This window comes from Miniopterus natalensis, chromosome 4, assembly GCF_054644295.1.
Source record: "Miniopterus natalensis isolate mMinNat1 chromosome 4, mMinNat1.hap1, whole genome shotgun sequence".
In the NCBI taxonomy this organism is placed as follows: Eukaryota; Metazoa; Chordata; class Mammalia; order Chiroptera; family Miniopteridae; genus Miniopterus; species Miniopterus natalensis.
In genome coordinates this window covers 69658651-69777367 of record NC_142084.1, presented here as the reverse complement: position 1 = coordinate 69777367, position 118717 = coordinate 69658651, and the positions used below count along the sequence as shown (strand labels likewise).

The 118717-nt window shown below is 50.5% G+C and overlaps 13 protein-coding genes and 1 pseudogene across 15 annotated transcripts; 6 read left to right on the top strand and 8 right to left on the bottom strand.

Annotated features, from left to right (window-relative positions):
- Positions 1-1184: 1184 nt before the first annotated feature.
- PRDX2 (peroxiredoxin 2) lies at positions 1185-4230 on the bottom strand. Its single transcript, XM_016218611.2, has 6 exons — positions 4126-4230; positions 3541-3652; positions 3298-3451; positions 2592-2714; positions 2295-2425; positions 1185-1503 (listed from the first exon to the last, which is right to left on the bottom strand). Exons 2-6 carry the CDS (start codon positions 3641-3643, stop codon positions 1418-1420), a joined length of 597 nt encoding a protein of 198 aa, XP_016074097.1. The 5' UTR covers positions 3644-3652; positions 4126-4230; the 3' UTR covers positions 1185-1417.
- A 142-nt stretch (positions 4231-4372) lies between these two features.
- On the top strand, positions 4373-7670 carry THSD8 (thrombospondin type 1 domain containing 8). Its single transcript, XM_087816770.1, has 3 exons — positions 4373-4578; positions 6674-6879; positions 7591-7670. The coding sequence occupies exons 1-2, from the start codon at positions 4428-4430 to the stop codon at positions 6871-6873; spliced, it is 351 nt and encodes a 116-aa protein (XP_087672896.1). The 5' UTR covers positions 4373-4427; the 3' UTR covers positions 6874-6879; positions 7591-7670.
- An 88-nt stretch (positions 7671-7758) lies between these two features.
- RNASEH2A (ribonuclease H2 subunit A) lies at positions 7759-12390 on the top strand. The gene is made up of 8 exons (XM_016218643.2): positions 7759-8014; positions 8227-8298; positions 8424-8550; positions 8654-8741; positions 10505-10642; positions 10748-10835; positions 11848-11971; positions 12087-12390. The coding sequence occupies exons 1-8, from the start codon at positions 7888-7890 to the stop codon at positions 12220-12222; spliced, it is 900 nt and encodes a 299-aa protein (XP_016074129.2). The 5' UTR covers positions 7759-7887; the 3' UTR covers positions 12223-12390.
- Positions 12391-14071: 1681 nt separating this feature from the next.
- Positions 14072-16762, bottom strand: RTBDN (retbindin). Its single transcript, XM_016218645.2, has 5 exons — positions 16597-16762; positions 15800-15866; positions 15581-15691; positions 14947-15043; positions 14072-14393 (listed from the first exon to the last, which is right to left on the bottom strand). Exons 1-5 carry the CDS (start codon positions 16760-16762, stop codon positions 14166-14168), a joined length of 669 nt encoding a protein of 222 aa, XP_016074131.2. The 3' UTR covers positions 14072-14165.
- Positions 16763-24364: 7602 nt separating this feature from the next.
- Positions 24365-50868, top strand: MAST1 (microtubule associated serine/threonine kinase 1). Of its 3 annotated transcripts, XM_087816768.1 has the most exons (27): positions 24365-24447; positions 26113-26238; positions 26329-26342; positions 26631-26706; positions 28680-28758; positions 30790-30950; positions 31064-31139; positions 31316-31525; positions 33999-34100; positions 34180-34312; positions 34391-34458; positions 39469-39554; positions 39644-39852; positions 43425-43563; positions 43676-43808; positions 43958-44123; positions 44226-44327; positions 44468-44590; positions 45096-45205; positions 45950-46128; positions 46202-46452; positions 46779-46985; positions 47197-47426; positions 47741-47863; positions 47974-48110; positions 49130-49317; positions 49391-50868. In XM_087816768.1, the coding sequence occupies exons 1-27, from the start codon at positions 24365-24367 to the stop codon at positions 50644-50646; spliced, it is 4767 nt and encodes a 1588-aa protein (XP_087672894.1). In that variant the 3' UTR covers positions 50647-50868. The 3 variants fall into 3 exon arrangements, with proteins under 3 accessions (XP_087672894.1, XP_016074133.2, XP_087672895.1); XM_016218647.2 differs by lacking the exon at positions 26329-26342 and having other exon boundaries at positions 26113-26201; positions 46205-46452; XM_087816769.1 differs by lacking the exon at positions 26329-26342 and having other exon boundaries at positions 26113-26201.
- Positions 37671-37885, bottom strand: LOC107541545 (cytochrome c oxidase subunit 7A2-like, mitochondrial pseudogene; annotated as a pseudogene).
- DNASE2 (deoxyribonuclease 2, lysosomal) lies at positions 50578-53664 on the bottom strand. The gene is given in 7 exon segments (XM_016218641.2): positions 50578-51172; positions 51175-51507; positions 51913-52110; positions 52201-52356; positions 52948-53026; positions 53122-53299; positions 53419-53664. Coding segments are annotated over 7 exon segments (1098 nt in total). The 5' UTR covers positions 53514-53664; the 3' UTR covers positions 50578-51113.
- Positions 53665-54441: 777 nt separating this feature from the next.
- KLF1 (KLF transcription factor 1) lies at positions 54442-58332 on the bottom strand. The gene is made up of 3 exons (XM_016218615.2): positions 58246-58332; positions 56801-57623; positions 54442-55113 (listed from the first exon to the last, which is right to left on the bottom strand). The coding sequence occupies exons 1-3, from the start codon at positions 58330-58332 to the stop codon at positions 54938-54940; spliced, it is 1086 nt and encodes a 361-aa protein (XP_016074101.2). The 3' UTR covers positions 54442-54937.
- A 4423-nt stretch (positions 58333-62755) lies between these two features.
- On the top strand, positions 62756-69290 carry GCDH (glutaryl-CoA dehydrogenase). The gene is made up of 11 exons (XM_016218648.2): positions 62756-62924; positions 63014-63049; positions 63344-63487; positions 63622-63684; positions 63963-64133; positions 65392-65521; positions 65602-65818; positions 66313-66416; positions 66705-66830; positions 67152-67312; positions 68613-69290. The coding sequence occupies exons 1-11, from the start codon at positions 62834-62836 to the stop codon at positions 68684-68686; spliced, it is 1317 nt and encodes a 438-aa protein (XP_016074134.1). The 5' UTR covers positions 62756-62833; the 3' UTR covers positions 68687-69290.
- Positions 69291-69588: 298 nt separating this feature from the next.
- SYCE2 (synaptonemal complex central element protein 2) lies at positions 69589-85219 on the bottom strand. The gene is made up of 4 exons (XM_016218649.2): positions 85142-85219; positions 84291-84409; positions 70701-70911; positions 69589-69802 (listed from the first exon to the last, which is right to left on the bottom strand). Exons 1-4 carry the CDS (start codon positions 85217-85219, stop codon positions 69608-69610), a joined length of 603 nt encoding a protein of 200 aa, XP_016074135.2. The 3' UTR covers positions 69589-69607.
- A 3440-nt stretch (positions 85220-88659) lies between these two features.
- On the bottom strand, positions 88660-96635 carry FARSA (phenylalanyl-tRNA synthetase subunit alpha). Its single transcript, XM_016218608.2, has 13 exons — positions 96489-96635; positions 94408-94545; positions 94219-94317; positions 94024-94142; positions 93022-93114; positions 92801-92929; positions 92609-92724; positions 90692-90776; positions 90503-90602; positions 90240-90408; positions 90082-90159; positions 89807-89921; positions 88660-89208 (listed from the first exon to the last, which is right to left on the bottom strand). The coding sequence occupies exons 1-13, from the start codon at positions 96633-96635 to the stop codon at positions 89070-89072; spliced, it is 1527 nt and encodes a 508-aa protein (XP_016074094.2). The 3' UTR covers positions 88660-89069.
- Positions 96636-99577: 2942 nt separating this feature from the next.
- On the top strand, positions 99578-103601 carry CALR (calreticulin). The gene is made up of 9 exons (XM_016218607.2): positions 99578-99709; positions 100091-100192; positions 100376-100579; positions 101256-101350; positions 101443-101652; positions 101734-101847; positions 101933-102076; positions 102660-102752; positions 102833-103601. Exons 1-9 carry the CDS (start codon positions 99619-99621, stop codon positions 103028-103030), a joined length of 1251 nt encoding a protein of 416 aa, XP_016074093.1. The 5' UTR covers positions 99578-99618; the 3' UTR covers positions 103031-103601.
- Positions 103602-105564: 1963 nt separating this feature from the next.
- On the top strand, positions 105565-111447 carry RAD23A (RAD23 nucleotide excision repair protein A). Its single transcript, XM_087816767.1, has 9 exons — positions 105565-105733; positions 107095-107256; positions 107425-107606; positions 107746-107801; positions 107934-108061; positions 108312-108390; positions 108505-108638; positions 110469-110633; positions 110713-111447. The coding sequence occupies exons 1-9, from the start codon at positions 105662-105664 to the stop codon at positions 110824-110826; spliced, it is 1092 nt and encodes a 363-aa protein (XP_087672893.1). The 5' UTR covers positions 105565-105661; the 3' UTR covers positions 110827-111447.
- A 269-nt stretch (positions 111448-111716) lies between these two features.
- On the bottom strand, positions 111717-113903 carry GADD45GIP1 (GADD45G interacting protein 1). Its single transcript, XM_016218652.2, has 2 exons — positions 113554-113903; positions 111717-112275 (listed from the first exon to the last, which is right to left on the bottom strand). Exons 1-2 carry the CDS (start codon positions 113901-113903, stop codon positions 111957-111959), a joined length of 669 nt encoding a protein of 222 aa, XP_016074138.1. The 3' UTR covers positions 111717-111956.
- Between the last annotated feature and the right edge of the window lie 4814 nt (positions 113904-118717).

Genomic DNA, 118717 nt, shown 5'->3' with positions numbered 1-118717 from the left:
AGATTAGTGACTTTGGTGGTTATTAGGCTGGACAGCAATATTAGTAATGGGTCTATGGATTAAGTGAGCTTGTCAGTCCTGTTCTGTGGAAGGAAAGAAGGGTTCAGAGTGGCAAAGTCACTTACTTAGACACATACAGCATCAAACTGCACTCCTGGGAAAATTGCCTTGCTCTTGACACCTGCCTCCCAGTCTAACCCCTCACCCTCCCACCCTAGGGGCTGACAGGTGGCCCTTTCAGTCTTCAGTGGGGCAGAGCTTGTCCACTGTTCATGTAGCTCAAGCTCCCACTTTTTTCTTTTTTAAAAATATCTTTATTGATTTCAGAGATAGGGAGAGGGAGATAGAATCATGAATGAGAGAGTCATCATTGATCGGCTGCCTCCTTATCCCCCCCCCCCCCCGGGGATCGAGCGGGCAACCCCGGCATGTGCCCTGACCCAGAATCAAACTGAGACCTGTGTTCTAGGTCGATGCTCAACCGCTGAGCCATGCCCCACTGAGCCCCACTCTTTTTCTTTTATTTAAATCTTTTACTTACTGATTTTAGAGAGGGAGAGAAACATCAATTTGCTGTTCTGCTTATTTATGCATTCATTGGTTGCTTCTTGTATGTGTCCTGATTGGGGATTGAACCCCTAACCTTGGGGTTGAAGCTCTAACCTACTGGACTACCTAGCCAGGGACTGGAGCTCCCACTCTTGGCTCTGCTCTCAGGACTGGATCCCCATCCTCTTTCCCATAAAACTGGACTCTTCTTCCAGGCCCAGGAACCCACCCTAGTAACCATTCACTGGACCCCAAGCTTTACATACTTTATTTCTTTTAACATGCATGGCTATCTGGCTTGGTTGTTTTTATTCCCATTTTCCTGATGAAGAAAGCCAGGAAGGATCACATCTTTTAAAATGACATTTGAACTCAGGTGTTGGGACTGCGCTGCAAAGCCAGGTTTAGGGACTTGCTCAAGGCTAGGGGCAAACACCCACACAGCGACCCCCCCAACACACAACCGCCCTTACGCCAACAGCGAGAGAAAACAGTGAACATGAGGTAAGACTGCCACCTTGTGGTGCAGATGCGTAACTAGTGTCAGATTCTCAAGGGAGAGTTTGGAAGAGAGCGGGTGGGGGTGAGGGATATGGACCAACAAGAGACAACTGGACACACCACACCAACACAGATTCACATCTGTCCCTAATACTTTATTGGTCACCTCTAGGCCTGTGCCCAGTTAGGGGGCTCCAGGGATGAGTCATCATTCACCATTCAGCTAGGAATATGAGAAGGCCTTGGCCTAGCCCTTCAGGGTCAGGACTGTGGAATATGAAAGGGCACCCAGTAGGAGCCTTTCCTGGGCTAGCACAGGGCAATCAGGTGGGGGCCAAGAGCCCAAGAGTGGCACCTGTCTGCCAGCCTAGTTGTGTTTGGAGAAGTATTCTTTGCTGTCATCCACGTTAGGCTTGATCGTGTCACTGCCTGGCTTCCAGCCAGCGGGACAGACTGTGGGAAGACACAAGAATGCACATGTGAGACTACAGCCCCATATTCAAGGCAGGGCAACAGTGAGAGGCAAAATGAGATCCTGAGTTGCAGAAGAAGAAGCCCAGAGCCAAGTGGTCCAGGCCCAAGACTACACCACATGTTGACAGAAGCCTCCAAGCCCAAATGCAGGATTTTGTGACTAACATATTTTTTAAATATGTTTTTTTATTTTGAGAGAGAGAAGGGAGAGAGAGAAACATCAACGTGACAGCAAAATATCAATTGGCTGCCTCCTGCACCCCCTGCACTAGGGATCAAGCCTGCAACCTGGGCATGCGCCCTGCCCAGGAATGGAACAGGCAACCTTTCAGTACACAGGACAATGCCCAACCAACGGAGCCACGTGGGCCAGAGTGTAGCTGATATTTTTATTTCGTTTTGGCTCCTTTAGCCCCATCTTTTTCCCTCAGTTCCACTCCTACCAGATTTAGGCTATGATCAAGATGTGCCCTCCACCCAAGAAGGTACTCTGATCCAACTATTTTTATTCAAGCCTACCTTGGCACAAACCTTCTCAAATACTTTCTCTATACATTTTTATTACCTCCCAGCTCCCCATCCTCGTATTGGGGTATCTCCCCACCAGACTAGAAACTTCATGCAGACATGGCCCTGGGCTGAACCTTCTTTGGGGCCCTCACATGCATGTCACATATGTGATGAAGCAGGCAGTGAATGTCCATATGAGTGACAGAGAGGGGCTGTATATGTGCTTACGTGTGAACACACGTGAATGTGTGTCCACTCACCTTCCCCATGCTCATCTGTGTACTGGAAGGCCTGAACCAGCCGCAGAGCCTCATCCACGGAGCGGCCCACAGGCAAGTCATTGACAGTGATCTGGCGAAGTATACCCTTGCCATCGATGATAAAGAGGCCCCTGAAGATATAAGGGTTCACAGTGAAGAGCTTGTCACTCCCACTGGCTGGGCCAGGGGAGAGAGCACCATCTTCCTGGGAGCCACAGGGCCAAAGGCAGGGAGGGCATTGCCCAAAAGTGATCCCCTTACCCTCAGGATGGGGGTCCCCTGAGGACTCCACAGTACCTGTAGGCGATGCCCTCATCTTCCTTCAGCACGCCATAATCATGGGACAAACTTCTGGTTACATCAGCCAGCAGGGGGATGTTCAGGGGGCCCAAGCCTCCCTCCTTCCGAGGGGTGTTAATCCTGGGAGTAGGGGAGACAGAGCTGGGACCTCAGTATGCCTGGCAAAGCAGGGTACTCACCCTGTGGGCCTGGGTGTGATAAGGGTGCTGGAGTAGAGAGATAAGGGGCTTTGGAGCAAGGCCCTGGGAGTCCCACCTGCTCCACCCTGAAGTGGGTGCAGGGGCTGTTTCCAACAGCTGGGAAGACTAAGTTAATGCTCTCGTTCCAGCACAGTGGCTTCACGTGTGCTGGTGGTCTCCAGCATCTTGGAGCAGAGTCCCCATCCTCCTCTCTAGCTGTGTCCTGGGGCCCAGCCCTCCACTCCCCAGAACTGGAGTTGCCACCTTCTTGAAATAGTTCTTGGGAGGGAGGCTGCTTTGCCCTAAATGAGATTAAGCCCGTGCAACTTCGCAGCAAGCAACTAGATTCCAAATGCTAATTACTGTCGTCATCACGAAGGTCTTGGGCGTCATTATTTCCATAATTTTCAAGATGGGAAAGGGAGGTGCAGAGGTTGAGCAATGGCCACTAGAACACACAGCTCGGACCCTGTAGAGGTTTACGCTTGGCTGCACCCTCCCTCCCTGCTGGACCCCGCTCGTACCAAGCCAGGTGGGTGAACTGCGAGTCTACAGAGACCCCCAGCACCTCGCAGCCCAGCTTGCGGAAATCCTCGGCATGCTCGCTGAAAGCGATGATCTCCGTGGGGCACACAAAAGTGAAGTCCAACGGGTAGAAAAAGAGGACCACGTATTTCCCTAGAGGGAGCGGCGATAGACGAGTGAGGACCCAGCGCTTCCCAGGCCGGGCCCTCGCCCCCACCCGGGCCCCTCCAAGCCGCCCTCACCTCTGTAGTCCGAAAGTTTCACCTCCTTGAAGGCGCCCTCCACCACGGCGGTGGCCTGGAAGTCCGGGGCGGGTTTTCCGATGTGCGCGTTGCCAGAGGCCATGACTGAAAGCTGAGAACCACCCCCCACACACGCCCGCCGGGTCAGTGCGCCTCCGAAGACCCTTTGTCCTCGCGTCCCAAGGTCACACTGCGTGCTGGGCCCGGTGACCGAGTCAGAGCGGCGGAGGCGGCGGCACTGCCCCGAACCCTCCTCGGTACCGGCTGTACGCAGCTTTTAGACCGCGGGAGACCCCTCCCTCCCGGCCAGGCAGCCAGAGCGGCCCAGCCGCAGCCGCCGTGCCTCCCATTAGCGTGTCGGCCTGAACGCGGTGGCGTGGGCTCACGGCCCCGGCAGGAACCCCCGCGAGCGGGGGGCCGGGAGCACGCCGAGCTCTGGCCTCGATTCCCCCAACGCACCCCAAGAACAAAGGCGGCCGCCACGGCAGGTGGAAAACAAAGGCTCAAGTGCTGAGGTCTGGAGAGGGCTGGAGAAGCTCCAAAGCGGGAGCTTCCCGCAGCCCGGTGCGCTCGAGGCGTCCCTACCTGAGTGGGGAAGAGTGGGACGCGCAGACCTGCAGACCCGCGGACTCGCGTTCTCGGCGCCAAGTAAGCGCAGGGTGGTGGAGCCTTATATGCGCAGCCGGAACCGTGACGCTCAGGGCGGGGTGTGGTGACGGGAGGAGCGGCGGGGTCCACTGCCACCGTAGGGGAGGAGGAGCGAAGCCCGCGGGGGAGGCGGGCCGGCCCGCGGCTGGGGGAGGCGCGCAGCGCGGACCACGCCCCCTGAGCCCACCCGCCGGGGTAGCGCGGGCCCACGAGCGCGCCGGGAGCGGTTGGAGTCCGGCATGGCCCGGAGCCCAGCTGCGCTACTGCTGTCGCCTCTGATGTTCCTGCTGCTGGCGACCCCTGTCCAGGTGTCCTCCGACTACCATTATTTCGGCGAGAAGGGCGAAGGCGACACCTGGGAGCAGCTGCGGCTGCAGCAACAGGCGAAAGGTAACCGCAGGCCGCGGGTGTGACAGGGCAGAAAAGTGCCTCGTTGCCCCACTTTGCCAGCTGGCTGCAAACAAACCCTCCTCCGTGGACTTCAGATCTCGGCCCAGCTCCGCGCTGGCGATGTCCCTTGGGCTGGTCACTTTTCTCTGAAGCTCAGTTTTCTCATCTGTAAATTGAAATAGAGACTGCCTTTAAGTAGCTTACACGGGGAGAGGCGGTGTGAGCAGGACCCAAGCAGACACATCCATAAACGCATGGATAGGTGGCCCTGGCCCCCGTCGCTCAGTGGTTAGAGCGTGGGCTCTGCACCAAAGGTCAAGGGTTCCATTCTCAGTCAAGGGCACTACCTGGGTTGCAGGTTCGATCCCCAGGCCCTGGTTGGGACACGGGCGGGAGGCAACCAATCAGTGTGTCTCTCTCACACCGATGTTTCACCCTCTCTCTCCCTCCTTCCCTCCCTCCCATCCACTCTCTTTAAAAATCAATGGAAAAATTATCCTTGGGTGAGGATTAGCACAACAGTAACAACAACAAAAACACACATGGATAGGCAGTAGGGAGGGCAGAGCCAGAAAGAAGGGGGCAGGTCAATTTCTGAAGTCTGAGAAGGCCTGACTGAAGATGGATAACCAATGTAGCTGGCATGACAAGAAAAGCAAAAAATGCAAAGATTTAGGGGGAAGAATGTTGCCAGGGAGTGGGGGAAAAAATACGCCAAAAGGCCTGATGGAATGTAACCAAAACCCAGATTCAGCTGCCTGGCACCACAAAAGCCAAACTCACAAGACAGATGCTGGTGAAAAAGGAAAGAGGTTGATTCAAGTGTTGGCCACCTGAGAAGATAGGAGACTCTTGTCACAAAGCCCATCTCTGCATCTCAGTGCAGGTGGAGGTTTTTATAAGGAGGGAGAGGGAAAGCAAAATAAAGAGATCAAGGGAAGGGAGTTGAAAAGTTCTCTATGTGCAGACCAGCAGAGTCCATTCTGATAAAGAACCTTGAATCTGGTCAAGTGATGGCCTGTTGTGCATGATGTTGGTTTTTGTCATCCTGGTTTTACATCAACCTGGTTTTACCATTGAAGGTCAGCAATTGTCCTAGAGCTGGGATGACTGAAGGATAGAGTCTGTATCTTCTGAAGTTAATTCCTAGGATTCTTGTACAAACATGCTGTTTATCTACAAGTTACATATTAGTCAAAGTTAGCATCTACAGAAACAATGTCAAAAGAATGGTGGGATGGGTTACAATTCCTCACTATTACAGGAAGATTGAAAGATGCTAGTGTTGTGTGATGGAGGCTTGGGGAGTTAGGGCCTGTCTCATAGAGAGGCTAGGGAGAAGTCAGTAAAAGAACCCTGTAAGGGGGGTGGTTAAGCACTCAGTCGTAGTTGTTTTAAAAGTGATCATACTCACTTTTAAATATATCTTTGTTGATTTCAGAGAGAGGAAAGGAGAGGGAGAGCGAGAGATAGAAACATCAATGATGAGAGAGTCATTGATGGAGCCTGCAACCCGAGCATGTGCCCTGATCAGGAATCGAACCCCGATTGCCTGGATCCCAGGTCAACGCTCAACCACTGAGCCACACCCAGCCGGGCTTTTTTTTTCTTTTCCATACTCATTGTTTTTGTTCCTTGAGCTAGCACAGTGCCAGGGGCTTTAAGTATCTTTATTATGCTAATTATGTAATTTAATTTACCACCTGACAGACCTGCTGGTCAGGTGGAACTGTGCCAGATGGACCGGCTCATGATCACATCCCTGAAGATGAGAGTCAGCTTCTGAGGGTGGGCATGAAGGGTGTTGTAGCACAGCTCCAACTGGTAGAGGTGGGAAGTGTCAGTTTGCATCCCTCTGGGTCACTCACCAGATGTGTGAGCTTGGAAGGGTGGCTTGCTCTTTCTAGGTCTGTTTCCCCACTTAGGGCTAATGGGAAGACTAGATCATCTGTGGCAGTGAATCTGGCCCAGAGGCACAGTGCTGCAATCCTGAGCTGTTGCTGTTAGTGTCTTTAGCTTCCTCCCTTTCTAGAGGAGGGGCTGGAGGTAGGTGTGTCCCTCCCACCCACCCATAGACTTGACTCTCCCTCCCTAGACTTGGAGGACTCCATCCTTGGCCCGTGGGGAAAGTGGCACTGTCTTTGCGATCTGGGCAAGCAGAAGCGCAGCCGCGAGGTGCTGGGGACAGCACCGGGCCCGGTGTTCCTGGACCCCAAGAACCTGGTGCAGGTGCTGCCCTGCGGGCACCGGGATTGTTCATCCTGCAAGCCAGTCGACTGTGACTGGAGGCCCTGAGTCCGGGTGAGATACAGGCGCAGAGGAGGAGGGCAGGGGTGGGCTGGCAAGTCCCCAGGGTGGGCGGGAAGAGGGGAATAACGGTGTTGAGCGCAGACGAGGTGGGCCCCGGGAAGGGAGAACCGGGGCCCTAAGTTGGGGTTTGAGGGGGGTGGGGGCTTGAGGAGAGCTGAGTCCGGAGATGTGAGCCCCGCTGATATCCGGGCAGAAAGGAAGAAAGATAGTGGGAGAAAACAGAGATAGAGGAGCCGTGACCCTGAGGAAGGGGCATTAACCTGGTGAAGGCCAGAGACCCACGGGCAGAGGACGTGAGCCCGCTGAGAGCAGGAAATTAGATGAGGGAGAGAAGGGCGGACCCTGATATAGAGGAGTCTCTTGAGGTCTTGGGGTCTCAGACCTCGTTTCGGAGGAAGGGGAGGCTTAGCCCAAATAAGATAGAGGGTAGGAGGAGTGGGGCAGAGATCCAAATGAGGTGCCGAGAGAGAAGTAGTTGGGGGACCCCAAGTCCAAAGGTCTGAGCCCAGTGGGATGGGGATACCTAGTCCAGGGTGCTTAGACTTTGTGGAATGACAAGTATCACGGGTGCAAATTGGCCTGAGTCCAGGTGGAGGACGGGAATTCTAGGAATGTAATGGTATTTCATTTTATAGGCCCTAACTGGGCCGGTCCTTCAAGGTCCGCCTTAGTTTCCTGTCTATTTCCCGCTTCTCCCACCAGCCCCGGCGGGCAAGGCTCCGGAGACCTGGGAACCGAGCTTCGAAAGCGACCTCTCGCACCCGGTTTCTCAAACTCAGAGCTCCACGGTCGGCCTCAGAAACTACAATTCCCAGGAAGACCCACGGCGGTGCCGTCGGCGCCGGCTGCGCAAACGTCAACGGCGGCGGAGCGTTGGGGGCGTGTCCTGCGCCCTGATTGGTCGCGACCAACAACCACTGAGGGGCCCGCGGAAAACCCGCGCAGAAACCTGCTCTTGCAGACCTCCTTCCTGCAGCTGGTGGTGGCAGCTGAGGCAGCATGGATCTCGGAGAGCTGGAGAGAGACAATACGGGCCGCTGTCGCCTGAACTCGCCTGTACCCGCAGTGTGTCGCAAGGAGCCGTGCGTCCTGGGCGTCGATGAAGCTGGCCGGGGCCCGGTGCTGGGTGCGCCCGCAGGGCTGGGGAGGGGGAGGAACGTGATAAGGGGGGTACAGATGCACTGGAATGGGACCCGGGATTGCACCGGTTTCGGTGTGAGGGGGGTTGATAGTGGTGATAGCTATGGCATTGGTGATGGCACCGGAAAAAGTGATGATGATGATGGAATAAGGATGGCGGCTTTCATGGGCTCACTTGTTGGACCCCCGCTTCTCCAGGCCCCATGGTCTACGCCATTTGCTATTGCCCCCTGTCGAGACTGGCAGATCTGGAGGCCCTGAAAGTGGCAGGTGAGCCCTTGGTGTATGCCTGGGGAGGGGGTTTCTGGGCATGTGCGTGGGCGGATGTAAACTGGAGGGAAAGAGCAGGAATTGGGAGAACCAGCCACTCCCTTCTCTTCTAACCCTTCTCCCAGACTCAAAGACCCTGTCGGAGAGCGAGCGCGACAGGCTCTTTGCGAAAATGGAGGAAGATGGGGACTTTGTGGGCTGGGCACTGGACGTGCTGTCTCCAAACCTTATCTCTACCAGCATGCTTGGGCGGTGAGGGCTCACCAGGAGGGTCGGGGTCGGGGGAGCGGCCTGCCTGGGCTGGAAGGGATAGGTAGCTGGAATGGGGTTGACTGGGCTCTGTTCCCCACTGCAGGGTCAAATACAACCTGAACTCTTTGTCCCATGATACAGCCACTGGGCTGGTGCAGTATGCGTTGGACCAGGGTGTGAAAGTTGCTCAGGTGAGCTGTTGGGTTGCTCCATTTGATCACCTCAAGATGAAATGGGGGTATGATGCCGGGCTGGCGTGGCTCAGTGATTGAGCACTGACCTATGATCCAGGAGATCATGGTTCAATTCCGTGTCAGTGCACATTCCCAGATTGCAGGCTCCATCCCCAGTGGGGGGCATGCAGGAGGCAGCCGATCAATGGCTCTCTCATCATTGATGCTTCTAGCTCTCTCTCCTCCCTTCCTCTCTCTGAAATCAATAAAGACATATTTAAAAAAATAAAACAAAATGGGGGTATGAGTGCAGTGGGCATTTCAGCGTCAGGAATATTTGTTGCTGCTGTTGTCTGTCTCCTGCTTTTCCTACCCTAAATATGTGTCCCACTGAGGACCATGGTGGGGCCCCCAATTCCAGCCCCATATATCTCTATCCTAAAAGCTCAGAACAAAGACAGAACAAATCCCACATCTGTCCACCTGTCCTAGCCCAGGGCACCCTCCTATCCTGGATGCCTGCCCCGTTCTCTTCCCTGGTTTCCCACCTCCAGCCCCCTCTCCTACAATCTGCTCCCAATACAGCAGCAGCAACAGTTATTTTTTCAAACTGTAAATCTCAACATTTAATTTTCTGATCATAGTGGAAATTAAATCAGGAACATTCACAGTCAAGGGAAGGAGAATGAGATTAAGTTATCAGAGAAATAGAAATTGGCATGGTATTGAGTCCTCTGAGGCAAAGAACCAGCTGTTTTGAGAGAATGAGATGGGCAAATACATTTGAGGTGGGGAATGGAACAAGGGAGGCCTTGCTGAGGAAGTGACTGAGGCCCAAAACTAGAAAGTGGAGCTGACGATGCAGTACTGGAGCAGACAAACAAGGTCCCTGCCCTCGTGTTCCTGCCCAAGTCAGGGAGATGGATGTGCAGCTGGTAAGCAAATAATAAAGGTGATTTCTGAGAATAATAACTGCAGTGGAGATCACTTTCCCTTTTACCTCCCTGACCTCTCTGCTCCAGCCATGGGGCCTCCCCACCTCAGGGCCTTTGCACTGGCTCTTTCCTCTGCCTAGAACAATTTCCAAGATCTCCATCCACAAGGCTCATTCATTCCTTCATCTCTTTCAGGACTTCATTCAAATGTCACCATCTCAGGGTGACTGTCCCTGAATTCCCCACATCCATTTAAAATGACAGCCTCGCCCTGCCGGGCATGGCTCAGTGGTTGAGCGTTGACCTGGGATCCAGGCGATTGGGGTTCGATTCCCGGTCAGGGCACATGCCCGGGAATCAGTGACTCTCTCATCATTGATGTTTCTATCTCTCTCTCTCCCTCTCCTTTCCTCTCTCTGAAATCAATAAAGATATATTTTAAATAAATAAATAAATAAAAATAAAATAAAATGACAGCCTCTTCCAACTCCCCTCTATCCTTTATTATTTACCCTGTTTCTTGTCTGTGGCCCTCACCAGGGTGCCCCTCCATGAGAACATGAGTTTTTGTCTGGTGTGTTCACTGCCATGTTCCCACTATTAAGTGTACCTCATGGCATGCAGTAGGTGCTCAGTAAATGTAGACTGGATACAACTGGGTCAGAAAAAGGCTCTTTGGGAGGTGATGCTTGAGCTGAGACCCCTGAGAAAGATGCAGCCTGGGATGAGCCGAGAGAAGAGTGTTCCAGGCAGCAGGAATAGCAAGTGTAAAGGCTATGAGGTTGGATCATCTGCACAGTTTGTCTCAGTGTTTATTGAGTGAATACATTCCTGTCACCGCTGCAGGTATTTGTGGATACTGTGGGACTACCAGAAACATACCAGGAGCGGCTGCAGCAGCGCTTTCCTGGCATTGAGGTGACTGTCAAGGCCAAGGCAGATGCCCTCTACCCTGTGGTCAGCGCCGCCAGCATCTGTGCCAAGGTCAGCCCCTTGCTGCCCATGACTGGCTCCCAGTATCCCTCTGGGCAGGGGTCAGGTGTGGCTATCTCAAGGGAGGGAGATCTCAAGTGCCTGTCTTGCCCACAGGTGGCCCGAGACCAGGCCGTGAAGAACTGGCAGTTTGTGGAAAAACTACAGAACCTGGATACCGATTATGGCTCAGGCTACCCCAATGGTGAGCAGATGGTGGTAGGAGCTGTTTTGGAAGCTGCCCTGAGATAGTGATACTGGTGATAACTCTGACAAGGCAGCCCTGAGAGTGGTTCTGCTTATCCTGCTTCACAGTGGAACAGGCTGAGGCCCAGACTGGGGGCCGCTTGCTCACAGCAAGTGTGTGGCAGAGCTGGTTTCCAGCTGGCAGGTTCCTTTCTGCTCCTCCCTCTCTCTGCTCTCTGGAGCCCCAGTGAGATACTGAGACCCATGGTGGGTATCTGTCTATTTGTTAAGGGAAAGGTGGCAAAATGAGGGGCACCTGCGTATGTCCAGTGGCTCCAGCCTCAGCTTAAATCCATAGTTCTCTCTCCATGACGAGACTCAGTTTCCTTTTCTGAAGTAGAAGTGATTCTGTTCCCCCAACACACACAAGGGCAGATTTGAAGATTCAGTGGTTGGGTTCAAGGAACCCCTTGGTTCTTCTGAGGCCACGGAAGAGACTGGCAGGTAGGTGGGGCAACACAGTCTGTGATTGGAACTTAGGTGAGGCCAAAGTGAGGAAACCAGGTCCAGGCCAAAAACAGTTTGGCCAATATTCAGTGCTTACTGAGTACCTGATACATGCTGTACAGGGCCAAGCCTTGGGGATATAGTTATGAGTAAGACAACCAAGGATTTCTCTGTCCCCACCGAACACATGGTCATGTGGGGGGAGACAGGCATTAACCTGATGGTTCACAAATGCTGATTTAATGACTGTTGTCCTTATGGAGTAAAGGAAATGTCTCAGAGGCAATCTTCTTAAATAGTGCCTTGAGCAACTATTGGCCAGGTGAAGAGTCAGAGGAGAACTGCCTGTGCAAAGGTCCTTGAGGCAGGAAGATGTCTCAGACAGTGGGAGGTGCCTTAGATACTCAAGAGGAGGCCTGAGATAAGGTGGCAGGGCCTCAGATGACAGGCTGAGGAGCTGGGACTTTATGGCAGGGCTCAGGGGCTGTCACCATTCACTGTTGCCCACTTCACCCTTTCCCTAGATCCCAAGACGAAAGCATGGTTGAGGAAGCACGTGGAGCCCGTGTTTGGCTTTCCCCAGTTTGTCCGGTTCAGTTGGCGCACAGCCCAAAACATCCTGGAGAAGGAGGCAGAAGGCATTGTGTGGTGGGTGTCCCAGAGGTACTATGAAGAGGGAGGGAGGCTAAGGCTCAGCCCTGCCTGGAAGGCCCCCCCCCCCCCCCCCGCCCAGGTAATCAGTGTTACCACCTCTCACCCACAGGGAGGACTTGCCAACGGGGGATCAGGAGGGACTAGGGAGGATCACATCCTATTTCAACGAAAGCCCCCGAAACCGCCCCCATCTTCCCCACCGATACTTCCAGGAGCGCGGCCTAGAGTCAGCCACCACTCTCTAGGACCCAGCCTACACCCATTTTACCCTGAGTTTGTGATTAAAATTGCTTAAGGAAAGCCAAGCATGGGGGTTGTACTTTGGGGTGGAGGTGGATAGGGGTGTGTTCTGTGGCTGGACCCAGCTACTAACTTTTGCAAACTAAACAAGGTGGTAGGCACTGGTTGATTTATTTTATTTGTTTGTTTGTTTATTTACTTATTTATTTTTAAAATATTTTTATTTATAAGACTTTCTTTGAGCCAAAATGAGGACAGATGTCGGGGAGCAAGATCTGAAATGCTCCCTGATTTTATTTTAAAATACATATTTGTGTGATACAGAATTAGGAAGGAGCACATTGAGAAGCACCCTGCCCCAGCTCACTGGTGGGCTTACCTGGTATCTCAGTCTCTTTGGGCTGCAATAACAATATATCACAGACTAGGTGGCTTATTAACAACAGATATTTATTACAGTTCTGGAGGCTGGAAGTCCAAGGTCAGGGTATCAGCATGGTCATGTTCTGGTGAGGGCTGTCTTTTGGATTGCAAACTGCCAGCTTCTCACTGTGTCACCACATGGGGGACAGGGAAGGATCTCTATGGGGTCCCTTTTATAAGGGCACTAATTCCGTTCTAGAGGGCTCCACAATCATGACCTAGTTAACTCCCAAATGTTCCACCTCTTAATACCATCATCTTTAGGGGTCAGGATTTCAACATAGGAATTTCAGGGGGTGGGGGACACAAACATTCAGATCATAGCAGGTGCCTCCTAGGTCCTTCCAGAGATAACCCATGTTACAAACATGTATGTACAGGTACATTCTTTCCCAAAGTTGTTTTTTTTTCTTTCCTCTTTTTTTTTTTTTAAAATACAAATGGAAGCAAACTATACCCTAGACAGTGCACATTCTTCTTTGTGCCACATATATCTTGGAGGTAATTCCAAATGAATATCTAAAGACCTTCCTCATTTGCTTTAGAACTAAAGAGCCCTCTGTGGCATGACTGTCCTGTAGTTTGTTTAATGCCTATTAATAGACACTGAGTTATTGCTCAGCTTGTTTTTAAGCCTGTATAATAGGGAATGGTGGTGATGGGCCATGATTTCTCATGCGCAACTTTGTAGGATAAATTCCCAGAGGTGGGGTTGCTTGGTTAGAGAATCTATGTGTCTGTAATTTGGAGAAGAGATATTTTCAAATTGCCCTCCCTGGAGGCTTGTATCTAATGGCACTCCCACCAGCAATGTAAGTGAGCACTGAGGGCAGGGAATGAACATGACCATTTCAGCAGTGCCTGGACACAGGAGGCATCCATTCTTGCTCTGTTGAACTAAAAGGGACCTTGCCCCTGTTTTCCAGGTGAGAATAAGGAGGAGGAGGATTAATAGTAGTGCTTACAACCCAAATCCTGAATCTGAGTCCAATTCTTTGCCTTAGGGATTTGGGGGAATGAGGAGGAAGGAAGGCCGTTTCTTGTGTGTTAGGGAGCTTCTTGCTGGTTGCACACAGTGGGAGAACACACCTCCTGCCCTGGCCAGCCCTTCTGACCCCACCCCTCACCCCCCATTTCTGACACCTGAATATTCCAAGTTATAGGCCATTGTCATTTACACACTAGTGTGAATCAGTCCCTAATTCTAGGACCTGAGGATTAGAAGTGAGACATCACTACGGTAACTATCTGGTAACTATCTTTCCTACCCGTTTCCCCAAGAAGCTGCCGCATCAGTTGTTCTAGTTGGTGACTATTTGGGGGGAAAGGTGAAAATGAGCTAGAGTTCAGTTGTTCTCTAATAATCTGGAGAGGAGTGAGTCTCTGGGGCTCCAGGGAGGAGGGACAGGGCTCTAGAAACTAGAAGGCAGAGAGGGAGAAAGGTGGAGCGCTGAGTGTCTAGAGAGGGCTCTGCAGGGGGGTGTGGGATAAAGGGACACCTCTCCCATCTAAGGCCAGGTGCTCTCTAGGGGCCGCTGCCACTTCCACTGCCACTCCCGCTGCCTGCAGCTTTCAGGATCCAGGTGTGAAGGTGGCGGGAGCGGAGGAAGGTGGTTTCCCGGGCCCTTCGACCCTGTCTGCGATTCGGAAGCACTGAGATGGACATGTTGAGGCAGTGACCAGCACCAGGAACTGCCACTGGCAGTGCATAGGCCAAAACCCAGCGGCAAAGGTTCACCCTGTCAGTGAAGGTCTGGGAGAAGAGGAGGTGGAATTAGGGCCCAAGTGGGTGAAGTGCAGACATCCTGGGGATGTGACCGTCTGGTGCAAGCAGAGGGTGATTTCTGGACCGTAGCTTTGGGAAGGGAAATGCCAGGAGTTCCATTGAGGGTAGAGGCCAGAGGGGCGGTCTTGGGGGGTGGGCAATTCTCGCCTCTGGGTCTTCCTGGGAGCCTGGGGGAGGGTCCACAGTGGGGGCAGGGACTTGGGGAGGGCCAGTGAGTAGTTTTTACTGGGTCCCAGGTGCTGGGGCCTTGAGGAAGGTGCTTGGGCCTCTGGGTCTTCAGGCTGTGGATGGGCCTAGAGCAGAGACAGTTCCTTGGGAAGGGCAAAATTGGACTCTCTGCCTTCAGGAGGCTACAGGCTTATGCACATGTATTCCAATGTGGAGGTTGAGCTGTAGAAGGGGGAACGATGGGAGTGGGGACTTTGGAATGCCAGTCCAGACTGGGTCCTACGCAGGTTAAGACAGCACATAGTAAGGGGAGGTTTCAGCCTCCTCCCCTTGCCCTCTGTCCCATGCTCACCTGCCCATAGATACTGCAGCCAGGGTTGCAGTCCCTCTTTTCTAGGAGTGGGAGCCAAGTCGGGCTGCAGGTGATATCACTTTTGCAGGTGGCAAACCTGGGGTTGGTGTGTGGAGAGAAGAAGGTGGGTAAAGGCTCTGCAACTGCATTCCAGTGGTATTCCTGCTCTCCAAGGATCAATCCTGGTCTATGTCCCTCCACCAGATTCAGGCCCTGCCTCCTAGTACCATACCCCTACAAACACCACCCTCCATATTTCACCTCACCCCATATTCTCTACACATATCCAAGGCTCTGTCACCACTGGCCGCATTCCTGCCCATCACAGACCATCTGCTCCAGGCCAGCCCCTTACATTCTCAACTCTTAGCTTCTGTTTTCAGTCAAGAGGCCCCGTCCCTTTATTTAAAAACTGGGTCCATGGGAGGCCAGCCTCTGTACTGCCAATCTAAAAAAACAGGCGCTCTACAGGCTCTGCCCCTTTCTGCTTCTCCTCAAAACACTAGGCTTCATGAACTTGGCTGCGTTGGAGGTAGGCCATATCCCTTCAAACACTACGGCCTGCAAGCTGCAGATCCTGCCTTCTACCCCACCCAAAACATAGGCCATTCTTCCCATACCCCACCTCTCCTACCAGGCTTGGCAGAGCTCCGGGCAGAGCAGCTGTGTCTGGTGTATCCCCAGTAGCAGGAAGTGGAAGCGACTGCGAAGGGCAGCTTGGAGGTGTCCCAGGAAAGATTCACACCTGGACATCAGGAGAAACAGGCCCAGATGGTCAAGATGCAAGGGGGCTCTGGAGCAAAAAGCACAAGGGAACACTGGGGGGGGGGGGGGGGGGAAGTGCTGTACTTACCCAGGGCTAGGCTCCCTACAGCCCTCTGAGAGGATTCCAGGGTCCAGTGCCTCTGGTGTGTCCATCTCTGAGGGACAACAAACAGGACAATGAAGAAAGGAACTCCTTTTAGTTGGGGTCTTGGATCCTTGGGTAGGGTTGACCTCAATTATATAATTCTTCCCAAACATAAAACTTAAGACACTTTGCTTTGGGAGCAATGCATCTTCAAGTAACTAATCATTTATCACAATCAGCTAATTATTTTTATGTCCCTGGTAGTGGTATAAATTCTCAAATGCTTACATATGCCCATTTACAACACCTGTATGAAATAGGTCTATTATTTCTCCCACTTATTAGTGGCCCACATGAGGCCCAGTGACTTGCCCAGGGTCACACAAATCTCAGAAAGTCTGACTGTTATTTTTGTTGTTATTAATTCTCACCTGAGGATATTTTTTCCATTGCTTTTTCGGAGAAAGTGGGAGGGAGGGGAGGGGAGAAACATCGATATGAGAGAGACACACCAACTGGTTGCCTCCCACACTCACTCCAGGGATGGGGAGTGAACCTACAAGCCAGGTACATGCCCTTCACCTGGAATTGAGCTCGAAACCCTTCAGTGTGCGGGCTGATGCTGCAACCACTGAGCAACACCAGCCAGAGCCTATTATCTTTAACCACCATTCTTCATCAGTAGCCCAGGCTGCCTACCCTGGTCACCCCAAGTTCCTGTTATAAGGAAATTCTGTCATTGCTATGTTAGAGTGTGGGTTCTTGGGAGTTGGGGGCTAGGCAGGGCCTGGAGTGCTCACCTGCTAGGTGCAGCTGGCCTGTACCCAGATCTGCCAGCCTATGGTGTCTCTGGGACCTAACGGGCAGTGGACCGCTCCCTCCACAGGCTCCTAGCAGGATCCATGCCAGGGTCAGTTGCGGGGCCCAGGCCAGGCCCCTGGGTCGAGTACAGCCCCTGCATACCATGTCCACCTGAGAAGTCAGCTGGGTTATGGGGTGAGGTTTGGCTGTCCTTTTCTGGGAGCTTAGGGTGATACTTTTTAAAAATATATATATATTGATTTCAGAGAGGAAGGGAGAGGGGGAGAGAGATAGAAACATCAATAATAAGAGAGTTGTCATTGATCAGCTGCCTCCTGCATGCTCCCAACTGGGGATTGAGCCCGCAACCCAGGTATGTGCCCTGACTGGGAATGAAACTGCAATTTCCTGGATCCTGGGCCAATGCTCAACCACTGAGCCACACCCAGCCAGGCAGGGTGATACTCTTGATGCACACTCAGGAGATGGTGTCAGGCAGAGCAGAGACTGGGCAGTTGAGGAGGCATTGGCCAAAGACCCTAAAATTCCAGGGGGCCAACAAGGCCTGCCTCTGACCCAGGACCTCCACATCAGGTTCATGTCCCCTTCATCATTTCATGCCCAAGTGCTCCCCAGTTTGACCACGCTGCCCCACCCCCCTCATATCCAGCAGGACTTCCCACCTTTTCAAGTCTCGGGTAACCCCCTCTGTCCTCAGAACTAAGGGAACATCCCCAGCTCTTTCCATGTCCTCCTGTCCAGTAAGTCCTCCCTATTTTCTACCCAGCCTCCTCCCTCTCAATCCCCACTGGCCCCTCTCATGGTCACCTTCTCTCAACCTACAATCGGCTTAGGGGCTGTCACCTAGGGCTGGGCCTCTGGAGCCAAGCTTGGCTGTGGCAGGACTCGGGTTCTGCCTCTAGGGTCCAAAAACTCCCAGGTCAGGAAACTGGGAGCCTGTGGAGACAAGATGATTCCCTCCCCTCCTATGCCCCCTTGGGGCCACCTCTCACCTGTTAGAGGAACTGGGGTCTGAAGCGCTGCTGAGACACCTCAGGGTTAAGTCCAGGAAACGGCGGTACTAAAAGGGGCGTGGTTTGATGTAGGGGAGGTGTTTCCCACCGCCCCGCCCCCTGCTCCAGCTGACCAATGGCTAGAGAACCTGGGACTGGTGTATATACATACAACCTTGTCTTTGTATGTATATACACCAGTTAATGGTGTATATGTTGCGGTTGCAGCTTAAACTCTGGATCTGTATGGGTGGGGAGTATGTGTGCGTGTCGAATGAGGCTGTGCTTGTACAATGTGTGTGTTGTCTGTTGAATGTATGTGTGTTGTATGCAGTTTATATGTGTCTCTTGGTTGTGTGGTTGTGTATGTGTTCAAATTCTGGACTGTATGTATCCCAAGCCAAGTATGTCCAGTTGAGTAAGAATCATAATAAATGTAGGGGGGGGAAAGAAATGTAGGGGAGGGGAGTGTCGGATCAGGTTAGAATGGGTGTCCTGTGAAAATGTTGGATCAGTGAGTGGATAAGGTCCGTGGATAAAGGTTGTTGATCATAAATGTTGACTATGAGTGAACAAAGGGATGTTGTCCTGTGTAGAAAGGGTGTGTCTACATCTGAAATACATATGTGTGTCCCTTTGTCATTTCTGTAAATGTGTATCCCTTGAAAACATTTCCCCCATTCATTCAACAAACATTTATTGAGCATCTGCTCTGTCTCAGATTCTGGGGATGCAACAGTGACAAAGAAATGAAAATCTCAATCCTTATAGACCTGACATTTTAGTAGGAGAGCCTGATAAGAAAAACAGCGCTGCAGTTGGTATGTGTGTGTCCATGTGTTGTTTTGGGAGGATAATGTGTCTGTATGTTGGATGAGAGTTTGTGTGTAGCTGAGGTTCCTTTGGTTTTGGGACTACATGTGTGTGCTTGTGTTTGTTGAGTGTATGTGTTGTTTGTGTGTGTTTGTTCTTGCTGAATGTATGTTTGCATTTTCTAAGTATGTGTTTGCAGTGTGTGAGTTTATGTGTATATGTGTTTGTGTGTGTCTTCTGAGTATGTGTTTGTATGTTTGCAGATTGTGTGTGGTTGTGGAGTGTTTGTTTGCAGAGTGTGTAGATATGAGTATGTGAGGCTGTGTTTGCTAGGCATGTGTTGGTATATTATTGTTTGTGTGTTTGCAGAATATATATGTGTACATGTGTATGCGCCTATGCTTGTAGAGCATGCATATGTGTTTTTGTGAGCGGTGGTCACTACTACAAATCTCTCTCTCTTTCTTCTCAGGCTAGTGCAGACTTTTTGTCTGTTTTACTGACTGCTGTACTCCTAGATCCCAAAACACTAATTTGCACATAGTAAGTGCTCAATACGAGTTGAGTAAATGAACCAATTAGGAGGCACTGTCTCTGTCCCTCTGTGGGCATCCATTGATATCCTGGAGGTGTCAGCAACCAAGACCTAATGGACCTAGCCTTCTCTGGCCCATCTTGGGGTATTCCAGGGCGCTCATAGGTCTGTGCCTTCCGCCAGCCATTCCTCTCCCCGACCTCAGCCCCCAACCCTGTGTGCAGATTTCAGCACCGTGGACAGGAGTGCCGCGCCGATATCAGCACCACGGATAGCTCCCAAGACTGCAGGCCTGAAAAAGGGGCGACAGGAGCGGAGTCTGGTCCTTGGACACAGGTGTAGGAAGAATGGACTCAACAAGATGGCAACACAAACATGCCGACCAACAGAGACAGAGAAAAACAGATAACTTGGGCAAAGGTGCAGAGATGAGACAATTGCCCAGGGAACACTCAGACCTAGACCTCTCTGTCTCCTTTGACAAGCAGGTGTCGCTCCAGTTATGGGTCAGAACTATTGGGAAGAACCCTTCCCAACTTGTGTCCCAATGCCTAGACTTGGCACGAGAAGCTCTTCGATGTTTTCCATTCTCTGGGAAGCATGGTTGGTATGGCTTCAACTGTGGGAACACTCCAGAGGGGGGTTTGAAAATCGCTTCAGCTTCCCAACTCCCCAAAGACCAGCTAATCACTCCTATAAATACAACCTGGCTTGGCCTAGCTCCTTAATCCTGACGGTGAGGGAGGGGGTCACTACAGGGGCTGAAGAGTCTGTCTGGGAAAGGGGGGCAGTATATGGATGTAAATGTTATTCTGAGGGACCATGTCCTGTGAGGATGGGTCTCCCTGTTGAAAATGTCACTCTAAAATGTCTCTCCTTGGAATGTGGGGGTCTCGTGGGTGGGGACAATTTCCCACAGATAATATGGCATTTAGGGGGTCTTTCATTAGGAGGTATCCTCACCAGGCTCCCCACATGAAATGTCTGTCACCCATGGAAATTTTTCTCTGCAGGAATGTTTCTTCCTGGGGGAGGGGGACTTTTGAGAGGAGGCCTTATCTCTCATAGACCATCTGTCTTAGGAATGATTTTCAGGGCGAGGGGAGAGTGACTGGAGAGGACTTCCCTGTGGAGACTGTGTCCCCCATGGGAATGTGTCTCCCTGAGAGGGTCCCTGGGGGACTCGCATAGAAAATATGTCTGTGAGGATGTCTCTCAAGGTATTTTTTGGGTTGGGGGGGACTACCCATGAAACTCGTGTCTCCATGAGCATGTCTGTCCCCTGGGGTGTCTCCATATAGGGGCCTGTCGATAGCTTGGCCTCTCAGGTTATCTGGAGGCTCCATCTCCCCCAGCGCGGGGAACCTCGGCCAGCCGGCTGAAGCCCAGCTTGGGCGCCCAGACGTAATGACGGTGCCAGACCCGCCCCATTTCGCTCCGCCCTCGCCCCCCCCCCCCCCCCCAGCCGCCGCCGCCGCCGCCGCGGTCTCCGCGGCTTCTCACTCCCTCCCTCCTCCCGCCGCTGCCGCCGTCGCCTCCCTCCTCCCTCCCCCGGGCCGCAGCCGCCGCCGCCGCCGCCATGGACGACTCGGGCCTGATCCGCCGCCGGAGGCTGCAGGTAGGTGTGCCGCGGCTTGGGTGGAGAGGAGGGGGTCGGCGCCCTGGGGCGGGGCCCGGCTGGGGGCGGAAGAACTTGCACCAGGGTCCGCCCGGGTTTCCCCCTCACTTAGCCTTGGGTTGCTACCCGCAGGGAACGCGGTGGCCAAGCGTCCTGCCGCGCTGGGAACCCCGCCCCTCAGGCGCCGCCCGGGGAGCTGAAGGAGGGGGTGCAGCCGAGCGCACCACCTCGAGGATAGCCTGAGGGGCGCCTGGCCCACCGGAGGGGAAGGGGGCTGGGACTGAAGTCATAGCCCTGGAACTCTGCCAGGCTGGGGGCTTAGAGCAAAGTTATTGCCCCAGGGCTCCAGCCCCTCGGGGCCACCAGCACTACCGCAGTTGTAAACATGTTTGTGCGGCAGCCTCGCCCCTTACCACCCCAGGAGCCCCTTTTGGAGGTGTGGGGACCCCCTGCGACCTCCAGAGACCTGCCTGGCCACCAGGATTCTTCCCACTGACCTAATTGGACAGGCATCCAGACAGCCTCTCTCCTCTTTATTCCACTCCCCTCCACTACACCTCCCCCTATCCTCAAGTCCAGCGCAGCTTGTGGGTGGGCGGGAGCGATTTTTAGCTCCTAGCAGCCTTAGAAGATGCTGGTCTCCAGGCTGCGCAGGCGCAGGAGGCTTGAGTCCACTGCGCGGAGTGGGACACTGAGGATTGTTGTGGAGTGTTAGGCGGGGACAAATCCAGAAGTAAGGAACTCTCACTACCAAGGTGGGTGGGGATTGAGAAGCTGAAAATGGTCCTCTTCTCTTGCCTTTGGTGTGCACTTCTAAGGGTTAATACAAGGGTTTGGTGTTGCTCCCAAACTGACCTCAAAGGGAAAACTGATCAAAGCTTCACCCCAAGGCTTGCCTGGGGTCTGGTCCTTTTGAGCCTCATTGGAGCTCAGTCCTGTGCTAGATAAAACCTTACATGGACCCAGAACCACGCTACATCTCTTGCTTGGAGCTTGGGGGGAAAGGGGTAGGATTCAAACCCTCATTCAGGGCCTTGTCCTTTTCTGGACTCCTGTAATCCACCATCCCTGAGGTTGGAGACCAAGGTGAGCTGATCAGTCACTGCAGCAGGAAAAATCGGGGTCAGACAGCAGGAAGGACTTTTCAGGCGTCTGGATGATGCTGGAGCCAGACCTATGTTGCAAAGCTATTTTGCTTTCAAACAGAGCCCAGATGGCCCCATCTAGGAGCCTTGGGCTCTTCAAGTCTTCCCTCCCCATTCCTGGGCTGACTTAGGAGAAAGGGTTCTGAAAAAAGGGAGGGAGCTGTGGCAAAGTCAGATCGAGTGCTGAAGTAGCCAGACTGGGTACGCGCTGTCGGGTCTCCAGGAAAAAGGAGGAAAGGGGCGGTGCCTGCATGAGGTGTGTCTCCGCCCTCCTGGCCAGCGCCAATTCCCATTGGCTCAGCGCCACGCGGGATTTCTGTCTCCCGCAAGACCACACCCCCAGCCCAGGATCCTTCCACACACTCTTCAGTCCACCCGGAGGCATCCTCTAGTCCTACCTACTGGCGCCAGAGTCTTGCCCCTACCTCTTTCCTTTGGCAGGGTTAACCAGTTTGTTGCCTGGATACACCCTCACACTGGTGCAACCCCTTAGGTCCCACAACCTTTGAGCTCCCGAGGGTTCCCTGTTAGGATCGTATATATGGAGCATCCGGGTTCGAATGCCCAGACGGCAACGCCGTCCATTAATCCTAGGGAGAAGCAGCATTTGCTTGGCAGAGCCGCTCTGCAGCCGGCGATGGATGTGACGTCTGTTTACACTGACGCCAAGGATCCAAATCCTCTACCGCACCAGTTTGCCCCTTGTTCGACCTTAGAATGTCTAGGAGAGCTAGCGGCTGGGGCTAGGATTGAGGACTTCTCTGGGAGGGGCTTAAAGGTTCCTCAGGGGCTCACCTTTGAAGGCTGAGTGTACCCGGGTCTGGAGTCCTGGGCTTCGTGGCCAGAAAATCCAGGTCTTGATTTCACTTGAGCCATTGCAGTCGTGCTGCCTGCCAGGCTGATACAAGATGCAGTTCATTCAAGCTGATCCTGCAAAGACAGGGGGAAAACCCGGTATGGATTTTAGGTCTCCGGAGGGCAGGACAGCTGCTGTGAACAGTGTGCCCTTTGACCCCAACCATATGTCTGTCCTCTATACAGGGGAGTAGGAAGTCCCTCTGGCCCATCTTTTGTCACACAGCATGTCCATCCACAATAATTCCTGTTCCTGCGACCACTATTGAGCACTAACTATGTGCTAGGCATCATACTGAGGTGCTAGGCACCTGCATCATCTTACAGAATTCTCTGCGAGGCACAACTATTGGAAGGTAATTTGCCAAAATTATAAGAGGCAAAACTGGGATTTGAACCCAGGGCTTTCTGCTTTCAGAGATCCCAAAGAGGATTAATTTCCACCTGGTTGGAGTCCCCCCAAAAAGGACTTTTGAAATCATCACCCAAATCTTGCAGCTTTACCCAGTCCACTTTAGTCACATCAGCCTGTGGACTCAGAACTGGCTGGAAGGTGACACTCCCTCTCCCCATTGCTCTCGGAAGAGAAGAGTTCAGACCTATGTAATTTCTGGTCCCTGTAGTGACTTCCTGTGTGCTTAGCAAACAGAACATGACCATCCTCTGAAGTGTACACATAAAGTTAATGGCTACCAATTACCACTGCTGTTATCAAAAAACACCACCTGATTCCCAATTTAAACCTCAATTTTGAGTCACCCTAACTATTCCCACCCCCCAACTATGTGGATCTGGCTTGGAGTGTGGAGGAGTCGTTCACTCACTCATTCATTCATTCATTCATTCAACCTTTCATTCTTGAGCATACCAAATTCATTCCTGCCTCCATGCCTTTGCAGTTTCCTCTACCTTGAATGCTTTCTCCACAGATCCTCCCATGGCTGCTGCTTATTTACAGCAACCATTTAAAAGTCACCTCCCCAGAGCATCCCTCTTAGACCATCATGACCCCTCCTAGCCATTTCTCATCACATCACCTCGCTTAATTTTATTCATGGCACTCATTATTGTCTAAAATGATGTCATTCACTTCTACGTTGATCTTGTTTGCCTGCTTCCCTCTAAATGCTAGTCCCAAAAGTGCAGGAATTTTTGTCTCATTCAGTGCTGTGTCCCCCTTGCCTAGCACAGCACCTAGCACACATACAGTAGGTGCTCAAGAAATATTTTTCAAATAGACTCCTATTTCATTTGCACATACATACACTGAGATGCCAACTCAGGAATCCTCTATGGGGCCCTGTGCTGGTCTCTGAGGGTGGGAGGAGGAATCAACCTGGTACGCCCCCACCCCTAGTCCTCAGCATATGGCCAAGGGTGCAGGTGATGATGCTGATGAGGGGCTTGTGCCACCCAACTTCTGCTCCTACGGGGGGCTGAGAGGACTTGCAGGCCGCGGCTGCTGGCCCATACTGACCTCTATCCTTTTGCTCCTTTGCCTTCCAGAAGGATTTGCCCCTGCCCCGGAAAAGCAGCAGGTGAGCCTTGGGGAGAGATGAGCTGGGCTGGACGCCCCTTCTGCGGCCGGGGTTGGGGTGCTAGGCGCGCGCGTGGGCGGGGCTTGGCGCGCTGGTGTCCAGCTGCGCCCCCTCCTGGCAGGCGGCAGCCGCACGGCCCTCCCCTCCCCCGCCCTCCTCTGCCCGCTGCGGCTCCAGCCTCCGCCCCGCGCACTTGCTCCCCGCGCCGCCGCTGCTGCCGCACCTGCCACCATGTCGCCACCGCCGGGTCATGTCTGACTCTCTCTGGACCGCGCTTTCTAATTTCTCGATGCCCTCCTTCCCTGGTGGCAGTATGTTCCGCCGCACCAAGAGGTAGACCCCCCATCCCTCCCTCAGACCTTGACCCGGCCCTCCCCCACCCAAGCCGCCCCTCCGGCTGCTTCCGCAGGGCGGGGCCCGGGATGCTGCACCCGGTCCAGCTGCGCCAGAGGTGTCCGCGCTGCGCCTTCCTGCCAGGGATGGGGCTGAATGGGGGGCAGTGTGGTGTTGAGGCTGGGGGGCACTCTGGAAAGGACCGCCGCGGGGGGAGGGGGAAGGGGCTGCTTCGGGTGGGGGAGATGCAGTGCCTTTGTCTGCTGGAGCTGTGGGCTCTGGCAGCTCAGAGTGAGTAAGGGAAGAAGGAGAGGATGGGGGCTTGGCACCTTCAGAACAATAGCCGAAGCCTGGCCGCCCCTCCACCCCTATGCCGCGTGCTCTGGCGGAGCTAGTATGCTCAGTCACTGCGGCAGCGGCGGCGGGGGAGGGGGGAGGAGGGGTGTTGAGGAGAATCGAGGGGCTGGGGGCTCCCTCCTCCAAAGCTTGGATCCTGAAGAGCAGAAAGAAGGGGGATACTTTTATCATAGTCCAAACTCCCCCGCAACACAGCCTCATAGGGAAAACAGTGACACACAGCGTCATATAGGACATGATGTCACACACACATATACACACAACAGCTCTAGTAGCCCAGATACACCATGGAGGCGCCACACATACCCAGCCACACAGTGGCCATAGGTCAGAGATCTGCACAGAGACACAGGGGCATCCCCAGCATCACACGCTATCAAGTAAGCCCATGGGTACATTATTTTGTACACCCAATAAGATGTTACCTGTATGGTGACACACACACGATTTTGCTACCGGAGGTGCACACAGACACGTGTGGCAATGACATCCATGCATCCAGTGTTACAACACATGGCATCACCTAAGCATGTTGCATGCTATGTGACACGGGTGCCAGAATAAACAAACACAGGACTCTTGCAGAGACACACACAATATCACACATTATCACATGCAGGACTCATACAGGGACTGTCACACATGGTGGCATGCTCAGACATGCCCAGTGTCACGCGGTGTTAAACTTACACACAGTAAATGCCATGCATGGACACTCATGGTGAATGTCACATGTAGACAAAAGGACAGTATCTCATACAGACTTTGCTGCATAAAGACAGACACACATGGAGCAGAAATCATACATTACTCATATGTTACAGCACACAGTGGCACGTCTAGTCATGCACCAGTGGCATTACACATTGTGTCATGTAGACACACAAAGGTACATGTTGTGTCGCCACACAAAGTAAACACAAGGACTGCCATATACGATGTGACACTAGGATGTGCCCAGTGCCGAACTCACACACTGGGTGCCACGTGTGAATACTCACAGCAAGTGTCGCACAGACCTAGGCACACAGACACTCAGTATCTCCATAGTGTCACATAGACAACATGACTATCACTCTGTGACTGAAACTATGCCCCACATGGTCACACATGGTTCACACTGGAATTCTTTCGCATGCATGCCACATCTGCATCCCCTCCCATTCACAGTCCAGTATCCTCCTCTACTGCCTCCACCTCAGAGTAGTTTTCTGGGGACACTTCCCAGAATAGGAGGGCGGCTGGTTGGGCTCACAAACTCCCTGGGCTACGACCCGGCCCGGCCTCTTTGCCTCCCATTCCCTGCAGCTGCCGCACCAGTAACCGGAAAAGCCTCATCTTGACCAGCACTTCGCCCACGCTGCCGCGACCCCACTCCCCACTGCCTGGACATTTGGGTGAGACAGGTGGTGGGTGTGGACCAGACTGGGGAAGGCGTGGCCACAGGAGGGGTGGCCAGAGTCTGGACAGAGGAGAGCCTAGATTGGACAAGGGGCGTGGCCATCGCTGCGTGGGCGTTGTCAGTCCTCAGAGGGGTGGTAACTGGTGGGCGGAGCTAGATTGGTAAGGGGATGGGGCAGAATGAAGGATCCGTGCCTGTGGGGCTATGCCAGAGGATAGCTGAATAGGCCCGAACGAGCTGGGCTAACTCGGAAACCAAAGCATCTTCGAAAGGCGGGGCCACAGAGAAAGGGGCGTGGCCCGCTCACCCTTTGGGGCTAGACTAAAGAGGGAACGGCTGCTGCTTGCAACCTGCTTTGGGGATCAGGAAGTCAGATGGGATTGCCACCCAGCCCAGGCCTAAAGAACCCGTTTTCCCCCCACAGGTAGCAGTCCCCTGGATAGTCCCCGCAACTTCTCCCCCAACACCCCCGCCCACTTCTCGTTTGCTTCTTCCCGAAGGTGAGTCCTTGTCTGCAGGGCCCCAGAACCCTGGTCGGACTCTCCCCACCCACCGTCTGGGCTGCCATCTGTTCCCTTCCTAATTGGACCTGAGTCAGGACCTGAGGGATCCGCAGAGTGCCGCGGTGTCCCAGCGGGAACCAGCGCCCAGCCTTGGGCGCGGGGCCTGTGAGAGGGCGGGGCCGACGACCGGTGCTGAATCCCGGGAACCAGCGCGGCTGCCTTAGCTGACAGCAAAAGCGCCGAGTCTGTCTCGGGCCTGGCGCTCCTGGCCAGGCGTTTCCATAGCAACAGGACGGGAGACCGGAGATAAAATGAGCAGGCGCAGACTACGCGGTGCCCTTTGAGAAACTCTTGATTCCCATTGTGGGGGAGGGCGCCTAGTGCTATGCCTTGAGAGCCCCAGAGGAGGAATCTCAGGTTTCCCTCTAGGGAGGAGGTGTCTGCGCGTTTCTGGAGTGTCTCTGGACTAATTTTCTGGGGCCTTTGGCGAAATTGGCGGAGGCAGAGAGATTCCTTGAATGTTTTGGAGAGAAACTTCTGGGAGTCACCAGGGTGTTTGGATGGGTCTCCATTTCCTTTACTCATTCTAAAAGTGTTGTCCAAACACATGCTGTGTTCTGGGAGGTGAGCATAGGGGCGAATGACACCCTCTCTGTCCTCAGAGTTGAGTTGGGGTGGCAGGCCAGAGAACCAGGATCACTGCAAAGGCTGGTGAAGGCTGTGGTGTGGGAGTCACAGAGGACTGTGAGGACAGAAGACAGCTCCCTGGGGAGAGTGGAGGAAGGACCCTCTTTTCTGTGGAATTCAGCTGAAAGCAATAGGGAACCAGAAAATGGCTCCAAGATTGGGCCTGATGTGGTCATCTGCATGGAGGGGGGGCCCGGGAGGCAGGCTGGCAGAGCAAAGGCAGTACCTGGAGGGAAGAATGAGGGAGGAGTCCAGTGTGTGGGAGTGTGTCCATGTGACTGTGCAATCTGTGTGCCAGTGTGTGGGAGTGTAAGTTTGTGAGATTGTGAATGTGTGAAGCAGCCTGTGCCTACACATGTATCCATGGGGGATAGGCATCGGCATGTGAGTGTAAAAAGTGTGTGAGCATGAATGTGTGTGTGTACCTGTAGGGTTGTAAATGTGTGTGAATATGTGAGGGAGTATGCACCTCCCTGTGTATCTCCATGTGAGAATGTAATCTGTGTGGGAGTGTGAATGAGTGTGTGGCTGTATGAGAGTTTGAATGTGTGACTGAGTGTATGAGGGTGTCTGGAATATATGTGTGAATGTGAAAGTGTGGATAGAGTATGTGTGAGGGAGTGTGTGGCTGTGTGTGTATTAGAGTGCAAGTACTGGGTCTTTGCAAGTGTCTGTGTCAATATGTGATTGGATGTCTGTTTTTGCAAGTGCAGTTGTGTTAGAGTGGGAAAGTGTGATATTTGGGTCCGTGTAGGGGTCATGTGTGAATGAATGTGTGTGACTGTCAGTCCATAAACTTGACCACACTAGTCACACTAACTCTAGTGGGTGTGGCAAGGAGAGTGGCTGTATCTGTGTGAAAGTGAGTGTACTGATGTGAGAGCCTGTGTCAGAGTGTGTGTGTGTGTGTGTGTGTGTGAGAAGACTCAACGGGTCTTCTTCTGAGAGCTTTCTCATGGGGAGTCCTCTGGGGTTGACTTTTGAGGCCCTCTGGGATGACTTCTTTGAGTGGGCTTTTCTGGTCCTCCTTGGGGTCCATGCTAGGGGCTAGTGTGGCCTAAGTATGGCAGGAGAGGATTATGGGAAGGAGCAGAGGAGAATGGTGCCTGACTGGAAGACTTCCTCTTTACCTCCTTGACTTGGAGGGCCTTCAGGAATCTCAGAGCACAGATATTCTCCCCAACCCCCTGCCCTGGCCATGGCCAGCGGCTTCTCTCACAACCTGAGAAGTGGAGGGGACTGGTGGGACCTGGTGGCCTCTGAGCACCTTGGCTGGATTCCAGGGCGGACGGACGGCGTTGGTCTCTGGCTTCACTCCCTTCGTCTGGCTATGGCACCAACACACCCAGCTCCACTGTCTCGGTGAGTGTCGTAGGTAGGCAGGTGGGTGGGCAGGGGACCCTCCAACCTGAAGGCCCACACCCAGGCCAGCAGCTGGGCTGGTCTTAATGAGTGTTTTGGGTTTTTCTTGTCCTCCAAGAATGTCCCCTGTCCATCTATTAGTGAGTTGCAGGTCCCAACTCCCACCCCCAACCCTGTTTTCTACCCTCAACATAACTTCTTGGGGAGCCTATACATCACTGACTTATTTTACAGATAATTACATTAAGCCACTTGCCAAGTGTCTACAGCTAGCCAGGGCCAGGCCTTAGAACCCATTTTCTCATCCACTGCAATACCCAAAGTCGCTCTCTCCATCTGCCCCTTTTCTACCTGTGTCTCTGGTTTGCTCATCCATCCATTGGTATGACGCTCAGCAAACATTTATCATGTGATTGTCATGTGATGGGTGGGCTCTACAAGCTGAGCAGGGTCCAAAGATTCACAAAGCCCTCATAGGGGGAGATAGGCCAGTAAGAGGGCATTTTCAAAGTGGGGGATTAGAATGCTGTGGGAGTAGCATAAGGGGAGGTGATAGCAGAGAGGAGGCAACTGACTTAGCTGGGGGAGAGTCAAGTAAGGCTTCTGGAAGAGTTGGTATTGAAGCCAAGACAAAGGTTCAGCAGGAACTTGGCAGATGGAAGAAGGGAGGGAAAGATGTTCAAGGAGAACATCAGAGAACTTGCCACATTGGGAAAGTTGAAAATAACCTTGTGAGGCTGGACTTTGGGTTGGAAGCAGAGGAGCTGAGGTGAGGCAGGCTGAGAGCCTGATTATACTGGGTCCTGTCAGCCAGGGTGACAGGGTGAAGTCATAGAAAGGCTTTTTTTTCTTTATATTAAACATTGACCTATGATCCAGGAGATCGAGATTGAAATCCTGGTCAGGGCACATGCCTGGGTTGCGGGCTCGATCCCCTGGGGGGGGTGGTGTGTGTGCAGGAGGCAGCCAGTCAATGACGCTCTCATCATTGATGTTTCTATATCTCTCCCTCTCTCTTCCTCTCTCTGAAGTCAATAAAGACATACTTTTAAAAAATAAAATAAATAAATTGTATTAAAATTTCAGTCTGAACTATTTGAAATAGTGCTTTTGTAGGTCATAGATTATGTGCATTTAAAAATTATTTTAGTAGATACTGATGGGGTAGGGAGTTTTAAGCAGGGGAGTGAGCGATGTAATGTTTAAAAAGAGCATTCTGCCTACAGAATCAAGTGGATGTCCTTGTGATTCTCCACTGATTTCTGTGGGTCTGTGTTTGCCCTGACTGCATGCCAGGCCCTGACGAGGGACCAAGTAGAGCCAATCCCTGCCCTTGAGCAGACAGTAATAACAAATAAATAATAAAGATGTAATAAGTCAGGAAATAAATACAACCAGAAGAAACATGATAGGACAAGGATAGGAAGTGATAGGTGTGTGTTCAGAGGAGGCCTCCCTGACAGGTGACATTTAAGCAAAAATTTGAGGGAGGAGAAATAATCCATAGTAGATGTGCTCCAGGCAGAGGGAACAGTCACTGCAAAGGACCTGAGGCAGGAGTGTTCCTGCCTTGTTCAAGGTCAATCAAGAAAGTCATAGCTCTGTGGCTGGAGCAGAGCAAGTGAGGGGGAGAGTGGGCAGAGGTGATGGCAGAGAGACAGGGCCAGATGTTCATGCAGAACCTTGTGGACTGTGTGTGTGTGGGGGGGGACTTTGGTGTTCATCCTGAGTAAGGTGAGAGCCATGGAGGGTTTTGAACAGAGAAGGGATGTGACTTGACTCAGGTTTTAACAGGCTCTCTCTAGCTACATCCGTGCCTCTGTCACAGTTGTCCTTGTCTATCCAGGCCCCTCTGTCTTCAGGAGTCCCATCCTGGGCCCTGAGACCTCAGGATCATAATCGGGTCCTAATACCAGCCTTGCCAGTGGTCCATCCGCCCGGGGACCCCGAGCCCGGGGGACTCCGAGCCCAGGGTCCAGAGCTGTTGTGGGGGCCGCAGTAGCCTGACCCTGGTTCTGTCCCTCCCCCCAGTCTTCCTGCTCCTCCCAGGAGCGCCTGCACCAGCTGCCCTACCAGCCCACCGTGGATGAGCTCCACTTCCTCTCCAAACACTTCGGCAGCACGGAGAGCATCACCGACGAGGATGGCGGCCGCCGCTCCCCCGCCGTGCGGCCCCGCTCGAGGAGCCTCAGGTGGGCCGGCGACCCCCAACTCCAAGCTGGTGGTCTGGGGGCTTGTGCACTGCGAGCCCGCAGTCTCCGCGAATAGGCAGGGGACTGGACAGCGTGGGCTTCTCTCCCTGCAGCCCCGGGCGCTCCCCCTCCTCCTATGACAACGAGATCGTGATGATGAACCACGTCTACAAGGAGAGGTTCCCGAAGGTGCGGCGGGGTCGGGGGCGGCCGCGGGGAGGCTGGGCGGCCGGAGCCCTGCTCGCCTTAGCGCCGCGCGTCCCCTGGTGGCCGGCGTGCTCCGCGCAGGCCCCTGACAGCCGCAGGCTCTGGGCTAAGCCCCGCGCCGTCAACCGCGCCCCGCCCCGCCTCCATCCCCCCCGCAGGCCACCGCGCAGATGGAGGAGAAGCTGCAGGACTTCAGCCGAGCCTACGAACCTGACAGCGTGCTGCCGCTGGCCGACGGCGTGCTCAGCTTCATCCACCACCAGATCATCGAGCTGGCCCGGGACTGCCTGACCAAGTCCCGCGATGGCCTCATCACCACCGTCTACTTCTACGAATTGCAGGAGAACCTAGAGAAGCTGCTGCAGGATGTGAGTGAACAGGAAGGCCATTCCATCCCGGACTCTGCACCCCAAAATCAGGCCAATGCCTTCCTTCATCCCACACCCATTTAGGGGGCTCCTACTACGTTCCAGGCGCTGGTGGGGAGCTGAGGATTCAGGGGTGGAAGAGAAGGACATGGTCCTGATGGGGGAGGCAGGTATTTAACTTCCTGCAGGTCTTTACTCAAATGCCACCTTGTCAGGTTGGCCTTTTAGACCCCTCTATTTAAAATGTCAAACTCTGTTCATACACCACTGTCTCTTCAGAGTTTACGTTAGCACTTAGCACCATCCCTCAGAATGTGTTTTTTTATCTTATTTCTTGTCTCCCCTACTCCAATGTCAGTCCCACAAGTGGGTGGCGAGATATCCTTTTTGGTCACTGTTGTATTTTGAGTGCCCAGCACAGTGTATAGCACATAGTAGGTAGTCAATAAATGTTGATTAAATGAATGGATGAATAAATGAAAGTAAACAAGATAATGCCCCCATTCAATGATAATGCATAGTATTTTTTGAACACCTAGTGTGTGCTGGGCACTATGTGCTAGTTACATCTGTGCCTGTGTCACAGTTGGGAACAAAACAGTGAACAAAACTGCTTTCCTGGGGCTGATAGCCTACCATGGGAGATGGACAGGAACATGAAAACAAATAAATCAAGGAAGTCAATGATTTCAGCTGATGCTTAAGGCTATGAGGCAAATAGAATAGGGCAACCAGATGGACTGTTAGGGCTTCCCTTGTAAGGTCCAGGAGGCCTCCCTGGAAGAGTGGCTTTGAAATTGAGAGAAGAATAATGAGGAGTTGGCAGCTATAAAAAGCTTGGGGGAATGTGTGTTGAGCAGGGTGAACAGTACATGCAAAGGCCCTGAGGTGAAGAGGCAGTCTAGGAAATCCCAGGAACACAAAAGCTAAGTGACTGTACTATCTTGAGAAGATGAAGTTGGATAAGGGCAGAAGGACCAGAATATGGGGCTCTAGGCTCCCAGCACTCTGCCCTGAAGGACAGCATATTGGTATGATAATATACTTTGGCATCAAATCTGATTTGAGTTTGGATTCTGCCACTAGGTCCATGGGAATCGAGAGCACAGACTTCAAACAGCATAAGTTCACATCCAGCTTATCACTTATTTACTGCACAGCCTTTGCCAAGTCACTTAACCTCTCTGTGCCTTCTGCTATAAAAAGGGTTTTGTAAGATCCAAGAGGCCTCCCTGGAAGAGGAGGCATCACTCATTCTTTAATGCCACAAATATTTATTAAGCACCTATTCTGGGGCCAGCGCTGGCCTAGAAACTGGAGAGTTCTTGCCCTAGGGGAGCTGACATTCCAGCAGGAAGAAACAGAAGATAAATGATAGGCATCAGGACTGGGACTAGGATGAGGCAAATGATTAATTCCCCCCCTGAACATTAAACTAATTACTGAAAAAGTTGAAAAGTAGGTATATTAAAACTTAACATTATTTTAGGCTATTTTATTTATTTAAAAAACCCAGAATTTGTTATATTTTTACTTTCCTGGTTTTAGTGGAAACAAACTTACCAATAATCATATTTTTATTAAAACCATTTATGATTTAAAAAGCACACATAGATTTTTCCTTTTTGCTTCAGGCTCCAACATACCTGTGCACAGCACTTGTTGGATCCTGTCCTTATTTAAATTTTCTTTTTGCTTGTCATGGATTTTTTGCATTCATTTTGATTTTTCAAATATTGTATTAAAGTGTTAGTGGTCTTGAAGAGTGAAGTTTTTGGTGCTAAGGTGAGTACCTCGTCACCTCATCCTGATGGGCAGATAGATAAATTAATATATGACATGTTTGAAGGGTATTTATGTGCTATAAAAAAGGAGTAGGATAATGGTGATTGAGGGTGCTTCCAGGAGGTGGGGTGCAATTTTACATTGGGGGGGGGAGATTAACTCCATCCAGTTGCCCTATTCTATTTGTTTCATAGCCTTAAGATCGCTGAAATCACTGACTTCTTAGGTTTGTTTGTTTTCATGCTCCTGTCCATCTCCCATTCTAGGATAGCAGCCCCAGGAAGACAGGAATATTTCTCTGGTGTGTTCACTGCTGTGTTCCTAGTGCTCCTCAGTTATTATCTCCATGAAGAGGTGACAACTGAGTGGCAACCCGAGGGAGAAGTAAGAAGCCACTCATGGATCCAAGAAGAGAGCCTGTCAGTCAGAGGGATTCTAACTCAGCTCAGATTATAGGGCTGTTTTGAACAAAAATTGAATGAGTAAGGTTTTTGGACAGTGTCTGTTATAAAAATAGTGATCCTTATTTTTACCGTGAGGCCTGGGCCTCAATTTTCTCAACTATAAAATGGGACAGCAACAGTAGTGTGTAGTCAGTGGGGTTGGGAGAGGGGCCTGGCTGAGGCAGGGTACCTGTAAAATTTGCCATAATCCAACCTCCATGCACATTTTGTGTCCCCCTTCCCAGGCTTATGAACGTTCTGAGAGCTTGGAGGTGGCCTTTGTCACTCAGCTGGTGAAGAAACTGCTCATTATCATCTCTCGCCCTGCGAGGCTGCTGGAATGCCTGGTGAGGGGACTGGGAGGGCGTGGAGGGCTGGTGGGGCACCCTCAGAGCCCACCGCAAGCCTCCCTCTGCCCTGCCTTAGGAATTCAACCCCGAGGAGTTCTACCACTTGCTAGAGGCAGCCGAGGGCCATGCCAAGGAGGGTCACCTTGTCAAGACAGATATCCCTCGTTATATCATACGCCAGCTGGGCCTCACCCGAGACCCTTTTCCAGGTGACAGCTGGTGGGCACAGGGGGGTGGAGGTGAACCCACGGGAGCCTAGCCTCCACTCACTCTCAGTCCCTTCCTAGACGTGGTGCATCTGGAGGAACAGGACAGTGGTGGCTCCAACACGCCAGAGCAGGACGACCTGTCTGAGGTAAGGCCAGGTGGCCCAGCAGTCAGCACTCTGGTTCTGTCCAGATAGGCAGGGGCTTACCTCCTGGCTCTCTGCCCTCAGGCTAGGTAGATCTTTTGGTCTCTGCTCTGAGCCTCAGTTTCCCCATCTGTCAAATGGGTTAATAACAGCGCTTCCTCCATGGGCCTTTTTCTTTTTATGGTAAAATATACATAACATAAAATGTATCACTTTAACCCTTTTTTTTTTTTTAGTTTATCTTTATGGTTGAAAGTATTACAGGTGTCCCATTTTTTCCCCCCCAATTGACCCCCTCCACCTCACTCCCACCCCCTCCCCAGGCCTTCACCCCGTTATTGACTGTGCCCATGGGTTATGCATACATGCACATAACTTCTTTGGTTAATCTTTTCCCACCCTCCACCTCCTTCCCTCTTTCCTCTGAAATATGATCGTCTGTTGCATGCGTCAATGTCTCTGGGTCTATTTAGTTCTTCAGATTCTTTTGTTCATTAGCTTCTTCTTAAAGAAGACCCTTCAACATTTCCTGTAGTGCTGGTCTGGTGGTGATGAATTCCTTTAGCTTTTTCTTATCTGTGAAGCTCTTTATTTGACCTTCAATTCTAAATGATAGCTTTGCTGGGTAGAGCAATCTTGGTTGTAGTTCTTTGTTTTTCATCACTTTGAATATTTCTTGCCACTCTCTTCTGGCCTGCAAAGTTTCTGTTGAGAAATCAGCTGACAGTCATATGGGTCCTCCCTTGTAGGTAACTAACTGCTTTTCTCTTGCTGCTTTTAAGATTCTCTCTTTGTCTTTAACCTTTGGCATTTTAATTATGATGTGTCTTGCTGTGGGCCTCTTTGGGTTCCTCTTATTTGGGACCCTCTGTTCTTCCTGGACTTGTAAGTCTATTTCTTTCTCCAGGTAGGGGAACTTTTCTGTCATTATTTTTTCAAATAGGTTTTCAATTCCTTGGTCTCTTTCTTCTTCTTCTGGCACCCCAATAATACAAATGTTGGGTCACTTGAAGTTGTCCCAGAGGCTCTTTATACTATCTTCATATTTCTACTTTAACCATTTTTAAATGAACAATTTCGTGTATTTAGTACATTTACAATCTTGTGCAGCCATCACCTCTATCTAGTCCTGGAAGATTTTCATCACTCCAAAAGGAAACTATACCCATTAGGCAGTTATTCCCCATATCCTTTCCCCCTGGTCCCTGGCAATCACTGACCTGCTTTCTGTCTATGGATTTGCTTGCTCTGAACATTTCATATACATGGAATCATTCCCTCTGTGGCCTTTTGTGTCTGACAAAGTGTTTTCAGGGTTCATTCATGTTGTAGCATGAATCAGTGCTTCATTCCTTTTTATGACCAAAATAATATTTCATTACATGGATATATCATATTTGTTTATCCATTGTCCACTGGTGGACACTTGGGTTGTTTCCATTTTTTGGCTATTGTGTGAATAGTGCGGCTATAAATATTTGTGTACAAGCATTTGAACAACTGTTTCAATTCTTTTAGGTATATACCTAGCAGTGGAAATTCTGGGTGATATGGTAATTCTATGTATAATTTACTGAGAAACCATGCATGGGGTTTTGAGTGAGTTGAGTGTCTCTCTGTGTTAAGAGGTCAGCATAGTAAAATTTGCAATAATCCCACTGCCAGGCCAGCGACACTTTGGAAGATGTTCCGCATGTCTAGTAGAAACTACCTGCCATAACGGCCATGCGTGTATTTCCTCTAAACTGTAGTGTTTTTCAAAAATTTGAAGCAAAATATAGAAATCAGATTTTTGCCTTAAATCTGGGGTTGGGCCTTCTTTTGAAAAAATCAGAAGTTCTAACAACACTATGGTGGAACCACTGGCACTGAGTGGGGGCTGCCCTTGATGTGGGGCACCTACCCACAGTCACCCATGGCCCCTGCCTGACCTGTCTGGCCCCTGAAGGCATTTGAGCTTCTAACCTTTTTTTCCAATTTTGTCTATTAATTCACACACATATAAACACATACACATATCTTTCCTATATGTATGTAAATATATATATTTAAAAGAATCTCACTATACGTGCCATTTGTTTAATTTTTTGAATAGGTAATGGAATGACATCACTCAAAAGTCTAAAACTAAAAAGGTATTTATCTTTGATTGTTGTTTGTAGGATTCTACATAATTCCATTTAATCAAACTTGTTAATTGAGTGATTCGAATCTTCCATCTCCCTATTCTCTCTCTCTCTGTCTCTCTCTCTTTTTTTTTTTTTGGCCTGATTGATCTCATAGTTTCTGAGATATGTGTTAAATCCTTGTTTTGAGCTATTTCTCCCTGTAATTCTGTCATTTTTTGTGTCAGATATTTTTAGGCTATCTTCTTTTTTAAAAAATTATTATTCATGTATTTATTCCACAATCAAAATAAATCATAATTTAAAAGTCATAACATTTTTAAAAGGTAAAGGAGACTGTATCACAGCTGCATTAATAAACAGACATCGGTCTAAAATGCAATACCAAACAGGTGTTCTGTTCCCATGGTGGAATAAATACATAATAATTACACATAAAATTTCACTAAAGATCTCAGATGAGGCAAATAATCCTTTGAAACAAACTGTCCAATGAATAGAGGCATGCTGCCAGTAATGTCTATTAACATTTTACTGCAAGCTCGGAAAATCCCCAAGGTAACTACAAACTCAGACCCTTTGTTTCATGTGCTTGGCTTTAGCCTTTGCCTTCCTTCCTAAGACACATCCAAATCCAGAAAGGCTTCTGCATCCCATGCTCAAAAACACCACCATAAGTCCCCAAGGGCCTCAGCACAAACTGCCGTTAATAAGCCTTCATGCAGCCTTTATCCAGAACCTCCAGGGAAGTCAAGAGCCCAAACTCAAAGAACAGCAGCATTTCTTTGAACAATAGTTTTGATTGTCCAATGAGCTCTGACAGGCCATGTGCATTTCATAAACAGACAAAAATATTGTCTTACTATCTTTATTTTTTCTTGCAAAATGTTAAGTTGGCCATTCAAATAAAAAAATTTTTTTTACAGAAACAATAAAAATTCAAAGGGCTTATGCTCAAAAGGAAACCAGTCCTTCGCAACCTAACTCATTTGTTTTTGGGCTGTGAAGAGGAAGATCAGGCAGTAAATGGTCACTCCCACTGTCATGCCATGGTGGTCTGGTAAAGCATTTGGTCAAGCAGGCTGCATTTTAGGTGGATGGGCACACCATCAGATTTCTGGAAAAATTTCTGCAGTTTGGGAACTTTGTTTTTCCAAGCATAATTATATGCAGTAAAATTGGAAGTTGATATGGCAAATATGAGAGGTGATACCACAGGCTTTAATCCCTCTGGGCTGTAGGTATCAGAAAGAAGCCCATGCTCCCACAAATTTCTGTGTGAAGCCACTAAACTTGTAGTACATGATGTCTTGTGTTCAGCTATTCACAGCTGCTGCCTGTGAGACTGCCCCAAGGAAGGTTTAGGCTAATTCTTAGGAGCATATCAGTTCAATTTTTAATTTAAAAAATATATATATTTTTATTGATTTCAGAGAGAGGAAAGGAGAGGGAGAGAGAGAGAAACATCAATGATGAGAGAGAGTCATCGATCGGCTGCCCTCTGCACGCCCCCGACCGGGGATTGAGCCCACAACCTGGCATGTGCCCCGACCAGGAATGGAACCCTGATCACCTGGATCCCAGGTGGACACTCAACCGCTGAGCCACGCCCAGCCAGGCTCAGTTCAATTTTTAAAAAACGCTTTTATTGATTTGAGAGAGAGAGGAAGGGAGAGGGAGAGAGAGAAAAAAACCATTGATGTGAGAGAGAAACATCAATCGGTTGCCTCAAGCACGCACCCCGACTGGGGATCAAGCCTACAACCTGGGTATGTGCCCTGTCCAGGAATTGAACCAGTGACCTTTCAGTGCACGGGACAATGCTCAACCAACTGAGCCACACCGGCCAAAGCTCATTATTTTTTTAATCTCATAGATTTTTTTGGTAATGTATCTGTTAACAATTTCTTTGTCCCTAAGAAAAAGAAAAATAATTTTCAAAAAAAAAGTATACAGTGAAAAACCTTAGATCCACCCTTGTTGTTTACGGCTCTATGTCCACCCAAATATTATTAGTATATGTGTGCTGAGCACCCCCCAAATATGATTATATAGTTCTATTTTGCCACTTTTTTTTTTTAACACAAAACCGTACAGTACATATTATTACTTGCTTTTCCCCCCCACTTAATAAAATACTTGGGAGAACTTTCTGAATCAGTGTACTGATAAATTTCTCATTCTTTTTAACAGGGCACAATATTCCTTTATACAGATGCCCATTATGTGTTTATTTAACCAATTTCCTATAGATGATCATGTCAATTGTTTCTAATAATTGCAATGAGCAAGATATGTCATTCTCACATGTACAAGCCTATCTGTAGAATTATTTCAAAAATTAAATTGCTAGATCAAAGGGAATGAACATTTGTAATTCTACATATACACCCAAGTGCCTTCCATGGGATTGTACCAATTTATACTCCCAAAAGCAAGGTATAAAAGTGCCTGTTTTCCCACAGCTTTACCCACAGAGTGTGCCAATCTGCTAGGCGAAAAATGGTATCTTGGGTAGTTTTAATTTGCCCTTTTTTATTATATGTGAGGTTGAGCATCTTTTCATATGGTTAAGAGCTCTAAGTCTAGTTCACAGATGTTGCCTGTTTTTCTCTTCAATTGTTAGGCTTTTTGTTATTGGTTTCTGGGAGTTCTTTCTACATTAGAGTGATTATTTTGTAGGCTTCTTTCCTAATGGAAAGAAGTTGGGCATATGGCTTCAGAGTCAGACAGTCTTGGGTTCAAGTCCTGATTTTGTTACTCCCTCGCTGTGGCACTTGGATGAAGGATGCACACCCTCTGTGCCTCAGCTTCCCCATGGGTAAAATGGAATGATAAGAGTCTCAATCTTATGATGATGGCGGTGGTCTCCAACTTTCTCCTGCAGGGCCGCAGCAGCACCACCAAGGCTAAGAAACCCCCTGGAGAGAGTGACTTTGAGACCATCAAGCTCATAAGCAACGGTGCTTACGGGTGAGCCACCCGGGGCTCTGGAAGGGGGAGGGTAGTGGAGGCCGGGTGTCTCTGAGGTGATGGCTGGCCCTTACTCTTTCCCCTTGCAGTGCTGTCTACTTGGTGCGGCACCGGGACACGAGGCAGCGCTTTGCAATGAAAAAGATCAACAAGCAGAACCTGATCCTGCGCAACCAGATCCAGCAGGCCTTCGTGGAGCGCGATATCCTCACCTTTGCTGAGAACCCCTTTGTGGTCAGCATGTTCTGCTCCTTTGAGACCCGGCGCCACCTCTGCATGGTCATGGAATATGTGGAAGGTGTGGCTGCCTGCAGGGCTGTAGGGAAAATGGGGAGATTCACGCTGGTCAGGGCTGCTGGGTGGCCTGCCTGAGCCCCAGTCACCATATTGACTATCCACCTATTTATCCACCCAGTCATTGATCATCCATTCTGTCAGTTTATTTCTATCCAGCCATCTATTCGTTTATCTATCTGTTTCCATTTCATTCAATATAGATACCTCCATCCAATTATCCATCTATTCATCCATTCTTCCACCTATTCATTTGCTAATCCGTTTTTCCATCTATACATCTGTTTATCCATTATATGTCTATTTTTTTTCTTCTAATTAATAGACTTCATTTTTTAGAGCAGTTTTAGGTTTACAGAAAAAGTGATTGGAAAGTACATTGAGTTCCCACATACCCCTTTCCTCCAGTCTCCCCTATTATTTACATCTTGCATCAGTGTGGTACATTTGTTATAATTTATGAATGAATATTGATACATTATTAACTGAAGTCCATAGTTTATATGTTAGAGTTCATTCTGTGTTGCATATCTATTTTTCATTCATCCCTCTTTTTATATATCTAGCCATTCATTCATTCATCAACTTAATCACCCACCAACTTACCATCTATCCATCTACCAATACCTATTTATCTATTTATTAATTCATCATCCATCCATCCTTCCATTTATTATCTATTTTTATTTATTCATCCAAATCTCCATTCTAGCAGCCATCCCATCTAGCTGCCTTTATCCATTCATCTACAATTCATTCATCAGTTTACCCATCCATCTATTTACTGTCCATCTATTTATCTATCCAACCAACAGTGTATATATTTTTCATCTGTTTATACATCCATTCATGCTTATAATTATCCAAATATTAATACAGCATTGCCCAAACACACACACACTATGGTTATTAGGATACATACATGCTCTCATGGGGCTACAACTCTGCCATCCCTAAGCCTCAGTCAACCATCCATTCATATCATTGTCTCCCTTATGCCACATGCTGTGCTACGTGCTGGTGGCACAGTCGGGGCCAGACAGACACACCTCTCCCCCACTGAGGTTATATTCTGGGTAGACAGACAATAAACAAGCAAAACAGGCCAAAGGTGATCAGGTCGTTTCATATAGTGAGGACAGTAATGAGGACCTTAAGGCTCAAGGAGGCCATAGGGCCGTAGGTGGGCAGGGGGCCTCTCTGAGGATTGCACTATACCTGGAAGAGGGAACCCCAAGCACAAAGTCTGTTAGGTGAAAAGACATCTGGATTTTTTTTTTTTAATATCTTTATTGATTTCAGAGAGAGGAAGGGAGTGAGAGAGAGATAGAAACATCAATGATGAGAGAGTTGTCATTGATCGGCTGCCTCCTGCACCCCCTGGACTGGGGATCGAGCTGGCAACCCCGGCATGTGCCCTGACCGGGAATCAAACTGTGTTCTCCTGGGTCCTAGGTCGATGCTCAACCGCTGAGCCACGCCAGCCAGGCGGCATCTGGATTTTAAGGCAGCGATTTTCAACTGGTGTGCCACAAGAATTATTAAAACATGTAATACCTGACTAGTCAGTGGCACTGACCTCTTTTTTTCACTTAGATTTCGAATAAAAAAATGACAATAGCCAGCACAGCAATAGCCATTTGGTGTGAATGAATCAAAATTTTACCTATTTTTATTTGTCAGACTGGCAAAAATATATATTTTTTGGTGTGCTGCAGAATTTTAGTTGTTAGTTTATGTGTGCCATGAGATGAAAAAGGTTGAAAATCACTGTTTTGAGGAGTAACAAGGAGGAAAATGGAGCTGGAGTCAAGTGAGCAAGTGAGAAGGAGGGTGGGGTAGATGAGGGTGGAGAGGTAGGAAGGTTAAGCATGTAGGGCCTTGCAGACCCGGAATGGCATTGGATTTCATGCCAAACGCAACAGGCAGCCACCGGAGGGTTTTAAGCATAGTTGACATGGTCTGACTTATGTTTTAAGAATATTTATTTAGCTGTTGTGTGGACAGAAGAGGGAGATCAAGATGGAGGCAACTGCATAGGTTCAAGATCATGCAGAGGAGAGAAGTGGGCTGAACTGAGATCTCTTTGATGGGTTGAGCACACAGTAAGTGTGCATTCTTGGGGCCTCCTGAACATGGCCCAGCCTCAAAGTCTCATTTGGAAGTCAATCCAGCTTTGTTCTCAGTGTAAGTGTGTGTCATTATTACCTGGGGTTGTGGCCAGATGCAGATTCCTAGACTCCACTCTCAGAGAGTCTGATTCATCAGTTTTCTGGCTCAAACAAACAAAAAAAAAAAGTAAGAAAGACATTTAGTAACTCATGTGAGGAAAACATCCATGTTGCTTTCAGAAATGGCTGTATCCAGATGCTGAAACCATGTCATCAGGAATCTCTCCATTTCTTGGCTCTGCTCTCCCTTATGTGGTCTTCCCTTTAGACAGGCCTTGATATAGTGAGGTTGCCATCCAGCAGATCCCACTTACATCCTGCTAGCTTAGCAATCTTCATGGGGGGAAAAAAGTAAAAAGTTGGAGAGCTGAGCAACTTGGGTTCGCTGCTGCACTTGGAAGGAAATCTGGACCTTGTAAGAAATAGGAGGAATGCATATTGGGGGAGCCTAAAATATGAATGCTGATCACAGTAAATCGGCTGGGGACCAGGAATCTACATTTGAAGGTCCCAGGCCCTCAAGATTCAGACTCCAGGAGATCAAGGGCAGTGTTCCCAGACTCAGTTGATAAGCAGGCAGCCTTTGGTACCCAGTAAACCTCACCTCCATCATCAACTCCCTTCATGATCCAACCTCTGCGTCTCAGATCAAACCGACTTTGGAGGATAGTTAAGAGGAGCCCTGGCCAGTGTGGCTCAGTTGGTTGGAGAGTTCTCCCACGCACTGAAAGGTCTCAGGTTTGATTCCCAGTCAGGGCACTTACCTGGGTTGCAAGTTCTATCCCGGCCCTAGTCAGGGTATGCATGTGGGAGGCAGCCCCATCCGTGTTTCTCTCTCTCAGTCTCTCTTTCCCTCCCTCTCTCCCTTCCCTTTTCTCTAAAAAAAAAACAAACCAAAAAAAAAACCAAAAACCAATGAGCCCTGGCTGATTTGGTTTAGTGGTTAGAGCAACAGCCCACAAACTGAAGAGTCCTGGGTTCGATTCTGTCCAAGGGCACGAACCTCTGTTGCAGTCTCGGCTCTGGTTGGGGTGCATACAGGAGGCAACCAATCCATGTGTCTTTCTCACATGGGTGTTTTTCTCTTTCTCCCTTCCTTCCACTCTCTGAAAAACAATGGAAAAAATATCCTCAGGTCAGAATTAAAAAAAAAATCAATCTGTCCTCAGGTGAGGATTAAAAAATAAATAAAAATTTGAAAAATGAAAAAAGAGGACAAGAGGAGGAGCGTGGTAGAGGGCACTCCCTGTGTGACCTGGGGGGAATGCTGTCCCTCTCTGTGCCTCAGTTTTCCTTAGCTATAAAATAGGGGCAATGTGAGGCGAGGGCTTGGTGCTATGGTGCATGTTGAATGCACATCTCTGGGGCAGGAGTGCCTCTTTACATGGGCCTACTCCACACACAGGGGGGGACTGTGCCACCCTGCTGAAGAACATCGGGGCGCTGCCTGTGGAGATGGCCCGCATGTACTTTGCAGAGACTGTACTGGCACTTGAGTACTTACACAACTATGGCATTGTGCACCGTGACCTCAAGCCTGACAAGTGAGCCTTGACTTTTCCCATCACCCTCTCCCTGCCTCTGTGGGCACTGGCATGGGAAGACCAGGAGGGAGGTGGGCAGGCCGAGCCCCTGAGCCCCTGCTTCTGTTTTCAGCCTCCTCATCACCTCCATGGGCCACATCAAGCTCACGGATTTTGGCCTCTCCAAAATGGGGCTCATGAGCCTTACCACTAACTTGTATGAAGGCCACATCGAGAAGGATGCTCGGGAGTTCCTGGACAAACAGGTGTGTGTGCGCGGGTGTGGGGATCACTGTGGAGGGTGTTATCCAGCAGGACTTTGGGGGGCGGGAGGGCGGTGAGGGCAGGGGGGGAGTACAGCTCCCCCTTGAGGCCCCTCCTGTGGCCAGGGTGCAGGCTGATGGCCTGCCCCCAGGTGTGTGGGACCCCAGAATACATCGCACCCGAGGTCATCCTGCGCCAGGGCTATGGCAAGCCGGTGGACTGGTGGGCAATGGGCATCATTCTCTACGAGTTCCTGGTGGGCTGCGTGCCCTTCTTCGGAGACACGCCTGAAGAGCTATTTGGACAGGTCATCAGTGGTGCGTGCCTCCTTGGTGGGCAGGTGGGGGGCATGGGGACACTGGCAGACCCAGGGCCTTTTGGACTCCAAAAGTGACCCCCAGCCCTACCCTGTTCTGTAGATGATATCCTGTGGCCTGAGGGAGATGAAGCCCTGCCCACAGATGCCCAGCTCCTGATATCCAGCCTCCTGCAGACCAACCCCCTAGTCCGGCTTGGGGCAGGTAAGGGGTCTGCTGTAGGGCTAAGCGCCAAGTGCTGTGGCCCTGGGGTGGAAGACAGGGGTAGGTGGCTGGGTTCTTGAGCTGGCCATCAGCTGTCGATGGAATTCCCTCTCGGCCCCCAACCTCCCCTTCCTTCCCAGGGGGTGCCTTTGAGGTGAAGCAGCACAGTTTCTTCCGAGACCTGGACTGGACAGGGCTGCTGAGGCAGAAGGCAGAGTTCATCCCCCACTTGGAGTCTGAGGATGACACCAGCTACTTCGACAGTGAGCTGGGAAAGGGGGTGGGATCTGGTGAGGTGGTCCCTTGGGCAAGGCCTGGGTTGGAGTCCAGCTGGATAGACCAGCTTCCCAGAGGAGAGGGATGGGGGTTGGGTGGCCTGGATTAGGGGCAGGACTCAGTCTGAGCAGGTGGTAGGAAAGGAGGTTGGGCCTGGACAGTGGTGAGTTCTGGAATTGGGCCTGGTCCTGGGATACTGGGCGGAGCTAGGGCCCAGAAGGAGGCGGGGTAGGGGCTGGGGCGGGGAGGAGTCAGGGTGGAGAGCGCCACGTGTGAGGCCTGGGGGTGTAGCCTCTGGAGGCGGGGAGTAAACCGAGCCTCTGAGAGTTGGGCTGGAACCCAGCCTGGCAGCAGGGCCTGAATCAGATTCTAGATTGGGACAGGGGCATGGCGGGGCCTGCAGCCATGGCTTGACCCAGGACTCGGCTCCTGCAAGGGTGTGATCTGAGGAGTGGACCCGCGCCCTAGGTCACGGCCCACCCCCATTTCCAGCCCGCTCAGATAGGTATCACCACGTGAACTCCTATGATGAGGATGACACGACAGAGGAGGAGCCTGTGGAGATCCGCCAGTTTTCCTCCTGCTCCCCGCGCTTCAGCAAGGTGAGCCCTGGCTGGGTTAGGGGTGGGGCCAGACGCGGGGTGAGCTGGGGCGAGATCGGGAGGCGGGGCTTGGCCAGAGGGATGGGGGCGAGGGGGCAAGATCTTTGTTTCCCAGCAGGGTTGAGAAAGAAAATGGAAGTGGGCCTGAGTGTGTGGGTGGGTGGGTGGGTGGGGGTTAGAAAGCTTGGGGAATCAGACTCCCAGGCCCGAGGTCTCAGGCTGGGGAAGTTACTGAGGGGGCGGGACTCTGGAAGTGATAGGGCCTGGGGGAGGCAGCGTGGGGGTGTACGGGAGGGCCTTTGGCATCGTGTGGAATCTAACAAGGCTGCACGGTTGTAATGAGGACTCACAGTGGGGCGGAGCTAGGTCTAGATGAGGCGGGGTCAGGACCGTGGGGTGGAGAGGATGAGCGGCCGGGTGTCTCGCTTTAAGGAGCAAGGTGAGCATGTAGCGGTGTCAGGGCTCAGCCTGGGGTACACATGACTGGGCATGACCTGGGAAGGTGGGGCAGGAAAGGGCAAATTCTTCAAGATATGGGCAGGGTCTGGAATAGGGCAGGGCCTAACTGTGTGGGGTGAGGCCTGAGCTGCAGAATTGTAGCCGGCTGGGGACCAGTCAGAGTTGGGCGGGGCCCAGCCCTGGGAGGGCGGAGTGAGTCCAGTAGCTGGAAACCTATTGGTTCGGGAGCGGAGGCCGAGCCTGGAGCGGGACTTGCCGCGCACCACGACTCCCCCTCCCTTGCAGGTGTATAGCAGCATGGAGCAGCTGTCGCAGCATGAGCCCAAGACCCCCGTGGCGGCCGCGGGGGGCAGCAAGCGGGAGCCTAGCGCCAAGGGCCTAGAGGAGAAGGTGGCCGGCAAGCGGGAGGGCCTGGGCAGCCTGACCCTGCGCGAGAAGAGCTGGAGAGGGGGTTCCCCAGAGATGTGAGCAGGGGTAGGGCTAGGTTTGGGGAGCGGGGCGAAGGGGTGTGTCGCCCCTGACCACGCCCCCTTTCAGCAGCAAGCGCTTCTCGGCGTCCGAGGCCAGCTTCCTGGAGGGGGAGGCGAGTCCTCCCTTGGGCGCGCGCCGCCGGTTCTCGGCACTGCTGGAGCCCAGCCGCTTCAGCGCCCCCCAAGAGGATGAGGATGAGGCCCAGCTTCGCAGATCCCCCAGGCCCAGCTCTGACCCCCCAGGGTCGCTGGATGTACGGGTCCCCAAAGAGGCAGCTCAAGGGGATGGCACCACCAGCGCCGGGGACTCCGAAGCCAGTGAGTTTCCCCTCCCGCCGCCTTCCCTAGTTCCCAGTGGCCATATACTGAGCACTCAAGGAGCCTGGCACTGTTCATGTAAGATCCCATGTGCTGCACACACTCCAGTCTGGGTTCTCATCAACATGAGGAGCGCTATGCTTGGTCAGTCAACAAATGTATTTGAGCATTTCTCTACCAGGAGCTGTGCCAGGCACAGGTTACTCGCTCTCAGAAAACTCACATTCCACCAAGGGCGAGAAGTGGGAAAGCATTCCAGACAGAGTGAACACATGCAAGATGTCCCTGACCTTGGACTGGCTTCTAATTCGCCTGCTCTGTGGCAGCTGACCGACCCCGCCCAGGTGACCTTTGCCCACCTTCGAAGGATGGGGACCCATCAGGCCCAAGGGCCACCAATGACCTGGTTCTGCGCCGGGCTCGGCATCAGCAGCTGTCAGGGGACCCTGCAGTAGAGAAGCGGCCTTCTCGAACCGGGGGCAAAGTCATCAAGTCAGCCTCAGCTACTGCCTTGTCTGTCATGATTCCTGCAGGTGATGCTGGGCCCTACCTGGCAGGGAGGGGCTGCCCCCATTTATGCCAGGACAGGCCAATGAAGACACTGTATTTTTCCTATCCACAGTGATTGGCCCTGGGGTGGACCAATGAGAGCTCTGAGACTTTGAGTAGGAAGTTGGGAGGAGCAGCTATAGGGAGACCTGTGACTGTTGGCCTTGACTTCTGACCATGGTTCTGTGTCTGCAGTGGACCCCCATGGAAGCTCACCCCTGGCCAGCCCCATGTCCCCACGATCTCTCTCCTCCAACCCATCCTCGAGGGACTCCTCACCCAGCCGGGACTACTCACCAGCTGTCAGTGGGCTCCGCTCCCCTATCACCATCCAACGCTCTGGCAAGAAGTATGGCTTCACGCTGCGAGCCATCCGTGTCTACATGGGTGACTCAGATGTCTACAGTGTCCATCACATTGTCTGGGTGAGTACGCATGGGTGGGATCTGTGTTCCAAGATGGGGGTTTGGGGGAGAGAAGCCCCCCTTTAACCCTCAAGGATGAGGGACAGTTCAATCTCTGGATCCAGGCAGCCTGGATGAGGCTCCTGTGACCTGCAGTGTTCTTCCCCCTCTGAGCTTCAGTTTCTTCCATTGTAAACTGGGAAGAATAATTACTATTTCATAAGGTGTTACGAGGATTACAGTATATGCAGAGCTAGGTGTGGGGCACATAAGTTTAGGGAGCTTCTTTGTTACTGATCCTGTTAACCCTGCACTGTGTGGTGCCCTGTCCCCAGCACGTGGAGGAGGGGGGCCCAGCCCAGGAGGCAGGGCTCTGTGCCGGGGACCTCATCACTCACGTGAACGGGGAGCCTGTTCACGGCATGGTGCATCCTGAGGTCGTGGAGCTGATCCTTAAGGTGAGTGCAAGGGAGGTAGCACACTGGGAAGAGGGGGGGAGTAGAGGTCCTGGGAGCTGGAGCTGCCTGAACAGCCTCCAGCAGGGCATTTGCCTCCTTTCTTCCCCCAGAGTGGCAACAAGGTGGCAGTGACCACAACACCCTTCGAAAATACCTCCATTCGCATCGGCCCTGCAAGGCGCAGCAGCTACAAGGCCAAAATGGCTCGGAGGAACAGGAGACCCTCTGCTAAAGAGGGCCAGGAGAGGTGGGTGGGGCCAAGTGTGGTGGGCATTGGGAACACTCCAGTTTTTGAACAGTAGGTAGGGTTAAGATGGGAGGGCTACAGGTGAGGACAGGAGAAAGAAGTGTGGGGACCACCGAGTAAAAAACGAAAACAAGAGGACAGAGAAGCAGAGTCTGGGAAAGTGGAAAGAACCAGGAAAGGAAGTTGTGCCAGGTTCCTGGGCTGGAAGAAGAGCATTGTGGTAGTGTCTTGGGCAGATGGGCAGGGCCAGTAGATCTGGGTTAGAGAGGGTGCAGTTCAGGAGGTGGTCTTGTCCTGTTGAATGTATTTAGTCGACTGGGATCCTATCTGGAATGAGCAAGCCAGGCAAGACTGGGTCAACTGAAATAATTTCCTCCCTTATAGGTAGGAGGAGCTAGGAGAGGTAGGTGGGGTCAGGAGAGTGTTCGGTTTTGATCAGTGGGTTTGAGTGAGAGGACCCGGACAGTCAGGTGAACTTCTTCCCATCCTGATAGGCCGGTGGTAGCTGGAGTGAGGGGCTAGAGAGGTGGGAGGAGCCAGAAAAAGTTGGCTCTGCTTTGATGGATGTGTAGCTTGGACAGGTAATGGCCAGCAAAAAATGAGTGGGGCCTGAGGTGGGAGGAGTCAAGCGGACCCAAGTAGGAAGTGTTTTGTTTTTTTAAATGTTTTTATTGATTTGTGAGAGAGGAAGGGAGAGGAAGAGAGAGATAGAAACATCAATGAGAGAGGGTCATTGATCGGATGCTTCTTGTACGCCCCCTGCCGGGGATCGAGGCAGCAAACAGGGCATTTGCCCTGACCAGGAATTGAACCTCTATCTCTTGGATCATAGGTTGATGCTCAACCACTGAGACACGCTGGCTAGGCAGGAAGTTCTTTTGGGTTTTGATAGGTTGATTGGAGCTGGAGCTGGAGAGGGAGGGGACAGAGGAGTGGGCAGTCCCAGGGGCTGAAGTGGGAGGAGCCAGGAGTTCCGGAGTCTCTTGTCTAAGGTAGATGGCCCTCTCCTTGTTCTCCAGCAAGAAGCGCAGCTCCCTCTTTCGCAAGATCACGAAGCAGTCGAACTTGCTTCACACTAGCCGCTCTCTGTCGTCGCTGAACCGCTCGCTGTCATCTAGCGACAGCCTCCCGGGCTCACCCACCCACGGGCTCCCAGCGCGCTCACCCACCCACAGCTACCGCTCCACACCCGACTCTGCCTACCTAGGTAAGCTCTGGGCCTGCGCTGGGTGGCGGAGGTGGGTCCTGCCAGTGCAACACCCTGTCTTGCCCACCCGCAGGTGCCTCTTCCCAAAGCAGCTCACCCGCCTCGAGCACGCCAAACTCGCCAGCGTCGTCAGCATCCCACCACATCCGGCCCAGCACGCTGCACGGTCTGTCGCCAAAGCTGCATCGTCAGTACCGCTCTGCGCGCTGCAAGTCTGCCGGCAACATCCCGTTGTCGCCGCTGGCTCACACGCCTTCGCCCACGCAGGCATCACCACCACCACTGCCAGGCCACACGGTAGGGAGCTCGCACACAACACAGAGCTTCCCGGCCAAGCTGCACTCATCGCCGCCGGTTGTGCGCCCGCGCCCTAAGAGTGCGGAGCCCCCGCGCTCCCCGCTCCTCAAACGCGTGCAATCAGCAGAGAAACTAGGAGCCTCGCTTGGCGCCGACAAAAAGGGCGCACTGCGCAAACACAGCCTCGAGGTGGGCCACCCGGATTTCCGCAAGGACTTCCATGGTGAGCTGGCGCTGCATAGCCTGGCTGAGTCTGATGGCGAGACGCCCCCTGTCGAGGGGCCTGGCGTGCCCCGGCAGGTCGCTGTTCGCCGCCTGGGCCGCCAGGAGTCGCCCCTCAGCCTGGGCGTGGACCCGCTCCTGCCCCAGGGCACCCCCAGGCCTGCGGGGAACTCAAGTAAAGAGGAGTCCCCTGGCGGTGCTGAGGCCTGCAACCAGACCCGCACGACAACTCCCGGGGGCCGGACCCTGGAGCGGGACACCAGCAGCACACGGCACCAGAGCGTGCAGACAGAGGATGGTGTGGGCGGGGCAGCTAGGGCCATAGCCAAGGCTGCACTGAGCCCTGTACAAGAACATGAGACAGGCCAGCGCAGCAGCTCTGGTGAGGTGGGCACGCCCCCAGTGCCCATTGTTGTAGAGCCCGAGAGGTCTGGGGCCAAGGTCGAGGTGCCTCAGCCTCTGGGTTCAGACTCTAAGGGGTTGCAGGGATCCATACCCCTGGCTCCTCCTGCACAAGAGGCCCTCCAAGGCCCTGAACGCTGGGTGCTAGAGACGGTGGAGGAGCGGACCATGATGAGCAGACCTCGCTCTAAGCCCACCTCCCCCAAGCTCTCCCCCGAAGCCCAGACCCGTTCTATAGCCCCTATGAAAAATGCATCAAGCAGCACAGGTCCTCCAGCCCCATCCACTCCCCTTCTTGTCCCGGCCACCAAGCCTGAGGTGGGGTTGGCTTCCAGGTACCCTGCTGAAGCTGTGTCCCCCTCAGGCCTGACCAAAAGGGCCCCCTGCCCCACGCTCCCTGGCCCATAGCCAACGGAATCGCTGGCCCTGCACTGTACAGCCGCCTGTATACATATGTACACATATAAATAAAGTGCGTCTGTGCTTCGTGAGCTTTCTGAGGTTTGCCCCTCCTCCCTGGCAAAGCAAGGTTTCAGCCCCCTTGCCTGTGTTCTTGTTCAGGGGAAGAACTCCAGTCCTGGTTACCATAGAGACAGGTCCATGAGTCTTATGTGGACCTTTCTTTGTGGTCTCACCTATGAGTCAGCTGCCCCCAGACCCTTAGGAAGCTGCAACACTGCTGAGTTCTAGAGCCCACCTGAAGAAAAGGTTAACAGCCTCATCTACCAGTTTCCTTTTATTCCTCACAAATTCCAAGTCAAGTGTTGTGGTTCCTATTTTGCAGATGAGTAGACTCACAGGTTAAGGCACATAGTTAAGGTCATACAATAAGGAAGGGACTAAACTGGGATTTAAGCTGAAGTCCAAACTGGATCTTAAGCTTTAGCTCTTATGTGCTCTGCTGGGCTTTCAGGAGACAAGACACTGCTCTCCTATCACAGGGCTCCCAGGCCTTCACCAGAGGCTGGAAGGCCTTCCAGAGGGCAGACAGCCGGGTACACAATATGCCCCCACCTCGGGACTCCTCTCCACAGTTCCGATTCATGTCACCCACACAGGCCCAGGGCCCTTCTGGGGCTACACACCACTTGGAGTGGTCATCTGTGGTATTGAAGGTGGGCCCAGCTGGCCCAGGGAAGGCTATCTGGGTTACATCCAGCACTTGCTGGGCCCCGGAGCAGTTGGAGGACAGGATGCCAGGAGAGTGTTGCCAGAACTGGACCTGCAGATTGCTGCCAAGGGCTTCCGCCAACCAGCCGGAGTACAGGTCTGAAGAGGATGGAAAGCGGGCATGGATAGCGTCAGGGTCTCTGCTAGAGAATCCCTAGGCTACTGACCCTCTCTGAGCTCAGTTTCCTCAGTTGTCAATTCCTGGCAATCCAGGAAATAACATTAAGACTAACAGCTCTTACTAAACACTAATATGCATCACTTCATTCACAACAACCCTTTACAGTACCCCCATTTTTTCAGATGGGTAAATTGAGAGTCCAGTTAAATCATGTACCACACAACCAGAAACCAATGGTTGAACTCAGGTCTGTTGGTTGTCTACCCCTCATGTGTTTATGGCTCCCAAAGAGTTCTAGTTCCTACCTCCAACCTGCCTTCAGCCATGGACACACCTGACACCACCTCTGCAAACAGAGTTCAGCCAACAACCTCAGTGCTCACCATCTCCAAACTTTCCAAATTTGGCAAAGCTCTGGAAGATGGTCCCTGCCTTTGATGTGAGTGTTACACTGCTGTTCCAGGGTCTGTGGCGAACATGATGGCCGTTGACCACCTCTTCCAGGTCAGGTAATTTCTTGATGAAGATTCCTTCCAGTTTGTGGGCATACACATTGGGGTAGGTGTAGTTTAGCTGTCTGCCTGGAGGGCAAGGGGAGAAGAAAATGAAGGACTGTTCCGCGTTCTGGTCTGGAGATCAGGGAATCACCCTGCCTCCTTGTCCCCACTCACCAATCTTTGAGAATTGGTCGAACGGAAAAGAAACACAGAGCAGGGTCTGCCCATATTTGTGGGCATTAGGAGGCCAGCTGTACGCATCACTTGGAGGGAACCTGGGAACACTGTGGATCAGCCAGAAGCCCCCTTCTTTGTCCAGAAGCAGCACCCCTGAACCAAAAGACTGGATCAGGGGAACAGCTCAAGGCATCTCAACAAGCACATGTACAACCAGGAACATCCTCAGTTTGCAGGGAGCCTGGAGAAGGTATGGGCAGTGCATGGACCACTGCTGAACTCTTCCCGCACATTTATATAAGATGAGGAGCACTCCCTCTCCCCACACCCTGCAGGTCAGGAGTTAGCTGGGGAAAATGCATAAGGAAACCAGAGCCATGATCTCACTTATATGTGGAATCTAAAGAACTTAATAAAATGATTAACAGAATAGATTCAATGACATGGAAGCATAGATCAGACTGACAAATGTCAGAGGGATGGAGGAGGGCAGGTGGGTGGAGGGGGAGAGATTAACCAAAGAATTTATATGCATATATGCACAACCCAAGGACACGGACAATGGAGGGAAGGGGGACTGGAGAGGGGGAGGGGACGGGGTGGAATGGGTCATTGGGGAGAAAAAGGGACATCTGTAATATTTTAAACAAAAATAAAAAACAAAAACAAACAAACAAAAAAACTAATACAAAAAACAAAAAAAACCAGAGCCAATCCATCCCCAGCTCCCAATCTGGGCCTCACCCTTCGTGTGACCCCGGCTGGAAGAGTTCCGAGTCCCACTATTATTAGGCGGCTGGTCATTGTAAAGTAGGAAGGCGAGCTGGGGGAGATGGACGGGGCGACATGACGTTTTCCTCCAGGCCGGCCCCCCTCTAGAGTCCCGCCCCAGGTTCTGCCGGCACCCCTACTCTTCACCTGGCTGGTGTTGCCGTACAGCGGCAGCAAGCTGCGGCCTACGGCTCCCTCCAAGCTGTCGATGGACCCCGCACCGTCGCGCCAGCCCCCGGAGCCCTCATCCAAGTACTTATACCGCAGCCCGGTCGGAGCCCCAGCTCCGGGCCTGCTGTGGGCCGGCAGCTTGTAGACGACAAACCTGGAGGTTGGAAAATGGAAAGAAATGGAGGAAGGGGAAGAGAAGGAGCCCCAGGCTTCACCTAGGAATGCAGCAATCCGCGTCCTGTCCCAGGGCGGACGGTCGGCCCGCGCGCTCACCAGTCCACGGGCTGCCCCGAGTCCCCGTAGCAGGTCAGGGTCCCTGCAGGGACCCACAGCAACGCGGCCAGGAGCAGCGGGCTCAGCGAGGCCATGGGGCTGGACTCGAGGAATCTGTGTTGGGACCCCGGGGCGCAGGATCACGAGTTGGGCCGGGCTCGGTCCACGGCGACTTTCATTTCCCCAAACCCGCCAGGGAACCCGGGGCGGGACCTCTCGGGATGGAAACTCCGCCCCTGAGATGAGAAGCAGAGATTTGAAAAGGAGGTCGCGGGTCCTCTGGGGGCGGCGCTCTCTTTGGGCGGTAACTCCCCAAAGGTCCCATCCCACCCAGGCAGCCTGCGGTCGCCTCCTGCTTCATTGGATGCGACTCTTGATAGGCTCCACCCCTGACTCGGCCCAGACCACGCCCTTCTGCGCCGAGAGGTTTCTCCCGTCGGGGCTTGCGACCCCTGCTCCGGGCCAATCAGCGCTCGCGACCTTCCGCTAGGCCCCGCCTCCGTCTCTCTGGATTCGGGTTAATGCCAATCCGTTCTCCCACCGACCTAGCTCCTCCCTCTGCTTCTGGGTGAGACGCAAATTTGTTTTTTCCCCTTTCCAGCTTTACAGCCTGATGTCCAACTCTTGGGACTTTTGCTCTTTTAAGGGGAGTTTGCCCTCTCCCCTTTCATTCTGCATGTTTTCCCGGGCGCCCCCTGAGCTAGCAAGGGGTCACTTTGGATCATGGCATCGCGAAGGGTGCTGTGGCCTCTGAGGCCGGACTGAGGCCTCTTAATAGAGGGAGATGGTCCTCGCGAATGTCCCTGAGGTTCAAGGCGGGAGTCAAGGAGGATTGTAGCCTGATCTTGGGGTGGAGGAAGGAGGGGATGCAAGGCCTGCAGTACTGGAGGGGTGTCGCTGAGGTTTAGGAGATGAGTGTGAGAGTATGCCTCTCACCGCCCCGCCCCCCAAGTCACCTCTGGGGTTACAGTTTCCTCCCATCTTCCAGCACCCAAAACTCACAAAGTCAGGCCACAGCTGAAGCTTTATCTAGGAGGGGCATTGGTACCGGACCCATAACCATTCACAGCAGATGCCAGCCACTACGCAGAGCTTCAGAAGTTACAGTGTGAAGACCCCTTCTAGACCCAGGGTCTCTGAAAAGCCTCGTCCCATAACCCCTCCCGCTGTTCAGGGCTGCCTGTGAGCTGGTCTGAGTGTCCAGCTTTCTGAGGGTCTGTCTCTCCGAAGTGTTTGAGCGTCCATCTGAGTTCATTTATTTGAAGGTCTGTCTCTTTGGGTCTGCGTGACCCTAGGAAGTCTCTGGGTGGTTCCCTCCGGCGGAGGACATGCGAGAGCTTCCGTTGGAGGCTCCCCGGGTCTGTCTATGGGCCAGTCCTTGATCTTTCTGGGGATCTGTGGGATGGAGTGTCCGGGTGAGGGTCCATCCGAGGGAAAACCACCCTGCATATATCTGCTCGTTCCATCCCCAGTCCCCAGGAAGGTCCAAGTGCTGGGGGCGAGGGGGTAGGGGGGTGGCTCAAAGATGACGCTTCATGTGCAAAGCCAGGTGATCAGAGCGTGAAAAAGCGCGAGGGCAGAGCTGGCAGCGGAAGGGGCGCTGTCCAGTATGTTTCCTGTAGTGACGGGTCAGCTCGTCGGAGCGCGCAAACCGCCAGCCGCAGCCGTCCCATGTGCAGGCATATGGCTTCTCCCCTGGGAGGCGAGGAAACTGTGAGTGCCATTGCCTACTCCACTCCTACCCCGGGTCCACCACTGCATCTGGCCACACTCCTTTGCTTAGCCTTGACCAGGACTAGTGTGAGGCAAGTGAGGCGCTTAGAGTGCAAAATTTAAGGAGGCACTCACTCTCAGGGGAGTGCAACCAGGTTGGGCCCTCTGTGGCCCTGACCCTTCTTGTTCTGTACCTGCATCTGGAGCCAAGCTTGTTTTCATTTCCTGAGCCTAACACATATCCCCCTACACTATTGGCCCATTTCCTGTGCCCTGCCTGGGTGTCCTAAAGTCGTCCTACCTTCATTCTTTGGCCCTGTTGCCTGTCGTACAGCCCCTTCCTCACTTCAGGGGACCCTCCAGCTGCGGTCCATCCTTGCCCCTGGCCTTGACTCTTAGAGTCCCGAAATCCACCTGGTGTTCCAGGTCCTGTCTGCAGTGATTACACTACCCCTCTACTACACCTGGCCCCACCCTCTATGCAGGCCCCTAAAGCAGCGATTTTCAACCGGTGTCCCCAAGAAATTTCAAAACATGCAATACCTGACTATTTAGTCAGGGGCACTGACCTCTTTTCCCTTAGGTTGTCAAGTTAAAAAAAATGACAACAGCTAACACAACAATAGCCGTCCATCTGGGTGTGAGTATCCTGTCTTGAACCATAAATAATAGAGTTGCATCTTATTGGTCAAGTCGCATAATAAGGTTGGGTCTGATTGGTTAATTGTTGTTACCAGAAATCCTTATATACAAGTATAGGCGTCTGGTTTTTTAAAAAGTCACTTTGGAGCAAAAAGGGTAGGTAATTATTAGTATTATTATTATTATTATTTATAAATCAATCAAAATTATACCTATTTGTCAGAGCGGCAAAAAAAGTAATTTTTTACGGTGTGCTGCAGAATTTTAGTAATTAGTTTATGTATACCAAGAGATGAAAAGGTTTGAAAATCGCTGCCCTGAAGGTCTCACTCTTCTTCCTCCCCACCTCTATTCCGCTGCCCCGCTTCGCTCTGCGGCTCCTCGAGACCCGGCTTCTCTTGTGCCCACTCTCCTCCCCTGTTTTCCAGCTATTTCTCCTCACTCTCCTGGCACCACTCTGCATCTGGGCACGTGAAACTGACCCCGCATCTCCTCTCCTGAGCTCCAGACACGAACCCTACAGTATGGCTTCGCCTTCATGCAAACAACCTACTCTATATACTCCTGGCTTCCCGCCCTTGAGCCCCTGACTCCGCTTCCTGCTTGCCACAAACCTGAACCCTGGGTCTTTGGCGGGGTCCCTGGCTTGCCAAGCTCGGCCCCCGCCCCCTACGCCACCCGCCAACATTTCTGCTCCTCAGCCCGGACCCAGATCTTACCGGTCAGTTCCCAGAAACGTTGCTCAGGTTTTCCAGGTCTTCTCTCTGCCCCCACCCGCCTCCCACACCTCTATGTGTCCCCGAACCGTGATTCTGAGGGTCCAGGTCCGCTTCCAATTGCCTCTGTCGCGCCCCTTGCTCTGAGCCTGACTTTAGCCCCGCTGTCATTACGGGCCCGCCCCCTGGGCCGGCCTTAGCCTCTAGCCCCTCCCCTTGTTCTTCCTTTCGAGCTCCCCCGCGACCCTCCGTTCCCCAGGTTCCGCCTCCAGCCCCGCCTCCGAGTGGGAGCGGGAGCCCCGCTGCCTCACCTGTGTGCGTCCGGAGGTGCGCCTTCAGGTGCGAGCTCTTGGTGTAGCTCTTGCCGCAGCCCGGGTGCGTGCACGTGTGCGCCGCCTGCCTCTTGCGCGCCCACGAGCGCCGGCTGCGTTTGGATGGCACGGTCTCCGCGGTCCCTCTTGGGTCTCCTGCGGTTCCAAGTCCCGCACCCGCTGTTCCGGGTCCCAGACAATTCAAGAAGGAGGGGGGCGCGGCGGAGCTGGGTGCGGGAGCCGGGAGCCCGCGGAAGAGCTGGAAGTGCCCTTGGTACTGCGGGGCTGGGTACAATGCTGGGTACCCGGGTAGCAGCCCATAGGGGGCGCCGGGCGCCGCAGGCACTGAAAGCCCGTTCCGCGGAAAGTAGCTGCTGGAGGAGCCCGTACCCGGCCCCGGGTACACTGGCTGCAGCGGCAGCGCCTTGGGCTCGGGAGCGGGGACCAGGGCTGAGCTCACGAAGGCGTCGGGGGCTGGGGCTCGTGGGGCCGGGCGCGCCCAACCCTGGTGCTCATCGGGACCCAAGAGCCCAGCCACCAGCCCCGGGCCGCCCGCGTATGCTCCCAGGGTCTCGGGCTGCGGTGAGAATTGCGTTCCCGGACCTTCGTCCGGCGCCAGAGCGCAGGGCTGAGGCAGGCTGCTCGACTCTGGACCCGGCAGGTTGGTAAAGAAGAGATCCAGGTCCCAGGCAGTGGCCGGGTCCCTATCGTTGTCTTCTTCCTTCCCAGGCGCGTCCTCCGACTTTGGCCTCACGTGGGGGAGCTGCCGAGTCAGGTCCGGGGGACCCGGGCCCAAGTCCTGCACCTCCTCAAAGCGCCACCACTGCGGAGGGAGCCGGTAGCGCGGTCACCAGGGTACCCTGCCCAAAGACCGAGCGGGCCTGATGCCCTGATGGGGGCAGGCTGGCCAGAGGCTCCGGAAAGGAGTCTTGTTTGCTTGTCTGTGATGTCCCACTCCCTCACACTGCCCCCCCCCCCCAGCTTCAGGGACAGAGGTCGATAGGGTCTGGCTGGTGACAGGAGATAAGACTTACATTATCTGGAGCTGTACTTAGGCATGGGGGAAGGGGTGGCAGAGCCAAGGATGAAAGGGGGGGCAGCTTGCCTCAATTTCCCCCCAGAATCTCCCACTCCTTTCCAGTCCCCCTACAAGATTAATTCCCAAGATTAATTCTTGGATGTCCCTTAGACACCCTTGATCTTTCCTCCTGATCTTTCCTGGGGTTCTCTCACTGAGCCTAGACCCCCACAGTGTTCAGCTCTGAGCCACAGTTTTCTAAGACAGAAATAGGCTCTTAGACCACATTCAGACCCCTGGGTTGAGCTGAGGACCCCCAGCCCTGGCCAGGTCTCTGGATTCCAGGGCTAGATGCAGACCTGATCCCCAAGGTCTGTGACTGCAGCCCCGGACCCCAGCCAGCCACTTAGACCCTGCCTGGCCTCACCTTGAGGAAGTCTTCTTGTGTGTCTGGGAAGGGGCCTAGGGCAGTCAGCGTACTGATGGAAGGCAAGGTGGTGTCAGCTGCGGCCATGGCTGGCTTGTGCCCACCAAGAGCCTCAGGCCTCCTCTCCCTCTGTGGCCTCGTGGGCTCTGAGGCTCCGATGGCCCCTTGGAAGGCTCCTGTCTGCCCTCAGCTGATTGGCTGCAGCCCCTGATAAGGGTCAGGCAAGGCGGAGGGGGGGGTGTCACCATTTCTGGGGAACAGACCTTGCCTTGGCCTGTTTGGAGCAGAGCCTTAAAGACTGACCCTATATCCAAAGCCCAACCAAATGTTTGGGGGCTGGGGGTTCAGAGGTCTGGGGGTTCAGGTGTTGGATAAATTGAGGTACTGGCTCCCCAAAGAAGGAGAGACTTGGAGGCCTTCTTTCAGTTACCTACCTGGAGAGGGGGTAACAGGCAGAATGGGGATTCTGGGAAGGGGCTTCCAGATCCCCCTCTCCCTCAAATGGGGCCCTGAAGCCCTCCCCCTCCCCCCAGAACAGAAACAACCATGCTGATGGCGGGACTTGGCACAAGCTCCCTGCCAGGCCAAGCATTATCAGACATCCCAGACGTTGGAGGCTGCTATCAGGTGGGGGCCCAGAACAGCCAAAGCTCTGTCCCTGGCTAGTGGCAGAGCTAGAAGCTGGGGCTTCACATTAGCTTGGCTTGAAATTGCCTGGGTTATGAACTCTCAGGGTCTGAGCCCAGTGGCAGGAAGGGCCCCTGCTAATCAGCCTCCACTGTCTACCATGGATCCCCCAGGGGGTACTGCAGGGAGTGGGGCTGTGTGAAGGTTGAGGCTGGTGCCACTACAGCTGGGCCTGAGAAGTCAGCTTCCTCACCTGGATGGGTTGGAACCACTGGATCAGACCACAGGAAGTACCTGACCTGCTGGAGACCTGCACCAACCCTTGCCCTAGGCCTTGCTGCTGCCAGATTCCTGTCCCACATGGGGGCAGGATCCAAGGTGCTGCACCATGGATCTCCACTGTGGTGGCCTGGGAGCCTGGGTCAGGGGGAGGGGCAATATGGAGACACATCACAGACATGGTTCACACATACACGCGGTATGCAATTAATAGTGACACAAATTCCTGGTCACCTCAGCCACACTGACCATGTAGTCCCTGCACATATAATGGTCTGTGCATCACATAAACCAGGTAGTCAGGGAGACACAACCATATACTATTTGGGTACACAATGTTGTAGTCACACAGCCCCTCAGACATAGAATTCATAATCACAGACAGGTGCTCACATAATCACACATTATTACCCAATCACATGCAATCATACACTTACAGTGACATGATTTAGCTACAACTAAACAGACACACAGGGATTCCTGGATATGTTGTCACAAAACTATAGAAGATGCAGTCACACAATCCTGTGAAACACAGATGCAGCCTCAGACACAAAGGCATAAAACCCAGTTGTGTACAACCCTTCACACACAATGATGTAGTTATACACACAGCTAACATCAGACACAGATACAATCACACACAGTACCATATAAAATCTACAACCTTCCCTAGTCACATCACCTATCACTGTCACGGTATGTAATTATTTAGTCATAAAATTGTACAAATACCAATGTCCAACCATAGGGGGTGCACTTATTCAAACACAGACAACTGCACCAATGTGGAATGAAACACTCTAATAAGGAAAGACATGTGACCTTGCCCAGACATAGACACCATCAATCAGAGTTGGCGTGCCACAAATGCATCACACAAGACAAAAAATTATGTGCAAAAAGAGGGGTGGGGGTAAAAAGTAATGTAAAACCCAGTTCTTCAAACCAAGTAGGATGACTATAAGCAAAAAAAAAAAAAAAGGAATATATCAATTGTTGGCAAGGGTGTGGAGAAATTGGAACCCTAGCACACTGCTGGTCAGAATATTAAATGGTACAGCTACTGTGGGAAACTTCAAAATGTTAAATTTAGAGTTACCATAGGTTCCAGCAATTCCCCTTCTAGGTATATACCTCCGAACTGAAAACAGGGGCTCAGACACAGCAGTGCTATTCACAATCCCCAAAAGATGGAAGCAACCCAAATATTCGTTATCAGATGAGTAGATAAATAAAATGTGGTCCATTCATACAATAGAATATTATTCAGCCATAAAAGGGATGAAGTTATACATGTTACAATGTGAATGAACCTCTAAAAGAAGTGAAAGAAGCCAGTCACAAAAAGTTACATATTATATGATTCTATTTATATGAAATATCCAGAATAGGCAAACCCATAGAGACAGAAAGATTAGTGGTTGCCGGGAGTTAGAGGGGGGAGGGAATGGGAAGTGACTGCTAATGGGTACAAGGTTTCCTTTTGAGGTGATGGAAATGTTTTGACACTAGATAAAGGTGATGGTTGGGCAACACTGTGAATGTACTAACTAAATGCCACTGAATTGTACACTTTAAATGGCTCATTTTATGTTATATAAATTTTACTTCATTAAAACAAAATGGCTGGAATTAGAGTGGTTTTCTGGAGAGAAAAACAGTCTCTTTTAAGGAGAGATTTCCTTGGTTTAGGACAAGGCACTAAGCAGTCATGCTTGGCTCTGCAAGATGAGGCAACAGTAAGGGCCCAGAGAGAAAGAGGCATTTGGCTGGGAGATAAGGCCTCTGGGATGATATGGCCAGTAGGGGTAAGGGACTTTGAAGGACAGTAAGGCCTGAGACTTGATTTGGGTTTCCACCTGGGCATAGAGAACTCCAGCACCCACAACAGCTCCAGGGCAGGGAGCTTTGGAAGGAAGGAGTAGAAAGAGAGAGGTCACTGGCTCCAGGAGGGAGGTGTCCAGAAAAATAAGAGCTATGCAGAATCCTAGATATTTCAGGATGGTGATGGACCGCCTACTGTGTAAGGAAGAAGATTCAAACCATTTTATTTTGATTTTAAGGGCAGTAAGAACACAGAAAGTGGGAGAATCCAGGGACACCCAGACCACAGCACCTGGGGACTTGCAGGACCGTGATCACATTCAGACACAATCCCACAGTTACTCTCATCACACTCAGCCACAGTGTGTGAGGTAGAGCATGCTACACACACTACGCTACCCAGAGTATGTATGTGGGAAGAAGTGTTCCTGGGTGGACAAGGGCCTGTCCTGGGAATTGGGAGGCCTGGATCCCAGTCCTGGTCCCTGCTCTGCATGTGGCCCACTGTGGCCTTGAGCAAGTCTATTTTGCAATCTGGGCCTTACTTTCCCCAAATGGGAATGGGAGGGTCATGGTAGATGTGTTTTTCATATACAGATATGGTCAAGCATTATACACCCAGACAAATGCAAACTACATAAATGCTCTTAAAATCGACCTAGGTAAGTAAGCCACTCACTCAGGCATATGTCACAGTCAGGCACATAATCACACACAACTGCACATAAGCCAAAGCACACTGACATATATAGATACACAAAATCAAAGATATAAACAATATTTAGTCATAGTATCACAAAGATAACAGCCACACCTAGAGAGAAAGCCACCAAAACACAGTCAGTCTGTGTTACAGACAATCACACAAATACAGGCTTACAATTACATAGACAAGAAACTACAAAGATATTCAACCACACAGATAGGACAGTCACAGACAGTAACACAACCACCCACAGTCAACAGTCCCAAATGTGACAGGCATAGTCAGTCCCACCCACATACATATACACAGTCACTTAGGCACATTGACACACATAGATGCACAGAATCATATAGCACAAGGAATAACACCGAGTCACATAGTCACGTGCAGCAGCACGTGCTTCCAGGGACAGAGTAGCAGACAGGTTGGTCTAAGATGGCCCATCAGGGCCCACCTCTTCCTCACACACACTGCACCCCATTAGAGGAGAACTCGAGGTCCGGACTTATTCTTCTCCTGCCTCAGTTTCCTCGTTTAACTCCTGAATCCCTTCGCACACGCCTCCTGTAACTGACCAACCAAGAGTGGGCCGAGCCCCCTCCTATGGCCAATCAGAATAGACATACAGCTGGCCAATCGGGTTGGTGGATTCGTGTGTGTGTGTGTGTGTGTGTGTGTGTGTGTGTGTGTGTGTGTGTGTGTGTGTGTGTGTGTGTGTCCCCTCTCCCTCCTTCTGCCCCGCTTCCCCTTCCCTCTCTCTCGCCCCCACATTCTCTCTCCCTCTTTCTCTCCTCCCCCTGCTTTTCCTGCTTTGCTCCTTAAAGGGATTAACGTTCCTCCGGCTGTGTCCGCGGGCTTCCTCCGGTAAGCCTGCCATTGCCCTTTTAAAATGCAGACCGGTAAGGAGCTGGGTCTCAGGACGAACCAATGAGAAGCCCCATTCGGCCTCCGCCCCTCCCACCCCCCTGCGAGAGGTCAAAAGCTTGCGTCAGTTGCTCCTTGGCCTGTGAGCAGAGCCGGGAGACGCCTAGTAGAGACTGGTTTGTGGGGGCGCTAGGGGCCCGGCCTGCGGGTGGAAGCCGCTCCGCTCTGACATCCCCGCTTCTCCAGGTCGGTGGTGGTTGCTGCACTCGCCCGCCCGCTGCCCACATGGCCCTGAGAGGCGTCTCCGCGCGGCTGCTGAGCCGCCGACCCCTCCTGTGCTTCCAGCGCGCGTGGGGCTCGGCGGCGGCGTTGACGGGTCAGTGCTGGAGAGGGGGTGGGGTGGGGAGGGTGGAACTGGAGACTTGGGGACTTCTCCGGGGTGATTTTCTCGTCCTGTGTTTGCAGAGAAGGGCGGGAAGACACAGAAACGACCGGCCAAATGTAAGGACCCCTCGTCGCGCGTGCTTCTGAGGCCCTTGTCCTAATGTCTGTCTGCTCTGGGTGGGCTCCGTCCCAGAGTCGGAGGGCTGCCGGGGCAGGGAGACAGGGCCGGGGCTAGGGCCGGAGGCGCTGAGTCAGCAGTGAGTTTCCCGGAGAAAGGGCCCCTTGCCAGTCCTGTTTGCAGCCACATCCAACCTCGAGCCAGATAGGGGTGGAGGATTCAGGGAAAGGAGGGCGCGGCGGGCTGAGGGAGGTGTGGGCTGGGCTGAGTTGAGCCCCTGCTCCCTATCCCAGCCTTTCGTCCTGAGTTTGACTGGAGGGACCCGCTGGTGCTGGAGGAGCAGCTGACAGCTGATGAGATCCTCATCAGGGACACGTTTCGCACCTACTGCCAGGAGCGCCTGATGCCTCGCATCCTGCTGGCCAATCGCAACGAAGGTGCCCAGGCAGGCTAGTGGGCACCCTCCACCACTCTGCCTGCTCTAGCTAGGCCTCTGGGCACCTCTGTCCCTGGCGTGCGGTTTCCAGTGGGTTAGGGCTAAGACTGAACTTGGACATCTGTCCATTTGCAGTTTTTCACCGGGAGATCATCTCAGAGATGGGGGAGCTTGGTGTGCTGGGTCCCACTATCAAAGGTAAGGACCAGTTTCTTTCCACACTCTGCAGCCCCAACTGTGTGCTGGAAAGCCCCTTCCTTTCCCTGAGCCTATTTCCCAGTCTGTAAAGTGAGGCTGTTATCCCTCTGTCCAACTGTAGGAATGAAATGAATAAACCCTCAAGCTAGGGCCAGCTTGGTGCTCCCTCCTTGGGTGCCCCTATGTATCTCTGTCTCTTGGGCCTCAGGAGTCACTGTTCCCAGCTGGGCAGGCTTTCTTCCCCATTGCCCTATCTCCCCTCCCCACTCCTTAACCAGGGTATGGCTGTGCTGGAGCCTCATCTGTGGCTTATGGGCTCCTGGCCCGGGAACTGGAGCGGGTGGACAGCGGCTACAGGTCAACAATGAGTGTCCAGTCCTCCCTTGTCATGCACCCCATCTACGCTTATGGCAGTGAGGAGCAGCGGCAGAAATACCTGCCCCGGCTGGGTGAGTGGCTTCCCGTGGAGCCTGGTGGAAGCCTACCTTCTGTTCTCACTTCAAGGATAGCACCAATGGCCACCAGAACCCTCTGCCAGAGCCTGGGCTTCATCCCCACATCTAATCCTGACAGTCTTCTCATAGGTCTCTCTTGATTCTCTTTGGCCCTTTCTCACCACCATCATCTCTCTATCTCCCTCTTGATTTGCTGTCTTCCCCCATCCCAGCCCAAAGTTTGAAGTCTTAACTTCCTGACTGAGTCCAAGAGGTAACCTGGTAACCTTTCACTCTCATCTGTGGTCACTCTTGACTGCTCTGCCCTAGTCAGACTCAGCTACTTGGAACTCTAAGTGTACCACTGGGGCCCAGCAGGAATGGCTCAGCAGTTGAGCGTCATCCTATGATCCAGGAGATTGCAGTTCAATTCCCGGTCAGGGCACATGCCTGGGTTGCAGGCTCGGTTCCTGCTTGGTCTCCAGAAAGGAGGCATGCAGGAGGCAGTGGATCAATGACTTTCTCTCATCACTGATTTTCTTTTCTTTTTTTTTTTTTATAATTTTTTTTTTTTTTAATATATCTTTATTGATTTCATAGAGAGGAAAGGAGAGGGATAGATAGAAACATCATTGATGAGAGTCATTGATCGGCTGCCTCCTGCATGCCCCCGACTGAGGATCGAGCCCGCAACCTGGGCATGTGCCCTAACTGGGAATCGAACCCAGATCGCCTGGATCCTGGGTTGACATTCGATCACTGAGCCACGCCCGGCCGGGCGAGAGAATTCTTTTTTTTCTTTAAAATACTACAGATGTCCCTTTTTATCCCCAATGACCCATTCCACCCCATCCCACCCCTGTCCCCAGTCCATCTCCACACCATTGTTCATCATTGATTTTCTATCTCTCTTGCTCCCTTCCTCTCTTTGAAATCAATAAAAAAATATTTTAAGTAAATAAATGTACCACCGGGCCTTTTCACATCCTTTTCCTACTGCCAGGACTGCTCTTCCCCACACCTTTTCCTGTTTAGCTTTCACTGTCCTTCAAGATAGTTTAGGTGACTTTTTCCTGACTCCTGGGGGTCCCCTCCCCATCATGGCATTGTGACTATGACAGGGGGAGGAGGGACTTGTCCCTTTACCACCTGGAAGTGCTGTGAGGGCAGTGCCAGATCTGCCTTAGCCTGGCTCAGTGGAGAGGGTGACACTTTTCAGTTGAGGGTATAAATGAGAGACAGGCAGCCTCATGACCCTGTCTCATGCCTACAGCCAAAGGGGAGCTCCTGGGATGCTTTGGGCTCACAGAACCCAACCATGGGAGTGACCCTGGCAGCATGGAGACCAGAGCCCACCACAACCCATCCAGCAGGAGCTACACCCTCAATGGGGCCAAGACCTGGTGAGGGGCCTGGGTACCTCAGGTGGGTGGAGAGGGGCATGGGGCGGCAGCCAGACCCTCACTGCCTGTCCCATCCCCAGGATCACCAACTCGCCTGTGGCTGACCTGTTTGTAGTATGGGCTCGGTGTGAAGATAACTGCATTCGGGGCTTCCTGCTGGAGAAGGGGATGCGGGGCCTCTCGGCCCCCAAGATCGAGGGCAAGTTCTCCCTGAGGGCCTCGGCCACGGGTATGATTGTCATGGACGGTGTGGAGGTACCAGAGGAGAACGTGCTGCCCAATGCCTCTGGGCTGGCGGTGAGCAGAAGCCACCTTGGGAACTGGTATTGAGTCACATGATGATTCACCTTTCTTGGGCAGGCCCTGTGCTGGGGACCCAGCTGGGGACCACACAGACACAGTGCCTGTGCACTGTCCTTTTCTGGTGACTGTCTCGCTCTTACTGGCTCTGCCCAGGACACATTGGGCTTAAACCAGCTTAATCCTTTGGAGCATGCACATCTTCCTGTCTCCTTATGTCAGCTCCTAGTCCTGAGCAGCCAATCGAGATCCTGGGCTGGGTAGAACTGTGCAAATCAGGGATGAGTAGGTACTGAGCAAGGCCTGCCATGCATTAGCTTTGGTGCCAGGGCTGTGTGTGATTTAAATGGCCTCCCTGAGTCCCCCCCTGTTTACACGGACTGTGTGTCTGGGTGTCTGAGAGGAGGGTGTCCCCCTGTTTCAGAGCTGAGTCTGCACAGACCCTCTCAGCTCTTTCCCAATGGGGCTGAGGCCCCCTCTCAATCCTACAGGGTCCCTTTGGCTGCCTAAACAACGCCCGGTATGGCATTGCCTGGGGTGCACTTGGAGCTGCTGAGTTCTGTTTGCATACAGCCCGGCAGTACACCCTGGACAGGTGAGTGGGGGCTGACCTTAGAGCTTCTGGCTGCATGGTGGGACTCAGGTTCCATCCTTTGCCCCACTGATGACTTCCTAGCCCCTGCCCACCAGACCTAAGTTCCCTGCTCTGTGAAATGGCCAGAGAAGTCCTTCTGAGCAGTGATGTGCTGAGTCAATGATAGGGCCAGGGCAAGCTAGGCAGGGGCTAAGGCAGCCTGGAAAGGCTTCCTGGGCCAGTGGGGCCCTGGGACGGGACTGGGGTTTGGGGTCCCCTCTTTAACTTACCCGGACCTTGCCTCCCTAGGATACAGTTTGGCGTCCCACTGGCCAGGAACCAGCTGATTCAGAAGAAGCTGGCAGATATGCTCACTGAGATCACATTGGGCCTTCATGCCTGCCTGCAGCTTGGCCGCTTGAAGGATCAAGACAAGTAGGGGCTGCTTGTAGGGGGAAGCAGAGTGGGACAGCTGCGGCAGAAGGACCTTGTGCTTCTCCTGGGCATGGTTGCTGGCCCTGAGGAGAAGAGTCCTTCCTGCCTGGTGGCCCTTGGGGTCCTGGTCCCTTTTCTCTCTCTTGACCTTGATGGGCAGGGGCCCACCCTGCTTGTCCTTCATTGGGAGCTTGGTGTCTGCTGCTTTCACTGTAATATGGGGAATTCTCCCCCTGGCTGGTTTGCGTAGGGTGTAGGGGTGCCTGGAGCAGGGTCAATTCTTTGTAATCAACAGTTGTTACATTTCTGTGCTGCTCACAGGGCCACCCCGGAAATGGTCTCCTTGCTGAAGAGGAACAACTGTGGGAAGGCCCTGGACATTGCCCGCCAGGCCCGAGACATGCTGGGGGGAAATGGGATTTCTGACGAGTATCATGTGATCCGGCATGCCATGAACCTGGAGGCCGTGAACACCTATGAAGGTGGGGGCTGAGTCCTTCATGGAATGGGGATGGTTATAGTGGCCTCACTGTCTGGGGAAGAGGGGCAGGGACAGCAGACCTGAGTCTTACTCCCAGCTGTCACCACTGGCAGCATGACCCGAGGCAGGTCCCACCCTGTATCCCTCATCTGGGTGGCTCACACTGGGACCTAGGTAGGATATGAGGTGCTTTCTGCCCTTTTCTTCATCATGCTTGGAGAAGAGGTGTTCCCAAGCCTGTTGATGGCTTCCTTGGGCAGCCCCAGAGTGGGGCATGATGCCCAGTGAGCTGGTGATGCAAAGGAGAGTACACACAGGACATTCCATATTATGTTGAGAAAAAAAGAACCATTTGCACTGTGGTGTTTGCAGCTGGCAACTGGTTATGACACAAATGGGGCCCAGAACCCATTGCCTCATGGGAAAACAGATGCGGAAAAAAGTAGGGTTGAGTCCTTGAAGGTGTAGGAACTCCCTAGGCAGAGATGGTGAAATAGCTTCTGTGTACTATTCTGGATGAGACATTCCAGAAAATGAAGAGGGAAGGGTGGAGGGATCCTACAGGTGTGGGAATGACCCTGAGGGTAAGAAAAGGGGATCTTCAGATGGTTTTATGAAGGAGAAGGGAAGGGTCAGGTGTGCACTTTAGAAAGTAAACAATCATTTTGTTACATATAAGGGAGGTAGTAATCTCTGCCTTCTGCCCCTGGAAGCTGAAGAAGAGCAAATAAGAGCACTAAGGCATGTAAAGTGTTATCCAGACTCAAGGGCATGGGTGGCAGTTTCAGGACAGGGTAGCTCATTAAGTGATGTTTGCTTTCCTATCCCTCCTGTGGATGAGAAAGGGCCTGATGTGTTTCCAGAACCCATCAGAGCTTTCTACTTCTGTGGAAAGGAAGCATGGCTGAGTTGAAAATCAAACGTTTAATGAACTGGGATGGGATGGAGTAAATTTACCACATGTTGGAGACACCAAATCTGTGCCCATGGTGGTGGCTGGACTCGCTGCCTTTGGGTCTGGCACAAGTTTTTTTCTCTTTTTTTTTTCTTCTTTTTGCCAAGATGTATTATAGAACTGTGAAAAACAATTTTCTCAGTGTAGCCAGAAAGGTGGCCTCTGAGCCTTCTCTTGGTGGCTATCAGTAAGAGGCAACTCTCTCAGAAGCTGTCAGCATTCGCCATCTTTATGCGTTTGTTCTTCTTCGAAAATAGTAGCCTGGGGAGGAAACATGAAGATTTACTTTAAAGGGAAGTTATGAGCTGTTAAGACTTCAAACTGACCTTGTATTTATCTTGTCCAGGTACTCACGACATTCACGCTTTGATCCTCGGAAGGGCAATCACAGGGATCCAGGCATTCACGGCCAGCAAGTGAATACACTTCACCTGGGAGCCTGGATGGTCCCGAACCCCTTCCCAGGAGGTTGCTGTGCTCTGAGCTTACTCAGGGAAGTGGCAGATGGAGCCAATTTTTATGGTGGGAGGTGAGAGACACTGATTTTTAAATTTTTTGAAGTCACTCAAATGTGCTCCTTAAAAAGAAGATGGGACTCTCTGTACCAAGTTTCTTAATCCAGTGGACCACACTTACCTTGGAACAGAAGCTTCTCTTGATGGGGAGCAGGGAGAAAAAAGAGTGACACAGAAGCAACCTCTGTGAGACCTGACCTGGTGTCTGACTAAGTAACCCTCCCCTCGAGTTCCCTGTGTGCCCTCTGACCCTCCTGCCTGAGGGATAAGTGCCTTATGCTGGACGCTGGGGCATAATGAGGGGGAGAGAGAGAATAATACAGTCTGGGAGGAGGGCAATGGGGGGGCAATGGGGGATATCTATAATACGATGAAAAATTAAAAACAAAAAAGAGTCTGCATGTCTGATCCTCAGTGTTGGGCCACATTTACTTGTAACCACCTGAATAGTCCTTTTAGTCACAGGGAAAATGAACATGTGTGGGGGCTGGGAGGTGCTCAGATGTAGTGGGGATTTCCCTGTGCCCCCCCCCCCCCCCAGTGATCTGGCCCATGTCTGCATCTTTGGCTCTGCTGTAATAAGTAAACCTGGTTAGACACTGCTCAGGGCTGTGGGTGGACGGGACTTTGTCCTTTCTGTCACCACAGAGCTTGCCACACAGCAGTGGGAAATAACAGTGGGCTGGCTTCTCAGATCCAACACATCATGTTTATAGTAGAGCATGGAGCCACAAATGAGATGGCAGGAGCACCCATTTCTGTTGATATTTACTTTCATCTTAGCCCCTACAACTCTCCTCAGGCAGTGCCCCCCATGTGGGTTTAGTCATACCTCTGGCTGGACACACAGGTCTTTGTACACAGTCTCCACAGTGTGGCACACTTGTTTGAGCTCTGTTTCCAAATGGCTGATCTTTGCCATCTTCTGGGTGAACTCTTGGAGCTTTTCCTGAATGATCTTGTTGTGGTGATTATAAAGCTGATACATCCTCTCCTCTAGCTTCTCTGTCAGTTCTGAAACCTTTTAAAGAATAAGACGTATTCTTGGAAAAATCAAACCAGAAGCATCATAAGACATGTGTTTTAAGTGGTTCACTGATTTCTACAGTTTATCATTTAAAATGGTAAAAACAACTCCAGTGAGGACTGACATTGCCTATATTAAAATATTTTAAAGCAAGATTGCAAAATGATGTATACAGTATAGGTTCCATCAGGTTAGAAAGTAAGTACATAACAGAGACTACAAGAAAATATGCAACAAAGTAGCCTCTGGGTGGTGGGATCATAGGAATGTTTTTATATTTTTTCTGCTATGTTATATTTAATTTTCTATACTATGTATACTGGTAGGGATGGGAATGGGGCAAAAAAAGGTGGGGAAAAGTCAGCCTGTTATCAAGAGATGTCCCACTCATGGGATCCCATGTGCATTCTGAAGAAGCATCAGGGACAGTTGTTAACACTGGACCTGAACATAACAACAGGTTTTGTTAGACATAAGCCTTGGTCATGTTGAGGGATCCCTTCTCTCCCACCACAAGCCATTTGAATGCTGGAGGACAAATGGCCGTGTTAATGTAGGCTATGCCTCAACCCCCTACTCCAATAGCCATTAGTCTTGGTGTATAATAAGGGGACTGGGCTCTGGGTGCAGACAGAACTCAGTCCCTCATTCTGGCTCTCTCATTCAGAAAAATTATTCCTAAACCTTACTTTTCCCATCTATAAAATGGGTTCATTCATTGCAGCACTATTGGAAGAGTAAAATGAAGTACCAAATGCAAATTGCCTGGCACCATGCTGGAAACATAACAGATACTCAGCAGTGGTTCATTCCCCCGCCCTTCACTTTTACATAAGGACTTTCCCCACCCCACGCACTGGGGCTTTGCTGTGTGTTGGGGGAAAATGTTCACCTTGGTCTTGAGGCTGTCCCTGAAGTTGGTCATGAGTGCATGGTCCTTCTGCCTGCTCTCGTTGATATTTTCGATCAGCTCCTGGGCCCTTTTCTTCAGGATCTCGATGCTCGAGTCCAGAGAGGAAAAGTAGGGTCCTGACTTCCCTTCCAGCATCACTAGCTGGCGATTAGCACTGGAAGTGGCCATAGAGGGGCTAGAAACCTGACTTCTGAAAATATAGGAAACTGAGGTCAGCACCAAACTCCCCAGAGTGGCTGATCTGAATTAGCTCCATGGTGGGAGGAGAACCAGTGTTATATATCTTCTGTGGGTGATGCTTGGTTATTTCAAGCATACACCTGCCCTGAGGCAGGCATGGCATCCCCATTTTATAACTAAGAAAACAGACCCAAAGTCACACACTAAGTCTTCCCAAATTTCCAGAATAAGAAAATCTGCCTTACCCCGAAGCACATAATAATTTCATAACATCAACTTACTTTCAAATAAGCATCAATAATTCTATTTATAAATAGTATAGATGCATTCTTAGATGGATCTTCCTGTCACCAACCTGCTGTATCCCTTTCTAAACCCATTGGGGGATATCTGCAGCCTGCAGTCCACCTGGGGTCTAGTGTACCTGCATGACTCTGCTACCACCAGATAAGGCAACCCAACAAGAATTAATTATGTTGCCCGGCCAGGCGTGGCTCAGCAGTTGAGCATTTACCTAGGATCCAGGAGATTCAGGTTTGATTCCCGGTTAGGGCACATGCCCAGGTTTCGGGCTCAATCCTCAGTAGGGGGAGTGCAGGAGACAGCCAATCAATGACGACTCTCTCATCACTGATATTTCAACTCTCTCCCTCTCCCTTCCTCTCTCTGAAATCAATATATGTTTAAAAACAAAACAAAAAACCCCCCATTAAATCAGGTGGTATAGGGGAGACAACTATAGATTGGAGCAAAGATCATAAAAATCTAGAAGGACTGCATACGGACCACTTTGTGATAGCTTATAAGTTTTCACTCTTCTTTAAAAACAAAATTGCAGTCCCACCGGGCGTGGCTCAGCAGTTGAGCATCGACCTAGGATCCAGGCGATCGGGGTTCGATTCCTGATCAGGGCACATGCCCGGGTTGCGGGCTTGATCCCCAGTTGGGGGCGTGCAGGAGGCAGCTGATCAATGACTCATCATTGATGTTTCTATCTCTCTCCCTCTCCCTTCCTCTCTCTGAAATCAAGAAAGACATTTAAAAAAAAATAAAAATAAAAAACAAAATTGCAGGTAATACATTATTAATGAGGTGTATGAAAAAAAAAAGTTGCAGTCTAACCAGCAGACTTATTAGTGTTTAAAATTAAGATAAAATGTTTAAGCCCTGGCCTGTGTGGCTCAGTTGGTTGGACGTCAGCTATACATGGAAAGGTTGTTGGTTTGATTCCGTCAGGGCTCATTCCTGGTTTGCAGGCTCAATCCCTGGTAGGTGGTGTGCAGGAGGCAGCCAAGAGGCAGCAGATCCATGTTTCACTCTCATATCGATGTTTCTCATTCTCTATCCCTCTCCCTTTCTCTCTCTCTAAAAATCATTTTAAAATCTTTTTTTAAAAAACGATAAAATGTTCAAGGTAAGCTTTATTTATTTATTTATTTATTTATTTATTTATTTATTTATTTATTTATTTATTTATTTATTTATTATGTATTTTGCTATTTCTCTGCTTTACCTGTCAGCACTTTCTATCTGCCAGGCACCTTGTCACTGCATCCTAACGACCAGGCTTTGGGATCTGTCTGTTCATCACCTTTACCTCATAGCTCAGGACACAGGCTCAGCCTGGTCACTTTCTCAGGATTACCAGCCAGTCTGTGGTAGAGCTGGGTGTGGCACCCAGCTGTCCAAACTCACAACCCATGTCCTGCTTCCTCCTGGGTCCTCAGTTTCCCTCTTGTTCTCTGAGGTCTTCCCAATTCTGAGACTTGGAGGTGCCAGCCACCACAGAGGGGCTCCTGAACACACCAGTTCACATACAACTATAAAACTGACCATCACTAGAAGCCAGTCACTGCTTATTTAGGAACACACATTTTGATTTTCTGATGCTTTCTTCACAAAACTATTTTTCTTGACTTTTTTCTGAGAGCCTGAGCTCTTCCTTTTGGCTGAGGACAGAAGTACAGGAAATCCCAGTAAAAGAGAGCCTGGGTGGACAGTCACATCTGCATAAAAGTTCTCAGGCCCAGGACTGTGTCCTGGTCCTCATGTATTTCTTGCCAGATTGCTTCTTGCCTCTGTGCTTTTGTGCCTGTTCTCTGACTCAGCCCGTGAGACCTAGCCAGACTACTGCCTCCTTTGAGAAGCTGTCTAGGACTCCAGTGCCTATCACTATGTGACTTTGTCACTACTCATGTTCCTATCTCCCCAGAGGGCTGGGTTCCATTTATCTTTGCATTCATAGCATACAGCATAGAGTAAGTCCTCCACTGTTTGCTGAATCAATGAAGGATACCTTCCATCAGATCTAGTCCTCCCTCCTCTGGCTTTCCACAAAGCATGCAAGTTCATCAGCCTCCAAGATAAGTCGCTGTGTCCAATGCATTTTAAGATGGGAATGTGTCCTCAATTGATGCAGATATTTCTACAGCAAACATTTACATCAGCTAGAAAACAAGAGACCAACTAAAGGGCCTTCTTGTCTTATTTACTAAGGAATTTACTACCTCCAAGCATGCAATTTTCTTTGTTAAGGGGAGGTGAGGCAGAAGGATACAAATTCAGACCTGTGTTTCTGAAAGGAGAGCCATGCTTTGCACAATGACGATGAAGCTGGGGGCACAGATTCAGAAACACCTAGCTTTTGGCTTCCCTAAGACCTCAAGCACTAACTGCCCTTCTTTTTCTTTTCCTTTTTTTTTTTTTAAATATATCTTTTTTGATTTCAGAGAGAGGAAGGGAGAGGGAGAGAGAGATAGAAACATCAATGATGGGAGGGTTATTGGTCAGCTGCCTCCTGCACGCCCCTGACTGGGGATTGAGCCCGCAACCTGGGCATGTGCCCTGACTGGGAATCGAACCCCGACCACCTGGATCCTAGGTCGATGCTCAACCGCTGAGCCATGCCTGGCTGGGCCTAACTGCCCTTCTGCTCTAAACCTGGGGCTCCATCAATTCATTCTCTGGCTGGTAGTCTGAGCCCCGCTTCTCTTCAACTCTGTGTCACACCCACCTACCAAAAACCCACCCTGGGTTTCTACGACCAAGCCCTGCTTCTTTTCTCACACTCGGGAGCCTGAGTGACACTGGAGAAAATCATGACCCAATAAACAGGATCACTACAGAGTCCTGCTTTCCAGCCTTAGGGGGTCTTCAGGGCCACTGGGTATCCTGTCTTTGCTCTGGTCATCCCTCCCATCAACCATACCAAACTATCATTCTCCCATCCCAGACCCCACACTTGTCTCCCCTCCCCCTTAACAGAAACATGCAGGCCAATAACCGCCTGCACCATCCACACTGCCCTTCCTCTTTTCAAACTCCCAGCTGGGTGAGAGGGCAAGGTATTCTTGGCTCCCAGTCCCATCCCCTGTATCTCACTCCCTTGTGTATTTGACTCCTTCCTTTGGCTGCTCCTCCTCTCTACCCCCCAGGGTATGTCATCTAGCATTTTAAAAACACCACACACACACACACCCTCTCCCCTCAAACATCAGGTCTTCCTCAGCCAGTCATCTTCCTCTTTACTCCCCATGATCACCAAGGTTCTAGAAAGAGATGCTGACACTTTCTGACCACATTTTCTCACCTTCTACTTGCTTCTCAGCCCACTGAAATCAGTTCTAAAATGAAGCAGCAACTGCCAAGGTCCCCAGTGACACCTGGCAGACACCTCCCTTGACTCTTAGCAGCAGCTGGTGCTGTTGACACCCGCTACCTCCCCCATTCCCAACACTTGGTGGCCTCAACTCTGTTCCCTTCACACACTGGTGAACACCCTTGCTCCGAAGCCAGGACCCACCCACATATATCCTCCCTGCTGGCCTCTCCTGCCAGCCCTCCAACACCCCACCCCTCCTCTAATAAACAACCTGTCATTCCCCAAAGGCCCACTTGTAGCCTGGTATTCCCCAGCAGTTCCTTTCCCTGAGTCCTGCATCTTCTAGAAAGTCATCCCTGGCTGAGTTATGTGCATACAGTACCTACAGTGTCAGTGCCTAAAATTCAGCCTTTCCTCTAGCCTTCAGGAGGGCTCAAGCAGGCCTCTTTCATCTTCATATCCCTATACCTATTCCTCATGGTAGGATTAATAAAGGTATCGAATAAAGGAATGTCTAGTGGGGGCTTTCATTACCATCCACAGTTCTGTCTCCATAACTTATCATCCACAGCTCACACTTCACTCCTGAGCTCCCAACGACAGACGATGTATCAACTACCTCCCAGGCCTCTCCATTTGGCTGTACCAGAGGCACCTCAAACTCCTCCACATTTGCATACCAACATCATCATCATTTCCTCCCCTTACCAAAAGCAACCTGGTTCCCAAGCCTGAAACTTAACAGTGAGCCCGGAGCTTGTCTTCTCTCAGCCCTTCCATATCCTGTGATTTCCACATCCTTAACATCTCTCAAATTGATCATCTTTTCATCTAATCATTTGCAACCTGGTACCTATCATTTCTTACCTGGGCCCCAGCAACCTTAGAACTGCAATCTAATGTCCCACTCCTGCTCCCATAGCCTATGAGAACACCACCACCCACAGGATCAAGTCTAAATTCCCTAGTACAGCACCCAAGGCCTTCCAGGACCCTGGGCTTCTCTCTTTTCAGCCTTCTCTCCAACCGCCACTCCCAGCAATTTGAAACTTCCCATAATTTCACCAAACCCATCAGCCTTTGCCTGAAATGACTTTCACTTTTGGCCAACTTTAGGAGGTAAAACTCACTGCTTCTGCACCTTCACTTACTGATCACAACACTCTCAGTTTATTCACAGCAGTTCTCTGCAGGTGATGCCAGAGAAATTAAAGGGCCAGACTTCTCAGACATGGGTGGGAATAAAGCTCTTACAGTATCTTCAGAAAATGAATTTTCTGAGACTTGCACAGGAGGATGGAACATGGAAGAAGGCGTTATTTGTGTAAAGTTACATTTCTCGTGTTCCAAAGCCCCTGCCCCTTAAGCCAGTCCTGGAAGAGGGGCAGCTGGGAATTCAGCAGAACCAGAAAGAGGGCCAATGTCCAAGTGTCCAGAGTTTCAGTTCAGGTGTGGTTTAGCTGTTTAGCATTCATACCATATTAATGTCCATTTAATATGTGGACCCCAACATGGCCATGCGCCATGTGGGCACACAGTAGGCCCCTGCAGCAGGAGTCCTAAGAGGGCCAGGGCTTGGGTGTGTTGGGTGTGTGTGTGTGTGTGTGTGTATGTGTGTGTGTGAGAGAGAGAGAGAAAGAGAGAGAGAGAGAGAGAGAGAGAGAGAGAGAGAGAGAGAGAGGGAAAGGAAGTTCAAGCTTCCTCTTCTCTCTCTCTCTCTCTCTCTCCCTTCCTCTCTGAAATAATAGGAAGGGAGAGAGAGATAGAAACAACAATGATGAGTCATTGATCCGCTGCCTCCTGCACACTCCCTACTGGGGATCAAGCCTGCAACCCGGCAAGTGCCCTCCATCTCTGCAGGGCTAGAAGTTTATATATTTAGATTCCTTGAGTTTGTAGTGGCCACGCCCATCCTGGCCAATTACCCCTTTCCAGGTGTGACTGATGGGCAATTAGCCTCCCATGTCACTCAGACCTTACCGGGCAGGGCAGTCGTATAAATTGCCTGTCTAGTCCCTTCCCCCATCAATGATTGGGGAACAGACTTGGACAATGTTAAATGCAGCTTTTTTGACAAAGCTGAATAAATGGCATGCCTATATCTTTTGATCTACCCTTTCACTCCTTTCCTGTTAAATAACCAGGTTATTAACCAGGGTGCTGTGTAGGCTGGGGATCGGGGATTGTTGAATACCTAAACGAATGAACTACTGCTTGAGCAAAGTCTGATGTAATATTCCTGCTGGAACTCCTCCTTGTACCCACGGTTGCCTTGTTGACTCAGCAGTGTAAGAATCCTGACATTAAAATCAATAATAAAACCCGTGCTTCTTTTTTGTGTAATTGCTCACAAAAATTGAGCTGCTAATGGTTCAAAGTCACTCCTTTCTCAGGCTCCAGTCTTCTTCGAAGAAGTCCCATCTTCGTGGCACTGTGCAAATGGTAAAAAAATCTCTTGAACTCAGCTCATTCAAATTTCATTGTGGGACAAAAGCCTGCATCAGATGTCTGCAGAGAGCCTCTTGATTTTTTTCAACTTCTCCTTTGGGGATTTACTCTTTTCCATTTCATTTTTCTTAATACTCAGCAGCTGCATATTAATTAGAATGCTAATAAATCAGAGGCTTCCTTGGGCCTTCATTTACCAATTAACTTTAATAAACAAATGCATGGTGTCCTCTCCACTGGCTTCCCCCATTTCGGGTCTGCTTCTGTTGCTGAATCCTGGACAAAGGCCAGGGAATGGAAGTGGGTCCAACACAACGGGTCTGGCAGTGGGGGATCAGAGTGGGGGCTGGGAACACATCGCTACGCTCATCTATTACCGTCTGTCCTTCTAAGGAGTCCCTAATTCGACTGAGAGGATTAGTACAAAGTTCCAAGCAGGGCTCAGGCTGGCAGGGGGCCTGGAACTGCAGAGGAAATCGGTCTAAAAGAAGAGACCATCTGTTCGCTCCAGGTAAATCTGTGATTGGCGGGCTTGTGAGCCAGAGCTGCCTGCTGCTGGGGCACTCCCTCCATGGCCTTTAACAGATATACAAGTAAGCAAATCCACCAGCCACTTATGACCACCACAGGCGGCAGTCCCAAGAGGAGAGGTAACCTAATCAAACATTCAAGGAGGAATACAACAAATCTCTGGTGCTTAGGCAAAACCAGGATTTGCTGAAGTCTATAGTCAGGAAGGGGTAAGGTCTGAATGGAAGCTGCTGAGTCTGTTCCTCACCACCTGCTTTTCTCTCCTGAAACCTGTTCATATTTTAATCATGTTGCTGAGTGTCTGCTGCTGGATCTATTAACTGGTTCTTGCACTGGTTCTAATCCATCTGATTTTCAGTTCAAAGCTCTTGTGGAACTCCTTGAAGTGTCACAATGATTTGCAATTATCTGTGTCTCTTCACCACTTAGACTGGATCTAAACATGTTATTTGCAGGAAGATGTAATAAAACAAATGACTTCAGTCATTTCCTTCTTTTTTCTGGTTTCTATGTGTCAACACACACCTGGAAACCACCCCACTCTGTAGCCTGTTTTACAACCGAGGGATCTGGGAGGTAGGGGAAAGCTGGCTTTAGGCCTTGAGTCCTCAGGAGCCCTTTATTGAGCCTGGTCTTCTTCTCATTTTCTCCCCAGGTGATGAGCTCATTCACCCCACAGCTGCCACTGAAACAGTGAGTCCCACAGTGCTATCTCCAGCCCCTGGCCCTCCTGAGTTCCGGTTCAGAAAGTTCAACTGTATCTGGACACATGTCCCTGGCCCACCTCAATCTCAACAAGGGCAAAATGGAACTCATGCTTTCGCCTCTACCAACGAAACCACCACCTACTGGAAACCACCCCAAGCCAGAAAGTGGGGAGCCAATGGTATGCTGGTAAGTATTTAGCAACTGGCTCTCTGGGTGGGCAGAGGGGAGAAGAAAGCCCTAATTTGTAGTGTTTGGCAATTTCCAATTTCCACGGTACAAAGACTCCCATTATCACCAATTTCAAGCTACCAATATGAAGTAGCTAAATGCCAGGTTGGGAAGAGATGTATAGAACTAGCTCTGGCATACCAAAGCATACTAGGATCCTAATATCCCTGCTGCCAATCACAACACTTGACATGCCAGCCTTTTCGCTATTTTGTGAGCACACAAGCCTGAAAACATCCTGGACTCATCCTCTTCCTCACTAAAGGAACACCCCACCCCTCCTCTTGAGCTTCTCTCCATCTTCCCAGCTAGACACCACCCCCACAGGAGCCTCCAACCTGATCTCCCCACACCCACTCATGCCTCCCCCCACCCATTATCCACAAAGCAGCCAATATCTTTTTTATAACAGGAACCTAAGCATGTCTTTTCTCTGGCCCAGCAATTCCCGTCCTAGATATCTACCCAAGAGAAATGAAAACATATGTCCACACCAAAACTTGTACATGGATGTTCATAGTAGCATTACTCAGAAAATGCACAAACAACCCAAATATCCATCAACTGATGAGTAAATAAAATGTAGATCCACAATATGGAATATTATTCAGCCATACAGAGGAATGAAATTCTGACACGTTACAATGTGTCTGAACTCTGAAGACATTGAGCTCAGTGAAAGAAGCCAGTCACAAAGGATCACATAACTGTATGATTTCATTGATATGAAATGTCTAGTAGAGGCAAATCCAGAGACAGAAAATAGAGTAGTGGTTGCCAGGTGCTGGGGAGGATGCAGGGACTGGGGGGGTGATGGTTACGGAGTACAAAGTTTCTTTCCAAGGCAATGAAAATATTATAAATGGATGCACAGCTCTGTGAATATACTAAAAACAACCGAATTGTACATTTTAAGCAGGTAAATTGTATGGGGTATCTGAATTCTACCTCAATAAAACTGTTACCAAAATAATCCTGAGTATAAAGTCCATAGCCGACAAAATGCCCTGTGAGCTGCCCCTGCTGAGCCCTCCAGCCCTCCTCTTACACTCACACCTCCACTTAGCCACACTGGCTGCCTTTGACTACCATGTGCAGAGGCTTTGCATTAGCTCTTTTCTCAGTTCCTCCTTCCACCTCCATGCCTACTCAGAACCCACTCATCCTCATCTTGCCATTCAGCATTGCTTCTTCAATGGCACTGTCCCTGTTTCCCCCATCTTGCCATTCAGCATTGCTTCTTCAATGGCACTGTCCCTGGTTCAAGGCTGGCTGCCCACAGGGGAAATGTTTTCCCAGCACCCCAATCTGTTCCATGTCAGTCAGTACTTGTTCAATATGTCTTCTCATCAAATGGAAGCACCAGGAGAGTATAAGAGCATCAGTCCGGTGGAACCTGGATATCCATGTTGTCAATCACAATGCCTGCCAAGCTGACCTCCTCACTGTTTTATGAGCAAACCCAGCTTATTCCTACCTCAGGGACTTCATACTCTGCCAGCATGTCTGGGCCCCTGAAGCCTCCTGGCTGGCTCCTTCTCATGTGACCTCCGTATAGATCTCCAACTACTCTAAACTCCTTATCACTTTAATCACTCCTTACTCTGATTTGTTTGTTTCTTTTTTGTTGTTAATCCTCACCTGAGGATATTTTTTCCATTGAGTTTTAGAGAGAGTGGAAAGGAAGAAGGGAGGGGAACAGAAACATTGATTTGAGAGAGACACATAGATCAATTGTCTCCTGCATACACCCTGACTGGGGCCAGGGATTGAATCTGCAACCCATGTACATGCCCTTGACTGGGAATCAAACCCAGACCCTTCGGTGCATGTGCGGCTCTCCAACCACTGAGCCACACTGACCAGGGCTCTGCTTTGTTTCTTCACAGCACTTGCTACCAGTTGAATGACATTCTTTTTTTTATTGTCTATCTCTCTTTTATTTTTATTATTATTATTTTTTATACCTCACCTGAGGACATGCTTATTGATTTTAGAGTGAAGGGAAGAGAGTGAGAGAAACATCGATCTGTTGCCTCCCATATGCACCACAAATGGGGATCAAACCTGCAACCTAGGCATATGCCCTAACCAGGAATCAAACCTACAACATTTTGGTGTATGGGACGATGCTCTAACCAACTGAGACACACTGGCCAGGGCTATCTCTTTTAGAAAGTCAGCTTTGTTGACTCAGAATAGCCAACAAAATATTGAAGAGAAAAGTCAGAAGACTGACACTACTCAACTTCGATTTACTATAAAGCTACAACAATCCAGATAGTGTGGTACTGGTGAAAGAATAGGCTAGAGATCAATGGAACAGAATAGAGAGCCCAGAAATAGACTCACACATATATAGTAAACTTATTTTGGCAAAGAAAATTCAATGCATAAAGGAAAGTCTTCAATAAATGGTGCTGGAAAACTGGACAGCCAGCCACATGCAAAAAACTGAATTTAGACATAGAACTTATACCTTTCACAAAAGTTAACTCAAAATGGATCATAGTCTTGGCTAGGTGGCTCAGGTGCCTGGAATATGTCCAGTACACCAAAAGGTTGCGGGTTTGATCCTCAGTCAGGGTGCATATAGGAGGCAACCGATCAATGTTTCCCTCTCCTTTCCTCTTTAAAAATCAATTTAAAAAAATATCCTCAGGTGAGGATTAAATTTTAAAAAAATGGATCATAGATCTAAATGTAAAAATAAAACTGTAAGACTCCTAGAAGATAACAGAAGATCTAGGTGACCCTGGGCCTGATGATGATTTCTTAGATTTAAAAAAATTGATTAGCCCAGCCAGCATGGCTCAGTGGTTGAGCATCAACCTATGATCCAGGAGATCATGGTTCGATTCCGGTCAGGGAACATGCCCGGGTTGCAGGCTCGATCCCCAGTAGGGGGCATGAAGGCAGCAGCCAATCAATGACTCTCTCATCATTGATGTTTCTATCTCTCTCTGTCCCTCTCCCTTCCTCTCTCTGAAATCAATAAAGACATATTTTTAAAAAACTGATTAACTGTACTTCATTAAAATTAATCATTTCTCCTCTGTAAAAGACACTGTTAAGAGAATGAAAATATAAAACACAGAATGTGAGCAAATCTTTGTAAAACATATATCTGATTAAAAACTGGTATCTAAAATATACAAAAAACTATTAAAATTCAACAGTAAGAAAACATCACCATTAAAAATGGGCAAAAGCCCTGGCTGGGTAGCTCAGTTGGTTAGAGCATCCCTCCCAATATGCCAAGGTTGTAGGTTCAACCTCCAGTCAGGGAACATACAAGAATCAACCAATGAATGCATAAATAAGTGGAATGATAAAGTGAGGTTTTCCTCTCTCTCCTCCTTCCTCTCTCTCTCAAATCAATCAATCAAAATAAAATAATAAAATAAAATAAAATAAAATAAAATAAAATAAAATAAAATAAAAAATGGGCAAAAGATACAGACACTCCACCAATATATAGATGGCAAAAAAAGCATATGAAAAGATGTTCAGCTTCATATACCTCATCAGGAAATTGAAGTCAACACAACAGTGAGATACCACTACATATCTATTAGAATGGTGAAAATCCAAAACACTGACAACACTAAGTGCAAGGATGTGGAGCAATAGGGACTCTCATTCATTGATGATAGGAATATAAAATGGTACAGCCACTTTGGAAGACAGTTTGGCAGTTTTTTACAAAACAAATATACTCTTACCATATGATCAAGCAATTGTGCTTCTTGGTATTTACCCAAAGGAGTTGAAAACTTAGGTCCACAGGAATGTTTATAGCAGCTTTATTCATAACTGCCAAAACTTGGAAGCAACCAAGATATCCTTCAATAGGTGAATGCATAAATAAACTGTGGTACATCTACACAATGGAATACTATTCAGTGCTAAAAAGAAATGAGCTATCAGGAAACGAGCCCTGCTCTGGCCAGTAGCAGGTGTGCAGGAGGCAGCCAATCGAAGTTCCACTCTCACATTAATATTTCTTTTTCTCTCCCTCTCCCTTCCTCTCTCTCTCTAGAATCAATAAAAATATATTTTAAAAAATTTTTTTAAAAAAAGAAATGAGTCCTGCCCCGGCTTGTGTGGCTCAGTTGGTTGAGTGTTGTCTCGTGCACCAAAGAGTTATTTGTTCAATTACTGGTCAGGGCACATGCCATATTGCCAGAAAAATCCCCGATAGGGGTGCATGCAGGAGGAAACCAGTTGATGTTTCTCTCTCTCTAGAAAAATCAATAACATATAAAAGAGAAAAAAATAAATGAGCCCTGGCCTGGTAGATCAGTTGGTTAGAACATTGTCCCAATATGCCAAGGTTGCAGGCCTAATCCTCGGTCCAGGGCACATACAAGAAGCAACCAATGAATGCATAACTAAGTGAAACAACAAATTGATGTGTTTTTGGGGTTTTATTCTCTCTCTCTCCCTTCCTCTCTCTCACTCTCAAATCAATAAAAAAATATTTTTTGAAATGAAAAGACATAGAGGAATGTTAAGCACATATATATTACTAAGTGAAAGAAAGTCAGCTCCAAGAGAGCTGGGATTCTGATTTGTTCTCTGCTGTATTCCCACTCTGGTCTGGCCAAAGCAACCCTCAATAAATATTTGATGAATTAATAAATGTGCAAGATTCCCTGGCTGGTGCTGCTCAGTGGTTAGAGCGCTGGCCCGTGCACTGAAGGATCTCCAGTTCAATTCCCGGTCAAGGGCACATACCTCAGTTGTAGGTTCAATCACCAGCCCCTTCTGGGGCGTGTGTGGGAGGCAACCAATGGATGTCTCTCTCTCTAATTGATGTTTCTCTCTCTCTCTCCTCCCTCCCTCCTCCTCCATCCCTCCCTTCCACTTTCTAAAAAGCAATGGGAAAAAATCCTCTGGTGAGGATTAACAAAAAAATAAAAATAAATAAATGTGCAAGACAAAACTTTTTTTTTGTCATCCCTAACATTGCTCTTTCTTTTACTCCAACATCTAATCCATTAGCATTCCCTTTCAGTTCTAGCTTCTTAAATATATCCAGAATATGACCACTTTTTATCACCTCCATAGATCCACCATGGGCCAAGTCAGAGTCATTTTGCACCTAGATTATTCCCAATGCCTCCTCACTGGTCTCACAGCTTCCTTCCACTCCTGCCTCACAATCTATTCTCTACATGGCAGCCAGAGGGAGCCCTTTAATACTTTAGTACAGAAGACTGCAAACTTCTATAAAGGTCCAGGTAGTAAATCTTTTCAGCATAATGCTCCTATAGTCCCAGTTGCAAGGACTCAACTCTCAGAAGCATCCTCAGAAAAACATGGCTGTGTTCCAACACAACTTTATTAACAACATTCCCCACCCTGCTATAGTCACTTCTCCTCAGTCCTCTATTCCAAACCTTTTCATGGATAATTAACATCCAAAGTCCCATTACCTGTCTGACTGTATATCTCTCTCTTATACTGCCTCTTCCAGCACAGTCTTCCTTCCTTGCCTTTGCAACTAATGTTTCTCTGCTGAAGCATAGTTCTCCCTATCCCCACAGTTCACTTGTCACCTCCTCCACGAAACCTTCCCTGATCCTCTTCTGATCTAAACAGACTACCTGTCACTCTCTCTCTCTGTTTCCCCCATAGCACTTATCATCCACTAACTACTATATACTCCTGAGTTTACAATCTGTCTGCTCTAGAGAGTGTCAGCTGACTGCTGTGTCCCCAGCACTTAGCACACTGCCAGGCACATGAGAGATGCTCAACCAGTACATGGAACAAATGGGCCAAGAGCAGCCACTGGGGTCTTGGGGAAGAAATGGGTGAAGGCCTCAGGGGACTGTGTGGACCCGTTGGGCCAGGGACTTCCTCACCTAGCTGGCCCCCAACCAGCTTCTTTTTCATGGCTCTCCTCGCCCTGCTGCTGCTGCTCCTTGCTCTCCCCCAACGGCTGTGGCTCCTGGTCCTTGCACTCTGCGTGGGGCATGTCCACCTGTGAGCACAGTCAGCGCTTGAGAGGTGGAAGGAGGGAGGGCGACAAGTGGTCAGACACCCTCCTCCCGCCCCTTCGGCCCTGGGCACCTTCTTGTGACATAGTGGGGACCTGCAGAAGAGACCTCCTGAGCTACGGTGGGGCATCATGAGGTCGGGGGAGTGAGGTGGGGGAACACTGTCTGGAGGGCAGAGGCCGGGAAACCTGCAGGGGCCCGGGTGAGGGCAGGGAGTTCCGGGGTGCCTGAACTTCTAATCGGTATTTGCTTGCAGTCGAGTCCTTGGAGGAGGGAGAAGAAGGAAAGAAACGGGTGCAGACCATGGGTGTTTGAGCCACTCTCTAAATGGATTCTGCCAAGCGTCCTGAGTGGAAGTCAGGCCCCGCTGTCAGTGCATGAGGCACACTATCCGTCTATCAGTCAGGAAATCAGTCAGTCAGGAACTCGGGGCCCGGTCAGGCGAGGGTGACCCCGATGGCAGGAGACAAGTCGCCAGGCGAGGCTCCGCCGCGCAAGCCCGAGATCGCTGGCGTTCCCTGCCCGTCCGCCCGCCGCCCGAGCGAAGAAAACAAGCGCCGCATACTCCCTGTCGCTCCATCTTGTCTTTTCCCGCCTTCTTGTCTGCGCCCTCCGCTCACGCGCAGGCCCCGCCCCTGTCCTCGAGGACCTCTGCCGCGCGCTCCCGTGGCCCCGATTCTCTCTGGGAACGTGCGCGCACAGCGGGGTGGGCCGACCGTTAGCGGCGGTTGGGCCGTCTTGGGGCTGCGCACGCAGCGGACGCGGTCGGGAGCAGGTGGTCTCTGCGCGCGCATGCGCTTGTGAGGTTCTGGGCCGAGGTGGGTCACGGGATGTTTTCAGTAAAGAACTCTTTTTAAAAAGTTGACCTTAGAGAGAGGTAGGGAGAGAGAGAAGAAGGGACAGGGAGAGCGAGAAAGAGAGATCCATCGATTGCCTCCCACACGTGCCCGACCAGGAATGGAAACCTGCAACCTGGGTATATGTCCTGACCGGGAATCGAACCCTTGGTGTAGGGGAGGGCGCTCTAATCAACTAAACCACACTGGCCAGGACTGTTTATTTTAAATGCTTTTATTAATTTTAGAGAGAGGAAGCGAGAGGGAGAGAGAGAGAAACAGTAATGATGAGCGAGTCATTGATCCGCTGCCTCCTGCAGGCCCCCTACTGGGGGATCAGAGCCCACCACGGGCGCATGTGCCCTGACTGGGAACCGAACCTCGGATCTCGTGGATCATAGGTCGATGCTCAACCACTGAGCCATGCAGACTACCAGGGCTGTTCAATAAAAAATTCTGACCTTGCCCGGCTGGGCTTGGCTTAGCAGTTGAGCATCGACCTAGGATCCAGGAGATCAGGGTTTCATTCTGGTCAGGGCACATGTGTGGGTTGTGGGCTCGATTCCTAGTCTGGAATGCAGGAAGCAATGGATCAATGATGACTCATCATTGATGTTTCTATCTCTCTCCCTCTCTCTGAAATCAATAGATATATTAAAAAAAAAAAATTCTGACCTTTGTTATTCCCAGATTTTGACTTACCACCTCCAGTGAAAAAGTTTATGCAGTTACCTCCTTAAATCAGTTATCTTTGTGCTCTAGAACTAGAAGATGCTTGAAAGCATAGTGGTCCTACCCCTAACAGAGTTGGATCCATATCTTTTAATAATAGTAGTAATAACAATAGTGCAATAGTAACAATATTATTGTTAGCACAGGAGGAGCCACAGACTGGGAGAAAATATTTGCAAAATATAAATATAAGGACTTGTACCAGCATCTACAAAAAGCTCTTCAATTCAGTAAGACAACCCCCCCCCCAAAAAAAAAAAAATGGACAAAAGATTTGAATAGGTATGTGCAAAAGCCCTGAGGTGGGAGCAAGCTCAGTATATTTGAAGAGCAGCCACAAGGCCTGCTGGGGAGAAAGAGCAGGAATTGGGGGAGACTGGGGTTGGGGGGGGCACGGTGAAGGGTTGGGATATTGTCCCAATTGATTGGGAAGGAGGTGGAGCTTTTTCTGGGACACCTGTCACAACCTCCATGTGGAGGAGGCAGTGGGAATCCAGTCATATTGCTGAGCCTTTCTGTGGGAGTCTCTGTCCTGGGCCACACACACTAGGACACACATCTTGACACCTACATTCTGGAAAACATGGATTTGAATCTGGGTTCTATCTCTTACCACTGATGATGATCATAAAACTGCTACTCACTCTCAAAACCCATCTTCATCTACTACCAAGCAGATAAAATCTAAAATATCTGGCTATTATAAGGGTTTCAAGGATAAAACATCTGGAGCATACCAAGAGTTTAAAAATGATAGGTAACATTAGTATTTCATGGTAAAAATACAAGTTAAACAAAATTCATCTTCCCACACCATCAGATTTGAAAATTGGAGGACTAAGAAAAATATCAAAGGCTTACTGTTAAGCATATACACACAAACACAAGCACATGGAACCCAAACAAAAGCAACAAACAAGATGCAGGATGATTTTTATGGTGCATCATTTGAATGACTTTTAAAAACATGCAGAATGAAAAACCATGTCTTGGAATGTAAAATATACTAGTAAAAATGTTTAAACATGAAAATGATAAACATCAAATTCAGGAGTGGGTAATAACCTGAGCAGGGTGGAGATGAAAGGAACTAGGACAAGCCCATAAGGTCCTCAAACCCATCTGTCAGGTCACATAGGTCTAAAAACTGAAAGTTCTAAAGCAAATACTATAGTCAATGCTCAGATTTGACCAAAGTAGGGGTGGGGTGATTCCTGATTGTTAAATTATGCTTTACATGTTCTTTACCCTCCTCAGCTATTTTTCGTAAGGCCTTTACCCCTCCATTTCTGTATTTATGTCTCCAGAGTACCCTCCCCCCATGCCAGCTCCTGAGGGCAGGGACCTGAGTCTACTTTGCCCGCTGCCAAGGCTTCATTCAGGTCATAAAGTGTTGGCACTTAGGAGGTATGCATTTATTGCATGAATCAGTATTTTTCTGTATGACTAAATTATTTAACTTGAAATAGAGATTTGACTGAGGAGCCCTTGGGAGATTGGTACCCACAGGGCCCTGGGATCAGTGATGCCCATGGCCTCAGTTGACTTGTCAACTTTGCTGTGTGCCAGTGGCCTTGTGAACTGTCCCAAGAAACTGTCCACTTTTTTTGTTGTTTTTAGATTGATTGATTTTAGAGAGGGAGACATCGATTTCTTGCTTTATTTATTTATGCATTCATTGGTTGATCCTGACCAGAGATTGAAACTACAACCTTGGTGTATGGGGATGACACTCTAACCAACTGAGCTACCTGGCCAGGGCTTGTCCATGTTTTCAAAAGTGCATTGCCCCAGAATATGTGGGGTGAGCGATGTGGCAGCTGAGATTTGCTTTAAAATATTTCTACAGAAACATACAGGAAATGAAGCTCAAGTGTGAGATCCCAAACACTGTTCAATGGGAGCAATGGGCTCACAAAGCTGTATCCTATTCACCTATTATGGGCTCATTTAACATCCTTATGAGAATTTTAAAGTAGTTTTTTATTTGGGGGGTGTGGAGCTGGAGGGATGAACAGGTGGGGAGCGCAGATGACTTTCAGGATAGTGAAAATACTCTGTATGATACCATAATGATGGATACATGTCATCATCCATTAGTCCAAATCCATAGAATGTGCAACACAGAATGTACTGTTGTTCACATGATGTGTCAATGTAGGTTCATCAGTTGTAACCAGGCATCACTCTAGTGGGGATGCTGATAGTGGGGAAGGCTGTGCAGATGTTGGGGCAAGGGGTATATGGGAAATCTCTGTACCTTCCACTCAATTTTGCTGTGAACCTAAAACTGGTCTAAAAAGTCTTTAAGCCCTGGCCAGTGTGGCTCAGTTGGTTGGAGTTGTTCCATGCACCAGGAGGTTGCCAGTTCTATTCCTGGTCAAGGGCACATGCCTGGGTTTCGGGCTCAAACCCTGGTAGGGGGTATGCTGGAGGTGGCCAGTGGATGTTGTGCTCTCGCATTGATGTGTCTCTCTTTCTAAAAATCAATAAACTATTCTTTAAAAAAAAGAGTCTTTAAAAGGAAGGGGAGGAAGCTTTTAAAAGCTTAGCTTGCTTGCCCTCCCAAATGTCCCTCCGAAGGGACAGGGGGTCTGTTTTGTTGACCTAGAAGAGGGCCTGGCACCAGTAGGTGATGAGTAAATGCTTGAAAGAGCTCATCTTTTCTGGGGGTGGGGACTAGCTGAAGCTGATCAGGAGGCCCTGATGATCCATGACCCCCAATCCATCACCCCTCACACCAGCACCCAAGTTCCCTCCCATCAAGCAGCACTTTGAGCTGGGAAGCCAACAGGACCGCACTACCCCCAAGGAAAGGCACCAGATGAAGGCAACTGCCCACTTTATTAGCCAGCAGCAGGGCTCCCTAGGGCCCACCCTCATACACGGACATCAAAACAAATGGGTTACCTACTCCCCTACCCCTGGGACCCTGGGGCAGGTGGGGAAGAGGATACCAGGAGCAGGGAGATAGCCTCACAGAGGCCTCATAAATACAAGGGGGTCCAATGGCCAGGGATGCAAAAGGCTGGGCAGCAGGGGCTCGGGGTGGGTGGCCTGTCCAGGGTGGCCCATGTCATGTGGTCTCCTGTGTCTGCCGGGACCCCCTTTCGCCATCCAAGCGACATAGGGGGCTGTCATACACCATCTGCAGGTTCACCTTGTGGCCTACCAGCTCACGGATGTTGTTGATGTTGTATTTGATCATTGTTGGGCTTGAGGGAGAGAGGGGACACCAGGTCAGGTCCTTTCTCCTCTGATCAGAACCTCTCTGAGGGCTCTCACCTTCCTCAGAATAGAATCCCAAGTCCTCCCCATGGCCCACAAGGTCCTCTACAATCTGCACTATCACCTCCTTCTCTACCCCCTCACTTCCAGCCACACTGGCCCCCAAACACAACAGGCACATTCCAGACTCATGGCCTTTGCACTGGCAATTCCCTCTGCCTGGAATGCCCCTCCCCAAATACCCTCCCAGGTAATCTACCACCAGTCTACTCAGATGCCACCTCCTCTGTGAGGCCTTCCCTGACAACCTCCTCTCCTTAGCCCTTCCTGCTGTGCTCTCTCTCTAGCAGTTACTGTGCTTAGGCACACTCTAGGCATTATTTATTGAATTTACTTATTTGTCATACTTCTCACTCTACTAAGACCCCTACTTCCCAGAGGCAGGGGTGTGTGCTATTTATTCACAGCATAAAACAGAGCACATAGCAGGTGCTCACTAAAGTTTGTTAATGAATAAATAGATGGTGCTGAAGATCTGCAAGACCTCACGCCAGGCGCCTAAACAAAGCAGCTAAACACACTCACCGCTCCAGAGAGAGGCCCCAGGCAATGACTGACACATTCTCAGGGAGCCCCATGGGCAGCAGCATTTCTGGACGGAAGAGCCCGGAGTTCCCCACCTCCACCCACTTCTTCAAGCCTGTGGGGGCAGAAGAAGGATGGGGTAACTCATGTGAGTTATGTTGGGCCTGGTAGTAAACTTGGGCGGCAGGGTGTGGGCTTGGCAGTGAGGAGACCAGGCTAAAGAGGGGGCAGCCTCAGACCTCCCTCCCTTCCACAGTACTGGGTCCCACCCTGACCTTGGTGGTAGCTGAACACCTCCATGCTGGGCTCGGTGTAAGGGTTATAGGCTGGCTTGAAGCGCAACTGGGTGATACCTAGGTGGAAGACAAGGCTGGTGACCCAGGCATCCTCATACGGCCCCACCACCACCACCTGCCCCAGCCTGCCTGCTCACCCAGTTTGTTGAAAAACTCCCGAAGGACACCCATGAGGTGGCCCAGGGTGAGGCCATGGTCAGCCACAACACCCTCGATCTGGTGGAACTCAGCCAGGTGCGTGGCATCCAGGGTCTCATTCCGGAACACACGGTCAATGGAGAAGTACTTGGCTGGTGTGAAGGGTTTCTGGGGGTGACAGACAGGCGAGGCCAAGTCATAGGTCAGAAGGTCAGTATGATAGTCCCCTCTCTGTCCCCATGCTGCTCAGGCCCAGCTGTACCTTCTGGGCCAGGCGGTAGAGGGCACGGGCACTGGCTGCTGTGGTGTGTGTGCGCAACAGATTTTTCCGGGCCTCGTCCAGCTTCCAATTGTACTTGTACCTTTGGGAGGAAATCCAGAAGTCCATGCTGTGCCATCAGGTTCCCAGCTTCCTTCCCCCCAACATCCCAAAGTCCTGGTCTTGCCTCACCCCTGTGAGCCGTAGCCACCCTGGGAATGCGTCCGCTTGACCCGATGGACGTAGTCCATGGGGAGCTGCAGGGCCTCAGCTGGATCTGGGCAGGACAGAGCATCATATGGTCAGTCAAGAAGCATTTCTCAAACAGCCACTGCACAGAGGACAGACAGTGACAGGTGCAGTCCCACCTTTGCCTGCCATCGCAGCTAGAGGGCATCTGGGAACACCTGAGTTAGTCATATCCCTCCCTGCCCAGAATCTTCCATAGCTCCCATCTCAAAGGGAGAAAAAGCCAAAGTCCTCTCTGTGGCCCCCAGATAGCTCTGTTCTCATCCCACCCACCCCTAACTCATCACCTCCTCCAGTCACAGAGCCTCCCATCTGATCTGTGAGCACACCAGGCACGTTCCAACCTCAGGGCCTTTGTATTGGCCACTTCCTCTGCCTGGAACTTCTGTTCTCAAGATATAGCTCCCTTTCCCACCTCCTTTGGTCTCTGCTTAAACAAAGACTTTGTGTGTGTGTGTACATGTATTTTATTTTTGGTTAATTGTCACCTGAGAATATTTTTCCATTGAGTTTTAGAGGCAATAGAAGGGAGGGAGGGGCAGGGAGAAAGAGAGTGAGAGAGACATCAATTGGTTGCCTCTTGCTCATGTCCCAACCAGGACTGGGGATCAAACCTGCCACCCAGGTAAATGCCCTTGACTGAGAATCAAACCTGCGACCCTTCAGTGCACCAGTTGATGCTGTAACCATTGATCCACACCGGCCAGGGATGGATGGATGGATGGATGGATGGATGGATGGATGGATGGATGGATAGATAGATAGATAGATAGATAGATAGATTTTAAATACATCTTTATTGATTTCAGAGAGAGGAAAGGAGAGGGAGAGAGAGTTAGAAACATCAATGATGAGAGAGTCACTGATCGGCTGCCTCTTGCATGCCCTCGACTGGGGATGGAGCCCGCAACCCGGGCATGTGCCCTGACCGGGAATCGAACCCCGATCGCCTGGATCCTAGGTCGATGCTCAACTGCTGAGCCACGCCAGGCTGGGCTATATATTTTTTTAATTGACTTTAGAGAGAGGAAGGGAGAGAGAGAGGAGAGAGAAAGAGACATCTATTTGTCATTCCACTTGTTTATGCACTCATTGGTTGCTTGTTGTATGTGCCCTGACTGGGGATCAAACCTGCAACCTTGGCGTATTGGGACAACGCTCTAAGGAACTGAGCTACTGGGCCAGGGCAGCAGACTTCATAAAAGTACATGCTACCCAGGTCAAATGTTGTTCTCTCTCTGAGCCCTAGTTTCTTCATCTGTAAAAGGGGCTAATCATACTACTTCCTATAGTTGGTGGGAAGATTAGAGGAGCAACTAGTGTACAGTGAGTGCTTAGTAAGTTTAGGGTGCCATGGCAATAATGATGGCAATGATACTGTTGCTCCCAGCCAGGTAATGGGCATCTAATGGCCTCACTTGACATCCTACTGATTGGGGAGACAACAATCATTGTGGAATTCATTCAATTTCAGACAGTACTAAAGACTGTGGGAAGAAAAAAAAGAAGAACGGAAACCAAGGTTGAAGATTAAGGGTGAAGAACTTTTAGAACACAGGGGGACAAAGGCATGTTAAAATGCACTCTCTGAAATGATGATACATGAATGGACGTTTGATACTAAAGCCCACCATCAAGATCCAGGAGAAAACAGTTCTCAGCAGAAGGCACAGCACAGGCAAATGCCCTGAGGTGGTCAGGAGGGCTGGTGGAAGGAGGAAATCACAGAACTTAACATGACAGGCTCACAGAAGCCTTGTTGGCCTTGCTGAGGATGGAGTTTACCTGTAAAATGGTACATCACCCCAAAAGGCTCTGCTTAGGCCCGGCACCTCTGATGGTGCGGCGGGGCCCACCCACCTTTCAGGAAGAAGGTGTCATGCTGGTCTCGTGCTGGGTGCTGCTGGGGCTGGAAGAGTGCATCAAAGTTCCAGAAGGAGCTCTCAATGAAGTTGTCAGTTGGCATCTCAGTGAACCTGGCAGGACATGTGGCCTGACTACTGTGCCTGTGCCCAGTGACTGGCCCAGCTCCACCCCTAGCCCCATGCTCACCCCATCTCTAGGAAGATCTGCCGGAACTGGGTGCGAACTTTCAGTAGGGGGTGCAGGTGGCCGCTATCAGGGAGGACGCCATGGGCCAAGAAATTGTAGGGCTTAAAGGGCCGGTCCCGCCAGGAGCCACTATGGGTGGAGATGCAGGGTACAGGGAATTGGTGAAGACTGCCCACCCCTACCTCCCCTTCACTGACCCCTGACCCTGGGGCTGCCCCTACCTGGAGATCATCTCTGGGTTCAGCTCCGCCTCCTGCTTGGAGATACTGGTGCTGAAGGCACTGCCTTTGTTCACCCAGTAGGTCTTCAGGGTTCTGTGGCCAGAGGAGGGAAGGGGACACCAATGTCAACTTCTCTAAGACGCTTCCCTTGACCTCCCATATGATGCTGACCCCAACGCCACCCACCAAGTCACTCTGCTTTATTTTCTTCCTGATGTTTATTGTCACCTGAAGTCCTTTTATTTGGCGCCCACCTACGTCCTGAGTTCATTCATTTATTCATTCAATAAACAGTTATTGAGAACCTACTGTGTTCCAGGGCCCATTCAAGGCACTAAGCATGCAGCAGGGAGTTATAATAATAGTTAAAGTTTAGATTAATAAAGTTATCCTATGCCAGCTCTGTTCCACTGAAGTCACCTCACAATCTTGTGAAAAGGGGCCATTTTACAGAAGAGAAAACTTGAGTCCTAGAAAGATCAGGTGACTTAGTCAAGGTCACAGAGCTAGTAAGAGGTGGAGCCAAAACTTGCATTGGGCAGACCACCTCCATTCAGTATCTGCTCAAAGGGGATGCAGCCCTGTGAGAGCATAGAACCCAGCTGTCCAGGTCCCAGCATTCAATCAATTTCAGGAAGGGTTTAGGATTGTGAAAGAAATAAACAGGGAAAAAGAGACAGAGACTAGGAGTGAGCAGCTTTTGTGGAAATTGCAGGGAGAAAATGTGGCCTCTGTAAGGTGACACGTGTGCAGGAGTTGGATGCTGGAACCTGCTCTGAAAATCAGTAGTAAGATCATTCTTAGCAGAAGGCATAGCATGTGCCAAGGCCCTGAGGTGGCATGAGCCTGACCTGTGTGCTTGACAACTGTAGTGTGAAGAGGGGCTGGGATGGACTTACAGAACCATAGCCCACTGTGGCCAGAACAGCTCTCCCTTCCCTTCTCCCACTCCAGGGCCACACAGGTGACATGGGTCTGAGGCTGAGGGTGGCAGCCACTCACACTTCAGTCAGCAGCTTCCTTTTCTTGAGTTCACTCCTTTCTTTTTCACTCAGCTTCTCAGCCTGTCCACCCCGGACCATCTGGAGCCGCCGCTGCACCTCATCCTCCACGCTGTCCACCTGTCACAATGATGGGATGATGGTTACGGGGGGCTGTGAGGGCCAGAGGAGCACCTGCTTGCTCACAGAGACTCACCACTCGGAACACCCGGGGCCCATCAGCAGCGCTCTTGTCCACACGGATCCACTTGTTGGACATGGCCTTGCTGAAGCCCACCTTGCCACTGGGCAGTCGCTGAGGGAATATGGCTACAGTGAGGGGGGCATGAGGGCCACCTTCACCCCATCACCTCCCTAGGCCCTGCCCCCCCTCCCAGGGCCCTACCATAAGCTCACTCTGGGCCAGGCCCTGTGGGGGGACACTGTGAAACACCCGGGCCTCATGGCTGCCCTCCTGGTCAATCTCCTTGCCCTCAGCAGTAAGCTCCCAGTGCTTGGTGGAACGTAGCTCAGCCTCAATGATCTGCAGGAAAAAGAGGACACAGGCAGGGACAAGATTCAGAGCTGGGCACCCCCTTGCTGCAACACTGGAGCCAAGGTCAAAGCACATCTTAGCTGGCTTCACATCTCAGCTGCATTACTTCCAAGCCAAGTGATCTACCCTTGCTGAGCCTCAGTTTCCCTTCTGTGATACAGGGATAACAATAAATACAGTTCATACCTCTACGGTGAGGTAAAGTACTATGGGTGTCACCTGGCAGAGGTCAAATTCTATTACTTTTGAACCTGGGAAATACGCATTTTTAAACTTGGGGAAGATTTTTAAGATCTAAGATGAACTGACTTGTCTCCACATTTATACATTCACATCTCAATGACTAAAGCATCAGAGAAAGGTCCAGAGGTCCACATTACACGTGGGAACTTGAAGCTCCAAGATTAGGATAGGGTTCAGGTCACAGAGAGTGGCAAGGCTGGGTGGGGCTCACAGGTCCTAGCTCCCCCTTCATTCTAATTCCCCAGTCTGCTCCTCACTTGTTAGGTGACCTGAGGAAAGGTGCTTAACCTCCCTGAACAAGTTTTCTTATCCATAAGAGCAGGGTGTGGTGGGTTCTACTCCAGAGGGTTGTTCTGAAGAGTGACTAAATTAATACACAGAAAGGATGTAGGGTGCTTAGCATGCAGCAAATGCTGCATAAATTCTAACTATTACTATTATTGTTATTATTACCATCGTCAGACTGAACCACATTAAACTGCCACTATTTAAGCCTCTATGACACAAATGTCAATTTCACACCAGTCAAGATACTATCACCCCACACACTATAGCTTTAATCCCTTCTCAGAATTGACAACCTTGGATTCTGCAGCCTGACCACCTAATTTCAAATACAGGTTTGCCTGTCCCTTCTAGTGACACTGCTCAAGTTATTGACCAGTACTTAGGAGTGGTCACATGTGCAAAATGGGGACAATAACACTACCATCATCCTATGGTTATGGCAAGGATTGAATGATAAATAGAGCTAAGAGTGGGTCACAGAACATAAGCATGATGAATGAACAACCCAGGTCTATTTTCTATGTCTTCCCCCTGTGGATCCAGCCTCCTGGGTGGCCCAAGGGCCCCTCTGCATCCTCTTCCTGTGGCTCCATCACCCTTCACTTTTCGAAGTCAGAAGGCTGGGTTTCATTCATGCTCCCCTTGCCTTGCCATGAATCTCACTTCATTCCCTCTCCTGAATAACCTCTTCATTCCAGCTGCCTCCCTACAGCCAGACACCATGTCTTCTAGTTTGGGGATGTGCTAAGCCTTTGCCCTCCTTTCCTAGTCTTGTATCCTGCCCCTGTCGGTCGTTCCCAAGAATGATGTAGGCAACACACACGTCAGACTAGCTCCAGACGTGTGAGGGACCAGAAGACCTTGCAAATTCTGGCTCTGTGGCCTCTCTCACCTCTCACCCTCCCACTCCTAACTGATCCCTAAAATGCCATGGCTTTCCTCCTCAATGCAGAAACCCGACTCAGCTGTCACTTTCTCTGGGATGGTCTCCCTGACCCACTGACTCAGCTGTCACTTCCTCTGGGATGGTCTCCTTGACCCCAAGGCTAGATCAGCTATTATCTCTGGGTACCCGGTGCTTCCTCCATTACTCTAGTCACGTATCTCCCCCATTAGGCCGCAGTCTCCCTGAGGATAACGATAGCGTCTTTTTGTCCACCATAGTAACCTCCCCAGCCCAACGTTGATCATCCCCTCAGTGGACGTTTTCTGCATGAGGAACGTCAGTGCATCAGGGTCCTTACTCGTTCCTAACTCCCTGCCTGCGCACCCAGAGTTGAACACATACAGTTATCCCTAACTAGGCCTGAGGGAGTTTGGCCTGGAGGCACCAGCGTCCTCCTGGCAAGCGAACTCCACGTGCCAAAGCGTGGAGGCCCGGCATCTCAGGCCCGGCTCACCTCGCCCAGCGCCTGCAGACTTTTCACGGCGCCCACTACCGCCTGGTGCTCCACGCCCAGCTCGGCCGCCAGCTCCGCGCTGTCCAGGCCGCCATCGGCCGCCTCCAGCCGCCGCAGCAGCACTTCGGCCACCGGGCCATCCGCCATAGTTATTTCCCAAGCGCTTAGTGTGTCCCAGCCGGGTCTAGAACCACCGGAACCGGAACCGGCGCCGAAGCGTGCGCCGCCATCTTGAATGTGTCTTGCCGTGTTGTAGGGCTCAGGGCGTTGCCATCTTGAGTGTGTCTGTTGAATTCAAAGCGCGGAAAGGACTCAATGTTTACCTCCGCCTTAGCTGGACTTGTGGTGTCCGCTTGACTGGAGAGGTCAAATTGATTGACCTAAAGGACAGAATCACAAAGTTGTTTTAAGTTTCATCCAGTCCCACCTGCAGCGGGCTGTATAACCTTGGACTTCCTCCTTCTCTCGCCCTGGAGCCCTTAACCCTCTGGGATTCTCTTACCTTAGAGAACTGTGGGTGGTGGGCTCCAGAGCTAATCATTCTGCTGATGTCAACTACTTTTAAATTTTCAAAGAGCGGCTGGGTAGGGACCATCCCCATTTATAGAGGGGAGAGGGACCCACCTAATAACAGTTATAGTCCAGGTAGCAGCTAATCTGTACGGACCTCCACCTGTGTGCCCAGCCAAGTGTTAAGTGCTTCAGGTGTGTTATTTCATTTTCTCCAAAACTTTATGATGTAGATACTGATATAATCCCCATTTCACAGATGTGAAAACTGAGGCTCAGAGGGTGCTATGATTTGCGCATGGTTCTACAAGGAGCTGGTAGAGATGGAATCAGAAATTGTAAACACCTCAGATCCCATCCAGCTCCCTACCCCACGCTCTGAGATCAACGTCAGGGCAATAATGCATGGTCTAAATCAGCATGGGCCTATAGATATGTAACGTGACACAAGTGTAATTTTATATTTCCTAGTAGTAACGTTAAAAACAAAATGGGTGAAGTTAATTTGAAGAACTAACAAAACCTAATATATTCATTTGTCACTTAAATGTTTAATATAACATTACTAGTGAAATATTTTACATTCTTTTTTCCGTACTAAGCCTTGAAAATATGTGTCTTTTACACTTACATTACATTTCAGTTCAGACCAGTCACATTTCATATGGTCAATAGTCACATGTGGCCAGTGGAGACTATTAGCACAAGTACATTCTAATCCCAGACCTGCCATTTATGTCACTCAGTCAAATCTCTTAATCTTTCTGTGCTTCAATTTCCTCACCTGGATGGAGATAATATGAGCCTAGGTTATTGTGAGAATTGTGACATAGTGCCCACACATGTATGCAGTATTTGTTAATACTAAATTGAATGTGGATTGTGTGTCAGGCACTATTCTAACTAGTATGCCTTTATTCACTTAACCATCACAATTGTTATTTTAACCTAGAAAATGGGGTTACTAATATCCCCCAATCCTGACCGTACAGTGAAGTACTGATAAAAAAACACACCTCAGAATGCATTCCTCAAAGTCCCTTCTTTCCTTCAAAGCACTTTCCTCATTTAAAAAAAAAAAAAAAATTTAATATCCTCAAGTGTCCTTCCTTCCGTCACAGATCAAGTAGGTTTTAAGCCTGCTCTGTGTCAGGTGCTGCAGGAGACACTGGGGGATGGTGAAGTGAACAAGACAAGCATAGTCTACCCTCAGACAGGAAGCACCAAACCCATGTGTCCATGGCACTTGGTGGAAGGGAGGGAAGACAAGAGGGTCAGTGGCAGGCCTGCAGTGATCACCCTAGACTTGAGGCTCCTCCTAAGGGGGCCAGGATACAGCCAGGGACAGTCCACTCCTAAGTTCCCAGGTCCAGAGTCTTTTTGTTCAGAGTCTGGGAAACCCCTAGCCCTCCCTTCTTCCAGAAGACTGGAGGCAGGGAGCTGGTGTTCCAGTCAGTCACGTGGCTTTGGCTTCAGAAGACTCTGGACTCAGGAGTCCTGCCTCTCTCCCTTAGACCTTATCTTCTTTACCATCTGTCTCCTTTTTTCCTCCCCCACGGAACCCCTGCCCTCTCATCTTTAGCCGTTTAATTGCAAAAGCCAGGCCGTTTGTGGAAGACCACAAAGCGGCGACCCCTTTCATTTACTGGTGGGAATGGGTGGAGGGGGCGGGGTGGTAAAGGAGAGGCAAGCTGCGACTAGGATAACAACCCTACTGGGCCCTAGGAATCACAGCCTATAGTCATAGCTTCGAGACTTCTGGGCTTCCTTCTCTCTCTCCCAGGATATCCTTAAAAGATTTGGAAGCATTTCAGCTGGGCAGCAGCTGCCCAGGGTCGCTCCTCCTGGCTCTCAGGAGCCTCTGTGACTTTAGAGGCTGCCTTGCCGCAGGTCACATAGCAGCAGTCGTCCAGGCTACCAGATACTAGCGGCCACACGGAGGAGAGAGCTAGCCTTCTCTCTGCGGGCCTGCATGACTGTGAAGTGAAGACCCGGATGCCCTCTGCCTCATGCTGGGAGGGGCAAGGGGTGCGGGTGTTGGGGGGAAGGAGAGAGATAGAGACAGCGCGTCGTAGTGGGAGTTCCCCAGATGCAGGGTAAAAAATCTTGCCCACACCTCCATGCAAAGGGGACAGGAGCAGGGGAGGCTAGACCAGGGTCCAAATCCTGCAGGGTGACACCTGAGCTCGCGCGGATTCTTTAAACGCCCAGATCCTGAGCTGCGCTAGCGGACGAGGGCGGGGTTGGACCAAGGTCTGGTCACATGACCTGGCCTGAAGGGCTGGAGGCCCCCACCGCACCGGTGGGCGTCCACCAAAACGCGTGGTCGACCCTCATTGGCCACTGGTGCGGCCAATAGAAATCGGCCATCTGGGAACCCACTGTTCCGAGGCACAGCCTAACATGCTAAACTGAGGAGGGCCCAATGGAAAGTCAGGGCAGTGACCTTTAACCAATGAAAAGGTATGAGGGGCGGGCCAAGAGGTAGGGCCAGGTTGGTTTGAGGAGCGATCGTGTATAAAAGCGCACGGCCAGCGGTAGCCTCCGTCCCTGCTGCAGAGCTGCTGTTGGAGAGGTGACTTAAAGGGCCCGCCGCGCGCCGCCGCCCCCTCGGCCCGCCATGCTGCTACCTGTGCCGCTGCTGCTCGGCCTTCTCGGCCTGGCTGCTGCTGAACCAGTCGTCTACTTCAAGGAGCAGTTTCTGGACGGAGGTAACGTCTTGCCCCGCCTCGAGACCCCCCCGACGACACGACCGGCCCTCCCGCCCAGATCTGCGTTGTCGCCTGTAATTACTATTCAGAGGGCCAACACGGTGGCCCGGGGGACTAGAGCCGCAGGCGATCCTTCTTTCCGTTTCTCTGGGGAGCATGGAGGGCTCAGTGGCCTCCTGCGGCGGGAGTTGGGATTCGTCCGAGAATATCTTAAGCCACAGGAGGTGTCAAACTGGAGGTTGGGGTGGGAGCACTCGGGGGATTTCCTTCATTGCCTGCAGCAGTTTGTGGCTCCTGGTAGATCTGTTTCGACAGCCGCGGGGGTGGGGGGTGGAGGAAGAATCAGCACAGCCACGCTTACCTGCCCCTCTGGTACTGTAGATGGGTGGACTGACCGCTGGATGGAATCCACACACAAGTCGGATTTTGGCAAATTCGTCCTCAGTGCCGGCAAGTTCTATGGTGACCTGGACAAAGATAAAGGTAAGAACCTGGGGCTGGTTCCTCAGGTCCAGGAGGACTTCCTGGAGGAAACCCTAGTCACTGATAACCAGGGCATCCTCTGGAGCAGGGCAGGCAGAGGAAGGGGAATGGTTGTCTGTATCTTTGATTCTTAGGGTCCTGGGGATTGGGGCCAGCTGTGACATCACTACTGTCCTCTACTAGGGCTGCAGACGAGCCAGGATGCCCGCTTTTACGCCCTGTCTGCCAGATTTGAGCCTTTCAGCAACAAGGACCAGACATTGGTGGTGCAGTTTACTGTGAAACACGAGCAGAACATCGACTGTGGGGGCGGCTATGTGAAGCTATTTCCAGATAGTTTGGATCAGACTGACATGCATGGAGACTCTGAATACAACATCATGTTTGGTGAGGGGACCCGCCCTATTGCTGACCTATCATTAGAGGTAGACTGAGACCCATCCATGGGTTCTTATAGCCTATGAAAAGTAGTCTTAAGAGCCTGGGAAACATATTTTCAGGCTTTCCTTTGAAGGAGAAACTGAGGGGATTGTCACAGCTAGTAGCGTATGGTTGCATTGTTATTGTTAGTCTAAGGCTGTTCATTTGTGTAATCTTATGTAGGTATTTTACAAGTGAGAATACTGAGTTGTACAGAGTGGATTTTTTTTTTCCCCTCTATGCTCCACTCATTGTCCCTAAGAGATAGTCAAGGTTTGAGTTTTTTGAGTCTTAATGGACCTGTGTTTAAGAATCAAGCCTGCCTTTTTGTTGTTGTTGTTTTTTTAAATATATCTTTATTGATTTCAGAGAGAGGAAAGGAGAGGGAGAGAGAGAGATAGAAACATCAATGATGGTAGAGTCATTGATCGGCTGCCTCCTGCACACCCCTGACTGGGGATCGAGCCCGCAACCCGGGCATGTGCCCTGACTGGGAATCGAACCCCGATCGCCTAGATCCTAGGTCGACGCTCAACCGCTGAGCCACGCCTGGCCGGGCAAGCCTTCCTTTTGTAAATAGGGGTGGGAGGCCTGGCAATGGTGGGCCATATGTGGCCCTTAACTGGATCTGCTTCTCACCTAGGTCCTGACATCTGTGGCCCCGGCACCAAGAAGGTTCATGTCATTTTCAACTACAAGGGCAAGAACGTGCTGATCAACAAGGACATCCGTTGCAAGGTGTGCCTGGAGGGGAGGTAACAAATAGCTACCTGGGGTAGGCTCAGAGGCCAGTCTAGTAGGCAGGGCCACTCATCTCCTGCCTTCTTTAGGATGATGAATTCACACACCTGTACACACTAATTGTGCGGCCTGATAACACCTATGAGGTAAAAATTGACAACAGCCAGGTGGAGTCAGGGTCTCTGGAGGATGATTGGGACTTCCTGCCACCCAAGAAGATAAAGGATCCTGATGCTTCAAAGCCTGAAGACTGGGACGAACGGGCCAAGATTGATGACCCCACAGACTCCAAACCTGAGGTTGGTGCTTGGGCAGGGGCTCCCCACCATAGAGGGGTGGTGGACAACTGGGATGACTCTGATATCCTTGTGTACTTTTAGGACTGGGACAAGCCCGAGCACATCCCTGACCCGGATGCTAAGAAACCTGAGGACTGGGATGAAGAGATGGATGGAGAGTGGGAACCACCGGTGATTCAGAACCCAGAATACAAGGTGGTCCTGGGCCTCCAAGCAGAGTGGGGTGCACAGTAGGGAACACACTGACCTCTGCTCATCTTCTGGTTCTCTTCTTCCGCAGGGCGAGTGGAAGCCCCGGCAGATTGACAACCCGGATTATAAGGGCACTTGGATCCACCCAGAGATTGACAACCCGGAGTACTCTCCTGATAGCAATATCTATGCCTATGAAAACTTCGCCGTTCTGGGCCTAGACCTCTGGCAGGTGCGATGTGGAGGGAATAGGAGGATCCCTAAGGGGCCTCAAGTGGGTAGGATTCAATCCTAAACAGGTCTGAGCCTAAAATGGTGCGTTTTTTGAAGAATTTCCTGGCCTATCTCTCTGGAGTTCTCACAGCCCCCCCCCCCCCCTTGAGGTTCTGTATACTTTGTGCTAGGCACTCCCTCAAGAACCTTTATCTGAACCAACTCATTAACTGGCCCCAACAACCTAGAAAGTGGTTAGATAGTCCCATTACAAAGTAAGCTTCATAGGGACTATATTTTTATCTGTTTTGTTCAATGATGTACCTTCTGTACCTAGAACCTGGCACATAGTAGGTACTGGAAAAATATTTGCACAAAGAGGTGAGACCCCATTATACAGATGAAAAAGCTGAAGTACAGAGAAGTTACCAGTCCGAGGTCATATAGGTGGGAAATAGCAGAGCTGAGTTTTGATCCCAGTCAGCTTGTTTTTTTAATTGCAGTGTTAGGCTATGGCATTGTCCATTGGTTATGGAACCCGAGGCCAGGGCCATGGGGTGTCCCCTTTGACCATCCATCCTTCTATCCTCCTGCCCCCCCAGGTCAAGTCTGGTACCATCTTTGACAACTTCCTCATCACCAATGATGAAGCATATGCTGAAGAGTTCGGCAATGAGACGTGGGGCGTCACAAAGGTGGGACTAGTCCATTCCTGGGCGGGGGCTGGCGGGCAGGCAGGTGGGGGCCAGGCCCTGAATGTGTGTGCTCCATGCAGGCAGCAGAAAAGCAAATGAAGGATAAGCAGGATGAAGAGCAGAGACTGAAGGAGGAGGAGGAGGACAAGAAGCGCAAGGAGGAGGAGGCAGACAAGGACGACGAGGAGGACAAAGACGATGATGAGGATGACGAGGACGATAAGGACGAGGAGGAGGAGGAAGATGGTGCCGCTGGCCAGGCCAAGGATGAGCTGTAGGGGCCACTCCATCGCTTCCAGGGCTGGACTGAGGCCTGAGCGCTCCTGCCACAGAGCCGGCCGCGCCAAATAATGTCTCTATGAGACTGGAGAACTTTCCTTTTTTTTCCAGGCGGGTTCCAATTTGGGGTGGATTTTGGTATTGTTCCCCCCCCCCCTTTTTTTTATTGGTGTTTTGTCTCTTGATTCTCCTTCAGCACCCATCTTTGACATCTTTGCCATCTTTGCCTTCCTCTGTCCCCTTCTGCCCCCTTAGATCCCTTAGTTCCCCCTCCAGCCTTCGGGCATATAGGGTGTGGAAGAGAAGCCCCAGGCCCAAGATTTCATCTCTTCTCCTTCCTAGAGCCCAGAGGGGGGCAGGAGAAGAGGATGGCACCCCCAGCCCCCCAGCACTGAGGAAGATTGGGGCTCCTAGGGCCTGAGCTCTGACACCCCCACCCCACCTGCTCCCTTTCTCCCCTGCCTTCATTACTGGGCCACTTCTGGGTGGGGCAGTGGGTTCCAGCTCAGTTCACACTGAGAATGTAAGAACTACAAACAAAATTTCTATTAAATTAAGTTTTGTGTCTTCCTCCTGTGTCTCCTTCTGGGGGAAGACAGATATCAGGGAACCAAAGGTGGCTTTTTTGGGGGCGGTGACTCCAGTAAGTCTCATTTTTCAGCCACTAAAACATCAGCTGAATGTCCCATAAGGTTACAGGGGCCTTTGTTTACCCCCACAAAGCACTGGGAGAAGGGGAACTAAGTGCCATTTCAAATACTTCAGGTAGTAACTCACTGAGTCCTTTTACCAAACTGGTGACTTTTGGTTGTATTACCAGTTCAGTTTGATGAGGAGAGACAGGTCCAGAATATATTAAGAGGTGGGGCAGGGGTTTAAACCCACACCTTAGACACCATCTTTACCATCTATTTTAACCATATGTATGTACTTCTTACCTATTATAGAGCAAGACTACATAGAGCAATTTGATAGTGATAAAAGCTATTCCTCTTACAATCACTTTTCAGAGAAGGTATTCAGTGGGCAAGTTGGGATTTAAACTTCTTGAAGGAAAAACAGTGGCCCCAAGGTAGGGTGCAGAGATTGAGTTGGTGCAGAGATGGTAGCAGAGGAAGGTCTGGGTTTCTAAGGATGGCCTAGGCCTGCCCTGTTGGGGTTCACAAGCCTGCCACTGAAGTCCAGCAGGTAGTTGGCAGCTGATGATTTGCAAGAGAGGTAGGAAGCCTTCAAATGGGTATGGCCTACTCTGGTGGAAGTTTCTAGGCTCAGGGCACATAGTAAAGGGAGAAGCAGCAGGACCTGGTTACAGCTGGGCAGTGGGTGAGGTTGGGTGACTACCTGGTTGCAGGCTTGGGTGAGTGCTTGGATGGGAATGGTGAGAAGAGCAGGTTTGGAGGGAGGTAACAGTCCAGGATGGGGGCATCTTCAATACCTGGGAGATAAGCCCAGCCTCACTTCCATCTAGTTCCCCAAAGCACCCAACCCCTCAAGTCTTTGTTTTTTGGATGGTCCTCCTTCAAGTTTCCCTCCTGTGTCCTGTGGCTGAGCCCCAGTCCTTTGGGAAGCTACAGGATTGGTATATCCAGGACAAGTTTATGGACTTATGTAGTAGGATGGCCTTGAAAGTTAACGTCTTCATTAAATACTTTTGGGGCCAGGCTGGGGATAGCGGGGTGAGCAAAGTGGTTGGGAAAGGAGCAGCAGAGAGGTGGGAGACCCAAAAATTTGAGTTGTAGGATCATTACAAAAAGTCCCTCTCCCTCAGGAATGAAGTCACAAAATCGCTCCATGTCTCAGCTTCCACAGCCAAATGCAATTTTTTTTGGAATTTTCATTTGTTTAACCGTTGATCTTTCAAGTATTTCCGGTCCTAAGTTCTAGTTTCAGGGCCTGATAGGGTTGCGGTCAGGGTGGCTAGACCAGAATAAAACTCAATTGGACCATGCAAAAAAGATGAAGACTAGCCTTGGCTGGTTTGGCTCTGGTTGGAGCGTTGGCATGCGGACTTAAGGGTCCCAGGTTAGATTCCCCGCCTGTACCTCAGTTGCAGGCTGGATCCCTGGGCCTGGTTGGGGCATGCGGGAGGCAACCAACCCATGTGTCTTTCACGTAGCTGTTTTCTCTCCCACTCAGAAGCAATGGAAAAAATATCCTGGGGTGAGTATTGAAAAAAAAAAAAAAAAAGACTATGGAGAAATACAAGTATCTATAACAAGTAGTAAAAATTTTTTGTTCAATCAAGGGTCAAAGTAGGGACATCGGAGCCATTTTGTGGCCCCATGACGTCACTGCTAACGGGCGTGGCGTCACTGGAAGAAGCCACGTGACAGGCCTGTTCTCAGAGCCAGAAAAACTCCTTTCCTGCAGAGCAGAATTTAGCGTGCGCATGCCTGACCCGAGGTGGCCTCCTACGCATGCCCGCGAGTGTTAGGACCGCAGGGGGCGGTGTGTGAGGGAGACGCGGAGAGCGCGCGCGGGCGCGCATATCACGTGTTTTGATAGTCGGCGCGCGCAGCGCCTGCCCCGGAAGCGGTCGGCTAGCGGCGCGGCTGGGCGCTAAGATGGCGGCGGCGTGAGTTGCATGTTGTGTGAGGGTCCCGGGGCCGCCGCGTCGCTCGGGCCCCGCCATGGCCGTCACCATCACGCTCAAGACGCTGCAGCAGCAGACCTTTAAGATCCGCATGGAGCCTGACGAGACGGTGCGAGCCAGGCTGGAGCCCGGGATGAGAGTGACGGGTTCGGGGGGGTGGAGGGGCGGGGGGGGGGCGAGGAGGATGGCGCGGTCCCGGGCCCGGCTCACCTCTCCCAACCTGCCTTTCCCCACCACCCTGTCCCCCACCCCCATTAGTTTGCGGCCTAGCCCCAGGTGGCTGGAGCGGCTCTCACGGTCCCGTCTCCAGACGAGGCCCCACCCCCGGGGCGCCTGCCAGGCCCTGGGTCTAATGTCAGTGCTCTCGCGCGGCGCGGGAGACAGGCTTGGATGCCCGGCTGGGCTGCGCTCCCCGGGACAGGGGCTCTGAGTTCTCAGCTTTGCAGGCGTCTCCTTGGGGCCTTGATGGCCGAATCTAGGAATAGCCGCCAGGAGTTGCCCACTGATGACGGCAACGACGATAATAATGATAATAAATGTTCTGAGTTTCAGTGGTCCTTGTTTGTTGGCCGTTTGTTCTTTGCTAGTTGCTGAGTTTTCACTGTTACTGTCTTACTAAAAAATCTGCAAACAGGCTTGTCATTCGGGGACTCTGACTCACTTTACAGATGTGGAAACCTAGGGTTAAGGAACTTGGCCACAGTTAACATACACCGAGTAATGGCAGACCTAGGATTCAAATTCGGTTCTGCCTTATGTCAGAGCCCATGGTCTAAGCATTATTCTGCTTTTTTAGCTGAAAGGAAATTTTAGGATCTAACAAACATATTGAGTGTTTAACTGTGTGTTTGGCACTTTTTGTACAACTGCCTCATGAAGGAGATACTGACATCTACTTTCAGTAGAAAAGGAAACACGCAGATTTCTTTTGACCTGCCCAACTGTTGACTTTGGGGAAAGTTACTTAACCTCCCTGTGCCTCCATTTTCTTAAATATAAAATGAGGCTGTTATCCATTTCACCCAGTTACTGTGAGGCTCTAAAAATGTGGTACATATACATTTACGACAGCCCTATTAACTTAGGTGTTCTAAGTAAACACCACTGTCTGCAGTGTGGAGTGAGGAACCCTCCTATCTCCCCTAGGTTATGTTTTGTATTTCACCACAGTTTACACCATCTGAAATACATATTTGTTTTTTTTCTTCCCCACATGAGTGTCATCTCCATGAGAGCAAGGACTTGTGTTTTGTTCCCTGCTGTGTCTTAAGTGCCTGAAACAGTGTCTGGCACATTATAAGTGTTCAGTAAATACTCTGTTGAATGTTGGGATGATCAAATGAACTCAAATCTAGCATGCTTGACTATGAAGCTTAGTTTCTCTGTCATCAGGACTTCCAGCCTCTTCCCCCCAAGCTAGAAGGGAAGAGAGAATCTTGAGGTTTGCAATAACTGTATTCTTTCCTATAGGTGAAGGTGCTAAAGGAGAAGATAGAAGCTGAAAAGGGTCGTGATGCCTTCCCTGTGGCTGGACAGAAACTCATTTATGCTGGCAAGATCCTGAGTGATGACGTCCCCATCAGGGACTATCGAATAGATGAGAAGAACTTTGTTGTTGTCATGGTGACCAAGGTGGGTGAAGTATGCCGGTTGTGAGGATTACATGAATTAGCTGGGAAGCTGGCAAGAGCCTGTGTGTCTATGAGAGATTAGCTGTGAATAGGGCGGCGCCAGGATGTGACTGGATGTTGGGGCTTGATAGGGATACTGATGCCTGCTCCCTTTTTCTGGGTGTGACAGGCCAAAAACAGCTCAGGCACCTCAGTACCCCCAGAAGCCTCATCTACTGCTGCCCCTGAATCCTCCACATCCTTCCTGCCGGCCCCTGCCTCAGGCATGTCCCATCCGCCACCTACCGTCAGAGAAGACAGGAGTCCATCGGAGGAATCAGTCCCCACGACATCCCCGGAGTCTGTATCAGGGTAAGGCAGGGAGCGGCAGCCCCAGGTTGGGCCGTGTCCTCCCAGCACATTCCAGTGCCCACATATATGGTCTCACACACCCAGGGGGAGGGCAGGCCACCAGAAGCCAGGGTCCGATTTCTCTCTCTTGAATTTGCAGCTCTGTTCCTTCTTCAGGTAGCAGCGGGAGAGAGGAAGACGCAGCCTCCACACTAGGTGGGTGGGCGGACCCTGGGGCAGAAGTCACTGGGTGTCCCAGCTATCAGTTGGGCTTTGTGTGGTTCGGGAGGGTCTGGGAGATGCCCTTCCCTCTTCCTGGTGACCCAGATCTTGCTGCTCCCTCCACAGTGACTGGCTCTGAATATGAGACGATGCTGACGGAGATCATGTCCATGGGCTATGAGCGGGAACGGGTTGTGGCAGCCCTGAGAGCCAGCTACAACAACCCCCACCGAGCTGTGGAGTATCTACTCACGGTGAGGTGGGGGTGCTGCCTTTTGGGGAGGCTTCCACAGAGTACATGGGCTTCAGTACCCTGATGGGTGGTCAGGGAGGCAAAACTTGCCCCCAAAGCCTTTGGGCCATGGTTCCAGCCAGGAAAGGCTTTCTGCAGAAGGCTGGACATGAGCAGATGGGTGGGTCTCACCTGTCTCTTGCCAGGGCTGAGAGAGCAGGAGGGAGGCAGCGGGTGTTCTGTGCACTAGAACTAAATAGGACCCCTGACAGGGAATTCCTGGGAGTCCCGAGCCAGAACACGGTTCTGTCCAGGAGAGCCAGGTGTCTGAGCAGCCGGCCACAGAACCAGGTGAGTGAGTTGGGAGGTGTGCATGTGGGGTGTTTACTGTCATGGATCTGACTCCTCCTCAACCCCCATGCTTCTGGGAGCCCAGGGTCTGACTACATGCCTTCCTCCTGCCAGCGGGAGAAAACCCCCTGGAGTTCCTGCGGGACCAGCCCCAGTTCCAGAATATGCGGCAGGTGATTCAGCAGAATCCGGCCCTGCTACCTGCCCTGCTTCAGCAGCTGGGCCAGGAGAACCCACAGCTTCTGCAGGTGCGGCCCTGGGGGCTCAGAGGGAGCCAGTGTGGCCAACATCTCCCCTTCCCTATGGTAACTACAGCCCCAAAAAGGGAGCCTGGCCCAGCACCCTATGTAGGCTTTCTTCTATACTTGGAAAACTGGACTAACAACAGTCCCGTGGTGCTTCCTTTGACCTGATGATCTATACTGTTTTGTGTATCCTCCCAATCACCCTGTGAGGGCGTGGTACTGTCATCATTGCCCTCATGGAAGAAGATACCAGAGGCTTGGAGCAGCCCAGCAGCTGGTGGAGTGTATGTCTGCCTCTAGTTTCTGGGTCCTGTGCTCTGCCTTCTGGGTCTTGTGGCTCTGACCGTCTCTGCTCCACGTACAGCTGGTGCTTCATTCATGTCATGCCAATAGGGTTTCATTGCAGCACTCGGGACCACTATGCCCCAGTTGGCTCTGAGTCCTCCATGAAGGCCTGCCTCTCCCGATTCAGGACTGGCCGTCTGCTGCTTTTTCTTGCACTTCTGTCTTTTTTCCTTCTTTCTTTTTTTAATCCTCACCTGAGGATATTTTTTCCAGTGCTTTTCAGAGAGTGGAAGAGAGAGACACTTCAATTGGTTGCCTCCTACACATACCCCGACCGGGGTTGGGGATCGAGTCTACAACCAAGGTGCGTGCTCTTGACCTGAATTGAACCTGGGACCTTTCACTCTGAGGGCTGATGCTCTAACCACTGAGCAAAACCAGCTAGGGCTTCTTTTTTTGGTCTTTTATTCTTTACCATTTCTGTCTTCTATGCTGGCTCCTCCTGCTCACCTCCTCCAGATATTGAGAGCCTAGGCTGTACACCTGTTCTTTATCTGCACTCAATCCTCCCCATATATCATCCTGGGGCCTTCACTCTGTGGTGACCCCCAAATCTGTGTAACCAACCCAGACCTCTGGATGTCACACTTTTCCATGGCTGACTTGATGCCTCCATGAAAGTGCTTTCCAGATGTCTTAAGTTTTCAGAACAGGATCATCCTCCCATCCCTCTCTGTCCCCACAAGGACGAGCCTGGGGTTGCTTGAGCCCTAGTCCCTGGGGGCCTGCTGGGGTTGTCTGTCACCTGTTACGTCTGCTCTACTTCCAGAACATCTCAGTCCAGCCCCGCATTCTACTTCCGTGACTGATACCTCATCTCCCACCTGGTTGCCTGGCAGCAGGCCCCTGTTTCTGTGCAGCCCTCCCAGTCCATTCTCCATTTTTAATTAAAAAGCACTTTCTTCATGGATGTGAAAATTGTCAGATGTACATAAAAGTGGGAAGAGTTGTATCAGAGCCCCCAGATAGGCAGCATCCAGATGAATTAATGTTTTTACCAATTACCACTGTGGTATCCCATCACACTAGAAGACAGCAGTAGGTTCGGTTCCTGCTTTCCTCTCTCATCTCATTTCTGTTTCTTCCCTCTCCTCGTTTACTTGGTTTTTGGATCATGTTTCTGGGATTTGCCAAATGCATCTCACCCTCCAGCCTTTTCACTTGCTATTCTACCTGAAGGAAACTTCCTTTCCTACTGGCCTAAAATTAAAATGTCTTTCCTAGCCTAGTGTCTGCTCTACTGTGTGCTAGGCCCAGTACTTATATTGTAAATAATTGTTCATGTATTTGCTTGTTTATGGCCTGTCTTACCACCCTGGAAGATCAGCTCCACCAGGGCAGGGTCTGTTCACCAGTGTATTGCTATTTGGCCAGAATAGGGACCTTCAAGATACCTACTGCGTAAATGAATAACAAGGGCTGTGATAGGCACATGGGGAGGTGGACCAAAGGCCTTAGGGTCACCATTCCTTGCCCTCTTACCCACAGCAAATCAGCCGGCACCAGGAGCAGTTCATCCAGATGCTGAATGAGCCCCCTGGGGAGCTGGCGGACATCTCTGACATTGAGGGTGAGGTGGGTGCCATAGGGGAGGAGGCCCCACAGATGAACTACATCCAGGTGACGCCGCAGGAGAAGGAAGCTATAGAGAGGGTAAGAGGCCTGGCTGAGGGGCAACCCTACTGGTGGGCAGGCCCCCACCCCTTTCTCATACCTGCCCATCTTCCCACAGTTGAAGGCCTTGGGCTTCCCAGAGAGCCTGGTGATCCAGGCCTACTTCGCCTGTGAAAAAAATGAAAACTTGGCTGCCAACTTTCTCCTGAGTCAGAACTTTGATGACGAGTGATGCCAGGAGGCCAGGCCGCCTACTGCACCCACCCTACCCCCAAATCCACAAAAGTTTTATAAAAGAAAAATATATATATATTCATGTTTATTTAAGAAGTGGAAAAAAGTAAAAAAACCTTAAAAAAAACACCAACCAACCCAATATCCCACCCTCCTGAAGTGGTTCCCATTCCCTTCTTGGCCTGAGAAGACCTGGGCTAGACAGCTGTCCCCCATCCCCTGCCTTACCCCAGCCTGCTCCAAGGAGCTGGCAGGACTGGAGGCAACAGATGGGCCCCTCTTGGCCTCTGTCCCAGCTCCCTGCAGCCAGATGGAGAGGTGGCTGCTTGCTTCCTCATACCCTGAAGAACCCCTAAGACCGCTCTACCCTTCTAGGGTAAGGGGAAGCTAGAGCCCCAAACTTTGATCCTCTGTTGGGATGGCCCAAATCTTCCCATCTGGGTTGAGCACAATCTGGCCTTGGCCTCCATCCTGCATCCCTTCAGTGGGGAGGAGGCGGCCAGGCTTCTCCTCGCTGGGGAAGGGGTAACATCAGAGCCACTCTGGAGGTTAAGGCCACCCCAGAACAGAACAGTGTCTCTGATAAAGATTTTGAAGTGAATAAAGTTTTAAAAGCCCATGCTGTGGTCTGTGCCTGCTGGGGCTTCCCACTCCAGCTTGTCTGGCTTTGGGGGCTAGTTGGACACAGGCAGTGTAGAAATGCCAAGCAGCAGCAGAGAGGTCTGCCAGCCTGTGCAGATTGGGGCTCCCAGTGTATCCTCCTCCCTCAGAAGCTGTCTCATTCCCCTGTAATGGGCCTCAGCCCCATCTTGATCTTGGAAGAGCTTGCTTCTTCCTGCCCCCCACCATCATCACCAGTCTGTTTTGGCTACATTTCTTCCCTGGCAATTACTGGAGATTAATGTTGGTAAACAGAAGCCTTCTTCTCTGCCATCTGCTCCTACATTACTTCCCCATTGTATCCCCTGTTCTCTCCTCCTGAAACATGACCTAGAGTCCCCTAGTGAGCAGTGCCAGGGAAGGGTGGGGGATTCCTGGCCCCAGGTATTGGGGAGGGGTACAGTGAGAGAGGACACAGCTCTCCAGAGGTGGGACTGTTGGACAGCAGGTTTTATTGAGGAAAAAAGCTCAGGAGCTGGGTGCCATGGAGGCTGCTGGGTCCTGGGCTGCAGTGGCAGCCATTGTAGCAGCTCGAGCCTCCTTCTTCTGTCTTTGTTTTTCCTCCTTGAGGCGCTTGCGCTGCTGCTTCTCCAGGTCCTGCAGCAGCTCCTGGAAGCGGGCACTCCTTGGGTCCACGTGGTAGCCCAGGCGCTCCTGGGCCTCTGCCTGCAGCCGTGCCCGCCGCTCCTTGTCTGCCTTCTCCTTCTCCCTGCGCTCCTGCTGCTGCCGCCGCCAGTTCTCAATCATCTGTGGCATCTTGGCCATGCTCTCTGCAATGAGCTGCTCCCTGCAAGGGAAGGGGGGTGGACAGTGAGGAAAGTGACACCCAGCCAGAGCAGCACCCATCTACCCAAATCCCACCCTCAAGCCTTTGCTTACATCGTGCTTCCCAAGTCCTCCATGGAGATAAAAATCTGGGAAGATTTATCTTGGCCATTAACTGTTAGGAAAAGTCCTTAACTAGTGAAGAAACAGGCAGTAGAGATGAACTAATTTATGTGTGACCTAGAGCATGAGAGGGCCAAGCCCCAATAACCCCAGGAGCAGATCCCAAATTAACATTTCACTGAGCTCTACTGAGCCATCTGAGTGCCACACATCACGCTGGGCCATTCCCACAGACATCACTGTCTACAGTAAGCCAGGCCCAGTTCTAGGCACAGGAGTAAAGGCAAGAAATGGATTGGACCTTCCCATCCAATCTTGAGTTTGTAGGTGCCAGTAATAGCCCCATTTTAAGGATTACAAATGTGAAGCAGGAAGAACTAAAGCCTCATGACGGTTATCCAGCTGGGGTCCGGCAGAGACAGGAGACTAGGGTTCACATCCCATCTCCATTGTTCACTGCCTGGGTAACTACTGGTGACTCTACCTCCCCAGGCCTCAGTTTCCTCATTTCTAAAATGAGGGTGTTACCCCCTTCATCTTAGAGCTAATGTGAAGACAAGAACATTGAACACCAAGAACACACTTGGCCTGCTCCCCCAACTTGCCTGCTTTGGCTGGCTCCTCACTCCAGGAAGTGGCACTATCCTGATGCCCCTGGTCTTACCTTCATACTTTGGTTAAGTCTAATGCTTTAGACCTACTTCCAAGTCCGACCTGTGCTTTTGATTCCAGACCCCATCATTTTCCACTGATGGCCTGGCTGTTCCTGAAAACATTCCTACCTCAGGGCCCTTGCACTAGCTGTTTCCTCTATCCAGAACACTCTCCCTTGTGTGGTCATTCTGGTCTCGGCTTAAACATCAAATTTTAAGTCCCAAACCGAAGCCGCCCTCCGACTGCACTCTTCACCAAATTTTATCTTCCTAATGGTTCTCTGTTGCCACCAGAAATGTTTTGTTCCCTGCTGTGTGTGTCTTCCGCACCTGGGAGAAGGTCTTGCACACAGTAGGCGCTCAGTAAAGATTTGCTGATGCGTGACTAAATGAACACTCATAAGCCTCCTTTGCAGTTGGGTTAGCATGCACGTAAATCTACAGCAATGCATCCCCCGCAACAAGCGCCCGTTGGGGTACAATTCACGCATCCGGCAGCGGAGGGCGCGACCAATAGCACGCACCTGGCCTTACGCTTCTGCTCCTCGGCCAGCTGCTGCATCCGCACTGACTCCTGCATGGCCGCCAAGCTCGGGTACCATTCGCTCTCCTCAGCCTCCAGCTCGCGTAGCTGTTCCTGTGACGGCCACAGCGAACCGGCAGCCACCCCAGAGGCTGCGCCGTGCCGCGCGAACTGCTTGGCTGCGTAGCGCGGCCCCAGCTGCCAGCGCGGGGTCAGTGGGTCATCTGGGTCCGGCCACCAGGGCCCCGGCGAGCGGCGCGGGGGAGGCGGCGCCCGGTAGGTACGGAAGCCTGGGCCCAGTGTTGCCGCCAGCCCGAGCAGGCTGTGTACCTGCCGTACGGACGCCGCCATCTTGGCTGTGTGGGGTCCTTGCGGGCAGGCTGGGCTGGCCAAGGCGCTGCCTGCGCTCAAGGTCACAAGGGGGCGGAGCGGAATGAGGAGTGTCCCTGCGACCTCAGTTCAGGGCAGTGGGGAGAAGAGGGGACCAAAAAATTTTTACACATCTTCAAGTCTAATTTAAAATGTTATTTTAGCGATTATTTATTAAAATAGTATTTAAATTTTAATCTTACATATTTGAAATAGCATTTAATGTTTATATTAAATTTAAATATTTAACATTTATTTAAACAATAATTTGAATAACACGTTTAACTTTCAATTTTAAATCAGCCTACATAGTTTATATTTTAATTTAAATGTTTAAAAATTTGTTAAAATATTTAAATTTTATTTTAAACATTTAAATACTGTTCATAATATTAAATATTTATTTCGTGCTTTTTTTTGTTAATCCTCGCTGGAGTATATTTTTTCCATTGATTTTTAGAGACAGTGGAAGGGAGGGAGTGGAGAGAGAGAGAAACACTGATGTGAGAGAGGTTGCCTTCCCCTGTGGCTCCTGCAAACCCAGGTAACGTGCCCTTGATGGGGAATCAAACCCTGACCCCTTGGCTGACCCTCTAACCACTGAGCCAAACTGGCCACGGCAACTTTGTGTTTTTAATTTGATTTTTAATATTATAATTAATGCTTTTATTAATTTTTTTAGTAGAAAAAGTACTTTTTTTATAAAATAAGATTTGCTAGAACATACATTCCTGTTCACAATTGTAACAATTCTCAGACATATAAACATTCATCCAATTTTACTCTTTTGGAAATATTTTTATGAAGTGAATTGCAAATCAGCAATATGTTTTCTTTTTTAAATACCTTTTAAAAATATATATATATTGATTTGAGAGAGAGGAAGGAAAAAGAAGAGAGAGAGAGAAACATCAATGATGAGAGAGTCGTTGATCAGCTGTCTCCTGCATGCCCCGCATTGGGGACCGAGGCCGCAACCCAGGCATGTCCCCTGATGGGGAATCAAAACTGCAATCTCCTGGATCATAGGTCGATGCTCAATTGCTGAGCCACACTGGCCAGGCTGCAATATCTTTTCTTAGTTCCAAAAAGTGCTTCGTATATCTAGCCTGTGGTTCAGGTCCTAGACAAACTTCTATTTTAAATAATTATTTAAAACCTTACCTAGACGTTTATTTTAAATGTATACCTATTTAAAACATCTATTTAATGTATGTAATTATTATTATTTAATATATTTAATTTTTTTATATTTTAAAATGTTTAATTGATTGATTTTAGAGAGAGAAACATCAATTTGTTGTTCCACTTCCTTATGCACTCATAGGTTGATTCTTGTATATGCCCTGACTGTGGATGGAACCTGCAACCTTGGTGTATCAGCATGACACTCTAACCAACTGAGCCACCCAGCCAAGGCTATTTTATTTTATTTATTTATTTATTTTTTAAATATATCTTTATTGATTTCAGAGAGAGGAAAGGAGAGGGAGAGAGGGAGATAGAAACATCAATGATGAGAGAGTCATTGATCGGCTGCAGCCCACAACCCCGGCATGTGCCCTGACCGGGAATCGAACCCTGATCGCCTGGATCCTAGGTCGACGCTTAGCCGCTGAGCCACACCCGGCCGGGCCAGCCAAGGCTATTTTAGAATGTTTAAAATGTTTGGTCATGGCACAGAAATTAAACACTATTGTTTTTCAGTTGCCACCGCCATCCCCCCCACCCTGCCCCAAACACTTAAAAAAAAAAAAGCTTTATTGATTTCAGAGAGAGAGAGAGAGAGAGAGGGGGAAACATCAATGATGAGAGAGTCATCTATGGGCTGCCTCCTACATGCCCCCTACCAGCGATCGAGCCTGAAACCCTGGTATGTGGTCTGACCGGGAATCAAACCAGCAACAGTTTTGGTGCAATGGAGCCCACCACACTGGCCAGGGCCAAATACTATTTTAAAAAAGGATTTCAGCCTTTAAAAGGAAGGAAATTCTGACATACTACATTATGGATGAACCTAGAAGGCATTATGCTAAGTGAAATAAGCCAGTCACAAAAGCACATAGGTTGTATGATTCCATTTATAGGAGGCCCCTAGAGGAGTCAGATTCATGGTGGGTGCCAGCGGCTTGGGGAGAGGGATAGGGAGTTAGTGTTTAACGGGGATAGAGTTTCAGTTTGGGAAGTTGACAAAGTTTTGGAGATGGGTGGTGGTGATGATTGCACAACATTGTGAATGAATGTGCTTAATGCCACTGAACAGTATACTTAAAAATGGTTAAAATGGTAAATACCATGTATATTTTATTACCAAAAAGAAAGAAGAGGAAGAATTGCAGTTTGCTCAGTGAGCCAGGAAGCCTGAACAAGAATATTTGTAGGTTACAGCAGTACTGTATGTATCATATATATCAGTCCCAAGCTGGATTCGATCCTATGGATATTCAGTCATTTCACCTGCATTCATCCGCAGTAGAAGGGATACCTAAATGTTGATGTTTCACAGCAGACAGAATACTATACAGGAATGCAAGAGCAGAAATTACAACTCACAGTGATGTGGATGAGTTTCATAGACCTCATATGCAATGAAGGAGGCAGGCCCAAACAATTCCTTTTCATTCTAGAAGTCAGGATGGGACGCTTCTGGTTGGGATGAGGGGGCATCTAGGTGGTGGTAACATGGAGGGAGGTCGCTTTGAAACAGGTCATTGAGCTGGGCAACCTGTTCTGTTCGCTTTTCTCTATGTGGACTATTTTCCACATTATTTCTTGACCTGGGCTACAGTGATGCCTGAGTTATAATTATTCTTTAAGCTGTAAAAATTATATGTGTGAGTTGCCCACTTTCTTGTAGATTTATTATATTTCACAATTTAAAAATGAAAATACAAGCAACAGAAAGGATTACAGTGAACAGTCTTATTCCCACCTGTTCCCCATCCTCCCCTTCCAGTCTGAGCACCTCTCAACTTGTTTTAGTTTCTCGTGTATCCTGGAGAGTTGCTTTATACATTGTTATTTAAGTGTTAATAAATTATTTCACAAGAACAGAAGAGCACAGTCACTTATGTCATCACTCAGGTTTAACAAATACAGAGTGGTACAAAATACAAAAGTAGGCTTACAGTTCATATAGAGAATAATACAATAATTAATTAATAATACAAGAATAAACTTTCATGTACTCACAACTGTAAATCTTTTGTCCCACCCTGTATTAACATTTTGGCTCAATTCAGAACTTTTTTTTTTTTTTTTAAATATATCTTTATTGATTTCAGAGAAAGGAAAGGAGAGGGGGAGAGAGATAGAAACATCAATGATGAGAGAGTCATTGATCAAGCCCGCAATCCAGGCATGTGCCCTGACCGGTAATCGAACCCCGATCGCTTGGACCCTAGGTTGATGCTCAACCGCTGAGCCACGCCCGGCTGGGCTCAATTCAGAACTTTTGAAAAAAATTTCTTTTTATAAAACTTGACCCCTACTATGAAAGCCTCCAACGACTAATACTTCCATCTACAAATGCCACCCCTTTCCCTCCCTGCCCTTCTAAGGATTAACAATTAGTTTGAAGTTTATTCTTCCAGGACCTGCCTTTATGCATTCACTACTTATGTGGAGTCTATGGAAACAGTATACAAGATTTATATTTTTAAACAATGTACATAACTGGTATCCTAAAGGTATTAGTTTGCAACTTTTCTTCCTTAACCTTATACTTTCCAGATGTTTCCATGTGGGTCCTTGTAGATTTATTGTACATGTTGTGTAGCTATGTTTTTCACATTGTGAGTCATGGGGCCCATTTAGGAAATCAATCTGGTAGGTTACAACCAGGAGTTATTTATTTCTAGGTTTAAAATTAAGGGAAGAGCCCAGCCTGGCATGGCTCAGCAGTTGAGCATTGACCTAGGATCCAGGAGGTCACAGTTTGATTCCCAGTCAGGGCACATACCCGGTTTGTGCGCTCAATCCCCAGTCAGGGCCGTGCAGGAGGCAGCTGATCAATGACTCTCTCATCATTGATGTTTCAGCTCTCTCACTCTCCCTCTCTCTAAAGTCAATAAAGATATATTTTTTTAAAAAAAATTAAGGGAAGAATGATTCACAAAAATTTTATTAATTTAAAAATTATTTTTTAAAAATTGTGACAAAATACACGTAAAACATACCATTGTAACCATTTTTAAGCATACTATTCAGTGGCATTACACATTCACATCATTGTATAATCGCCACCACCACCCATCTTCAGGACTTTGTCATCTTACAAACAGAAACTCTGTCCCCATTAAACTAATTTCCCATTCTCCCTTCCCCCAGTCCACCATTCTACTTCCTGTCTCCATGAATTTGACTCTTCTAGAGACCTTGTATAAGTGGAATCATACAGTATTTGTTTGTCTGTGACTGGCTTATTTCACTTAGCACAATGTCCTCAAGTTTGTCCACATTATAGCACATTTCAGAATGTCCTGTTTTAAGAGTGAATAATATTACATCATATGTGTTTATCCACTTATTCATTGATGGACATTTGAGCTGCTTTCACCTTCTTTTGGTGGTTATGAATAATGCTGCTATGAATGTAGATGTACAGTGGTTATTTAATGGGAAAAAGTAGAATAAAAATATAAGATTGTATCACATGTAGTAAGGGTAAGTATTGTTTGGTAAAACTTTTATTTCCATCATATATACATGTAGGCATATACTAGTGTTCCAGTTGCAATTATAGCTAACCTTCCCTAAACAACCATTTTTACGCTCATGAATTGCGTGGATCAGGA

Bases quoted from the DNA above. Each gene is read 5' to 3' on its own strand.
- MAST1 (XM_087816768.1), top strand. From the start codon at position 24,365: ATGTCTGACTCTCTCTGGACCGCGCTTTCTAATTTCTCGATGCCCTCC. The intron at 34,313-34,390 runs GTGACAGCTGGT...GTCCCTTCCTAG, and splicing joins CACCCGAGACCCTTTTCCAG to ACGTGGTGCATCTGGAGGAA. The intron at 43,809-43,957 runs GTGTGTGTGCGC...GCCTGCCCCCAG, and splicing joins GGGAGTTCCTGGACAAACAG to GTGTGTGGGACCCCAGAATA.
- FARSA (XM_016218608.2), bottom strand. From the start codon at position 96,635: ATGGCGGATGGCCCGGTGGCCGAAGTGCTGCTGCGGCGGCTGGAGGCG. The intron at 92,930-93,021 runs GTAGGGGCAGCC...CTCCACCCATAG, and splicing joins AACCCAGAGATGATCTCCAG to TGGCTCCTGGCGGGACCGGC. The intron at 90,603-90,691 runs GTGAGGCAAGAC...TTCCTCCCAAAG, and splicing joins GGTGGCTACGGCTCACAGGG to GTACAAGTACAATTGGAAGC.
- PRDX2 (XM_016218611.2), bottom strand. From the start codon at position 3,643: ATGGCCTCTGGCAACGCGCACATCGGAAAACCCGCCCCGGACTTCCAG. The intron at 3,452-3,540 runs GTGAGGGCGGCT...CGCTCCCTCTAG, and splicing joins GAAACTTTCGGACTACAGAG to GGAAATACGTGGTCCTCTTT. The intron at 2,426-2,591 runs GTACTGTGGAGT...TTATATCTTCAG, and splicing joins GATGAGGGCATCGCCTACAG to GGGCCTCTTTATCATCGATG.
- KLF1 (XM_016218615.2), bottom strand. From the start codon at position 58,332: ATGGCCGCAGCTGACACCACCTTGCCTTCCATCAGTACGCTGACTGCC. The intron at 57,624-58,245 runs GTGAGGCCAGGC...CTCCCTCCGCAG, and splicing joins CACAAGAAGACTTCCTCAAG to TGGTGGCGCTTTGAGGAGGT. The intron at 55,114-56,800 runs GTGAGGCAGCGG...CTCGCCTCCCAG, and splicing joins GCACCTCCGGACGCACACAG to GGGAGAAGCCATATGCCTGC.
- SYCE2 (XM_016218649.2), bottom strand. From the start codon at position 85,219: ATGCGCGCGCAGAGACCACCTGCTCCCGACCGCGTCCGCTGCGTGCGC. The intron at 84,410-85,141 runs GTCGGCCCACCC...CTGTGCTCACAG, and splicing joins CGGCCCAACCGCCGCTAACG to GTGGACATGCCCCACGCAGA. The intron at 70,912-84,290 runs GTGAGGAAGTCC...CTATATTTTCAG, and splicing joins GCTGGTTGGGGGCCAGCTAG to AAGTCAGGTTTCTAGCCCCT.
- RTBDN (XM_016218645.2), bottom strand. From the start codon at position 16,762: ATGGTATGCAGGGGCTGTACTCGACCCAGGGGCCTGGCCTGGGCCCCG. The intron at 15,867-16,596 runs GTGAGCACTCCA...GTTGTCCCTCAG, and splicing joins AGGCCAGCTGCACCTAGCAG to AGATGGACACACCAGAGGCA. The intron at 15,692-15,799 runs GTAAGTACAGCA...CCTGATGTCCAG, and splicing joins TGTAGGGAGCCTAGCCCTGG to GTGTGAATCTTTCCTGGGAC.
- RNASEH2A (XM_016218643.2), top strand. From the start codon at position 7,888: ATGGATCTCGGAGAGCTGGAGAGAGACAATACGGGCCGCTGTCGCCTG. The intron at 8,299-8,423 runs GTGAGCCCTTGG...CCCTTCTCCCAG, and splicing joins GGAGGCCCTGAAAGTGGCAG to ACTCAAAGACCCTGTCGGAG. The intron at 8,551-8,653 runs GTGAGGGCTCAC...TCCCCACTGCAG, and splicing joins TCTACCAGCATGCTTGGGCG to GGTCAAATACAACCTGAACT.
- RAD23A (XM_087816767.1), top strand. From the start codon at position 105,662: ATGGCCGTCACCATCACGCTCAAGACGCTGCAGCAGCAGACCTTTAAG. The intron at 107,607-107,745 runs GTAAGGCAGGGA...TTGAATTTGCAG, and splicing joins TCCCCGGAGTCTGTATCAGG to CTCTGTTCCTTCTTCAGGTA. The intron at 107,802-107,933 runs GTGGGTGGGCGG...CTCCCTCCACAG, and splicing joins AGACGCAGCCTCCACACTAG to TGACTGGCTCTGAATATGAG.
- GADD45GIP1 (XM_016218652.2), bottom strand. From the start codon at position 113,903: ATGGCGGCGTCCGTACGGCAGGTACACAGCCTGCTCGGGCTGGCGGCA. The intron at 112,276-113,553 runs GTGCGTGCTATT...CTTCCCTTGCAG, and splicing joins GAGCAGAAGCGTAAGGCCAG to GGAGCAGCTCATTGCAGAGA.
- CALR (XM_016218607.2), top strand. From the start codon at position 99,619: ATGCTGCTACCTGTGCCGCTGCTGCTCGGCCTTCTCGGCCTGGCTGCT. The intron at 100,580-101,255 runs GTGAGGGGACCC...CTTCTCACCTAG, and splicing joins TGAATACAACATCATGTTTG to GTCCTGACATCTGTGGCCCC. The intron at 102,077-102,659 runs GTGCGATGTGGA...CTGCCCCCCCAG, and splicing joins TGGGCCTAGACCTCTGGCAG to GTCAAGTCTGGTACCATCTT.
- GCDH (XM_016218648.2), top strand. From the start codon at position 62,834: ATGGCCCTGAGAGGCGTCTCCGCGCGGCTGCTGAGCCGCCGACCCCTC. The intron at 64,134-65,391 runs GTGAGTGGCTTC...TCATGCCTACAG, and splicing joins GAAATACCTGCCCCGGCTGG to CCAAAGGGGAGCTCCTGGGA. The intron at 65,522-65,601 runs GTGAGGGGCCTG...TCCCATCCCCAG, and splicing joins CTCAATGGGGCCAAGACCTG to GATCACCAACTCGCCTGTGG.
- THSD8 (XM_087816770.1), top strand. From the start codon at position 4,428: ATGGCCCGGAGCCCAGCTGCGCTACTGCTGTCGCCTCTGATGTTCCTG. The intron at 4,579-6,673 runs GTAACCGCAGGC...CTCCCTCCCTAG, and splicing joins GCTGCAGCAACAGGCGAAAG to ACTTGGAGGACTCCATCCTT.